At 38.6% G+C, this 109,542-nt stretch overlaps 7 protein-coding genes and 1 long non-coding RNA gene across 9 annotated transcripts; 1 reads left to right on the top strand and 7 right to left on the bottom strand.

Annotated features, from left to right (window-relative positions):
• Positions 1 to 49,118: 49,118 nt before the first annotated feature.
• On the bottom strand, positions 49,119 to 53,706 carry LOC110911736 (BTB/POZ domain-containing protein At1g30440). Of its 2 annotated transcripts, none has more exons than XM_022156366.2 (4): positions 53,160 to 53,706; positions 51,949 to 52,018; positions 50,352 to 51,566; positions 49,119 to 49,941 (listed from the first exon to the last, which is right to left on the bottom strand). In XM_022156366.2, exons 1-4 carry the CDS (start codon positions 53,216 to 53,218, stop codon positions 49,360 to 49,362), a joined length of 1,926 nt encoding a protein of 641 aa, XP_022012058.1. In that variant the 5' UTR covers positions 53,219 to 53,706; the 3' UTR covers positions 49,119 to 49,359. The 2 variants fall into 2 exon arrangements, with proteins under 2 accessions (XP_022012058.1, XP_022012059.1); XM_022156367.2 differs by having other exon boundaries at positions 53,494 to 53,705.
• A 1,954-nt stretch (positions 53,707 to 55,660) lies between these two features.
• On the bottom strand, positions 55,661 to 59,078 carry LOC110913775. The gene is made up of 2 exons (XM_022158595.2): positions 59,072 to 59,078; positions 55,661 to 58,968 (listed from the first exon to the last, which is right to left on the bottom strand). The coding sequence occupies exons 1-2, from the start codon at positions 59,076 to 59,078 to the stop codon at positions 55,661 to 55,663; spliced, it is 3,315 nt and encodes a 1,104-aa protein (XP_022014287.2).
• Positions 59,079 to 60,854: 1,776 nt separating this feature from the next.
• Positions 60,855 to 61,913, bottom strand: LOC110913774 (putative F-box only protein 15). The gene has a single exon (XM_022158593.1). It carries the CDS (start codon positions 61,911 to 61,913, stop codon positions 60,855 to 60,857), a length of 1,059 nt encoding a protein of 352 aa, XP_022014285.1.
• Positions 61,914 to 66,891: 4,978 nt separating this feature from the next.
• On the bottom strand, positions 66,892 to 67,849 carry LOC110911739. Its single transcript, XR_002577289.2, has 5 exons — positions 67,700 to 67,849; positions 67,535 to 67,602; positions 67,395 to 67,451; positions 67,159 to 67,295; positions 66,892 to 67,050 (listed from the first exon to the last, which is right to left on the bottom strand). It is a non-coding gene; the product is annotated as an uncharacterized LOC110911739 (long non-coding RNA).
• A 221-nt stretch (positions 67,850 to 68,070) lies between these two features.
• Positions 68,071 to 71,173, bottom strand: LOC118487459. The gene is made up of 4 exons (XM_035984331.1): positions 70,682 to 71,173; positions 68,384 to 68,437; positions 68,234 to 68,311; positions 68,071 to 68,136 (listed from the first exon to the last, which is right to left on the bottom strand). The coding sequence occupies exons 1-4, from the start codon at positions 71,171 to 71,173 to the stop codon at positions 68,071 to 68,073; spliced, it is 690 nt and encodes a 229-aa protein (XP_035840224.1).
• A 2,541-nt stretch (positions 71,174 to 73,714) lies between these two features.
• On the bottom strand, positions 73,715 to 74,182 carry LOC110913773. The gene has a single exon (XM_022158592.2). The coding sequence runs from the start codon at positions 74,180 to 74,182 to the stop codon at positions 73,715 to 73,717; it is 468 nt and encodes a 155-aa protein (XP_022014284.2).
• Positions 74,183 to 81,643: 7,461 nt separating this feature from the next.
• Positions 81,644 to 87,631, bottom strand: LOC110911738 (proline--tRNA ligase, cytoplasmic). Its single transcript, XM_022156368.2, has 13 exons — positions 87,437 to 87,631; positions 87,263 to 87,341; positions 86,559 to 86,632; positions 86,080 to 86,172; positions 85,838 to 85,954; positions 85,580 to 85,767; positions 85,427 to 85,493; positions 85,220 to 85,342; positions 84,565 to 84,717; positions 84,195 to 84,479; positions 83,890 to 84,108; positions 82,194 to 82,287; positions 81,644 to 81,885 (listed from the first exon to the last, which is right to left on the bottom strand). The coding sequence occupies exons 2-13, from the start codon at positions 87,324 to 87,326 to the stop codon at positions 81,821 to 81,823; spliced, it is 1,542 nt and encodes a 513-aa protein (XP_022012060.1). The 5' UTR covers positions 87,327 to 87,341; positions 87,437 to 87,631; the 3' UTR covers positions 81,644 to 81,820.
• Positions 87,632 to 96,987: 9,356 nt separating this feature from the next.
• Positions 96,988 to 101,219, top strand: LOC118487609 (probable ADP-ribosylation factor GTPase-activating protein AGD11). The gene is made up of 10 exons (XM_035984600.1): positions 96,988 to 97,276; positions 97,352 to 97,439; positions 98,270 to 98,353; positions 98,923 to 99,007; positions 99,104 to 99,179; positions 99,464 to 99,627; positions 99,709 to 99,925; positions 100,118 to 100,234; positions 100,323 to 100,418; positions 100,701 to 101,219. Exons 2-10 carry the CDS (start codon positions 97,415 to 97,417, stop codon positions 100,977 to 100,979), a joined length of 1,143 nt encoding a protein of 380 aa, XP_035840493.1. The 5' UTR covers positions 96,988 to 97,276; positions 97,352 to 97,414; the 3' UTR covers positions 100,980 to 101,219.
• The last annotated feature ends 8,323 nt before the right edge of the window (positions 101,220 to 109,542 follow it).

Raw genomic sequence — 109,542 nt, 5'->3', positions numbered from 1 at the left:
AGCAAACCAAGGTGAGTTCACACTTCCAAGGCATGGGATTCCCGGTGGGTTGGGAATGGGATTGTATGATTACCCGTACATTCATCACTACTAGACTACCAATTTACCACGGTCCTCGGTTTGGGAAGGACGCCAGTGCTAAAACCTACGTAAAGCCTACGTACTATTGTCCTCGGTTTGGGAAGGGCACCAGTGTTAGAACCTACGTACTATTGTCCTCGGTTTGGGAAGGACACCGGCTCTAAACCTACGTACTCGCTACGTACTGTCCTCGGTTAGGGAAGGGCACTTACGTAAAACCCACGTAAACTCATATTTACCGTTGTCCTCGGATTGGGAAGGACACCTATAGATACAACTAGTCTAGTACATACAACATGGGAAGCCCCCACTTATTATCGTAAAGGTTTGAAAACAAGGGTACTGGGTAACGCATAGTTATGGAACGAATTACCCACGTAAACTCATATTTACCGTTGTCCTCGGATTGGGAAGGACACCTATAGATACAACTAGTCTAGTACATACAACATGGGAAGCCCCCACTTATTATCGTAAAGGTTTGGAAACAAGGGTACTGGGTAACGCATAGTTATGGAACGAACTTATAACTTCTGAAACGAACTCATTAACTGAACAACCAACTGTGAACTCGCTCAACTTTGTTGTTGACTCTCTGTTACATGCCTTGCAGGTCGATAGGTACTCATGGAGCTTGCACAGGGAGGCGCGGTCGTTGTGGGACATGGACAGTGGATGCCATGTTAAAACATTATAACACTTTGAACTTATTACTTATGTTTGGGTTTTCACAATTATGCTTCCGCTAAACACTTAACTATGTTTTGATTTGAACACCTTTTATATTGATGGGTTGAACTTTATTTATTACTTGAAATGTTCAATATGATTGGTGGCTTGATCCTGGTCAGTCACGCCTCCAAGCGGTGATACTCCGCGTGTGGATTTTGGGGGTGTGACAAATTGGTATCAGAGCCATTGGTTATAGAGAACTTGGTTTTAATAAAGGGAAAAAGTTTTTGTTAAAACCAGAACAGTGCTCAACGATCCACAACGACGCTTCGCTCCACGTGCAAGACTCAACATTCTAGGTGATATGGTTTATGTTTTATTACCTACATGTTAGTTACATAGAACTTTGCTCATGGTATGCTTAGATAAACGTAGCAACTGTTGATTGAAACACATGTGTGCTTACTCTCCTCTGTCATCGCACTTTCGCGAACCTCTCTCACTCATGTTTCCCTTTTGTTATGAAGATCATGAGTGGACGTGTTAACATGACTCAAGCCCAGTTGACGGCTCTGATTAACGAACAAGTTGTTGCGGCACTTGCAGCCGCTCAAGCAGGAGGTATACCCTGCAGTCGCAACTCACTCTAGGATCTTTAGATCCTACCCTCATAGACCAACTCTTGTGTTTAACCTTGTCCTGTCCTTATACAACAGGTCAGCACGCTCAGCCACCTGTATGCACGTTCAAGACTTTTATGGACTGTCGTCCTAGCACTTTCAGTGGCACAGAAGGAGCCGTTGGACTCCTCCACTGGTTTGAAAAGCTCGAATCGGTCTTCGAGATGTGTGAATGCCCTGAGGCTCGCAGGGTGAAGTACGCCACTGGTACTCTCGAAGGCATTGCGCTGACTTGGTGGAACGCGCAAGTTCAGATGCTGGGGTTGGCGGCTGCTAATGCCACCCCATGGAACGATTTCAAGGAATTGATTAAGCGGGAATACTGCACTCGTGATGACATCCACAAGTTGGAAGTGGAGTTCTTTAACTTGAAGATGACAGGGTCAGAGATAGAGGCGTATACGAAAAGGTCAAACGAGCTGGCCATCTTGTGTCCAACTATGGTGGACCCTCCTATCAAGCGCATTGAGTTATATCTTAAAGGTTTAGTACCAGAGATTCAAAGCCATGTGACCTCTGCTAACCTCGCTACTATCCAGGATGTTACTCGTCTTGCTCATCGTCTCACAGACCAGGCAGTGGAACAGAACAGGCTGCCTAAACGTATCGGTGCTACTACCACTACTACTACATCTGCTATTCCTAGTGATAACAAGCGAAAATGGGATGGGGATTCCAGCAAGGGTTCGACTACGGTTCAGTCCCAGGCACAGCAGCGAAAGACTGATGACTACCAGAGTCCTGGTCAGCAATCTTCTGGTAGTCAGGGGCAGGGCGGATATCGAGGGAACCACCCAAAGTGCAATAGATGCAACAGACACCACAGTGGTCAGTTCAACAGGGGACGTTGTCAGAGGTGTCTCAACATGGCTCATGAAGCCAAGGATTGCAGGAGCTCACGACCTGCAAATCAGAATCGTCAGCAGCAACAGCAAGCACCGCAGAATCAGCAGCGGCAACAGGGCAACAGGGAATGTTTTCATTGTGGCGCTGAAGGTCACTTCAAGAGACACCGCCCACAGTTAAATCAGAACCAGAATCAGAACAACAACCAAGGAAACGGGAACAACAATGGGGGAAACAATGATAACAATGGTGCTAGTGGTCGTGCGTTCGTGCTGGGTCAGGGTGAAGCAAGGAATGATCCTAACGTGGTGATGGGTAAGTTCCTTCTCGATGACTTTTATGTTACTGTTTTATTTGATTCGGGTGCCGATACCAGTTACGTGTCTCTAAAAGTTAGTCAAATGCTAAAGCGCACACCCAACACTTTTGAACACCAAGCATGTCGTAGAGTTAGCTAATGGTAAAAGTCTAAAGGCCACACACATAGTTCAGGGTTGTAATCTTATCCTCGCTGGTCAGGCTTTCTCTATCGACCTCATACCTATAGCTCTGGGTAGTTTCGACATCGTCATCGGGATGGATTGGTTGTCCGAACAGCAAGCAGAGATCCTATGCAAAGAGAAGATTGTTCGTATTCCCCGTTCTGGTAAAGAACCTCTCGAAGTTCAAGGCGACAAGAGTGGTGCTGTGGTGGGCATCATCTCCTTTCTTAAGGCTCAGAAGTGTTTGTGGAAGGGGCACACCGCTATTTTAGCACTTGTTACTGATGCATCATTGAATGAGAAGAGATTAGAGGATATTCCAGTAGTGCGCGACTTTCCTCAAGTTTTTCCTGAAGATTTACCTGGTCTACCGCCTCATCGCCAGGTCGAATTTCAAATCGAATTAGCTCCTGGAACAACACCAATAGCTCGTGCACCGTATCGCTTAGCTCCGTCAGAACTGGAAGAACTATCCACGCAACTACAAGAGCTCTTGGATAAGGGCTTTATTCGTCCTAGCTCTTCGCCTTGGGGAGCTCCAGTATTATTTGTAAAGAAGAAAGACGGTACCTTCAGAATGTGTATCGACTACCGTGAACTCAACAAGGTGACTGTGAAGAATCGCTATCCTCTTCCACGCATTGATGACTTATTCGACCAGTTGCAAGGGTCGAGCTACTACTCAAAGATTGACCTGAGGTCAGGCTACCATCAACTGAGAGTCCGGGACGAGGACGTCTCCAAAACAGGATTCAGAACTCGCTACGGCCACTACGAGTTTCTAGTCATGCCATTCGGGTTAACAAACGCACCTGCAGTCTTCATGGATCTTATGAACAGAGTGTGTAAGCCTTACTTGGATAAGTTTGTTATTGTATTCATCGACGACATCCTGATCTATTCTAAGAGTCAGGAGGAACACGAGCAGCATTTACGACTTATTTTGGAACTCCTTTGAACAGAACAGCTGTACGCCAAGTTTTCAAAATGCGACTTCTGGCTTCGTGAAGTCCACTTTCTAGGCCATGTGGTAAACAAGGATGGGATTCAAGTTGATCCATCCAAGGTAGACTCGATCAAGAACTGGCCTGCACCTCGCACACCAACATAAATTCGCCAATTCTTGGGTTTGGCAGGTTACTACAGGAGGTTTATCAAGGATTTTTCCAAGATTGCGCAACCTCTCACCTTACTAACGCAGAAGGGCGTTACTTATCGATGGGGTAATACACAAGAATCGGCATTTCAGCACTTAAAGGATAGACTCTGTAGCGCACCTATCCTCTCATTGCCTGAAGGCACAGACGATTTTGTAGTTTATTGCGACGCATCAATTCAGGGTATGGGTTGTGTTTTGATGCAACGGGATAAAGTCATTGCGTACGCCTCACGCCAACTTAAAGTTCATGAAAGAAACTACACTACGCATGATCTAGAGCTGGGAGCTGTTATTTTTGCGCTCAAGATATGGAGACATTACCTGTACGGTACTAAGTGCACCATCTACACCGATCACAGGAGTCTCGAGCATATCTTCAAACAGAAGGAATTAAACATGCGACAACATCGATGGGTCGAGCTTTTAAACAATTACGAATGTGCTATAAAGTACCATCCGGGCAAAGCCAATGTGGTGGCCGACGCCCTCAGTCGAAAGGATACTACACCTAGGCGTGTACGAGCGTTGCAACTCACTATCCAGTCTAGTCTTCCTTCTCAGATACGAGATGCTCAGGTAGAAGCATTGAAACCAGAAAACGTCAGGGCTGAAGTCCTACGCGGCTCAAGGCAACGGTTAGAACAAAAGGAAGATGGCGCATACTATGTAATAGGACGCATTTGGGTCCCACATTATGGAAACTTACGCGAGCTGGTGATGGATGAAGCACATAAGTCTCGCTACTCAGTACATCCAGGTTCGGATAAGATGTACGACGATCTCAGAACTACGTATTGGTGGCCTAGCATGAAAGCTCACATAGCAACTTACGTTAGCAAGTGTTTGACTTGTGTGAGAGTCAAGACGGAATATCAGAAACCATCAGGCCTACTCCAACAACCAAAGATATCACAATGGAAATGGGTGGAAATTTCCATGGATTTTGTTACTGGCCTGCCTAGATCTCAACGTGGGAATGATACTATTTGGGTGATCGTGGATTGACTCACAAAGTCTGCACACTTCTTGGCTATCAAGGAGACGGATAAGTTCTCCACTCTAGCAGACGTCTATCTTAAGGAAGTTGTTTCGAGGCACGGAGTGCCAACCTCTATTATTTCCGATCGTGATGCACGTTTTACTTCGGAACTGTGGCAAGCAATGCACAAATATTTTGGCTCACGATTAGACATGAGCACAGCTTATCACCCTCAGACGGATGGGCAGTCTGAGCGCACTATTCAAACGCTAGAAGACATGCTCCGTGCATGTGTAATCGACTTCGGCAACAGCTGGGAAAAACATCTCCCGTTAGTGGAGTTTTCATATAACAACAGTTACCACACCAGCATTCAAGCCGCTCCATTTGAGGCATTGTATGGGCGTAAATGCCGATCACCTCTTTGTTGGGCAGAGGTGGGTGATAGTCAGATCACGGGTCCAGAACTTGTAGTAGACGCAACGGAAAGAATTGCTCAGATACGACAACGAATGGCGGAAGCTCGTGACCGTCAGAAAAGCTACGCTGATAAGCGCAGGAAACCACTCGAGTTCCAGGTTGGGGATCGAGTGCTACTCAAAGTCTCACCTTGGAAAGGTGTAGTTTGTTTTGGCAAACGAGGTAAGCTCAATCCGCGATACGTTGGACCGTTCGAAATCATCGAGAAAATAGGCAAGGTGGCCTACAAACTGAACCTACCAGCAGAACTTGGTGGAGTTCACAACGTTTTCCACGTGTCGAATCTGAAGAAGTACCTGTCAGATGAGACCCTTATAGTTCCTTTGAAGGAGTTCACTATCGATGATCAGTTGCGATTCATCTAGGAACCAGTTGAAATCACGGACCGAGATGTTAAGGTCCTCAAGCACACCAGAATACCTCTTGTTCGAGTTCGTTGGAACTCCCGTCGTGGCCAAGAGTTCACCTGGGAACGAGAAGATCAAATGAAACTCAAGTATCCCCAGTTGTTCGACAACAATGCAACTACTACTGAGGCTGAAGCTACTACAGAATTTCGGGACGAAATTCCAAATCAACGGGGGGATGATGTGACACCCCAGGAAAACCAGTAAACTACTCAACTTAACTAGCTTCCTCAGTAACCACATGCTAAATTTCGGGACGAAATTTCTTTCAAGTTGGGGATAATGTGACAACTCGAGTTTCCAAGATTCTATTTTCGCATTAATTACACGTTAACTGTTTAGTTGTTTGATTGTTTGCCTTGTAATTGTACACACTGGATTATATGGTGTGATGCTTGTTTGATATGTTGTCTACTTAATGTGATTATGATGTTTATCATGTATCCAGTTTGAAAAACTTAAACTACTTAAACCTTGAAAAGGTCCGACGAAACACAAGTGTTACGCCATAACCCACACGATGAAACAAGGAGTGTTTCGCCATAAACCATTCCGACGAAACAAGTGTGTTTCGTCACACACACCTCGACGAAACAGCCGTTTCGCCGGCCCATTGATTCGCCGAAGCCCATTAAGGGCCCAGTACGTTACGCGGACATATATTGGGAATTCTGCTTCATCCGTCACACTTTTGGCAGAGTTGAAAAACCCTAGAGCTCTCTCTTCTGTGTGACGGCAGTTTGAAGTTCTCGAAGCTATTCTTAGCGATCAACCCATTATTTCTCCTATCTCGGTTACTGTTAATCATTGTTGATTGAATCATTGTTAACTGTGTAATCGAAATCGGATTTAATTGATTATTAAGTAAGGTTCATGTTCATGATTAGATGATGTTTTGATTATAATAGGACCTAGATTATCAGATTACGGATTCGTATGTCAAGGGTGGATTGCTTGATGATTTGTGGCTAGTAGATAGGGTTGATATTATGTCTCGAACCATTTAGACTAAACTCGATGCTCTTGAATGAAATTGTTATGCCACGGTTTATGTTTTGGTTGATATTTGCATACTACGATCATCACTGGATTGAATGTTAAACGAATATACGTTATAACTTTGTGGGTATCAATGATTACTGTGTTGAATGATTACTGTATGATTGATGATGTTGATGACAGCAGTTAGGGTTTATGTGTTTTACGAAACTGTTATGTGACGTAACTGATCTTTTGGATGAAACAGAATCACGGCGAAACGGGTGTGTTTCGCCAAGGGTAATCACGGCGAAACAGGTGTGTTTCGCCAAGGGTAACAACGACGAAACAGGGGAGTTTCGTCGAATGGGAATCATGACGAAACAAATGTGTTTCGTCAAGAGGGTAAACTGCACAGTGAACTCAGTTAACTCTGTTAGTAATTAACTAGGTTAGTGAAGACTATGCTAACTGAAAAGGATGGTACAAGTGACTGGAAATTGATAAGCATGACTTGCATGAACTTGTATAACTGTTACATGCTATGTGTTAGTGGTTACTTGCATGTACGTGATGATCTTGACTGTCAGTCGTACTTTGTGAATGCAAACTGATTATGTGTACGTGTGTACTCTAGGCCTTGACTGATTAATTGTGAGCACATACCTTAGCATACCGAGCAAACCAAGGTGAGTTCACACTTCCAAGGCATGGGATTCCCGGTGGGTTGGGAATGGGATTGTATAACTACCCGTACATTCATCACTACTAGACTACCAATTTACCACGGTCCTCGGTTTGGGAAGGACGCCAGTGCTAAAACCTACGTAAAGCCTACGTACTATTGTCCTCGGTTTGGGAAGGGCACCAGTGTTAGAACCTAGGTACTATTGTCCTCGGTTTGGGAAGGACACCAGCGCTAAACCTACGTACTCGCTATGTACTGTCCTCGGTTAGGGAAGGGCACTTACGTAAAACCTACGTAAACTCATATTTACCGTTGTCCTCGGATTGGGAAGGACACCTATATATACAACTAGTCTAGTACATACAACATGGGAAGCCCCCACTTATTATCGTAAAGGTTTGGAAACAAGGGTACTGGGTAACGCATAGTTATGGAACGAACTTATAACTTCTGAAACGAACTCATTAACTGAACAACCAACTGTGAACTCGCTCAACTTTGTTGTTAACTCTCTGTTACATGCCTTGCAGGTCGATAGGTACTCATGGAGCTTGCACAGTGAGGTGCGGTCGTTGTGGGACATGGACAGTGGATGCCATGTTAAAACATTATAACACTTTGAACTTATTACTTATGTTTGGGTTTTCACAATTATGCTTCCGCTAAACACTTAACTATGTTTTGATTTGAACACCTTTTATATTGATGGGTTGAACTTTATTTATTACTTGAAATGTTCAATATGATTGGTGGCTTGATCCTGGTCAGTCACGCCTCGAAGCGGTGATACTCCGCGTGTGGATTTTGGGGGTGTGACAGATTGGTATCAGAGCCATTGGTTATAGAGAACTTGGTTTTAAACGGGAACAACAATGGGGGAAACAATGATAACAATGGTGCTAGTGGTCGTGCGTTCGTGCTGGGTCAGGGTGAAGCAAGGAATGATCCTAACGTGGTGATGGGTAAGTTCCTTCTCGATGACTTTTATGTTACTGTTTTATTTGATTCGGGTGCCGATACTAGTTACGTGTCTCTAAAAGTTAGTCAAATGCTAAAGCGCACACCAACACTTTTCAACACCAAGCATGTCGTAGAGTTAGCTAATGGTAAAAGTCTAAAGGCCACACACATAGTTCAGGGTTGTAATCTTATCCTCGCTGGTCAGGCTTTCTCTATCGACCTCATACCTATAGCTCTGGGTAGTTTCGGCATCGTCATCGGGATGGATTGGTTGTCCCAATAGCAAGCAGAGATCAAGAGAAGATTGTTCGTATTCCCCGTTCTGGTAAAGAACCTCTCGAAGTTCAAGGCGACAATAGTGGTGCTGTGGTGGGCATCATCTCCTTTCTTAAGGCTCAGAAGTGTTTGCGGAAGGGGCACACCGCTATTTTAGCACTTGTTACTGATGCATCATTGAATGAGAAGAGATTAGAGGATATTCCAGTAGTGCACGACTTTCCTCAAGTTTTTCCTGAAGATTTACCTGGTCTACCGCCTCATCGCCAGATCGAATTTCAAATCGAATTAGCTCCTGGAACAACACCAATAGCTCGTGCACCGTTGTCACACCCCAACCGATGGCGGAATCATCAGGGCATGGCACTGAGCGAAACAGGTTGTCCAGAAGTTTCCATAACAATTATCATCACTATTCAGTTTAAATAACATGTCCCATACCGTGTCCCAAATAACAAACAAATTATTATAGATAACAACTAGTCAATATTCTGTTATGACAACTCAGATTTAAATAAGACAACTAAATATTGTTCAAATGCTCCTAAAGACCCAGCCTGACAAGATCTACAGACAACTATGCTCTAGTGCTTTTTCTTGACAGACAACTATTTGTTGGGGGCCTCTAGAGCTTTATTCCAGCCTCGCTTTCCTAGCAAGCAAACATCTTAAACACCTGTCACATACGTTAAAATAAAGTCAATACATATAATGTAAAGGTGAGCATACAAGTTTGATAATAGCATATAGAGTTCGAATAGTTTACGCATAACCAGCACGTACACAGAGGAAAACGAAGCATGTTAATTATCGACATGGATCTATCGATACCACTGACTGCGGGTTGACCGTCCGAGACGGTTCGCAATACATGATTACCACCGTAATCCATGCAAGTAATTGTCCTTAACAACACCCGTGTGAACGGGTGCTGAGTCCAAACTATAGTACTACGTCGTTAAGGCAGGCAGACAACATTCCACGTGTAAACACAATCAACAAGCATTCATTTAGTCACGTAATACATGCGAATCGGTTAGCGTTCAAATAATTGAGTAGTGTGTTCGATAGTGATTTTGATAAGTAACGTATGTAACACCCAAAAGTGCTAAAAGCAAAAAGGGATCGAGTATACTCACAGCGATTGATTGATGGATTGAAGGGAGCGCTTGAGAGTAGGGTTAGCCTGAACAGTTCGATAGTATAACGATGAGTAACACGTAGAATGGAAAAGAGTGTAAGTGAGTCGAACAGCCTGGTCGATCGAACAGTAGGTTCGATCGAACGGGTCGTTCGTTCGACTAGACAGTTCGTTCGGACAGTCTGTTCGATCGGCCGGTAGGCTTGATCGGCTTGACTGTTCAAGTGGATTGTTTCTTCCTTTGAGTACAATGTGTTTGTGTATGAGGATTTGAACTTTTGAAGTTTTCGTTGTAGTATTTGAGAACACTGAAGTGTTCTTACCTTTCAGGTCGATCGATCGAATGGTCAGTTCGATCGGTCGGCTTAACCGATCGGTTAGGAACTTCAGTAGTAGTCCTCAGCAAGATGTCACTCAATCGAACAGCATACTCGATCGAACAGCATGCTCGATCGGGTGGCATTCCTATACGTCAAACGAATTGAAAAAAATTGACTAAGTGTTGAAGCATAATATCTCATGATCCGAGGAGTAATGTTGACAAACGGCTGTTCGATCGAACATCATCTCGTTCAATACTATACTTCATGAAATTGTCAAAGTGTGGGGCCACATGCTAGCCAATCGGCTGACCTGGTCGATCGGCTAGCATGTCTGATCGGTTGGGCTGTTCGTTCGAACAGCCTAGCTGTCACACCCCGATTTCCACGTATATCACCGGTGGGCCCGGTGGGGGATTACCGTGACGTAGTTGGCAACAATATAGTCAAACCACAATATATAAATGCACAGCGGAAGCATAAAGATAAATATTATCCAACCATTTATTGTAATATCGATTGTATCACATATAGTTGAATAGTATCCACAGTAGGGATCAAAATAAATAAAAATGTTGTTCAACAGATAAGACATCAAGCTTGCGAGACTTCTTAAGATGCTAAGGAGCTATTGCTAGCCGATTACGTGTAGTACCTGCACTTAATCTTTTTGGGAAAATACGTCAGTTTACACTGGTAAATACATTCAACCGACACTTTTGAAAAATGTTTATTAAAATTGATTTGAATGCACGAGGCACAAATTCTTTTATAACTTGGGAGAATTATTTAAAATTATAATCTTGTGGACGAATTACATGTTCCTTCTATGCGTTCAGTAGCCCGGATCTAGTCCGGGTTAAAGATCAATAGACACACCACATTGCGTAAAACCGAGGTGGGTAAACCATCGGCTACGTCTTTTAATAGTAGAGACATAATACCGGGTGTACGCCTACACCCGACTGTCAAGGTCGTGGCCATTTCTTCGAATGATGCCAAGGATATCCGGGACATGGTCATTAACCCCCCAAAGGCTTTTAAGTAACAAGACTATTTAAATGAGCCGATCAAATTATTCAATTAACCACCTAAGCGATGGAAGATTTGATGCTCAATCAAGCGGTATTTTATATACCGTAACCCAAGCCCGTATAAGGGAAAATAAGTTAAAAGTATTTACCTTTGCAAGTATTGTCCTTAATCAGTTAAATCACAGATATCTTTTACTGGGGCTCCTATTCTGGAACGAAGGTTTTAAAATAACCTATTAGAATCCTAACGGGTCTTTATATTAGCCGTAGCCTAGACCGGTTAGTTTCGAGGGATAGGTACGGTTTAATCGCGTGAAAGGCGAAAACCGAGAATGGAATGTGATTCTAACCCAACAAGTTCGGAGACTTGTTTTATACGGGTTTAATGTTCACACTCTGAATCTTGGGGTCAAAATGATATGGTTTGACCCGTATCGGTTAATTTATGTAAACTAGTTACATAAGCCGAACCGTGCGCGCAATAGGCGCAACGGGTAACCGTAGGAGTCCTACACTGTTTTCCTAAGTCAATATACTTTAAAGAGGTTGTGGTATCAGTAGGATACCTTCCATAATGCCCGTAACGAGTTTTAGTTCATTATACACCCCGTAGGGGTTTTCCGGTCATTTTAAAGACTTTTAAAGGGTTTTCTGAGTTCTACAGGAAACCTGAGTTTCCCGATCAGTTTAATAAGTCTAAAATATCTTATTTATTATTTAAAATCAGTAGCAACTGGAATCGGGTCAAAAGACCTTGTAGAACTCAAGTTTTGGCCAAAAAGGGCATATTCAGTATTTACCGAACCGTAGCCATAACCGCAGGTTATGAGCAGGTTAAAATTAATTAAAAATCTTTAAAATTCCCAAAATATTATTTTACTACAGTGGGTAAACGTTTTGGTGATGAAATCTTGGTTTAGGTAGGCGTTATGCTAATTGCGCCGTTTATTACAAAAGTTTCTTATAAATGCGCTATTTAGCATAACTCCCATTCTAGACCTCGGATTGGCGTGAAACTTTAGGGACATGCTTAGAATTTAGTAAGCAAGGTTATGGTCCCTTCACGTGTCCGAAATACTCGTTTTATTTTAAAAAGGGCGTTACGGTCAACTTTTAAGTAACTAACGGAAATGCGTAAAAGACTCGGACAAATAACGAACCGGTCACAGAGGGTGATACCGTCACGTGATCTGGTCCTAAGAGAGTCCTAAGGCATATCTACATTGCACTAAAATGGGTCAGAACTGAAGTCAAAGCAAAAGTCAAACTTTTGCGACATTCGGCTCCGAACCGGGTCAATATAGCAAATGGCCGAATCAAACGAGCTTAGACAAGTTAATATACTTAATATCATGTTTTATGAGTGTTCAAACAGGTTTCATACCTTCTATGTTACAGATTATGCAAGAATCGCAAAAATGGCTTTCTGTTGACTTTTTAAGTATACGTTTGACTCGACATTTGACATAGTTAGAGTGGTGATCAGGGGGAACCCTTTCAGAGGTTTATTACCCACATAAATACCAACGCATAACTACTTTTGATTCTAGAATTCACTGGACCATTCGTGATTTATCGCAAAGTCAATCGTTAGTTACGACGGATTGACTTTTTGGCTAAACTAAGCAAAAACAAAGCCATAGAAGGTTTGGCATACTTACAGAGACTTGATGTAAGACTTAGAACTAGGGAAGAACACTTGGGAGCTTCAGAAATGATCAGAGAATGTGTTTTGAGGTGTGTTTTAATTGTGAACCATGTATGCCTATTTATAGTGCAAGAATTGGCTTTAAGATCCTTACAACTTAGCCTACAAGTGAGTATGGATGATGGGCAGGTGGCCTAAGGTGCTATGGGTCGAGTAGGGGACGCCCATACCTCTGGGAAACCCATTCATAAATGTTTTACCGCTTTAAACAGCCAACAACCAACTTTCTGTCGCTGGGCATCGCTTACGGACCGTATGGCTTGGGCCTTGCGGTCCGTAAGCCTGTGGCGGAGACAAACTTAATCATTCACCCCTTTACGGTCCGTAAGGCAGGACCCTTGCAGTCCGTAAGGGTTATTTTTAAATCTTTTTCAATCTTTTGTAATGATTAATAAAATCCTGGTATTTAGTAACGAAATCTTTGGTAATTAATAACCTGACCTTTCGGGTTTGAAGGGGTAACTTTGCGATTTGGCCCTTGATTATTTACAACTAAGGGCCTCGTGTTATTTACCCATACTTGTTAAGTCCCCGGTTATCTTGTTAATTATTCGGAAAGCCTTAACTTTCATTGTCGATGCTTTTAACCCTTTTTGTACGAATTTGATCATAACTTTCTCGTTTTAAAACGGAACTTCGCGGAATTTATATAGTACGTTCCAGTGAGCGTATTTTACTGTTACAAGGCCTCGGGTACGTCAAAGGGTCACTCAGATGTATAATTAAACATGTTGACACAGTTAACCCCCGCAGCTTGTAATCTCTCACTTTCTTCCGCGTTTTGCTTCCGTACGATCCATGATTTATTCGTTTGAAGGTACGAGCATCGTTTAGGGTTACTATACAGTATACTTACCCTTGTTTGACATTTATAACCCTTGAATTTATATACTTTCAAGGTTTGTCAACATTAGTCCTTTATTAATATTATACGCCACGTGTAAACTCAAGACACGTGTCAATACATTATTGGACGCAAAATTTTAGAGGTGTTACATCCTCACCCCCTTAAAATAAATCTCGACCCGAGATTTACTCAAACAAATAGGGATATTTCTCTTTCATCGTGGATTCAACTTCCCACGTGAATTCGGGACCTCTCCGGGCATCCCATTTAACCTTAACTATCGGCACATGTTTTCTTCGGAGCTTTTTCACCTGTCGGTCTTCAATCGACAAAGGCTTCTCCACAAACTTCAAGCTCTCATCTATATGCACATCTGTGTGTGGGATCACCAATGATTCATCAGCGAAGCACTTCTTTAGATTGCAGATGTGGAACACATTGTGAATTCCATTGAGCTCTTCTGGTAAGTTCAATTTATAGGCAACCGACCCGACGCGTTCAATAACCTCAAAAGGTCCTATGTATCTCGGGCTCAGTTTACCCTTCTTACCAAAACGCATCACCCCCTTCCAGGGTGATACCTTTAGTAGCACTTTTTCACCTACCTCGAAGTGAAAATCCTTACGCTTTGGGTTAGCGTAGCTTTTCTGCCTATCACGGGCAGTTTTGAGACGTTCCCGAATCTGGACAATCTTGTCCGTTGTCTTGAAAACTATCTCTGGTCCTGATAATTGGACCTCTCCCACTTCCGCCCAACAAACAGGCGATCTACACTTCCTACCGTATAATGCCTCGAAAGGCGCAGCCTTTATGCTGGTATGGTAGCTATTGTTGTAGGAGAATTCGATTAGGGGTAGGTTCTTATCCCAACTACCACCTAAATCGATAGCACATGCCCGCAGCATGTCTTCTAACGTTTGAATAGTACGCTCACTCTGACCGTCTGTCTGAGGATGGTAAGCCGTACTAAAGTTCAAACGTGTGCCCAAAGATTGTTGGAAACTCTTCCAGAAATGAGACGTGTATCTAGTATCTCGATCAGAGATAATAGACACAGGTATGCCATGTAAGGCGACAATCTTATCAACATATAACTGGGCCAATGTATCGGAGCTATAAGTCTCCTTGATGGGTAAGAAATGAGCTGACTTAGTCAGTCGATCGACTATAACCCATATTGTGTCGTTTCCTTTGCTCGTTTTTGGTAATTTGGTGACAAAATCCATAGTTACACACTCCCATTTCCATTCAGGAAGTTCAGGCTGTTGTAGCAAGCCAGATGGCTTTTGATGCTCAGCCTTGACTTGCGCACAAGTCAAGCATTTGGCTACATAAGCGGCTACAGACTTTTTCAAGCCTATCCACCAATAGTTTGCCTTTAAATCCTGATACATTTTATCTGCTCCAGGATGGACAGAATATTTGGAACTATGGGCTTCCTGGAGGATAACATCTCGTAGTCCTCCATAAATAGGAACCCATATCCGCCCATTCAATCTCAAAACTCCATCCTTGTGAAGAGTTAACTGCTCCTCAGTTACTCCTAACCTTTCCTTAGGATAATTAGCTTCCAACACAGCCTCTCGCTGTGCAGCTAATATCCTCTCAATCAAGTTATTCTTGACTTCAATGCTCTTGGCATTGATGCGGATGGGTTTCATCCTTTCTTTCCGGCTCAGGGCATCAGCGACTACATTCGCCTTGCCGGGATGGTATCTAATCTCACAATCATAATCGTTCAAGGTCTCCATCCAACGGCGTTGCCTCATGTTTAGCTCCTTCTAATTGAACAAATGTTGAAGGCTTTTGTGATCTGAATAGATCACAAACTTGATCCCGTATAGATAATGCCTCCACAGTTTTAGTGCGAATACAACGGCACCCAACTCCAAGTCATGGGTGGTGTAATTCTTTTCGTGCACCTTTAACTGTCTTGAAGCATAGGCAATCACCCTGCCTTTCTGCATGAGCACACACCCCATGCCAGTGTGTGACGCGTCGCAGTAAACTACGAACTCTTCGGTACCTTCCGGTAGCGTCAACACAGGAGCGTTGCTCAGCCTTTGTTTCAAAATATCAAAGGATTCTTGCTGCTTAGGGCCCAAATAAACTTTTCCTTCTTCTTGGTTAGAGAAGTTAAGGGCGCAGCAATCCTTGAGAAATTCTCAATGAATCTTCTGTAGTATCCTGCCAATCCCAGAAAACTACGGATCTCTGTGGGCGTCTTTGGCTCTTGCCAATTCATGACCGCCTCTACCTTAGCGGGATCCACCTGGATACCACGCTCGCTTACGACATGTCCAAGAAATTGGACTTCTCGTAGCCAAAATTCGCATTTAGAGAATTTGGCATAGAGTTTCTCGCGATGCAGCAATTCGAGAATACATCGTAGGTGTTTCTCATGGTCGGCTTTATTCCTTGAATAGATAAGAATGTCGTCGATGAATACGATGACAAATTTGTCCAAGTACGGCTTACAGACGCGATTCATGAGATCCATGAACGCAGCCGGTGCATTTGTGAGCCCAAAAGGCATCACTAGGAACTCGTAGTGACCGTAGCGAGTCCTAAATGCTGTTTTATGTACGTCTTCATCTCTGACCTTCAGCTGATGGTAGCCCGACCTTAAGTCGATCTTCGAGAAATAGCTAGCCCCTTGCAATTGATCAAACAAATCGTCGATCCTTGGCAATGGGTATCTATTCTTTATCGTGACTTTATTAAGTTCACGATAATCGATGCACAGACGCATCAATCCGTCCTTTTTCTTCACAAACAGGACAGGTGCTCCCCAGGGAGACGAACTAGGCTTGATAAAACCTTTTGCTAACAGTTCATCCAGCTGGGTCCTCAATTCCTTCATTTCAGTCGGTGCTAGCCTGTAGGGTGCTCTAGCAATGGGAGCTGCTCCAGGGATGATATCTATTCTGAATTCCACTTGCCTATCTGGTGGCAACCCAGGTAGATCTTCGGGGAAAACTTCTGGATACTCCGCAATGACAGGAATGTCTTCTATCCTTGATTTGGGCTCTTCAATAATCACTTGTGCCATGTAGATGACACAGCCTCTTTTTAAGCATCTTGAAGCTTTGAGCATAGTTACGTTCTCGGGCAATGCATACTGCGTATCCCCTCGAATGGTGAGCGATTCACCAGTCGGGGTCTTTAGCACAATTTGTTTTCTATTGCAGACGATCTGGGCCTGGTTGTGTGATAACCAGTTCATGCCCAGAACGATGTCAAAACCAGCTAGATTAAAGGGAAGTAGAGATAGAGGAAAAGAATGGTTCTTAATGGATATCATACATCCCTCTAATATAGTGGAGACGGTTTCTACTGTGCCGTCTGCTAGCTCTACTTCATATTTCATATTTAGGGTTTTGACAGGCATATTCAACAGTTTGCAAAATTTTTGGTCTACGAAGGATTTGTCAGCGCCTGAATCGAAAAGTACTCTTGCAAAGATATTATTCACGAGAAAAGTACCTGTGATTACGTTGTCGTCCTGCAACGCTTCCTTCACATCCATTTTGAAGACTCTAGCGTTATTCTTTTTGGTTTCCTCAGTCTTCTTGGCGATCTTGGGGCAGTTGCTCTTGATGTGCCCCTTCTCACTACAGTTGTAGCAGGTCGCGTCTTTAATCTTCTTACAGTCCACAGTCTTGTGGTCTTTGGACTTGCACAGTCCACAAGTATGCGTCTTTGACTGGGACTGTGAGTTCGGCCCAAACCTGCATTTCCCAAAGTGGAATTTTTGGCAGTTTTTGCATTTGGGCTTCTCTCCGGTTTGTTGCCCATCTTTTCTCGACTCTGTTCCTCTCTTGCCATCACCGTTCCCACGGTACTTCTTTCCCGACCTTCGCGAGGTATCATCCTCACGCTTCCTCTTTTCGGCCTCTTTGTTCCTCTGCGATCTCAGTCGGACCGCGTCCATCGTGAGGGACAAAGAGAGGTCAGTCACAGACCTGAAGGTCGTTGGCCGAGAGGCCTTCACGAGCCTTTATCGCGGGTTCTAACCCCCCGATAAAATGAGCAATCCTCCTTGGTTCTGGGGTGACTAGATATGGAACCAATCGAGACATCGTGTTGAAGCTCGTTAAGTAGGCCTGGCAGTCCAGATTTGTCATCACCAATGACACAAAATCGGACTCTATCTTCTCCACCTCATGCTGAGGGCAGTAATTCTCTTTGATGAGAGAAACGAATTCCTCCCACGTCATGCTGTAAAGCACAGCTTTTCCCGAGGCCTGAACCAGCGCCCTCCACCAAGCTAGGGCCTCGCCCTTAAACGACTGTGACACAAACTTCACTACATCCCTTTCCGCGCAGCCACTGATGTCCACCACAGTGTCCATCTCATCCAGCCATGTCATACATTCGACGGCACCCTTCTCCCCCGTAAAGTCTCGGGGTTTACAAGACACAAAGTACTTGTATGTGCAGCCCCTGGCACGGGAAGCATCAGTATACTCCCTTTCGCGACGAACACTATTTTCATTTGACGAGTGATTGTCGTCGTCCTTCTTGGGCTTGGACGAGTGGTTATCGTCGTCCTTCTTGGGTTTGGATAGTGGTTTGCTATGGGATTTTGATTGTGTCTTTGGCTTTGATGGTGGTTTGGAAACTGTTCTGCTTCGAGATTCTGTATATTGTCGATCTAGAGCTGCTTGCACAACGTTGTCGACAAGAGCCTTGAGTTGAGCGCCCGTTAGATTTATTTGGGCATTATCATAATCATCTTCATTTGTATGACTATTTCCTCCATTAGGATTCGCCATAGTAGCTTGTATCTGCTGCAGAAGATAATGAAAATTCTATTTAGGAGTTTATTATTGAATTGTCTTTTATGGCAATTCATTAACCATGGTAACGAAGACCATATCCGGTTAATTTGTTACTCATTTTATATCTAGGATTTGAACATACTTATCCTAATCACAATTAATATTGCTAGTGGCATAAAGCCTAGTCACTTAGGACGTTATTATAGTATTAGCAGAGATTACAGAGAATCAAGGTATGAAGGTTTGAACCGTAGTTCTTTTACCTTCTTCTGACAGGGAGTCATAGACCACCACTGTCTTTTGTCTTATTATGACAGCAAATATGGCCCATAGGCACTACATCGCTTAATGGATGTTTAACAAGTGATCATCTTTATTGATGATTTAACCCATGATTTATTATATCATTAATTTGGGCTTTGGAATCCTTTAAAGGATTCTTGTGTAAGAATGACGTGTGCGATTTTAACGAATCACACCTGCCATGATTGTTAACATGCTTACAGAGGTTAACAGGAATCTGAATCTTTTAATTAGGTCATACCATCTTGGCCGGATCTTAAAAGACACCTGGCTAGGTTTCACTCTGAAGATTCTTTATTTAGGCAGATCAAATTAAAAGGAATGATTTTGATTTATTTCATACATAGTAATATCAAAATGAAATTCATAATATAACATTCCATAATTTTAATACGATTACACACCGCCCTAAACGGGTCTTTTAACAAGTACATACCTACATAGAGGTTAATAAAAAGAGAAGTCCACGCAAGGACTAATACTAGATAGGTGTCCGCGTAGGGACTGAAAGATAAGTCCACGTAGGGACTGAAATACGATAAATGTCCACGCAGGGACTCTTTTTTTTTTTAAATAAACATTACATTAGAATATACATAAGGACTAATGGTCACGTTTCTTCTTCTTGCCCTTCAGTAGGTTTGCTAAGCCCTTGAGGAATCCTCGGTGGCTCTTACGTTCTTCCTCGAAGTCTCTTTCCACACGGCTCAAACGGTGGAGTATTTCTTCTTGTTCGGGAGGAGAGAAACGTGGTTGTGGCGCCTGTTGCGGAACTGGAGGTCTGGGAGGTGCTGGATACCCATGAGCTGAGTAGTCCGGTACTCCCCTGTTTCCAAGAGCTCCGTCGGGATAGCGAGCATTATACCTAGCCGCTACCACATATGGGTCGCGCTCATAGTTGTAGTTGTAATGTGCTTGTGATGACGGTTCGAACGGGTTGTAAGCCGACGGACCCATGTAGGCAGGTATTGGGTGGTCATACCCAAATGGTGGCGAAGTTGGTGCAGCTGGTGCGGAGTTCGCCTCCTGTACAGGACTTGAAGGTCCTTCTTCTTGTAGTGGCGGGTAGTGGCTACTACTAGAGTGTCGAGGGGTGCTGAAGTGAAATTCCCCTCCTCGGGTGGACATACGAGCATTTGTCCTCCTACACCTTGGCGGATCAGGCATTACTGGCTGTACCGGTGGCGGAGGTGGTGGCGTAACTGCCACGAAACGTGGATCCTCGGAGGGATCTCGCGGATGTTGCGGCTTTTGTGATGTCTGTGGCGTGTGGTACCACTCGTGTTGATTAAACAATGCCATGAAGCTATCTGGTCCCTGATAGGGTGTACCATGAAAGGATGACCCATCGGAGATTTCTATTGGATGCGTGGGCGTACCACGAGCAGATTCTGTCGGATCAGTATCCTCGTCCATATGGTCTTCGGAGAAGTGATCTTGTGGTCCTAACGGAACAAAGCCTGAAGGTTCCTGGATGTAGTCAGCTGGATTAAACTGACCTCTGAAGTATGGAGTAGGGTCGTCAAAATTTCGGTGCGATACCGAACGCTGTAGAGGTATGTAGGAGGGTTGCGGGTTGTTGGGATCATTCTCGGAATTTGGCCCGAATGAGTGCCGGTATGATGGCGTCGAGCTATGCGAGGTGGAATGCCTCGCAGGTTCATAAAGGTCTCTTCGCCTTTGCGGTTCTTCACTCCTTGTGGTCGAAGGAGCTCGCGTATTTGAAGGTCCGGCTTCGTGATTGTGATGAGTAACGATCTCTCCTCTGCCTCTTCTTCCCCTTCCTTTTCCTCGGAAAATCACTGGCGGCATATTTCCTGCTTTTTAAAACTTTAAATACCATAATAAAAGAAAAAGACAAACTTGGAATAATAATTCGAATTTGTCCTAAGTTCTTGTCTAGACTCAAGTATGTGCAATTGTGTCACTGAGATTAAACACATTAGGATAGTGTTTAATTCACTCAATGTTGGCTCTGATACCAACCGTCACACCCCGATTTCCACGTATATCACCGGTGGGCCAGATGTAACACCTCGAAAATTTTGCGTCCAATAATGTATTAACACGTGTCTTGAGTTTACACGTGGCGTATAATATTAATAAAGGACTAATGTTGACAAACCTTGAAAGTATATAAATTCAAGGGTTATAAATGTCAAACAAGGGTAAGTATACTGTATAGTAACCCTAAACGATGCTCGTACCTTCAAACGAATAAATCATGGATCGTACGGAAGCAAAACGCGGAAGAAAGTGAGAGATTACAAGCTGCGGGGGTTAACTGTGTCAACATGTTTAATTATACCTCTGAGTGACCCTTTGACGTACCCGAGGCCTTGTAACAGTAAAATACGCTCACTGGAACGTACTATATAAATTCCGCGAAGTTCCGTTTTAAAACGAGAAAGTTATGATCAAATTCGTACAAAAAGGGTTAAAAGCGTCGACAATGAAAGTTAAGGCTTTCCGAATAATTAACAAGATAACCGGGGACTTAACAAGTACGGGTAAATAACACGAGGCCCTTAGTTGTAAATAATCAAGGGCCAAATCGCAAAGTTACCCCTTCAAACCCGAAAGGTCAGGTTATTAATTACCAAAGATTTCGTTACTAATACCAGGATTTTATTAATCATTACAAAAGATTGAAAAAGATTTAAAAATAACCCTTACGGACCGCAAGGGTCCTGCCTTACGGACCGTAAAGGGGTGAATGATTAAGTTTGTCTCCGCCACAGGCTTACGGACCGCAAGGCCCAAGCCATACGGTCCGTAAGCGATGCCCAACGACAGAAAGTTGGCTGTTGGCTGTTTAAAGCGATAAAACATTTATGAATGGATTTCCCAGAGGTATGGGTGTCCCCTACTCGACCCATAGCACCTTAGGCCACCTGCCCATCATCCATACTCACTTGTAGGCTAAGTTGTAAGGATCTTAAACCCAATTCTTGCACTATAAATAGGCATACATGGTTCACAATTAAAATACACCTCAAAACACATTCTCTGATCATTTCTGAAGCTCCCAAGTGTTCTTCCCTAGTTCTAAGTCTTACATCAAGTCTCTGTAAGTATGCCAAACCTTCTATGGCTTTGTTTTTGCTTAGTTTAGCCAAAAAGTCAATCCGTCGTAAGTAACGATTGACTTTGCGATAAATCACGAATGGTCCAGTGAATTCTCGAATCAAAAGTAGTTATGCGTTGGTATTTATGTGGGTAATAAACCTCTGAAAGGGTTCCCCCTGATCACCACTCTAACTATGTCAAATGTCGAGTCAAACGTATACTTAAAAAGTCAACAGAAAACCATTTTTGCGATTCTTGCATAATCTGTAACATAGAAGGTATGAAACCTGTTTGAACACTCATAAAACATGATATTAAGTATATTAACTTGTCTAAGCTCGTTTGATTCGGCCATTTGCTATATTGACCCGGTTCGGAGCCGAATGTCGCAAAAGTTTGACTTTTGCTTTGACTTCAGTTCTGACCCATTTTAGTGCAATGTAGATATGCCTTAGGACTCTCTTAGGACCAGGTCACGTGATGGTATCACCCTCTGTGACCGGTTCGTTATTTGTCCGAGTCTTTTACGCATTTCCGTTAATTACTTAAAAGTTGACCGCAACGCCCTTTTTAAAATAAAACGAGTATTTCGGACACGTGAAGGGACCATAACCTTGCTTACTAAATTCTAAGCATGTCCCTAAAGTTTCACGCCAATCCGAGGTCTAGAATGGGAGTTATGCTAAATAGCGCATTTATAAGAAACTTTTGTAATAAACGGCGCAATTAGCATAACGCCTACCTAAACCAAGATTTCGTCACCAAAACGTTTACCCACTGTAGTAAAATAATATTTTAGGATTTTTAAAGATTTTTAATTAATTTTAACCTGCTCATAACCTGCGGTTATGGCTACGGTTCGGTAAATACCGAATATGCCCTTTTTGGCCAAAACTTTTGTTCTACAAGGTCTTTTGACCCGATTCCAGTTGCTACTGATTTTAAATAATAAATAAGATATTTTAGACTTATTAAACTGATCGGGAAACTCAGGTTTCCTGTAGAACTCAGAAAACCCTTTAAAAGTCTTTAAAATGACCGGAAAACCCCTACGGGGTGTATAATGAACTAAAACTCGTTACGGGCATTATGGAAGGTATCCTACTGATACCACAACCTCTTTAAAGTATATTGACTTAGGAAAACAGTGTAGGACTCCTACGGTTACCCGTTGCGCCTATTGCGCGCACGGTTCGGCTTATGTAACTAGTTTACATAAATTAGCCGATACGGGTCAAACCATATCATTTTGACCCCAAGATTCAGAGTGTGAACATTAAACCCGTATAAAACAAGTCTCCGAACTTGTTGGGTCAGAATCACATTCCATTCTCAGTTTTCGCCTTTCACGCGATTAAACCGTACCTATCCCTCGAAACTAACCGGTCTAGGCTACGACTAATATAAAGACCCGTTAGGATTCTAATAGGTTATTTTAAAACCTTCGTTCCAGAATAGAAGCCCCGGTAAAAGATATCTGTGATTTAACTGATTAAGGACAATACTTGCAAAGGTAAATACTTTTAACTTATTTTCCCTTATACGGGCTTGGGTTACGGTATATAAAATACCGCTTGATTGAGCATCAAATCTTCCATCGCTTAGGTGGTTAATTGAATAATTTGATCGGCTCATTTAAACAGTCTTGTTACTTAAAAGCCTTTGGGGGGTTAATGACCATGTCCTGGATATCCTTGGCATCATTCGAAGAAATGGCCACGACCTTGACAGTCGGGTGTAGGCGTACACCCGGTATTATGTCTATACTATTAAAAGACGTAGCCGATGGTTTACCCACCTCGGTTTTACGCAATGTGGTGTGTCTATTGATCTTTAACCCGGACTAGATCCGGGCTACTGAACGCATAGAAGGAACATGTAATTCGTTCACAAGATTATAATTTTAAATAATTCTCCCAAGTTATAAAAGAATTTGTGCCTCGTGCATTCAAATCAATTTTAATAAACATTTTTCAAAAGTGTCGGTTGAATGTATTTACCAGTGTAAACTGACGTATTTTCCCAAAAAGATTAAGTGCAGGTACTACACGTAATCGGCTGGCAATAGCTCCTTAGCATCTTAAGAAGTCTCGCAAGCTTGATGTCTTATCTGTTGAACAACATTTTTATTTATTTTGATCCCTACTGTGGATACTATTCAACTATATGTGATACAATCGATATTACAATAAATGGTTGGATAATATTTATCTTTATGCTTCCGCTGTGCATTTATATATTGTGGTTTGATTATATTGTTGCCAACTACGTCACGGTAATCCCCCACCGGGCCCACCGGTGATATATGTGGAAATCGGGGTGTGACACTAGCCATTCGGCCAGCATCCTGACTTGGTCGGCCTGTTCGTCTAACACTTGGTTGTTCTGATTATTTGACGTTATATCGAGGTAGTTTGACAACGAGCTTAACCAGGAAACCTTCGTCCTTACTTGTTCCTCCTGCTCGGACAGGAATGACCCAAGTCCGGCCGGTGAACGGTTCGAAACTGCGGTTTCACGTTTAACCCGAAGTCGGTGAACCTCGTAGATAGAACCCGGATCTTGAATCACACCACCACTGAAATGATTAGTGAGTTGACTCAAGCCTCGTTTCTGCCGGTTTGAAGGCATTGTGTGTAAAAGAGTTGAAAGAAAGTTGGGATTCCTTCTTTCAATCCTTCATATCAATTAAATGTTTAGATCTTTGATAGATCTTAGCTTGTTTTTGTGGAAATCGGTTAGATCCGAGCTATTCATGGTGGGTTGAAGCCAAAACATGATGTTCTTGAAGAACACCATGATGACATCATCCAAGAATGCTTAGATCTTGGTGATTTCACGGTTAGAAATCAAGATTTGAAAGATAGAAAGGTGTAGGAGCATGTTTTGATCAAGAAAGTACAAGATTTAGGATGAAAACTCACCGGAATCGGAAGAAATCTGAGAAAAGAAGGGGGAGCACGAGCTGGTCGGTCAGAGCTTTCCAAAAGTGGAAAGAATGATAATGACAACCCTATTTATAGGTTCCAAAAGAGGAAAGGGCTGGCCGATCGGCTGGCATCCCGATCGGACAGTCTGCTCGATCGGACAGTCTGTCCGATCGGCTGGGCTGTTCGATCGGCTGACAGCCTGATCGATCAACAGCCTGGTTCGAGTGTTCGGTGTGACGATTTTTGATATTTCGATTTCGATTGAAGATGATACGAATACGATACAGTTTCCCATTCAAATTACTTTCAGTCCCAACTACTTTATCTAACATACAATCATCTATATTTCACACTATCCTTACATTACCATTCGTCGTAATTCGATTTCGATTGCATTTGATTTGAGATTCGGGTTTCGATTCGAGTTTCGATTGATTCGATTGAATACCACACAAAACATAAAATAAGCACGCACAGGTAACACGTAAGGCACACACACAAGTAATATATCACCAAATTCGCATAGTTCGAGATTCGAGTTCGATTGATGATTTGATTAGCTTGATTATTGATTGATTAACTTTATCGCATTGTTACTTCTTACTAATCACAGTCGTAAGTCGGTTCGCGTCGATCAAACATTCGATTACTTCGATTCTTTCTTGATTACAACACTTACTCCACATAATGCAAATAAAACATAAAATAGACTAATTATAGTCAAAGAAAGTCAAAGTTGACTTGGACTTTGACTTTGACTTTGACATTCGAAAACGCGGGGTGTTACAGCCTCCCCTTGTTTAGGGAATTTCGTCCCGAAATTAGGCTCGAAGCTGCATCGCACCGTGGATTACCAATTTGATGCTTCAGATCTTTATTTGAACAACTGCGGGTACTTGGCCTTCATGTCGCTTTCGAGTTCCCAAGTGAACTCCGCGCCTCGTTTGCCTTCCCATCGGACTTTCACGATAGGGATGCGCGAGCGCCTGAGTTGCTTGGTTTGGCGATCCATGATTTCGACAGGCTTTTCCACGAAGTGTAGCGTTTCGTTGACCTGAAGATCGTCGAGAGGTACAATCAGATCATGATCAGCTAGGCATTTTCGGAGGTTTGACACATGGAAAGTCGGGTGGACGTTACTGAGTTCCTCCGGTAGTTCGAGTTTGTAGGCGACTTTTCCGATCCTTTCCAGAATCTTAAAAGGTCCAACATATCGAGGCGAGCTAGTTTCCCTTTCTTGCCGAATCTGACTACACCCTTCCAAGGCGATACCTTTAGGAGTACGTAGTCGCCAACGTCGAATTCAAGGGGCTTGCGTCTTCTATCGGCGTAACTTTTCTGTCTATCCCTGGCCTTTGCCAAGTTGTCGCGAATCTGGAGGATTTTGTCAGTCGTTTCTTGTAGTAACTCGGGACCGGTTAATTGCGAATGACCGATCTCGTGCCATACAATAGGCGAACGACATCTTCTTCCATATAAAGCCTCGAATGGTGCCATTTGTATGCAGGCATGATAGCTGTTGTTGTACGAGAATTCGACTAACGGTAGGTATTTGTTCCAACTACCACCAAAGTCTATGACACACGTGCGGAGCATGTCTTCAAGAGTACGGATCGTTCTTTTAGTCTGTCCGTCAGTTTGAGGATGGAATGCGGTACTTAGGTTAAGCGACGTACCAAGGGCCGCTTGAAACGTTTCCCACAATCGTGAAATAAACCGAGCGTCACGGTCTGAAATGATGTCACGAGGCGTACCATGATTACAAATGATCTCGTCGGTGTAGATTCGGGCTAGTCGTTCTACCTTGTAGTTTTCCCGTATTGGCAAAAAGTGGGCTGATTTGGTCAGTCGATCAACTATAACCCAAATGCTGTGGTGACCTGATGGCGTGGGCGGAAGTTTGGTTATGAAATCCATAGCTATACTCTCCCACTTCCATATGGGAATTGGAGGTTGTTCGAGTAAGCCAGAAGGTCGTTGATGTTCAGCCTTAACTCTCGCACAAGTCAGGCAACTTCCAACATAGAGAGCGATATCCCGTTTCATACCCAGCCACCAGTACTTGTAACGAAGATCCTGGTACATTTTATCGGCACCGGGGTGAACGGAGTATCGGGATTTGTGGGCTTCGTTCATTATAATCTTTCGCAAATCGGTCCGCTTAGGGATCCAAATTCGGTCCAGATAATAGAAAATCCCATCTGCCTTGCTTACAAGCTGAGCTCCGTCGTGATAGATTCTCTCCTTCTTCAAGGTGCGTTCATTAAAACAAGCATGCTGGGCTTCGCGGATGAGAGCTTCGAGATTGTGCTGGGCTTGGGTATTGCGAATACTGAGCAAATAACTCCGTCTGCTGAGTGCGTCGGCTACAACATTTGCCTTGCCCGGGTGATAACGAATCTCACAGTCGTAATCGTTAAGAAGTTCTACCCATCGGCGTTGACGCATGTTAAGTTCTTTCTGATTAAAGATGTGTTGTAAACTCCTGTGATCGGTGAAGATCGTACACTTGGTACCATACAGGTAGTGTCGCCAAATCTTCAATGCAAAAACAACTGCGCCTAGCTCGAGATCATGGTTGTATAGTTCTTCTCGTGGATTTTGAGCTGACGAGATGCGTAAGCTATAACCTTGTCTCGTTGCATGAGAACACAACCAAGACCAAGGTTGGAAGCATCACAGTAGACAATGAAATCGTCGTTTCCGTCTGGCAACGTGAGAACAGGAGCATTGCAAAGCTTGCGCTTAAGGGTTTGAAAAGCAGACTCTTGTTCAGTTCCCCAAACAAAAGACCTGTCTTTATGGGTAAGAGCGGTAAGCGGCACAGCGATCTTAGAGAATCCTTCGATAAATCGTCGATAATAACCCGCTAATCCAAGAAATGATCGGACTTCAGACGGGTTCTTTGGCGTAATCCAGCTTTTGACTGCTTCAATCTTCGCGGGATCGACATGAATACCCTGACTATCCACGATGTGACCCAGAAACTGAACCTCCTCCAACCAGAATTCGCACTTGGAGAACTTGGCATAGAGGTTCCCCTGGAGTAACTCGAGAACCAAACGTAGATGTTGCGCGTGTTCGGCTTTCGACTTGGAATAAATCAAGACATCGTCGATGAACACGATGACGAAACGGTCAAGGTAAGGCTTACACACGCGATTCATCAGATCCATAAAAACCGCGGGTGCGTTGGTTAGACCAAAAGGCATAACAACGAACTCATAGTGGCCGTATCGAGTGCGAAAGGCTGTTTTGGGTATATCTTCCTCTTGAATGCGCAATTGATGATAGCCTGAACGTAGATCGATCTTCGAGAAACACTTGGCACCTTGCAGCTGATCAAATAAGTCATCGATTTGAGGCAAAGGGTAACGGTTCTTGATGGTCAGCTTATTCAATTCCCGATAGTCGATGCACATCCTGAACGACCCATCCTTCTTTTTGACGAAAAGGACTGCGCGCCCCAAGGAGAGGTGCTCGGGCGAATAAAGCCTTTTTCAAGTAACTCCTGGAGTTGGTTTGAGAGTTCCCTCATTTCGGATGGCGCGAGTCGATAAGGGGCTTTAGCGACAGGGTTTGCTCCAGGAATAAGGTCAATACGAAATTCGATATCACGACTTGGCGGTAGTCCAGGATGATCATCGGGGAACACCTGAGGAAATTCACGAACCACTGGGACGTCTTTGACTTCAACCTTCTTTTTCTTTTCCTTCTCTGCTACTATAATGTTGGCCAAGAAAACGCTGTATTCCTTGCGGAGATACTTGCTAGCTTGGACACATGACATGAGTTTAAGACCTTTCGAAGCTGTTTCACCGTACACACATAATAAATCACCATTCGCGAGCGAGAATCGAATCATCTTTTCAAAGTACACAACTTCAGCATGGTTTTCGCGAAGAAAGTCCATGCCTACTATGACGTCAAAACTTCCGAGTTGCATCGGAATAAGGTCGATTGGGAAGATGTTATTGTTGAGCTCTAGGGTACAATCACGAAGAACAGAGTTAACAGCGACGGTTCTTCCAGTAGCGACTTCGACTTTGAATGACGAGGGAAGATAAGAACGCTTACGACTAAGGAGCTTCTCGAATTCAAATGACATAAAGCAGTTATCGGCTCCGGTATCAAACAAACATGATGCATAAATACCATTCACAAGGAACGTACCACGTTGTTGTCAGCCTGGGCTTGACGGTCATTGATGTTAAAGGTTCTGGCACGGGCTGCTTGCTGTTGCTGCTGAGGCTGCTGCTATTGCTGCTGCTGCTGGGGTTCTTGTTTCACAACCCTGTTCGGGCACATGTTTGCGAAGTGGTTAGGATCACCACATGCAAAGCAGACTCGAGCATTGACTGCGGGTGCTTGAGCTGCAGGTTGGCCTTGAGGGACTGGAAGTAGAGCTTGATGAGCGGCGGCTTGAACTGGGGCTTGACAGGGTCCATAGCGACAGTTCGCAGTGAAATGCCCGTAAAGGTTGCAGTGGGCGCAGAAACGACAGGCGATTCCCACCGGGTAATGGTATGAGCATATCGGGCAGAGCGGGTGGGGACCTGTGTAAGCGCGCTTAGCTGGCGGCGCATTGATCACTGGAGCTTGTCGGTGGTGAGACTGCTGTTGAGCCGGTACGGCTTGCAGAGGAGCAGCAGTCGTTGTCACAGCACAGTTCTTGTTGCTGGAGCTGTTGTTGTTGTGCTTCTTCTTTCTTCTTGATGACTTGGAGGGTTGAGCAGTGGTGGTGTCGGCGGTTGATGTGGCGGTGGCTTGGTGCAGAGACTTGGTATGCTTATCCCAAAAACCTGACTTTACCCGCTTGTCATTGATCTCGGCGGCAAGCAGGTAGGTTTCTTCGATCGATGATGGCTTGGCAGCATGAACGAAATCGGCAACACAATCGGGTAGAGCTCGAATATACTTCTTGATGGCCATGTCTGATGTCTTGACCTGATCGGGACAAATGATGCTGAGCTGTTTAAAGCATGCAGTTGAAGCAGCGTTGTCTCCATCCTTCTGCTTGATGTTCCAAAACTCGTCCTCCAGCTTTTGGCATTCATGGGGAGGGCAAAATTCGTCCATCATAATAGCCTTTAACTCCTCCCAAGTCAGCTAATAAGCTGCATCATTTCCGCGCTTGTTTCGTTCGGCCATCCACCAGTCTAGAGCTCGGGACTGGAAGACACCTGTAGCATTGAGGGTGCGGAGATTCTCAGGACAGCCGCTTTGGCGCAGAGTGACTTCAACTGAATCGAACCATTGAAACATGGTGGTAGGGCCATCTTCTCCGGTGAATTCCTTGGGTCCGCATGCTTTAAACTGTTTGAAGCTGAAACCAGTCTTGTTGGCATCCTTAGGAGCATCGATTCACGACTTCTCAGATGACTTGCTGGCGTTTTCAAAGACATCACTCACAGCTTTTGCCACACTTTTGGCAATGATAGTAGCGAGACGCCTGTCTCTCTTCTCTTGGCGAGTAAGTGGGGTTCGGTGGCCAGATGACGACATGGTCTACAACAGACATCGTCGTATGTCTCATATACAACAAATCGAATCTCACCTCACACGTTTATTACTTACTAAAGCTTAGAAATACGTCGAAACACGCATCACATAAACACGTAGGCACATAACCACAGATTCACGTAATCACAGAAGCACATAGGCACGTAGAGCACAGAGACACATAAGCACAGAAGCACATACTCATTTAAACACAGAAGCAGTTAATGTCACATAATTCCCTTATAAGTACATAGAGCATTCTGACTGCCTCAAGATCCTATCATTCAAAGCTCGCGAGTCGTTCGTATAGCATATCGAGTAGTATAGTATAATCGTATAGCATGTCGAATAGTACAGTATAATCGTATTTCGTAGCATAGTATTGTCTAGATTTGCAGCGACTTGCTAGCGTTTTTGTGGAAATCGGTTAGATCCGAGCTATTCATGGTGGGTTGAAGCCAAAACATGATGTTCTTGAAGAACACCATGATGACATCATCCAAGAATGCTTAGATCTTGGTGATTTCACGGTTAGAAATCAAGATTTGAAAGATAGAAAGGTGTAGGAGCATGTTTTGATCAAGAAAGTACAAGATTTAGGATGAAAACTTACCGGAATCGAAAGAAATCTGAGAAAAGAAGGGGGATCACGAGCTGGTCGGTCAGAGCTTTCCAAAAGTGGAAAGAATGGTAATGACAGCCCTATTTATAGGCTCCAAAAGAGGAAAGGGTTGGCCGATCGGCTGGCATCCCGATCGGACAGTCTGTCCGATCGGCTGGCATCCCGATCGGACAGTCTGTCCGATCGGCTGGGCTGTTCGATCGGCTGACAGCCTGATCGATCAATAGCCTGGTTCGAGTGTTCGGTGCGACGATTTTTGATATTTCGATTTCGATTGAAGATGATACGAATACGATAGAGTTTCCCATTCAAATTACTTTCAGTCCCAACTACTATATCTAACATACAATCATTTATATTTCACCCTATCCTTACATTACCATTCGTCATAATTCGATTTCGATTGCATTTGATTTGAGATTCGGGTTTCGATTCGAGTTTCGATTGATTCGATTGAATACCACACAAAACATAAAATAAGCACGCACAGGTAACACGTAAGGCACACACACAAGTAATATATCACCAAAGTCGCATAGTTCGAGATTCGAGTTCGATTGATGATTTGATTAGCTTGATTATTGATTGATTAACTTTATCGCATTGTTACTTCCTACTAATCACAGTCGTAAGTCGGTTCGCGTCGATCAAACATTCGATTACTTCGATTCTTTCTTGATTACAACACTTACTCCACATAATGCAAATAAAACATAAAATAGACTAATTATAGTCAAAGAAAGTCAAAGTTGACTTGGACTTTGACTTTGACTTTGACATTCGAAAACACGGGGTGTTACAACCATATCGCTTAGCTCCGTCAGAACTGGAAGAACTATCCACGCAACTACAAGAGCTCTTGGATAAGGGCTTTATTCGTCCTAGCTCTTCGCCTTGGGGAGCTCCAGTATTATTTGTAAAGAAGAAAGACAGTACCTTCAGAATGTGTATCGACTACCGTGAACTCAACAAGGTGACTGTGAAGAATCGCTGTCCTCTTCCACGCATTGATGACTTATTCGACCAGTTGCAAGGGTCGAGCTACTACTCAAAGATTGACCTAAGGTCAGGCTACCATCAACTGAGAGTCCGGGACGAGGACGTCTCCAAAACAGCATTCAGAACTCGCTACGGCCACTATGAGTTTCTAGTCATGCCATTCGGGTTAGCAACGGAAAGAATTGCTCAGATACGACAACGAATGGCGGCAGCTCGTGACCGTCAGAAAAGCTACGCTGATAAGCGCAGGAAACCACTCGAGTTCCAGGTTGGGGATCGAGTGCTACTCAAAGTCTCACCTTGGAAAGGTGTAGTTCGTTTTGGCAAACGAGGTAAGCTCAATCCGGGATATGTCGGACCGTTCGAAATCATCGAGAAAATAGGCAAGGTGGCCTACAAACTGAAGCTACCAGCAGAACTTGGTGGAGTTCACAACGTTTTCCATGTGTCGGAATCACGCCAAAACGAGTGTGTTTCGCCAAGGGTAATCACGGCGAAACGGGTGTGTTTCGCCAAGGGTAACAACGACGAAACAGGGGAGTTTCGTCGAATGGGGAGTTGCATGTACGTGATGATCTTGACTGCCAGTCGTACTTTGTGAATGCAAACTGATTATGTATACGTGCGTACTCTAGGCCTTGACTGATTAATTGTGAGCACATACCTTAGCATACCGAGCAAACCAAGGTGAGTTCACACTTCCAAGGCATGGGATTCCCGGTGGGTTGGGAATGGGATTGTATGACTACCCGTACATTCATCACTACTAGACTACCAATTTACCACGGTCCTCGGTTTGGGAAGGACGCCAGTGCTAAAACCTACGTAAAGCCTACGTACTATTGTCCTCGGTTTGGGAAGGGCACCAGTGTTAGAACCTACGTGAAACCTACGTACTATTGTCCTCGGTTTGGGAAGGACACCAGCGCTAAACCTACGTACTCGCTACGTACTATCCTCGGTTAGGGAAGGGCACTTACGTAAAACCTACGTAAACTCATATTTACCGTTGTCCTCGGATTGGGAAGGACACCTATAGATACAACTAGTCTAGTACATACAACATGGGAAGCCCCCACTTATTATCGTAAAGGTTTGGAAACAAGGGTACTGGGTAACGCATAGTTATGGAACGAACTTATAACTTCTGAAACGAACTCATTAACTGAACAACCAACTGTGAACTTGCTCAACTTTGTTGTTGACTCTCTGTTACATGCCTTGCAGGTCGATAGGTACTCATGGAGCTTGCACAGGGAGGCGTGGTCGTTGTGGGACATGGACAGTGGATGCCATGTTAAAACATTATAACACTTTGAACTTATTACTTATGTTTGGGTTTTCACAATTATGCTTTCGCTAAACACTTAACTATGTTTTGATTTGAACACCTTTTATATTGATGGGTTGAACTTTATTTATTACTTGAAATGTTCAATATGATTGGTGGCTTGATCCTGGTCAGTCACGCCTCCAAGCGGTGATACTCCGCGTGTGGATTTTGGGGGTGTGACATTGTTCAATCAAACTATGTATATATCATATTATCAATTTTGCCTAAAACACTTAAAATTTTCATCAATGAACAGAAGCAACAAAACCTAATTAACGAATGCAGAGGGCGATTCTTGGAGCCGATTTAGGGCCAATAGGAATTAACGAATATAAATTTTCCATTAAAACTGGAAAACAAAAAAGAATTAACGAATATAACTCACTGGATTTAGGGCCAACAGAGCGATTCTGTCACACGCCAACCGATGACGGAAACATCGGGGCGCGGCACTTGGCGAACCAGATTGCTCAAGAGATCCATAACAACAAATTGTTACCAATATTTTAAAGGTCAATTGTCCCATACCAATCAACAAATATTCAACAAATAATTATTACAAATTACAAGTTTCTCTCGAACAAAACAAGTCCGACAACCTTGATTTCTATTGATGTAGTTTCTAGACTGCCTATCTTGATTCCGCAAAAGTTTAGCATAGCAAGCATCCTAATCAACCTGTCACATATGTGACAACCGGTGATTTACGGTTCTTAATTACGTGATTAACAGACGATTAACGCGACAATAAATAGTGTTTAAGACGCAAATTAACTTAATTAGGCCTTTGGAGTGCCTAAAAACGGCTAACCAGCTTTACAGGGCGTGAACGGTGGTTTACGGAAAAATTTGCTGAATGATAAGCGACAACGGATTGAAACCGAACAGAATACTAACAACGCCGACAAATATTAAATTTTTTACGATATATTTTAGCTTCGTAATTAAATTTTAGTGACTACAGTCGAAACCGGATCGAAAAACAGATTAAAGACAACAACGATACAATTTTTCGCGATTATTACCGTAACCAACGAACGAACGCGACGACCGCGACAACCAACACTATTTTACGTCCTATAATTTTTAAATAATAATTTGCGACAATTTTTAGAAAAACGGGTGCGTTAGTGGGTTCGTAGGAGTTGGCGGGCCACTCAAAACGCGGGGACTGGGCTTGTGGGCCTTGGGCCCAAGCCCAAAACCCACAAACTAAACCTACAACTAAATCTTGATCAAAATCTTTACAAGATCTTCAAGATCTCTAAAAATCTATGCAAAATATTTATCAAATCTCTTCAAATCTCCACAAGATCTTCACAAGATCTTTTGAGATATCAACATCTCTATCAAATCTTTACTTAGAAAATCATTCCCACTTACTAAACACACATGAAGAAACCATGTACCAAAACCCTCATTTCTCAAACAACTCACCTACTCCCATCTCTATGGTTCTCCTCCTTCATTTTCTTTTTGGTGAGAAAACCCTAACACCCTAACCCAACAACATTAGCCCCACCCCCTTCACCTCCCCCTCGTTCTTTACCTTCGGTGACGAGCCGGAGCAACGCCGGTGGTTTTTTCGGCCACTCACATAACCCACACCACCATCACAACTCTCTTTCAACCTCGTGCAGCCCCCCTCGATGTGTTCCCGACGGCGGCAACGAGATGGAGAGGCGAAGAGATGAGAGAGAGACTGGAGAGAGAGAGAGAGATAAACGGCATCCCACCGTTTCCAGCGACGGACCGCCGTTGGCGGCGGAGCCGGGCGGCGGCGGTGTTTTTGTTTCTTCCGACGAATCTCACCGGAAAACCCTCGTCCTGTTTTTTTATGATTATTTTTTTTAAATTAATGATGGTGTTGTTGATGATGATCACGGCGACGACGGTGGAGGTCCGGCGACCTCCCCGTTCTTCTGTCTACAGTGGCGGCAGAGGTGGTGATGTTCCGATATATTTGTTCAACACCAGGTGATTGCTCGAGTTTGGGTGCAGATCGGGTTCAGCTTCGTGATTGGGTTTGAGTGCGGCTCAATCAGATCTTGTTTGATTTAGTTGTGGCTTGGGTTCGGGTCAAACATCGTTCGAGTCAACACTTGGTCAAAGTTAGTCAAGACAATCAACAAAGGTCAACGGTTCGGGTCTCGGGTCTCGACTCAGATCGGGTTCGGTTTGGTCGACTCGGTCAAATCGAGTCAACTCGGTCAACCGAGTCAACTCGGTCAACTCAGGTCAACGGGTCAGACCTGGTGTGGTTCGGGTTCAGCTCAGATCGAGTTCGGTTCGGTCAGATTGGTCAACTTCAGATGCGGTTCGGGTCAACTCAGACAATGCGAGTCAACCCGGTTGACTCGGTCAACTGGTCAACTCAGCTTATCAACACGAAGAATTGGTAAAGATTATTAGTGACGCGAATAAATAATTATGTTAATTAATAGTTTTTATAATAATTACGTGAAAACGAGCTCGAACCGACATGATTATAGTTTACGTATTATGAAATATTTGGCAAATCTGATATGTTGTTTGAATCTTGATTGAATTTTGACAAAATAACGACACTTTAGTTGTCGGGGGCGCCCAGAAACAGAGGAAACTCTGCCCGTTTTTCGAGAAAATCCGTAAAACAAACACGTTTTAAACTCTCGGATTCAATTAAACTTTTAGAAAGACAAATACAAATATGCAATTACTTTTGACGACGCTTTACAAACATACGGAAACTACGAATGCGGATATTATTTACAATAATAAATATAGTCATTATATTTATTTGAAACGCCGAAATTCGACAACTCTTCTACAAAATCAATATAACTTTTATATTTATTTTCAAATGCCGATAACACAAATGAGATTTCATATGTTATTTCCAACAACAAACAAACCAATCTCGTTTTATAGAAAATAAATATAACTATATATTTATTCAAATACCAAACAACACGCATTCATTTTATAAAAATAAATACGGTTTATGTATTTGTTTTGAATACCAAAAACATGACGATTCTTTTACAAAATAAATATGGTTTATATTTATTTCAAATATCAAATGACATGACTTGTTTATAAAATAAATATAGTCTTTATATTTATTTCAAAGATCAAATAACATGAATTCGTTTTCACAAAAATAAATATAGTTTATATATTTATTACTAATATCAAACGATAACGAATTCTTTTTCAAAAATAAGTATAGCTTTATATTTGTTTCAAACACCGAACGACATATACGTATATTTTGTCAAATATATACGAGACGTGATATATATAATACAAGTTTATTATATATTACTTTCCTACGAATATTCCTATGTATGCAAACGACTTCTCGGAACGACAAGCGATCTTAACGAGGTATTTATATATTTTGATATAAATATTTATTTATTTTTAAATATCTCGAGAATCAAGTCTTTTCAAGACTTAATAGTTGTTATCGACGATAAATGATACTTATCAAATATGACTTAGTCATTTCCATTAACTTAACAACTTAACCGTTGAATCGTTCGGTTAACGATTCGGTAGAGCTCGATGACACGTAGTTTAGTTACTGCGCTTATTTAGAAACTTATTAGATATCCTGTGTTAGGAATATTGTAGAATGTACGCTAGCAAGTCAAGTCTTGGAAACGACGTCACGAAGTCGTAATTTGCTAGCTTTGCACAAGGCAATTCAGGTGAGTTCATAACCCCACCTTTTTACGGTTTTACATTTTATAAATGTTTTCGGGGTGGAAAGACATGCACGTTTTGCAAGAACATAAAAAGTTTTGAACGAACGAAAACTCATATTTCTAAATCATATTACGAATGGATTTCGAGGAACTCAAATGGTTTATGAATGGATTATACTAAATATACCGGTTTTTATAAAACAAATGCGTATTATCGAAATGTGAATGATTTTCATGACTAGGGATGGGATCGTCTGGGGATAATATATAGAGACTGGGGAGGTTCAGTCTTAGAGGCTGGGGAGGTTCAGCCTTAGAGGCTGGGGAGGTTCAGTCTAAGAGACTGGGGTAAAATACATGATACTAAAGGATTACTTACAATATAATTGGTATGATTAGCCTAGGAAAGAACCATAGATCATGTGATAGGGTAGGCGGATACTTGGGACCATTAATCCTCGTATCAGGACGAGGGGCATGAGTGATAGATCTATTTGGGTGTAGCAAGCCCACACTAATGAGGCCGGGGCGGCCCATAGTGGTGACTATATCTTCCAACCGGGAGCCCGGTACAACTTTGCTAGGTTTGAGTCTTCCTACACCGTCACACATATCAGTGGCCTTGCAAACCATTGGTGATCTTTTCCTTGTTTGCAATCATACTTGGGTTTTACAAATTATATACGATGTTTTATACAAAATTCAAAGCATAGAATTATGCGGGCATGGAGTCAAAGTCAGGGTGGGCATTGACGGTTATATGAACATTACAAATACGAGAGTTTACAAATACATGGTTTTACGAACATAATGCGTTACAAATACAAAGTTTCCATATAACTTGGCAAGAAAATGACTTCTAAATTCGTTTTCTCAACAATACTTCAAAAACCGGTTATTCAAAAAGATTTATTTCAAATCTTTTACAAATAAACTATGAACTCGCTCAACTTTATGTTGATTTTTCGCATGTTTCTTTCTCAGGTTGCATTTCAGAAATTATGGCACGGTTGGAATAGGAGAACCATTAGAGATTCGAGTACTTAGTAGGCGTTCGTTTTCTAGAAGTCTTAGCTTATTTTGCTTCCGCCGTGCAATGAAGATACCAGTCCAGTCACGCCAGCTCTGATAATTTCGGGGCGTGACAACATACGTTAAAATAAAGTCAATACACAGAGTGTAAAGGTGAGTACACAAGTTTAATAGCATATAGTATAGCGAAAGCGTTTACGCATAACCAACATTAACACGTAGAAATATGAAGCAAGTAAGCTATCGACAATGACATATGCAACCGACATGACTACGAGTTGTAGAATGCACAACACATTATCACCACTGTGACCATGTGAAGTAAAACCCTTAACAACCCCTGTCCACGACAGGTGCTGAGTCCAAAGTAAAGCACTATCGTTGCTAAGGTGTCAGGCAACAATCACTGTGTAAACATAACATACAAGCATTCATCGAGTCACGTATCACATGCGAGAGCGGTTAACGTTTAAAAGTGTTTGCGTTGTGTGTTGATGTGATTTGATATAGGTAACGTATGTAACACCCAAAAGTGCGTTAAGCGAAAAAGGGTTCGAGTATACTCTCAGTGCGTGTTTAGCTAGTAAACACAGTACTTGGATTGAAGGGAGCACGTTGGAGATTAGCCTAAGCATAGAACGATAGTGTAATCGTTGAACAGTGCGTAACCAGCGTGTGGAATGAGATCAGTGTCGAATGGTGAGTCTATCGGATGATCATCCGGACGGATGACCATTCGGTCGGATGATCATTCGAGTGAGATGTGAGTGCTTGTAAATTGTTTTGAACCTTTTAAAGTTTTCGTTGTAGCATAAATCAAGTCATTCGATCGGATGGTCATCCGGACGGATGGCTATTCGATCGGATGGCTATTCGATTGAAAGTGTGATGTTCTTTGAAGTTTTGATTAAATCGTTTAAGTGTTGAGTTATTGATAAAAGGGCAGCTCATCCAAACGGATAGTCATCCGATCGGATGACTATTCGAGTGAGCGAACTTGTCAGTTGGAAGTTTGTGAAATCTTCCTAAGTTAAAAGTTTGTGTATTAATATATTATTTATTTTTATTTTCGTTATTAAAAAAATATTATATCAATTTTATTACATAATTTTTAAACAAATTGTATATAACTTTCAAAATTACTTTATATATAAAGTTAGATTTATCACGGGGTGTTTTAAATAAAATTTATATTTTATCACTCAAATGCCTGCTTATTTGCTTCTTAATAACATGTTTGACCACTGTATCTTCTTTTCGATAATCATCTTCGCAATCATCATATCTATCGCGTACCGACTATATCCATTAGTTTTTTTAAATATAAGTTTCTTATTATTTCGTATATAAAATCATATTTATTCAAGCTGTGTAATACACGAGGGTTTTCTAAGATATATTTTTTTATTATTTGGTAACAATATTATATTTATTCAACCCTTGTAATACACGTGGTTTTAAAGATATAACTTTTTTATTATTTGGTATATAAAATTACATTTATTCAACCCTACAATATGGTTCTTATAGATATAACATTTATTATTTATTATATAAAATTACATTTATTCAACCCGTGCAATAAAGGAGGTTTTTAAAGATATATTGTTTTATTATTTATTATATAAAATTCATTTATTCAACCCGTGTAATACACGAGGTTATAACCCAGTAATTATATACGTGATAATGGTAAAATAACTAAATAAATATATTATTTAAATACTAATAAAAGATTTCAAATAATGGCACATGCTAACTTTCTCCTTACCCTCATAATTTTACGATAAGGATTTAAAAAATATTTTTTGATCCTTATCGTAATTATTATTATTTATAATATTAATTTAAAAAATCTTGTCTTGACCCATTTTTGGTCGGTTAGGCTGGACTTCAACACGTGTCAATAACCAAATGGTTGTTAATTTGATTTTTTTTCCTTTTTAACAATTTATTTCACCTATATTATTATTTTTTAACAAGTTATAATATCTAACTTTTTAAAAGATATAAAACCATACTTTTGTTCTAAGTTATTTTAATATTATATAAATCATTTTTACTCTAAAAACTTATCAAACTTCATAATATCAGAAAATAAATATCATAACTAATACATTATATAATAATAGATATATTATTATAGTTTTAGCTTATAATATACCACCTCCGCACAAATCTTATAATTATAAACAAAAAACAATTGGATTCATCACACGAAAAATTTAAATACTAATATAATTTATGAAACAATTGATATACCCATCAACAATACACATATTCAACTGTGTGATAAGATAATAATATTATTACATTTATTAATCGTATTTCACATTTTTACAAGGTTATAATGTATATTTTCTCAACACGTGTGATAAAATTCATGAATTATGAATGTATAAGATTATATTAATATTATTATGACTTTTTAATGGTGTGATAAAGATTATGTAGAAGTTTATGATTTACATTCTTTTCGATATTCGGCATGTATGATACACAGGTGTGTAGCATCTATAAATTAATATAATAGTCAATCTATTTTTTATAGTTGACCGTGTAATAGACGGGTTTGTAAGCTAGTGCTATATATAAAAGTTATAGTTAAAATATATAAATAATTATATACACACACAAATAAAATAGTTAAATAATAAATGAATAACAAACAAGTCAAGCTCGAGTTTGAAAACTTTCACGAAGCGAGTTCGAGCTAGAGCTCGAAACGGTTAAACGATCCGATAATTATCTTAGGTGAGTGATGTGTGTAAAATGCAACATATAAATTACATCAAATGAGGCATAAAACTAACCCTTTTTAGTACTAATGTTGGAAAAAGAATGTTTTTGTCTTCCTTTTGTATTTTCAGGATTAAATGAGCTCAAATTCACAAAAGAAGCAAAAAGACAGCTAAATCTAACATAAATAAAAGAAAAGGAACATAAGTGGATTGCCCGACCCCTCAACAACATCCTCACAAGCAAAATAGAGAAGGCAGAAGACTGAACACGCCCCGTGCTCAGCCAGCACGGGGCTGTGCCCAAGAAGCAGCAGAAAAGACAAACCTATAGAAGCTTCTATTGCCCACCACGGGGCCGTGTCCAGTGAACACGGGGGCGTGGCGAAAGTACAGCAGACGCATTAATTGTAATTGCGAAAAACGCCCAGTGCAGGTAACTGGACACGGGCCGTGTCCAACCAACACGGCCCCGTGCTGCACCCCCTGCAGAAAAACGCCCAGTTCAGGTAACCGGACACGGGCCGTGTTCACCAGACACGCCCTCGTGTCCAGGCTTCTGTTTCTTTTCTTTAATTTTCGTTACTGGCACCTGAACACGGGGCCGTGTCCGGTCCCCACGGGGCCTTGTCCAGACAAACAGTAACATAAATCTTTGCTTTTAACACTATATTACACATATAATCAACCTAAAAATTTATTTTTGGGACACATTGAGGACAATGTGTAATTTAAGTGTGGGGGGGATGCTAAAACCTTGAAATTTTGCAAGTCCTAATAACAAGCCTTACACAAAACTCTATTGGAACCGCTAATCACCCCAAATTTTTTTCAAAAATTTCCATTTTTTTTACTTGTCTAAAGTTTAAGTTAGGAATTCTAAGATTAATAAGGTTATATTTTTATAAATTTACAACCAAGAGCGTCTTGATAAAAAGAACCAACATAAGAAAATTATGAAACGGGCATGACAAGCTTAGTTAAAATTTGATTATATATACTTGATCACATAGAAAAACCCATTCCCACAAAAAGTGAGTTTTGAGCCTTTATTGAGCATACAAATATACATCTTTAGATTAAATGCTCATTTTTCGTTTCTTGTGTGAATAGCCGCTTGGTTCTTACGACTCTAGAACTTGCCACGACGATTCATTCCCGGTCCTTACCAACATAAACCCAAGTAAGTAAATGATGGAGGCATTAGGACTAACCCTTTTTCTTTCTACACCATTATTTTTCATTTTTTACCACCTACCTAAAATCCCCCTAGTTAACCCCTTTGAGCCTAAACCTTTCATTTCTTTACCCTAAAAACCCTTTTTATTTTTTACCCTTTATTTTAATAACAAGCTCGGTTTTTATGTTGACTTAAAAAAAATGATGAAGTTAGAAATAAGCAAACAAAGCTCTTAAAACAAAAGCTTGTTTGAAGAAATACTTCAAAATAAAAAAAAAGTCACTAAAACAAAGTGTTCTACGGAAACCGACGCTTTTTACGCTTTTCGCCCTTTTCTACTAACCACTAACCCAACCACCCACCTTTAGCCCAAACCTTTACAAAAAAAAAAAGTCCTCTTGATATTTACAAAGGTAACAAGTTAAAAAGGAGGAGGATTGATTGCTTGGCAAGCTTATGGTAGGAATAAGTTCCATGCCGCTCTCGAGTGATTCACTAAAAATACACCTTCGGCCGAGTGTGAGTGATTTCTCCCGTGAGGTATGTGAACTTGCATATAAATGGAATTTTAAAAAGGCATGCTATGCCCAAATAAGTAATTTCTCCTATGAAACGTTCCAAACAAATCATAACGAATAGGATTGTAAATAAATAAAAATAAAACCCAAAAAGATCTTGGATTTCCGACACTCTATGACAAGCCAAAACCTTCTCTTCTACCCATTCCATTTGGAGTGTAAGCCACATATTAAAGAGTTTTGCTTGAGGACAAGCAAAAGTTCAAGTGTGGGGGTATTTAATGTGTGTAAAATGCAACATATAAATTACATCAAATGAGGCATAAAACTAACCCTTTTTTAGTACTAATGTTGGAAAAAGAATGTTTTTGTCTTCCTTTTGTATTTTCAGGATTAAATGAGCTCAAATTCACAAAAGAAGCAAAAAGACAGCTAAATCTAACATAAATACAAGAAAAGGAACATAAGTGGATTGCCCGACCCCTCAACAGCATCCTCACAAGCAAAATAGAGAAGGCAGAAGACTGAACACGCCCCGTGCTCAGCCAGCACGGGGCCGTGCCCAAGAAGCAGCAGAAAAGACAAACCTATAGAAGCTTCTATTGCCCACCACGGGGCCGTGTCCAGTGAACACGGGGGCATGGCGAAAGTACAGCAGGCGCATTAATTGTAATTGCGAATTACAATTAATGAAGAGAGAGAGTGTCAAACAGGCACGGGGCCGTGCCCAGCGGACACGGGGCCGTGCCCAGCCTTCTGTTCAGTCTATAAATAGGAGTGCTTGGTTTCATTGCAACTCATCCCTTGGCACACCACCTCTCTCACACTTCATCCACCACCCACCACCACCATAACACCATCATCCACCACCATCATCCATTGTCCATCATAGAGTGTGTGAGTCGTCTCGGGATCCAAGATTGATCGTAAGAGTTCTTGACAATCAAGGCCATGTTTGCCTAAGTCTCTTACATCACTTGGTGAAGACAAGTGTTTAGTTTAATACTTTTTATTTTCAATCTTTTGCACTTTTTATTTGGTTTTGTATTAATGACTTTAATAACTAGTTGCTTATGTTAAAGGTGATCTTTCCTTATCGTTTGTCCGTGGTGTCTTGGCATTATTTTACTGTCTATATAAAATAAAAGATTTTCACCATTCATATCTCCACGGTCTATATGGAGGTATGTTGGCTACCTGGTCGGGGGTTAAGGGAACGGTTTGGTAAGGGTCTTGCCCTTGTTCAGCGTTTAGAGGTCCTGCAAGGGACCTGGGTCAATTTTAGTAGGATCTCCTTCAATACCCATAGGTATTGGATGGCGGGGATCCAAACTCTTTGACCCCCTCATAAGTTAACTACTATTAATACTATAACCCGGCTATTTAGGACTGTATCCCTGCTAACTCAGACTACTTAGTCGAGGGTAACTTCACCGCCAAAAGCGGGGCCTACCACAATTTGCATTAATAACTTAATTCATTATCTTCCAATAATCCAACCCTTTAGGATTGTATCCTTGCTGACTCAAACTACTGGGTTGAGGGTAACGTCGCCTTCAAAAGAGGGGCCTACTACAATAACTAAGATAATCTCTTAAACAAGTGCAAAAGTGCGAAAATAATCAAAGGTTATACTAATACACGAGTCGGATCCAAGTGATTCATCTTGTCTATCTGTTTTTATTTTATTTTTATTTTTCAGCATTTAATTAATTTTTATTTTCTTAGTTTAAAAATCTTTTCTAACATTTTGATTTGATTAGACGTTGAGGATAAACCGGTACTAAAAGCTCTTGTGTCCTTGGACGACCTCGGTATCTTGCCCATATGTGTGTTTAGTGTTAGTAAATATCGTGTTTTATAAATTTAAAACTTGGCTAAAAGTGTAAAAAGGGCTTAAAATATACATCAAAAATATATACACCTAACGCACATCAGTGAGATTGTACGCGTTTTAGATCAATTCACAATCCTAACTTTAGCAACCCAAAAATTATTATTGTTTCAATATGTGTGACAGCCAGTACTTTTCCACATATTTCGTACAATGTCAAACAAAAATTTGCAGCTTAATGACTGTGCTTGATTTAAACTAAAGACATGAATGCTTTCTGATTATTGTCATATACATACATGTGCATCAAATATTGCATGATTTCATATCATTATAGCATGCAACACTTTATTGATTCAAATGATGCACGAAACAGAGATAGCACAGTCATTAGACAAATCAGAAAAATGTTGACGGAGTTCAGTACATAGACAGACATGGTATTGAGACACAGAATGAGCCAGAAACCAAGAGTTACACTATTATAGTGTGTAGGAAAGTAAGGATCATAAAACTGCCTTCCTAGAGATAGTCTAAGTGCCGGAAAATGCCTAAAACTCACACAAACTGTAGAATTCTGCAGAATTCAGCAAAAATCAGCATTTAAACAACTTAATATCATGCAGAGACATGGTTAAATGGTCCAGAATGCTTTCCTAGGTGTCGGGAATCAAAACTGTCACAAAAGATAACATAAAACACACTAAACTGCATAGTTTAGCACCTTAACGAACCGGTAACCAACCGAACAACCGGACACTACCCGAAACACCAAATTTTCACTAGAAGCATTGTTTTACCATTTCTGAGCTAGTTCACTAAACACCTAACTATAACACTTAGATTTAAACTTGATAACCAAGTAACCATTACACCCTAATCTATACCCCCCTCTTATTCACGGCCATCAAGGGTGGCCCACCCCTTGATTTTATTTGTTTATTTTATGAGATTTTGTCTACAACTTTACCAAACATAATAACCTATGGATACATACTTGTTGGAAACTTTGATTTAAATCCCACAAGTCTTTCATAAACTCATTATACAAGATCACCAACACACCTCATTCCCTCCCTTCCCCCTTACCTTCGGCCGAGAACACACACACACAAACAACCACCTTCATCATTCAACTTCCATCCATTCTTTTGATATCCAAAGGTGTAAGAAGCATCACAAAGAAGCTAGGAGCTCTTGGAAGTGGAAGGACCTCTTGCATGTGCTATTAACCACCTCATTCATCTTCATCTTCAACTTGTGTTCATCCCTAGCCTTGAGCTAGTAGTAAGATCATCTAAACTCCATTTTACATCTTATTAAGTTGGTTAAAAGATGTTACAAGTAACTTAACATGAAGAACATTAATGATCAAGAACATAAATCTTAAACATAAACTTAAAAATCATAAGAATACATGTTGTTAAGTGTTGTTATGCTTCTTGATTATTGATTGTTTGTGTTTATGATGTTAAACATCATATGATTTTGCTAGATGGTGATTAAAGACATAATCTAGCAAGATGAGAGGATGATTATGTTGTAGATCAAAGTGATCATCCTTATGTAAAGCATGAACTTGAAGTATAAATTGTTTTCTTGAAAAATGATGATCAAAGTGTGATGTAAATCATATAAATGGATGATTTCAAAAACTAATTTCTCAACAAACCAAGTTAAAATACAACATTTACATAAACTTGGTTCTTAAAGAAATTAACCACATTTTTAGTGGTTAATCAAGTATAGAATCATGTATTTAACAAGAAAAACTCAAGAAGAAATATTTTTAGAAAAATATTTTACAAGTTGTAAACACCTAAATTCTTCAAGAATGATGTTTTTAAATAAATAACCACACTTTAAAGGGTAACTAAGCCTACTAAATACACTACCAAGTTACTACAAATTTTTATAAATTTTCAAGTTCATGAAGTAGTGATTATGGCTTGATTTTGGCAAATTGGTAAGTGTTATTTGATTTATTGTTGATTGTGATTATTTATAAAGAAAATGATATGCTTTGAAAGCATGGTAACCTCCATTTTTAAGGGAAAACTATTTTAAAATTTTTCTAGAAATTAAACACTTAGAAAATTGTTTAAACAAATATTTACAAGTATATTTTAACCAATATTTTATATAAAGTTTGCCATAATTTTTGTTACAAAAATTACAAAATATTGGAGGTTGGTTTTTGATAAAAAAAGTGACTAAATATGTATTTAGGAGAATATATATTTAGATGTCACCTTGTGTGTGATTATTTGTATATTATGTGTATTAGTTATATTATTTTAGGACTTGAAATAATATAACTCACCAAAATACAAAAAATTGCAATGCAAAATATTACCAAAATTCCAAGAATATGAATATATAATTTATACCCAAAATATTGGAGAAACCGAGCAAGAAATATAACTTACACTAAATATTCCGGAATTAAATTCATAAGTATATTTTGGTAAACGGTATTTTGGACACTAAAAGGGCAAAAATATGATTTTATAATTGATGCAAAAATATATCATATTTTTGACAAGAAGAAAATATATTATTTTTGGGTAAATAAAAATATATATGTTTTCTTGAGATTATTAGAAGATATATTATTTTTGGGAGAAAATGTATATTTTCTTGAATAAACATAGAATACATTATATTTGGATGAAAAATGGATTTATATATATTTTCTAAGTTAAACTTAAAAATATATTATTTTTGAGGTTTAAATGAAAGTACAATTATTTTTGCCAAGGGGAAAATTAAAAAATAATTTTTCTATGTAAGTTTTCTTAAAATATATATTGAGAGAATATATATTGGTGAATTTCTATTAGAAATATTATTCCGGAAAAATTAACACAAAAATTAAGTATAATAATACTTAATAACTACAAGGAAATACGCATTCTCGTACGTATAAATATACACAGGAATACGCCACCGATACTTGGCAAAAATATACAAGTTTTAAGAATACGAGTATGAATACACCCATCCTTGGGAAAGTTATACGTGTACAAATACATAAGTGTGTCAAGTTAAAATATATTATTTTAGCAAATATTCCAAAATTTAATAAATATAATTTAAGTTAAAATATTTAGTATTTTAACAAATAATTATATAACTTGGAATAATGTTGAAGACACAATGAAACGTAACTCAAAGACACTAATTAAGACTAAGGTCAAGGCACGACCCACCCGTCTAATAAACCGTAGTACGTTGTAGGTAGTCGTGCACACAAGTAGCAGCTTTGGGTTACATTAGATTCAAGACGCAAGATTGTGAGTTCGTGTCCCCCTTTTCTTTTAACTGTTTTCAGTTTTATAACTTTGGGGGTGAAGTACATGTTACAAATTGTTTACAAACGTTTACATATGGTATGGTTAGCTAAGGAATGAACTGTTAGATCATGTGAGTGGTGGGTACAACGCTTAAGACCATTAATCCTCGTAGTAGGACCGAAGGACATGAGTGATAGATCTATTTGGGTGTTGCGAGCCCCACCCATGAGGACCGAGATTTGGCCCATGAGGTGACTAAGTCTTCCAGCCGGAAGCCCGGTACAAAATCCGCTAGGATCGAGTCTTCCAGCATCACGTCACACATATTAATGGCTTTGCAAACCATTAATTGATCTGTTTCCTTGTTTGCTTTCATACCGAATTACAAAGGCATACTTACAATGATTACAAAGGTTTACAAGATTATTCGAACTTATACAAAATCACATGAACTCGCTCAACTTTTGTTGATGTTTTCAAAATTACATGTATTTCAGAAAACATGATGGATCTTGGGCGCTGGTGTTGTTTTCAAGACATAAATTTCGAGTTTTGATGTCATCCACTTTGAGGATTTTTGGTTGAAACTTAATGACTCGTGGTTGTAATATTTTAAACTTATGAAATAGATGAACATCATGTTTTAATCATATAGTTGTTTATTATAATTGAATGCAATGATATTAAACAAGTCACACATCATATACGCTTCTACAAAAGTCAGGGTGTGACAATATGTCGGCCCTTGTTCAAAAAAGAATATTACACGGTGTACTTACAATGTTATTCATTTATTCCCCCTTAAATACCAAGAATAACAAGTACCATATGTCCTGGATTGAGCACCATTGCTCAACCAACTTTTTGTATTGCTCTGTCAAAATTCTCTTTCGTGGTCTCAACTGGCTGCAAGATAAACAGGTCAAAACGTGGTTGGGTTGGGTCGAGTCATGCGATTTATCAGTATAGGTCCAAACGGATTAGGCCAGGTTGCGATGATATATATAATTTAAGAAAAAAAACAAATATTCAACGTGTTACATATGTTTACAAAAGTATATATCCTGAACTATTTTTAATATAGTAATATAGAAGGTTGTATGCATTTAAATACCATTAGGATGACCCGTTAGAAATAAAATATAGCCCATTGTCATCTTTACTTTTTATCTTCCTCATAACAAGCCGCACATCAAAATTTACGAATCTTTACCTAACAAAATCATAATGTCAAATAAAGAGTCGTCACTCTATACATATTTTTTTCGAATTCTGAAGGATTATGAAACAAAAGTGTTCTACGTTTAACTAAGTGAATTAAATGTAACCTCAAACTATATAGGTATCAAGACAACTCAACTAAAACCTTTCCAAATAAAGATATTTACAGCGGGTTTGATTTACATGACCGGTTCCAATTTTGAAACCAAGCCAGATTGTTAAACTGACAAAACCGATTTTTTTTTATTTCAAACCGGCCTATTGTTTGGTTTATCGGTTTAGTCGATTTCAATAATGTGTGAACACTCTAATAATCTATCTAAATAATACAAAAGGCAAACATACATACTTTTTTTCCTCTACATTTAGGTCTTCTTAGTTCTTACAAATGACTTTGACCACAATATTTAAAGTCAAACTTAATATAATAAACATAAACAAAGGGCTAAAAAACAAAGAGGTTGAAACTAAATAAAAAAAAAATATTCGTTTGGCAATTTGAGACTTTAATTTAGTCTAACATTACATTTGCCAAACAAATATTTTTTTAACATATACTTTTCCTATTTTACCCTTCCCAAGACAAATCTTTCTTATGCTTTTGTTGCTTCCCTCTACTCTTTTCAAGCTTCCCACTTGCATTATTTTGCTTGCTAACACTCCCCTCTTGTGCAGTACACATTTGAGACTTAAATTTGAACCCAAACTTTTTCGACATATTACCCCACGTACTACCGCCGCCACCACCACCGCCGCCACTGCCGCCCTTAGCCCGCCCCAGTTTTTCAATCTCCTGTTTCATGTTGGAACACTCTTTTTCGAGCTCAGACACCCGCAACCGCATGCTATCCATACCCACTTTCAGAACTTGATTCTCTCTCACAGCCGTGTTCCAACCGCCCTCCTGTGATGCTGCACCTAACCCGCTTCTAAACTGTCTTGACCCGTCTGCAAGGTTGTCCGAGACCAAGAAACAGCCGGCGATAGAGGTCCTGAGCTGCAACTGCTCGAAGAAAAGAACTTGGACTATGATTCTTAACGGCAATCTTTCGTTCTGTGCGGCGTGTGTGCAGGCTTCTAATGATAGTTTTTGGCAGTCCATGAGTCTGCATAGTTGTTCTCTATCTGCATCTGCTAACCATGGATGAGACTGCATTTGTAAAATTAGCAAATATTAGATTGTCGATTATACCCTTCAAAATACGGGTCTTGCAATGTTAAGAAAGAACTAAAATATGTGCTTTTATGGCAAAAATTTCCTCTTCTGCCAACGTGTCAAACGGGCGCCAGGGTATATTTTTATGCATAAAGTGTACTAAATGCTATCATTCTAATTTATACTACTGTTAGAACATTATAATATTTGTAATCATAATTGACACGCTGATTGCTTATAAAAAAATTAAAACTTTTGGACCAAAGTGTTTTGGATCAACACAACCTGACCATGATCTGTTTGGACGACTAGACGAGTAACAGAAATTTACCCGTTTTGACCCGTTACCCAACCCGTCCATTTTGCCACCTCTAGTGAAAAGTAGAGCATCATAACTCCTTTACCTTCAAATAAATGTCGATTGCGCGATACAAACCATCATCCAAAGGTCTAGCATACTCGGGTACAGCCTCAGCAAGAGACATAAACTTCGGGAGCTTCAAATTAACATCGGGTGCAACTTCCGCTAAGTAACCGTCAACGAGCTTAGCCACCATCGTGACAGGTGTCAAAGATGGTGAACCCAACAACCGTTCATCCTCGATAGAACAAGGAGATGCACCACCCGTTGCCTGATCAATAGCCATAAAATGCTCAACCATCCGTTGCACGCACTCAATGTTATACAAAGTTTCCATCGAGTAAGAAAAATTCGGCATTAATAAATCTTCAAGAGTTGCCTGATCAAGCTGCATCCCAATTCTTTTTTCCAAATTCAATAGGCAAGACTGGCTAGCCCGAAGAATCAACGCGGTTCGTAATAACCCGAATAAGAACTTAGTTGAAACTATACCTTTTTGCATTGGAAGTAGACGGTCGACTTCTTCGAGTAAAATCTTTTGGTCCTCTTCCGATGGCGGCTCAATGGCGACCATGCCCACCGGTGCGCTTTTCCGGCGACTTAACCCTGGTAAATATTTCTTTGTATAATACTCGAGAGAACCCGCGATGATTTCTTGTTTAATCCCACGAGCTTCCATCGCCAAAGTCAACCTTTTGTAAAGAGGCAAAGTCAAAGATGACACGTCATCATACCACCAATCGGAACTCACGTTTTTAGGCCGGGCCCCAGTGCTTATACCGTTCCACAACACACTACCACCCGGGCTTTGCATGGGCCCACCGTGGTCAATCACGGGCCAACCAAACAAATTTGGGTCGGTGCTCGCCTTGACCGCCAATGACTCTATGCACCGTCTTACAATATTAAGCTCTTCAGCGTGAGGGAGAATATTTTCATCACCGCACGTTTGGAGTGCTTTTAAAGAATCCTTCCAATTTTTAAGCACAACTTGATTGACGAAGATTTCGGTTTGTGAAATTAAGTTATCCTCTCCGTATTCTTCGGTCATTTCTAGATACTCGGCTGCGCACCGGAGGTGTACGACATTCGAGGCGGTGATTTCATGTTTTACACCGTAACAGAATTTAGCAACGAGTTCGAATGTTTTGTCCCCACCCGGAATGTCGTTTAGGCTTATGGTACAATTTGTGTCTCCTTTTTCGGATGCATCTGCTATCAATCTTTCCATGACCCCACTTCTTGAAAGCAAAGGGAACTACCACAAAAAAAAATCATTATAATAACAATAAAAATAATTTATTTTTTTAGTAAAGCGATTTAGGAGGTTAGGTGCATTATAAAAATACACTTTAGACGACTATCAAGCCGTCCGGCCCATTAACGTATCAGCTAATTTTCTTTTGACTTGTTTAAGACGAAACATAATCCAAGTCAACCCGTCCATAAGTAAAATATGTCAAAATTTGTCAACTTTTGTTTAGAAAGACGACTTCATTTAGCATACATTATATTTCCAATTCAGGCACGTTGTGTTTTTTTCGGTGCCATCAATTTTGAAACGACAAATTTTGTTCGTTTGATAGTCAAAGACAAAGTATGACAAAACATAAAAAAACAGAAGACACAGTAAAACTTACCTTATGGAGATGGAAAGACATATCGTCCACTTCAACAACAATATCACTTGGGAGACCGGTTGTGCAAAACCTACAATAATAATCATATTAGTGCACATGAAATACAGACACAAAATCATGTTTAAGAAAAAGTCATGAATAACTGATAATAGCTCAAGATCGATTGCAAACGGAAATCAAAAGTAGAAACATGACGTAACATAGCATTTAATAATATTTGGTCTTGAAAAAGTCAAAGATAAGTACATTTTACTTTGGAGGTCCAATTTTGACTTTTAACTTTCAAATTGATAAGTTCTTAAAAGATTCGGATATCATTGTGCTAAATAGATTAATCTTTATGAACAGATTTGGAGTTAAGCATGAAATAGCATCCCATGTAAGATCAAGTTTCTGTTCCAAGGGCATATGTGTCCTTTGACTTTTGAGGTCAAACATATTACTTTTAAGCTTCGAAATCAACACAGGTTCTATAAATTCTAAAAGACATGGCGGTAATTATACTAAACTTACGGCTGCAACATATGGTGTAAAACCGAAAAAATAACGCCTCAATGCAATCAAGTTTCTGTTGAGAGAAGACATGAACCAACAGTCGGACATACCCTTTGACCGGTCAGATGTACCGTGTTAAACTTGGAAAACATGATGGTAAGTAACTTCTTTAAACTAGATAACTGCTAAATCATGGTGTAAAGTAAAAGACCTTTCAATACAATCAAGTTGGCCTTTGACTTTGTGGGTCAAAAAGATAATTACCAAACATTAACATCAACACAAGTTCTTTAAATTTTGAAAACCAAGACTGTAACTTTTCAAGCTACCCTCAATGCAACCAAGTTCCCTTTGACTGAACAAAATACCCCTTTGACTTTTGAGGTCAAACACACCACATTTTAACTTCAGCACCGATACATATGTCATCTAAATCACGGAAAAAAAACGCGATTTTAAAACTTTTAGGAAGACAAATTTGATGCTAACCTTAAATAAATAAACCTAACTGGATAAAGATTAACCCTCTAAAGTCTACATATCATATTACTATATTAGTATCATTTTATCAAACATGTTCACAGACCAAGCCCTAAATCATACCCTTTCATGATGGATACACATAAACATATACACACATATATATAACCAATTACATGCTATATCTATATATTCAATAAATCAGAAACAAATTTCACAAAGATTAAAGAACATACCAAGCCTGGCCTTGCTTCTGGAATGCATCAGCTTTAGACCCTAACTTCATACAAGCCATTATTGCCACTTAAACCCCCAAATTAAAACCACAAACCCTAATTTCACAAAGTCAACAAGCCACACAATTGAACACCAAGAACCCTAATTTCCAACAAAATTAGCAGAACCCAAATTCACAAACCCTATCAATATGAAGAAAACCCACATTACAGAACAAAAAGGTAAGAAACTTGATCCTAACCCACTTGAGAAAACAAGAAAAAGATCCAAATAGGACAATAAATTCAGGTCAACCCCTCCACAAACACAAGGAATAAGTGAACAACTACCCACCCACTTGAAGTAATTATTATTGCAGCTCTGACAAAACCCACCAGAAGATTCCAAAAATGAAGCCTAAAATACCAGTGGAGTCAAAGAGGGGGCGCACATGGTGGAAGGTTACTGCTGAAACACACAATCAAAATATCTCTCTGCCCAAGAGTCAAAGGACACTTCTTTCTTTCAGTCTTGTTGAGAAACTCAACGCGGTGGGTCCTTTGGGGTTGTTTAGTTATTAACCTACTTGTTGTTTGGTTACTTTAAAGAATCTTCTATACAATTAGGAAAGGTAAGTGGGTGGGTGTGATTATTATTATGGCATTTAGGGCTAGTTTAATTTAAGAGAGTGCGGGTTTAACTCGATTCAAGTTTTATTTCTATAGCTCGAGTTTTACCAGTATTTGTCTTTTAAACTTGGGTTTGAGTTAGCTCATTTAAAGTTTTGTTTATAAAACTCAAGTTTTGCCTGTGGCTGTTTTTTTAAACTCAGGTTTAGATACAACCATCTATTATTTACTATATAATATTTATTTTCGTATTCTTTAATTATAATTTATATATATATTTATTTATCTTTATCATAAGTTAATGTATAAGAATAATTATTATATAAATACCCATTTAATATGTTAAATAGAAATTTTATAAAAGTAAAATGGTTGTTTAGACTCATGAACCAATCCGAGCTTAATGACTGAAGCACAGGCTCGGGCTCATTTATTATAGACTTAATTTATGCTTTTAGTGAGCTGATTTGAGTGGCTCACGAGCAACTTGGCTCGTAATGTCCTTAATGGAATGATTAAACAATTGGGATATCTATTATTTAATTTATATACACTTATAATTGTTTATTTACATATTGTCTAGTGGAGGGTTCAAATTAGAAGAAAAAATTTGTAAGAATAAAAAAAAAATAAGTTTTAAACCAATAGAAATGCTACATTTTACTTCATATAATATGTGTATTTAATGTTATTATTATTATTATTTTTTTTTTTTGAACGGCCAACAAATCAATCCCGAGCACTCTCGGGGTACCCACTGGACAAACGGAGTACTCCGAGAGTAACCCGAGTCGTCCACCACCAATTTCGGGGAAAACCAAGTAACCCACCCGCCCGTAGGCACGACGGTAAATTACCAGTAAAACCCGTCTGGCTCAAGGATCGAACCCAGGTTTCCCTGGGTCTCCTATCACTGCTCACCAGTGTCTCACTCCTTTTTTGCACCAAATGGGAATTGAACTTGAGTCTTCAATAAAGAATCCAAGTCCTCCTACCACTTGAGCTAGAGGTCATTGACATTTAATGTTATTAATAAGTGCATATATGTAAATTTCTAATTGTAATTAATTAGCTAACTAATTAAAAACTTGTAACTCACTTTTAAATATACTCTTTCAAAATAAAATAATTTAGGGTGAAAGACAATTTTCAACATGTGTAGGATAAATTTTAGTATGTGTATGAAAATTTAGATATGCGTAGGGTAAATTTCGGTAAGTGTAAGATATATGTAGAATAAATTTTGAAATGTGTAGGATATTTTTTTTTTTTGCTTTATTAATGAGAGATAACATAATTAATGGGAGGAGTTATAAACTATTTAATATTTTATCATTATGCTATTTCTTCTCAGATTAAATTTCTTCTCAAATAAACATTTCCCATATTGTCTATCTATATATATATATACTAGTCACGTACCCGCGCGATGCGGCGGGAGTGGCAATTTACAATAGTATAATTGTTTACCGTTAGTTTATCCGTCGTCTCGTAATATATTGTATAGTACTTAAGTTAGTTTTCTTATTCGTGATATGATGACACTGGTTTTTCTGTTAGTTTATCGAATCTTTGGTGATCTTCTACAAGAAGAGTACAAAACAAGGAAGTAGATGTAATTAAAAACAAGAAAAGTTCAAAATAGTCAAGTAGCTGGACAAAACAATAAAAACAAAATGTGGGGAGTCTCTTGTATCTCTTCCTGTTTTACCAATACATCCGTTCGCTTATGACTTTCTTGCATCTTCTCCTCTACTGTACCAGATTTCAACACATAAAAAAAATGTTAGACACTTACAGTGATTTAAAATAGTAATTAAAAGGTAATTTCTGGAAGCAAATAAGGCACAACATCTACTAACTTACCTTCTTTTTTATAAGGATGCGATTAATTAATCACGCAACACTTCCTGGTAGACAACATTTGATGTGTAAACTCCGCGTTGTTTGAATTCTTTGGCGAGATGTACCAACACCTTCGTACTTTGTCTTGAAATCCCTCTTGATAACGCGACATAAAGTTGTCCATGTGAAAATACAGAATCCGGTAGATAAATACCAACGTTCGGAATTGTTTGACCTTGAGCTTTATTAATCGTCATGGAAAAGCTAAGTCGAATTGGAAATTGTTTTCTTTTCAGCTTGAATGGGAACATGTCATCTTCAGAAAGGGTTAGAGGGATTCTTGGCAAAAAAACTCTTTTTCCGGCATGTTGACCAACTGCAATTTCCGCATCAATAACATTTCGCATGAAACCCTTACATATCAACCGCGTGCCATTACACAGGCCATGTGATGGATCGATATTACGTAACAATATTATTGGGCATCCAATTTTTAAATGAAGCTTATGAGGCGGCAATCCACTAACATTTAGCGAATTTAAGAACTCGACCGGATAGAAGTTGCGCTGATCGTCTTCAGCTTCATCAAAACTGTAATAAACTTTTTCCTCCCCTTGAAAAATTTCAATCATTTGATTATTAATCTCGTCAACACTATCATTTTTAGTGGACAATATTGCTCTAGAGATTATATAATCTGAAGAATATACATTATCTTCAATTGATGGAAAGATGGCATGGATCAATTCTTTTATAGCGTTTTCTTTGTTGTTGCACTGAATTGTCATGTCATCGGGTATGCGGATATAGTTTCCTTCGATTGGTTCTTCAGTTCCATCGCCGACTCTTAAAAGAAATTTAGAAAACCATGGATCTTTCAGCGCTCTCATATTTATGGTCAACCGCATCTTCTTAGTCAAAGACCAAAGAGGTGACATTCGTACGCTGGAGTCTACAATCTGTGCTCGAGTGCCACGTTTGATAACCGGCAACACCTGTCTGAAGTCACCTCCCATAACCATTATCTTTCCACCAAATGGGAGACTAACACCTATAATGTCTTGGAATGTACGATCGACTGCCTCTATCGCTTGTCGTTTAGCCATCGACGCTTCATCCCATATGATTATTTTGGCAGACCGAATCAGTTTAGCGGCCCCACTCTGTTTTTTAATATTGCACATTGAATTATTTTCAAGATTAAGAGGAATCTTGAATCTCGAGTGAGCCGTTCTACCTCCTGGCATATTATTAGCCGCTGCACCTGATGAAGCTGTTGCGAGAGCAATAAGACCACGTGACCGAATTTCAGCAAGCAAGGCAATGTACAAAAATGTTTTTCCAGTTCCACCTGGACCATCAATAAAGAACACGCCTGGAAGATCATTATCAACATGCATCATGATCTCATCAAACACATTTTTTTGGTCCGGATTAAGTGAATGTTTGGCACTCAAGTGTTCAGGTTCCAAAACAATCCCATACTCTTCTTGTAACTCCCGATAACCTGCATCTTGTAAGTTAACATCGTCAGTTATCTTAGGAAGGTCGAATTCATTGAAATTTTTACCCATGGATTGTACCAAGACACTTATTTCGGTAAGAGCCATATTTTGAACTCGTTCTATACTTTGACAGTGTAACCGATGATCTTCAGATAGTGAATCAAAGTGGTCATTCCATAACTTTCGAACATCTCCAGGTTGGCAAAAAATCATTATGGTCGCAAATAACCTTCTAAGAGCATTGGGAAACTGAAACGTAGAGGCTTCTTCGAGACATTGTGATAGATATTCATAGTCTTCTATTAAGCCTAACTCAAGAGCTGCTTTCCGAAATGTCGCACACCGTTGACCATTAACTGTGCAAAGATGTTCGAAAGAAGTAGGCCCTCTGACATTTGACAAAAGTAGGCGTAAGTAGTACCTTTCTCCTTCGGCTGGATTAGCGGAAACGATACGACCTCTTTGTTTTTTACCGAAACGACGACTCCAACGGCGTGTGCTTCCATTCCAAGTATAGTGTTTTGGAAAATCTTTATACAAATGTACCCTTGCTGTTTCATCGTTTCTATTCTGATCAAAAAATGCTGTTAGCATGGTTCTCTTATCCCTTTCCCTATCAACAATATTAGGCATCAAGTCATCATCTCTAAATCTAACCATCTGATTATTTGGGAGATGAAGTTGTAAGGCTAGAACAGCAGGAAAGATTTGAGAAAGAGAGAAGGAAAAAATGCGCCACATAGCCTCTGGGGGCGATATGTAGCGTGCATCTTGAAATCTTTTTATCTCATTAATAACAACCCCTGGCTCACTTTGATCGACTTGAATAACCTGTTTGTCATGTCCTTTATAAACATATTTGAAAAGATATTTCACATATTTTATACTTGAGCAAACTTCAACATTCATGTGGCAGTTAAACATCATCAAAAGCCTTGGGTTATATGGGACCACCCATCTATTATCAAGTGTTTGTCCTCGTAGGTCCACTTCTATCCCGGTGTCTCTCCTTCGATACAACGGATACGAATCTTCTCCTTGTGTCGTCTGTTCGTTAAATTGTCTAGGATAGTGAAAACGACAAATTTTAGGATCACCCTGCATACAAGGACTGCTTGATCGTAAATTGCCGCAAGGACCGTGAATCATGTGCTTGACAACCATCTCATGCAATCTGGGATGTGTTAGTTTGTTAGGAATTTCAGCACACACAACCTTATCATAATGGTCCGCGTTATTGATCTTGTGTTGCGGGTACATGATTAGGAGAAAATGTGCATGCGGCAAACCCCTCTTTTGAAATTCAATGACATAGACGTATGCCTTAACTTCCCCGAGGACATGTTTCTTGAAGAGTTGATCCTTAAGATCTTCTAATTTAGCCCGGAACACTCTTGAAACAAGGTCTGGACGATCTGTAGCAGTTTGACCAACATGTAAGTTATCACATATCTCAGGCCACTTAGGATTACATGTCATTGTAAGGAATACATCAGGCTTGCCGTCATCTTGAACTAACGTCATCGCGTCTAGAAACCGACGTCGCATGTCGCGAGGCCCCTCGATGAAAGATGCAGGCAACACAATTCTTTTCCCGACTCTGTTTGCATGAACCTCACCAGTATTGACGCAATCCACAATACCTTGGTACAATTCGGCCCGAATCTTAGCCTGGTTTCTCTCACAAAATTCTAAGCGTGACGTCTCAATTTTGATGTAAACATCAACCACAAACTGCTGTAGCAGCCTACCACCGAACAAAAGCAGATTATCGGTAGATCGAATCTGGAACTTGTAACAGTAGTACTCTCGCATAGCCACGGTTGTTCTACCACTTCGTGTGTTTGCCTCTGAACGATCAAGATGTATTAAAAACAAACAGTTAATAAAAATAAAACTCATTACGCTATTTTTATGACCTTCACTTAAAAAAGGATAACAAATTGTTGGTACCTTCCATTTCTCCTTCGATGTTGTCATTGTTGCGAACCTCATTGATTGATACTCCTTGACGTGGTATGTTACCATGCCAACCCGACTCACCATTAGGAAAAAATAGAGGATACGACAATGGATCGTAACAGCTGAAGTACGGCTGAATAGTTTGACTATATTCAGACCTACCGTACACAACAATACTTCGTTTATATGAAGTGATATTGTCATTACCTTCAACCCAAATACCAGCAACCTATATAATTGTGAACTATAAGTAAGTAAAATAAGCAATACAATTAAATAATTGCAATTAATATAATATTATATATACCTCCGATGTCGTTGGTCGGTTGTACACCCTTTGGTCAAGTTCAACCGAAGTATTCAAAGTGACTCTATAGTTGTCCAGAGGTCCTAGTTCCGCAAGTCTTCTAAATGTATCGACATATGGGTTTGTAGAAAGAACACGTGTTAAAATCTGAGTAATACGCCGATCAAGATTTGGCCATCGGAGTCTGTGATCTAACTCAGTATCAGGATCGTAAAAATACAACTGCAAGTACCTAGGGGTCCCATCCCTCGGAACTAATTGGTCGATTCTGTGATATATTCCTTTATGTGCACGAAAAGTATATACGCCGTCTCTCATATTGTTCAATGTATCATCCAATGTCACACCCATTGAGGCAAAAGAAAAATTGGTGTTATAAGCACGGATGTTTTGCCTAAACATATCTCCAATTTCATCTTGAGACGTGAAAAGTCGGTACAATTCCTCTGGAATTTCTAAGTTTGCTAACACAGTTTTCCCACTCATACAACAAAAGGTATCAAATTCATACTGAAATCGTTTTGCTCCACAATTAGGACATGCACCTCGTTCCTTTAAAACACGATGCTCTCCAGGTACACCATTGTAAACAAAATTATAAGGATCATCTTGCACGCTCCCATCTTGGAAGGAAGGTTGATCAATTACTTCAGCAAATTGGGGTAATAAAGTACGCGGATGAATTCGAAAACCTAAAAAATTGGTGTATTAAGTAATGAAGGTTGTAAAAGATGTCGAGTTCGAAAAAAAAAAGAAATCATTGTTAAATAAATAGAAACCTCGTGATGTTTTATGCCTAGCTTCGTCAATTACAGATGGGAATGTGGTTGTCAGCGTAACATCATCTATCGGGGTTTGGTTGACTTGACTGCCATTTGAAATACGCATTCCATTATCGTTTCGTGTATTAGAACATCCTTTATTGTACTCCTTGCGTTTTATAGTAGAAACACTTGAGGCGTTCTCATTTGTTGTTTGTGTAAATTGAGTAATATTACTTTGTAAACTTCTTAACGGCGTCCTTTCTGTTGACCTATTACTCATTAAAGATATTGATGAAGCACTTTGGGAGCCATCACCACTCCCAAATTTAGATACTTTGTTATTTTCTTTGCGTGCAGCATAGTATCTTTTGTGATACTCTTTTCGTTTTTCAGCTTTAGTAGATCCGCTCGAGCTAGAAGCATGATTACGATGGTTTGGTTGTCCATTAGTCATTGTAAATTGACAAAGTGACAAATACCTTGCAAATTAAATAAAAGAGAATTATCATAGATGATGAAATTCTCAAATCATTACAACATTCAAACACATGACTTAGAGAAAAACAAACTGAATGATAACATTGAAATACATAATGATAACATTAAAATACATGACTTAAGCCGAATATCATGACTTAGAGAAAAAAAACACAAATCCTTAAAATATTGACATACATAATGATAACATTAAGTGAAAGCCAAACTAAATACTTGGTGAAACAATGGTCTCCACAAACACCGCACCCTTAAAACCTCGAAACCAAGTAACGGGATAAAAACATTCGAAGGGCTTCATATCCATTTCAATTGTAAACAACTTCCCTAATTTAGTCATCACAAACCAATTACCATTTGTCACATAATGTGTTATATCGCACCACAATGACAATGATATCGGGGGGATCGGAGGACATGATAAGACCTTAATCCAGCAATCCCCTTGTAGCGTCCATAGGTCAATTGTCATCTCAAACATGCCAGTGCTAGCAAACATGTGAAGCTCATTTTTTACATTCACTAAAACACCTTGAACCATTCCTGTAGAAGGAACGGGTGGAAAGCTTATCTCCTTGAACTGCTCCGAATTAACATCAAAACAAATCACCACATTCGTACCTCCAACCCAACATTCGCAAACAGTGAAATATAGAGTACCACCACAAAATGTGCCAGCTGACCAATTGAAATGAGGGCTTAGGTACTCTTGTCTTGTTATGAAAGGAATACTTCTCCAAGAGTCTACTTCCCTAGAATAAACATAGACACCAAGTACACCACTCCTACGCTTTATATGCAAGACCTTGTAATCATCGTCAGCGTCAACGTACAAACCAATGGCATCAAGGTTATTTATATAGAATCCATGAGAATCAGGGGTTGACAAATGCTTGAAAGCAGTAGTTGTTGGATTCCAAAGAAGCAGCTCGTATGTATGATTCAAGCAAACACACAACAATCCGTTCAAATGTGAAAGTATTGAGACATCATTATTATGGTGATGGAATGGAAATGTAACTATGGAGCTTGGCCCATAGTCATTGGATTGAAAGATGATCGGATGAACAGAGCATGTTAGGTCGTCAATTAGTAGAACTCTCTGGTTAGATGAAACTAATGAGCGAGAACAATGTATCCTTACGAAATCTTGTGTTGACAGTAACGCGTACCATTGCTTACATACACTCTTAGAACGACCTACATCCTTCGCTGGCACCCTCGTTAATATCTCAAACACGATTGTATGAACAGGAAGGTCAGCCATGGTTATACCTTCGTTTAACATAGACAATGATTATTTAGTTGTCCAATCTAAGAAGATTATAGTTAGGTGAAAAATACGTGTAAAGCAAGTAATATAACATACTTGTAATATCATATTATAAGATTAGACAAAGTAAAATATACTTCTACAATTACTTCAATATGAGGGGAAAAAAAAGCAAAATAAGAAACATCAAGAGAGACTTTAATATTCAACAACTAAACATATAACAACACCAAATGTTTCTAACTTAAACACAAACTTGGATAACGATCCATAATTTAAATATCCCGTGCCTCGACCATATCTGGTTCATACGTAATCGTACTCAACTCCGTAGACTTCAAAATATTAACTGAAATAACAAATAAAATATAACTTTTATTAAATTACATGAGCCATTAAATCTAACTAATTTTTAGAATGTTGATGTGTAAATCATAACATACTATCTGGTAGATGAACCAACTTGACACGCGATACATATATGATAGACTTTTGTTGCACGGCTCGAATGGTATGTATAACATCGGAAGGCTTCAGGGCGGACAAAAACATTTGTATTGTGTGACCACTGTATATTACGATTTTGGATTAAACTTCTGCTAATAATAATATTTACTTACATATAATGTAAATATTATGTTTGTAATATGTTAATAATAAATAATAACTTACGTCTTATCTCGAAGAGAAAGTTCAAAACAACATCGATCACGTTTGCCTTCTATTATTCTCCCAACCACATCTATAACAAAATCACCCAAATCGTATACACTATATTATACATACATATATAAACTTTTATATATTTAATAAAAAAATATAGATAGAGTGTCGGATATGTACCAACAATAATTTTTTGAGATCTCCTGTCATGCTTCAATTCTATAATGGAAGGGACCAACGGATATAAAATAGCACCCCTTGGAATCGTAAGCATAAGTGAAGAAAGCTTTGTATATTCGTTGATGACAATTTTTTTCTCGGACCAAATTAACACGTAATTCTGGTACTTTGGGTACTCATGATATTTGAGATTCTCAATTTGGAAATGATTTAAGGAAAAAAAACCACCCATCAATGCCGCGTCGTTATATATGTGTATCAAATGTTGTGGTACGAACGCAACAATTTTTTGTCTCTAAAAAGAAAAGAAATTTAGTGGTGGAAAAACGCTTACTCGTATAACACAAAGTAAATTAAAATAATGTTCTTACGTGTTGATCAAGAAAAATAACCACTAATCTCTTTTCATCCACGTCATGCCAAATAAACTCCACCTTAACAAAGATTATATTATACCATGCTCTATCATTTGTCAATGATGAAAATTCTTCAACGGAAAAATGATCAGACATATCCTATTAAGTGTTTAATGTTAGTTAACTAAAAAAATAAAAATTCCAGAAACTTAAATTTAAACTAAAACATGATTAAAATTAAACAACAACAAATTTAAATTTAAAGTAATACATAATTAAAACTTACATAATTAAGATTCAAACTAATTCGAGAAAAAAAAAACTACAGGAAATGTAAAAGTTGTTCTAAGGTTCCCAAACCATTTCTTCATCCAATGGTGGTTCGTAAACCGCCCCAGGGTCAGTTTCGTACCCTTCAGCCCAGCTCGGTAGTTCTTGTGTTTGACTGTGGTTTTCCACATAAGGGGGGTTTGAAGGTGGAGGATGCATAGGCAGTTTAGGAGTATTTGCCACCGGACGATGATGCCCCTCCTCAATTTGTAGTCCACCAAATTGTAGTTGAGCGAATGTATAGTCATACGCCCAATTCAACTCTTCATCCGTCCAACCAAATGGATCATCGTGTTCAAGGTTTGTCACCGGATGAGGGTTTGACACCGGAGGTGGGTTTGACACCGGAGGTGGGTTTGACACCGGAGGTGGGTTTGACACCGGAGGTGGGTTTGTTGATCCTTGTGGTTCAATAGGAATTGGATAACCACCACCCATACCTCTCAATTGATATTTGTTTGGAGTGATTTATAAACTGAAAAATACAATTTTGATTGTATATAAAGATCAATTTTAAAGCAAATAAAAATAGTTTGATTAAAAGGCGTTTCCTTTTTACTACAGGAAGTGGCTGAGCTTGTACACAGGACACATTTACTCTGTTTAATTGGACGGGGACGATTGATTGATAGTGTTTGAGTTCTTAAGTGTTTGACCATAAAAAAAATTCAATATCAGTCAGTAAATCAAATCCGAGAGTTCATAATGCCCACCTAACTGAGCATGCTATTGATTCAATATGTTAAGCAATATAAGAATTCATAATGGCGACTCTTGTATGTATTTCGCAAAAAAAAAGTATACCCACCGTAACACCAACATATGTATACTTGTATATAAATATGTTGAAAAGTATACACACCATAACATCATTTCAGTTTTTAGTTTATCTCCAGTCACGGACATTTGTATGACAGCTCATATGTGTTGTAATCCTCCGGCTATACTTAAGTTAAAAGGCGTTTCCTTTTTACTACAGGAAGTGGCTGAGCTTGTACATAGGACACATTTACTCTGTTTTAATTGGACGGGGACGATTGATTGATAGTGCTTGTGATGATCCTTTAATTCAGGTTATTTTCTTAATCATTACTTATGTTATATATATATAGAAAAGAACAATATATATATGTGTATATATTAAATAAAAGATTTAACTGACTGTATAAAACGATTTAAAACGATTTAACTTTAGAAACAAATTAACAACTCAACAAAACACAAAGAAATTAGAACAAGAAATTAAAAACCTAAACGTTTAATGTGTCAAGTCCATTACAAAAAAACGTGTCAAATCTTTTTTCCATACTTTACACATACTTCACTTAGGTGAGTTGGTGACATTCTTTTTCAAAGATATTTTCATACAAGGAAAAGAACAATAACATATAACAACTAAAATAAATATTTTAACTTAATTATATGTATATGAAAGGTATGATTAATTGGTCGGGTAGATTAATAGCGGTGTATTAATGTTGTTATTTTTGTGACTATATGCATCGTTTGTGTGATTGTGTTTATCATGCAACTAAATAATGTAGTCACTGGTGTGGAGCTGGTTGCCAAAAAAACTCCAGTCACGCACATTTGTATGACAGCTCAGCCCATCAATAGACAACAGCCTTCTTAGCGACTATAATTACATAAATAATTTGTGGTTTTAAATTTATTTTATGAAAATATTAGTGAGATAAATCATGTTCCAGCCCACTTAAACTTTTCATTGTTGCAAACTATGTGTGTGTTGGAAGGGGGTTGTATAACCTATTCCAGGCTATACAGTGTGGACAGTTAAATCCTTTTAATTGAACCCAAAAAAGAACGAACACTAATATATTTGATATACCTGAATTATTCTTTTTTATCAAAGAACGAACACTAATATATTTAATAAAAGAACGAACACTAATATATTTGATATACCAGAAGAGGGTGATTTTGCAATATGCATACCATAAACAGCAAACAGCAAATATGATAAATAAAGAAAAATATGAAACAGCAAACAGCAAATATGAAAGAAAGAAAAATAAAACCAACACATGAGTCACTGGTACATATCAACAGCCCAAAAAACAAAGAGGCAGTTAAACAATACAGATCAAAAAACCAAGAAATTTGGAAGAACTTACAATAATGCAAGAGGCAGATGTAAAAAGCCAACAAAAAATGTGAAACCTTGATGTGAGAGCCGAGGAACAACGCAAGATCCAGATGCAAAGAGTCAATATATTCTGAAATCGAAGTAAAATAGAAGTTGTTAGGTTGATGTTTTGAAGGTTTAATTGATGCAAGACTTAAAAGTAGGATTTAGTTCAACTGAGATAAACTTACAATGTGAAAGTTTAATTTGTCTGAGTTGAGTGATTGTATAGTGTTGAGCTTGATGAAGTATTTGTAGAGACTGAAGCAAGCATGCTCTCTTTCACAAAACAGTAAAATGTTGCTTTACAGCTGTAGATGTAAAAGCAGTAGTCAGTTGAGTGTAGTTGAGGGTTTGTGTACTTATAGACACTGAACCAAGCAAGAGACAACAGTAAAATCTTGGATACTGATATGACTTGGTTGTTGAAAAGGTTGACATGTAAAGAAGTGGTAAGTAGTAAAAAAACAAAAAGGACAAAAGTCAAAGAAAAGCTACTGACATGACTTGCTTTTTGAATTGTCTTTGGATTATAAGTTGAAGTTGGATTCTAACTAAACACACTTCACATCCAATACAAATATAACACACATAAGAAACCAAAACAGACCATCATGCTTCATGGTTAAAATAGAATAACAAAGTTAGTTTCTTTAAATACAAAAAAGACCATTATAAAGCACACAAACTATATAGCTTTTAACCTAGATTCTTATTTCAAAATTCGAAACAACAGTAAAACAAAGCCAGTTGAATTTTTATAATATTTCAAATCTGCATAATCAAAACATAAAAACACATATAACTAATTATATCTCCACACACAAAATCTTTAATTTTTCCCCTAAATCCCCTAAAGAATCAAGCTTAAAAATACAAATATAACACACATAAGAAACCAAAACAGACCATCATGCTTCATGGTTAAAATAGAATAACAAAGTTAGTTTCTTTAAATACAAAAAAGACCATTATAAAGCACACAAATTATATAGACTACCAAAGTAATTGGATCAAACCAATCCTAAAAAACAAAGTAACAGCAAACGGGTCAAACACTTACAAACGGGTCGATCCAATTCCGACTATGTTTATATCTAACGGGTCAAACAATAAATTAGCTAAAAAAATGTGGCAAGCAAGTCAAATAGGTCGACAGCCGTGCAAAGTGTACTTTTAGTACATAAAATTTTTGAATCAGTTTATTCAAAGTAGTATATTATAATAATGATACAAAATCTGTGCTTATATTGGACACCCTAATTATTTATCAAAACCATTCGAAACGTGTTTTGGGTCGACCTGCCCGTAGTTTTGGCCCGTTACACAGCCCGCCTAACCGGCCAAGCACCTAGCATGAAGCAATGAGAAAAAGAGCAAAAATCATACCTACTCCCATTGATGTGGGAAAGTTGTTCACCACAAGCAACTTGAAAAGATAGATTGAAATTACTACCTGCAGGAGAAGGGGCAAGAAACAAAAAGCTCATGAACAAATAAATACGTTATACGATGACAACAGGAAAGATGCATTAAATATTAAGTAAATAAAATCGGTAAATACCTTAAAAAACAAACTCCAGTCGCTTCCTTCTGCCAAGATTCTAGGTACATTACCTACTTCATTCCTTATTCAATTGAGCCGCACCAAGTTCGACGGTTGAAGCGTGTTAAGCAAACTTCAACCTACAAACCGTAGAGCTGCACAATAAGAGTATCACAATTAGTATAATTCATTGAAAATTAAAAACTGAAAACAAATTATGTGTTTGAACTTTAAACAAAGAGATGGGGTCTCACTTGACTGTCAATGTAGCACCGTATATCCTTCCATAGTCCTGTTGTTTTAAACTTCTCCTGAAATGATGTCGAAATTCCCATTTAATACAAAATTCAATGATTTTTAAAACCTTTAAACGTCAAAAAACAAAATCAATTACCCCTAAACCATGTGGGGAATCAGATCGAGATGGCTAGTAGTCGAATCAGCAATTGGATCAAACCAATCCTAAAAAAACAAAGTAACAGCAAAACTACTTTTAATTAGAGAGATTCAAATTTAAATCATATTAAGCGATGACTATTTGGTATGTGCATGCACTCACCATAACTCCCATGTTGAGGCTGTCCGCCAGCCGATTCCTGTATGCTTCCTTCGCCGGTGAGCTTGCAATCGGATTCTCCTTACAAACAAAACCATAATTCAGTAACCGATTAGATCAAACAAAAAGCCCTAATTATGAAACAGAAATTACGTTTTCGTATAATTCATTGAAAATTAAAAACTGAAAACAAATTATGTGTTTGAACTTTAAACAAAGAGATGGGGTCTCACTTGACTGTCAATGTAGCACCGTATATCCTTCCATAGTCCTGTTGTTTTAAACTTCTCCTGAAATGATGTCGAAATTCCCATTTAATACAAAATTCAATGATTTTTAAAACCTTTAAACGTCAAAAACAAAATCAATTACCCCTAAACCATGTGGGGAATCAGGTCGAGATGGCTAGTAGTCGAATCAGCAATTGGATCAAACCAATCCTAAAAAAACAAAGTAACAGCAAAACTACTTTTAATTAGAGAGATTCAAATTTAAATCATATTAAGCGATGACTATTTGGTATGTGCATGCACTCACCATAACTCCCATGTTGAGGCTGTCCGCCAGCCGATTCCTGTATGCTTCCTTCGCCGGTGAGCTTGCAATCGGATTCTCCTTACAAACAAAACCATAATTCAGTAACCGATTAGATCAAACAAAAAGCCCTAATTATGAAACAGAAATTACGTTTTCTCTATAAATCTCACAGAACATTAAAATAATCACAAAACCAACACAGATCTAAAAGTATTATCACACATCTAAAAGTATTATCATAGATCTAAAAGAATTATCACAGATTCACAGATCTAAAAGTATTATCACAGATCTAAAAGTATTAAAACAGATCTAAAAGTATTATCACAGATCTGACAAAGCCCTAATGCAAGAAATTAAAATTGGTCCATTCACAGATCTGACAAAGCCCTAATTATCAAACAAAAAGCCCTAATGTTGATCCATTCACAGAACATTAAAATAATCACAAAACCAACACAGATCTAAAAGTATTATCACAGATCTAAAAGTATTATCACAGATCTAAAAGTATTATCACAAATCTAAAAGTATTAAAACAGATCTAAAAGTATTATCACAGATCTGACAAAGATTAAAAAAAAAACGTACAAAATAGGGTTAAAAACATGACCTGTTCCATGGATGAAAGGGGAGAAGACGGTGATGGCAAAGACAGGTTCCATGGATGAGCGGTGGAGGTGCGGTGGAGGTGCGGTGGAGGTGCTTCAGTTATGCGGTGGAGGTGCTTCAGTTATGCGGTGGAGGATCTAGGGTTTAGAAAGTGAAAGAAATGTGGAGCGGCGGATGAAATTGTGGTTGTAAACTGTGATAATACGAATATATTGGATCCATCAAACAAAAACCGGGTCAAGTAGATCCGCTAAGATCCGCGTGGTATCATCAGGTGTTGAAAACAAGTTTTCAACACTTGTGCTTAAGAGGTTTGTACAATGGGCTTTAAAGAGTTGTAAAGTGGCAAAAGACCATTCTATCCTTCCTATATGCTTTATAAAGTAGTATAGATATATATATGTAGAGGATCATGTACATTAATCTAAAAGTGTGAGAAAGGTGAGAAATATTGTGGTGATGGCATGTGCCCTCAATCTAAATTAATTCAAAAGGGTAAACAAGTAATTTTCTTATTGATTTAATTAATCGATAACATTTCATAACCGCCAACCTTAATTATAGGAATACGAATTAAGAATTAATCTACGAATTTGTGTCATCTCGTTCAGAACTGTATAGTGTTATATTTTTTTATATAGTGTTATATAATGTTACATAGTGTTATATGGTGTTATACAGTGTTATATAGTGGATGTATAGTGTTATATGGTGTGTTATATGGTATTATATGGTGTTATATAGTGCTATTTAGAGTTATATAGTGTTATATTTGTCTGATAGCATGTCTATGATAGATGTATAGTGTTATATATTGTTATATAGTGTTACATAGTGTTATATGGTGTTACATAGTGTTATACGGTGTTATATGGTGTTATATAGTGTTATATGATGGATGTATAGTGTTATATATTTCTTGTAGCAGTCACATATTTATGGATTTTTTAGAATGTCCAAATTTTAAAATAAGTTTAAAATTGAATCGCTAGATTTTAGGGGTGAATCGCTAGAATTTAGGAGAGGTTACCTAATTTGAAACATATACAAAGACATTATTACCCCTACAATTTTCAAATCAGTCCAAATAATTAAAACACAATTTATAATTTGGTCTCTATTGATCTCTACCATTAGATCTTTGATCTAATGGTTTAAAACACTTCTCACATTTTTGAATTAATGTACATTATCCCCACCCTATATATAATTATTATAGAAATATATAATAAATATGTTAAATAATAAGTATACAAAAAAAATATGTTTGTTTAGAAATTAGACTAGCAAGGTAGCCCAAGCTCATTAACTGAAGTATGGGGTCGAACTTGTTTGAGTTCAAATCGAATCAAGTTCAAGTCAATTCGATTTTTAGTAAGTCGGTTTCGAGTGACTCACTAACATATCATCATAGAGAAATGTTTAAACAATTGAGGGTTGTTATTATTCAAATTCATTTAAAAATGGTAAAGAAATGATGGTATTAAATTAGGGCTTTAATTAATTGAAAGTAACAGCTATGGTGATCGTCCAGCGAGGCCATGTGTGTGGTTGATTGCTTACAAATTAATTAGTTATCTTGTTTACACGGACCGATGACATTTTGGGCTTTCAATGAGGTTTGGGTCCATAAATTCGCCCATTTGGAATATTTCGAGAATCTTTAACTTCAAATATTATCGGTGTGTAAAGTAATTCAATAAATCAATACTTGTTTTTTTAACATCCAACCGAAAATTTTTTATTACCAAACTAGCAAGAAGCTAGACACCAAATATACAATGGACACCAATCCGCCAAATACAAGATTAAAGAACTACATACCAACTACATTACAAAACTAAAGTTTCTCCATTCGCCCCAAGACCAATTAGCCGACTTTAGCCTATTTTTAATCCACAAGAATGACATTGATTTAGATTCTTCTATCACCCTTGACATAGTTGGCTCAACCTGTCGGAAGATGACCTCATTCCTCAACCTCCAAATACTCCAAATCACAACTTGAAATATGGCGTTGATGAGCTTCTTTTTTCTCTTCGAACCCGATACAGCAAATCGAATATCCACCACATCCTTAAGGCTAAACAAAATCAGCGGTGGGATTTTACACCATTGTGCAATCACCAACCAAATCGCTTGCGAAAAGTGACATGCCGCAAATAAATGATCACTAGTTTTCGGGTAATCATTACATAGCTGGCAGCATATATTCCCCACATCTATATTTCGAGTCACCAATGCAGCTTTTGTTGGAAGCCGTTCCGATAAGGCACGCCACGAGACAATGCCTACCTTTTTCGGAACCAAGCTATTCCAAAAAAACATGAAATCTGGAATTGTAACGCCCTGTGTTTTGTACTTTCTATTTATAGCTTGTCTTACTCGTGTTGCTAATTTTGGAAGCTTTGTATCATTGTACTCGTTCCTTCTAGTACTCGTTGTAAACTCGAGATTTTGATCATGAATGAAAACTTGCATTTCCTTGTTACATACTATACATACACCATAATACGATTAATCATGAGATCATTTGATACTTCTTTGTGATACTTACAAACATATGTTGAACTTGTAAATATGTGACATATACTTGTCACTTACAAACATGTTACATACTTGTACATTACACTTTTTACCTAGTTAAATCATGTTTTATTTCATATTTCACCTTATTACAAGTTAGGGGAAACATTGTTGCATATTATTACACAACTTAACTAACAAAATTACTCATTATAATGTTTTAAAAAAAAATAAAAAAATAAAGAAACATGGCAGCCCAAATTCAGCAAAATTCAGCCCCATATAGTTGGGTTTTGTGGGCTAGTTTCAAGGTGTAACCCCTTCTAAACACTTCCAAAGCCCAACCCATTGAAACCCTAATCCTTCCCCCTATAAATACCACTTATAACCAGCCTCCCTACCACTTTTGCAACACTAAAAACTCTCAAAACATCCTCCAAACCGTAGCTGAAAGCAAAGGTTCGAGTAGATTGACACCCCTTCACGAAAATGAGCATAACTCACTCAATTCTTATCCGATTCACTCGATTCTTTTTCCTACTTGCTTGTATAATCATGGGGTTCGATTCCTAGACTTCTCCTTGGAGAAATCAGACCTGGAATTGCTCCGAAATTGACCAAAAACTTTCTGTTTTGTTTCAAACTTATGCAAACTTCATCTAACTTGTGTGAAACACATCTCAAACCAATGTCCTAATGCTTACAACCCCTCTTATGGTTGGTTAAGCTTAAAAACATGGTTGAGACATCTAAATCAGAGGTTAAAACCTCATAAACTTTCTGTTTTTAATTAGGGTTTTACCCACAAGTAATGTTCAAGTGTGAAACTTGTTGAATGTGTGATGGTTGGATTAGCTTGGGCTATCCTTCATAAGAATCCACTCATTACTTGATGTTTTGCTATAGATTAGTTGTTGTTAATACCTTGATACTTGTATGTTCATGACCCTCCTTGTTGTTTATAACAACAAGTGTAGTGGTGAACAATAGAGGTGCCTAAATGGAAGCTTGTTCTTCCTACCTCATGTATGTATTCTATGACACAAAGAGGTACCTAAATGGAGACATTAATCTCCTACCTCATGCTTGAATCTTAAGACTTGTAAACTATATAATATCTAAGTTATTCTATATGTATACATCTAAGTAACTAAGACTTGATGATGACTTAATAGTTATTTGTTAAGTGGACGTTACATCATCTATGACCATGCCCTTGTTACGACTCTAATGGATCTTAGAATCCATGAAATCATACCAACTCTTTTGAGTTTCAATAGTGTCAAGAACAAGAGTTATGTGTACAAGATGATTATTTTCACCTATGTTACTTTCTATATTTTAAAAACCCCGAATCTATAATCTTCCGTTATACGCCAAACTCACACACCTACGTTTCCTTGTGTAGAAGGACAAGGTGCTCCGAACTAATTCATCCACAAACTTGCTCTCGGAACTTCAAGTCACCACTTGTAAACCGTGAGTATACTCGTACTTCCCCCTTTTTTTTACTTTTACCACTTTTGGGGTGTAACATGTTTACCTATTGAAAAACTTACACATGAACACTTTGTTAAACACATGAACGTTCCTATAACATGCTTGTATACGTGATGACTTGATACTTTAAACTTGGGTTATTCTTATGTGTTGAACTTATCATTAACTTCGTACGAGCCAAACCTTGACATATGTAGCGCTATAGGATTAACGACCCGCCCGTAAACTTGAGGTTATGTCTTGAGCATATTGCGTTTTCTTGGTTTGATATGTTAGACACATGCCATATTTAATGTTTATCTTGAATCATATGCTTGCCATGAGGAATTGTTCACACTTTTTATCTTATGCTATGTACGTACCAAACTTGTATACTCGCCTTTGCTTTTGCATTGAATTGTATTTTAAACATGTTACAGGTTGATGATGATGCTATAAAAGAAGTAGCGTTGATGCCTAGATACACATATAGACGTTAGGGTTGAATATGTTGTATCAAATTTTGTTATGTTATCATGTTGTATTGGTTAAACTTGTTGTATTTGGAATTTCTTGTAATGTTGACTAGTTGAAGTTATGAAATGAAACTTGGATTATTAAATTATTGTCACAAATAGTCTTATGATGTCTCGAGCAATCTTCACACTTCGTCTCATCCCGATGTTTCCGCCATTGGTTGGGGTGTGACAGGAATGTTTCTATTAAAACTCTCGGCTGCCTGTTTGATCGCAGCCACCGAGAAGCCGAAAGAGGGCTGCATCTTCCAGATCCAAGTGTCCGGTCCATCATGAGGTCGAAAAGAACTGAGAATGTCGAGGAGGTTTTAGTTCAAACACTTCATCATCACAGATTAAATTCCTTTTCCATAACCACGTCTAAACTTGCACCCCCAGATTCCCAAACCACCCTTTGAGGAATACTACACAATTTATCAACTTCAAGAGCGAACAGGAGAGGGAACATAGTACAAAGAGGTTGTGTACCAATCCAATAATCCAACCAAAACAAAGCCTTTGACTCGGAGCCCACATTACACCAAATAAGATCCTGCAGATTTATACCAACTAAAGTAAGAGGTTGTTGGACACTCACAATTTGCTTCCACGGACCGGGGATAGAAATTTTTGCTGGGACAGGAGACCACGACCTCGCATTATGGTGGACCGACCATATAACTCTTCTCCAAATACCATCTTTATCCGTTTTAAATCTCCACCACCATTTTGACAACATCGCCAAGTTGGCGTCACGAAGCGAACCGAAGCCAAGACCACCGTATTCGATAGGGGCAATGACTTTCTCCCATGCCATCCAACTCGTATAAGAATTGTCATCCGATCCCTTCCAAAAGAACGCTCTTCTAATTCTTTCCAACGTATCAATTACTTTCGCCGGAGGTTATACAATGAGAAAAAATACGTAGGCAAAGAATTCAATACCGATTTAAGCAATGTGATTCTACCTCCATACGACACACTTTTGGCCTTCCAAATTGATAACCGAGACTTGAATATATCAATAACCGGTTTCCAGTTACGTATAAGATTCATATTTGCTCCCACGATCAATCCCAAGTGCTTGAACGGAAATGATCCTTTTTTACAATTCATGTAATCCGCCATGACTTTTATCTCCTCGTCATTTATCCCAACACCGAACATAGAACACTTTGCTAGGTTTACTTTAAGACCCGAAGCCAAGAAAAAACATCTTAATATTCTTCAGAGGTTTAGATTTAGAGCATTATCGAGCGACCATTTCCCAAGAAAAGCGACATCGTCTACATCTCAATACTTGTTAAACGTTATGTTGAACTAGTAGGGTGCCCGCGCGATGCGGCGGGAGCGACACTTTACATTAGGGATAAGCTCGGTAACGGTACCGAAAATACCGGTATCAAAAATCGCCAAATATGGATACATGTATCTAAAATGCTCTGTACGATATTGTATCGGTACCGGGATGGTACCATTATTTTAAGGTAAAATTCGGTAAAATACTGGTACCAAACCAAAAGTGGCGGTACCGAAAACACCAAAAAGTGGGTACCGAATTGGTACCGAAAATAAATCACTAAGAGAAATTTGGTACCGGTATCCAGTACCAAATGTCCATCCTTACTTTACATTGCGGTTATCCGTTTCTCTGATAGTTTTCTTATTTGTATAATATTTATTGTAGTGTTAAAGCAAAACAAAGTTCTAACCGTTTTGGTATCTTAAAAAAGCCCTTGTCTCATGCATTATACATAAAGTGAGTGTATGGTACAAGATAACTCGGTTGTTTGCATTTACGATGAAAGATTTGTGGAATTATACAAACATTTGACGATGTCGACACTTAAAAAAGACTCGTTCAATCCATAATTTTGACATATGGAAGACAAGAAACGAACTTATTTTTTCAGGCAAACGCATCAACATTGACTCAATTTTTGGAGAGGTACAAGCTTTGTCTTTTTTGTGGATCAACTGCAAGGCTAAGAAACTCAGTGTACTGGACGAAATGGGTTAATTTTGAGTTAGGAGATAGATTTTTTAAATGTTTCTTTCATTTTATTTTATATTTTAAATGTTTCTTTCATTTTATTTGCTGCAAGTTCTGAGTGATTGTAAAGGAGTTTGGGCTTAGTTACTTGCTAGTCTCTAAACATTTGTAATGGATATCAATCACCTAAACTTGCGAGCCTACTACAACTTTGTTTGTATATGAAATTCAAGCTCATTTCATCTTAACAAAGTTTGTTTGCAATTTATAATTCACTATTTTAAACAAAGCCCATCGGATTATATAAGATCTTAAGACCCTATAGTCAATATCGCAATCTAGGTATGGCAAAAAATGATGAGACCCGACGGGCGACGGCAATACCTGAGACATTGGAGACAGTTAATGGAACAAGTATTTAGGTATAGGATTAATAAAATAAAATTTACAGTCTCAAGTATGATATTAGGTGTCAACGGGTCCAACTACCAATAGGGTGGTGGTCCAAAACACTTAGGGTTTGGTAGGGAGAGGTATTGGGTTCAAGTCCCATAGACGACAAGAATAAAAGAAATTTGCCGCTCAAAAAAAAAAAGAACTGGTCTAATTACGAAAACAACATACCCGAAAAAATTGAAGTTTTATTTTTATTCCCATTAACCCTTTTCCAATAATGCTTTGTTCTAGTGTTAAAAATATTCAGTTGAAGATGAAATGTGCCAGGAAGTCCCAACAAGTATTTGTTAACAAACTAACGATTACCATTATCAGTCCATTACTATCCCTATTTATAATAGATATAAAGATAATGACCCACACATATCGCATCTGTCACCCAATTCATTTCGTCACCAACTATATCTGCTAAAGTAGCAACTTAAACGATTATGGGATTCCTCCTCTATACACAATCTAATACACTATTTTATTGATTAATGTGATAATTTTTTTTGACAAATATATACAATATAAAATAAAAGCCATATTCCAACCCAACAATTTATTGATTAAGAAACTAAATTTTTTGACAAATATATACACCATTACACGTCAAATAGATTCACTCGTTAAAATTTTAAACAGTTCTAAAGGTCATAAAGATATATTTTCAACTATAGTTATTCACATACATATACATTATACTATAAATGGTAGAAATGTCTAGACACCAAATGTCTAGACAGCTTTGATGGAGTAAAGGCAACATCAGTTTAATTGCTTAGATGATAAAAAATACCTGTACTAGTTTCAACAAAAAGACTTATCAACAATTGATTTTCCATGTTTCAGTTTCTTCAAAACACAATAGAACATAAAAGAGCTACATTCATAACCAGCTAATAACAAGATTCTTAGTTACTTTAGAATGTCTAAACCTGTCAAAAAGTGGGATGGTCAGCCTAATCCAACCCGACCCATTTGAACAGACATAAAAGATTATTCATTCTGAAAAATAAAGTCAAAGCTAATAGATTAGGTTTGTTTTCTACTTGATTCATATGGTACTCAAGAGAACAAATGATAAGAGGAATTAATGGGATGATTGAAAAAAGGCTACTACCATGGAAAACCACTGTTGACTAATTAGTTGCATTGAAACTTATAACCACCTAAGAAGAAATATGCAAAGTAAGACAGAAGAATCAACAAATTTCAAATGAAACCTTACCATTCTTTCAAATCTTTGTTGCTAGCAAATCCATGAACAATAAAAACCCATTAATTTGTATGGTCCTTGAAGACTACTCTTGATTCTAGGCTGCAAGTAATCAACCTTACAGTTTATGATTGTTAATGAATAGATGGTGTTTTTAATGTAAGATTAATAACGAATCGTTTGGCAGTAAGTAAATAAGACGTATACCGAACGGTGTAAGGTCATAGCAATTGGTATAGACGTGTACACAGGTATTGAATCAAAATTCACTCTTCTTATTATTAATGATCGTACATATCTGGTTACATAAATTCCCTTATATATAACCTAAACAAGAAACCTATTTTGACTCAAATTAGGATTAAAAAACTAACTCAAAAAACCCCTAAGTTTGTGACTCGGTCACTTTTACCCGAGCTTTGTAAGTCGGTCACTTTTTACCCGAACTTAGACAAGATTAGACTAACAATCACCCCCCTAATCTTGTGACACCAATGAGCCCTCTCATCTCGATGAACTTCAACCGTGCCAAGGCTTTAGTACGGATGTCGGCCCGTTGTAAATCCCCGCTCACGTGTTCCACTTTAATTTGCTCCCGTTCAACGCATTCCCGTATAAAGTGGTAACGCGTATGTATGTGCTTACTCCTTCCGTGAAATACCAGATTTTTCATCAAAGCAATAGCCGATAAATTATCCACCCTTATTGTCACCACCTTCTCCGTTTCACCGGTTATCTTCGATAGCAATCCTCGAAGCCACAACGCTTGACACGCGGCTGAGGTAGCCGCCATGAACTCCGCCTCGCAAGATGATAATGCAACAGTGCTTTGTTTTTGAGAACTCCACGTAATAAGTGCATCACCATAATAAAAGACTACTCCTGTTGTGCTTCGCCCATCGTCGTCATCCACTGAGTGACTACTATCGCTAAACCCATGTAACGTCTTGGTTCCACCTTTTGGATAGAATATACCGAGGTCGATACTCCCCTTTAAGTACCTCAAGATTTGCTTCACGGCTTGAGCATGAGTCTGTGTTGGCTCTTGCATAAAACGACTAACATAACCGACCGAATAACACAAGTCCGGTCGTGTGTGGGTTAAGTAGCGTAGGCATCCAACAACCTTTCGATACTCGGTTGGATCAGTCTTCTTGGCTTCATCCTTTTTCGTCAACTTTAATCCAGGATCAAGTGGGAACTGGGTCGAGTTACTTTCCCATAAACCAAACTGTTTTAGAACTTTAGTTGCATACCCGGATTGCTTGATGCTAATTCCCCGAACACCTTGATTAACTTCGATCCCGAGATAATAATGGAGTAAACCAAGATCACTCATTTCAAAGCGAGCTTCCATTTGTTTCTTGAAGTCAACTATGTCTTGATTTGTTGCCCCGATCACAATTAAGTCATCAACATAGGTACCAACTAACAGCAGACGTTGGTTCCTTTCTCGTCTATAAATCGCCTGCTCGTGTTTGCACCTAGTAAAACCGAGTTCCTTTAACGCCGAGTCGAGTCGTGTATTCCATGCTCTTGGTGCTTGACGAAGCCCATACAAAGCCTTTATCAACTTATAAACTTGGCGTTCTTGACCCCGTTTCACATAGCCCTCTGGTTGATGAACATAAACATCCTCCTTTAGCTCACCGTGAAGAAAGGCCGACTTAACATCTAAGTGGTGTACTTCCCAACCCCGGTTAGCCGCCAAAGCAAGCATAAGCCTTACGGTTTCAATACGTGCGACCGGTGCAAAAACCTCCTCATAATCAATCCCAAACCTTTGGACATATCCCTTAGCCACAAGTCGTGCCTTATACTTTATTATCGACCCTTTTGCATCCTTTTTTACTTTGTACACCCACTTCACCCCAATGGGTTTTACATTCGGTGGAGGGTTAACCAACTTCCAAGTTTTATTTTTTTCAATTGAAGCTATCTCGCAATCCATCGCCTTTTTCCAATGATCTTCTTTTATTGCTTCCTGAAAGTTCATTGGTTCGTCATCAATTGAAAGTAACAAATTTCCTTCTTCCAAACTTGGACTTTGACTTGAAGAACCTGGTAACCCTTCTACGATAAAATCATCGAACCTTTTAGGCACTACGGTCTGTCTCATCGACCTTCGCAACTCATTTGAATCATTTGTTGCATTTGGAACCTGTTCTGGACCTGATACGAGCCTTCTGAACCTGTCGACGTGCTAAAAACTGGTTTGTCACAGACTGGTCGCTAAAAGTCTGATCTGTCGCTGACTGGTCAGATTGTGTCGCTAACTGATCAGACTGGTCGCTAAAAGTCTGATCTGTCGCGAACTGATCAGACTGGTCGCTAAGTGCTGTTGCTGACTGATCTGTTTGGTCGCTATTTTCAGCATGAATAATAAATTCTTTCCATCCCGGTTTACTTGTATCAAAGCCCTTTAAGTACTTTTCCCACTTGTAACTCTTTGTTTCATCAAACTTTATATCTCCACTTCTAGCTACATGTACTCGTCCTTTAATCGGGTCGAACATACGATACTTCTTCCCCGGTTGAGAACCCAAATGCACCATTAACACACCTCTATCATCCAACTTTTTCAGCCCGGTAGTTAAGTCTTTCACGAAACCCAAACAACCAAATACCTTTAAGTAGGAGAGGTCTGGTTTTCTACCCTTCAACTTTTCATACGGAGTAATCGAGTTTTCTAAAGCCTTTGTCGGTGATCGGTTCAAAAGATAAATCGAGTGATGTACCGCTTCACCCCAAAAAATTTGTGGCAGCCCCTTCGCCTTCAACATACTTCGTGTGGTGCCCAAAATCGTCCGATTTCTCCTTTCGACCACCCCGTTTTGTTGCGGGGTGTACGGAGCGGTAAACTGACGCGTAATTCCTTTATGTTTGCAAAAATCACCCAAGACATGTGACGTAAACTCACCCCCGTTGTCGGTTCGTAATAATAATAGTGAGCGGCAAAAGTATTAGGTTACATTATCTATTTCGTTAACGCCTAAAGAGCACGTTTTTCTGGGCTCGGACAAGGCACCTGAATTCTCAGGACCGGCCCTGATAGTTCTTATCTATAAACCAAGTTGCCCCTGGACCTCCGCCAAGGGAACCCATTCCTCTTGAACACCGGGATGGTTGGAGCCTTAAATCAATAGTCTTGAACAAAAGGGGAGTACCAAATGGAAGCCTTGACTGGGGTTATCAAGAAAGCATATGCATAGATGGATAGTTTCAAGGCATTAAGTGCACTCCTCATGGGCCGTTGCTATCTCATTTCCTATTCGCCGACGACATGTTTTTGGGTGAATGGTCTCAATCGAATGCGGTGAACTTGAGCAGAACTATGAGATGCTTCTACCTATCTTCCAGGTTACGCATTAATCTAGCTAAAAGCAAGTTGTTTGGTGTATGCGTAGATGATACTCAATTACAAGCTTTGGCTTCAATTCTTAGGTGTCGGGTGGGTTCGTTCCCATATAAATACTTGGGCTTCCAAGTCGGAGCCAATATGCATTTTTATTTAAAATTGGAAGCCAATTGTCGATACGTTTAATAGTGGGCTTTCAGTTTGGAAAGCTAACACTCTTTCGTATGGTGGGAGGATTACTTTGATCAAGTCCGTCCTCAAATCACTTCTCTCAGACTACTTTTCCATTTTTAAAGCACCGGCGCAAGTCATACCAGAACTGGAAAGGTTAAGGCGATACTTCCTTGCGGAATGACATCGGAACAAAAAAAAATTAGTTGGGATGCGTGGGATACAATGGTTTTGCCTATAGAAAAAGGTTGGATAGGGGTCGGTGCCCTTAATGATGTAAACATAACACTACTAGCGAAGTGGTGGTGGATGTTCAAAAATGACAACAATAGCATATGGCGGAAACTCATTTGGAGTTTTCGTCAGTGTGAGGACTTGGAATTTCATCCCAGCAAAATTGTTGGTACCGGGTATTTGGAAACAAGTGGCTAAAACTGAACATGACTCTTCTTTGGGCATTGATAATATAGTGGGTTTGTTTAAAGGAAAGGCTGGCAGAAACAGTGAGATGGCGTTTGGAAAGATAGATGGGCTTCGGATGCTCCTCTTGGTGTAATGTTTCCAGCTTTATTTGCACTGAAACGGGCTAAAAACATGACAGTTTTGGAACAGATAAAGCTGGAAAAAAGGGTTAAAACAGTGAATTTCTGCTGGACCCAATTGCCTAGAAGCACGCTAGAAATACGGGAGCTAAAACGACATCACGCCAATCCCACCTATTGTGGATGGGAGTGACCGATGGGTATGGGAGCTTAGCGGGTCAGGGACCAGACAAAGTCAAAGCTTTTGCTGAAATAGTTGCCTTTAAAAGTCAACTTTCTAGCGTGACCGTCTTCCAACAAAGGTGCCACGGGTGAGACGACATGTTTTCATACAATCTCCTTGGTGCGTGTTCTTTGCGGCCTGCTAGTATGACTATGTCCAATGGGTTTGGGGCCATATCCATTATGATAGACCTCTAACAACTCGTTTCAACGTCCATGTATCTTGCTAACCAGTTGAGTTCCCATAGTATTTTCGACAGGTCAGTCAACACCTCAAGGTGTTATATTCATTTCCTATCAGATCTTTATTTTTTACAGTTAGCAGAAAACTCATATCTTTATAACCATATAAATCACAATTTAAGAAGACCAACAATATCAATATCAAAGTCAAACATTAAACATTGTGAACCATTGTTTTGATTTCAAAACACAATCGTAGCAAATGGTTAAACTTTAAAAAAAAATCCTCACAGTTCAGTATAGTAACAGAAAACACGAGAATCAAATTTCTAATAACTTCGTCCCCAGTACGTCCATTTCTTTGCTGGTTTCCCTGATGCAAAGCATAATGTGCCTGTAGCAGAACAAAAAAAAAGCTACATAAGCATCTCGAAACGTAAAATACAACTCATTAGTGTTTATACCAAAGGGTCAGATAGAAGAAAAAAAAATTCAATAAATAATTGTTTTTGAAACTATAATGTGAAAAAAAATATAAAAAATAATAAGTGTCTCTAACTAATGAAGAGGAAATTTTGCAAGCCAAACGATGCACATGAGGAAGCTAACATGAGACAAAACTATTTGCCAATATCGGTTCAAGTCCAAGTGTTTAACCGTCATCTTTGTGAAACTATCAAATGACAGAAAATGTAATAATACCTTCAGGCAGTTCTGGCTGCTCCAATGGAGAACAAAGTGTCTTAGCAGCACCCGTCTCCCCTTTCGTCTTTGCTTTCACCTCCTTCTCAACTTCCTGAAGCATTATTATTGTTAATTATTAATAATATATAGATGTGAATCAAACAAGTGACACTTTCAACCTAGTTCGATTGATTCAGGTTGTTTCTAATTAATATGGGTCCAACATGTTGCCAGTTGCCCAGAGTCATTTTTATAGCATACAAATTAGAGGGGGCAATCTTGACCCAAAGCCTTCCAACTGGGTCAATTTGGGTTACTTTTAAAATTATATGGGTTAGTTTGGGTAAGATATTTTAACTAAATGGGTCACAATGGGTCACTTGAAATTCCATCTTGTTATTTTCGGGTCAAAGCGGGTCGACAACATTAAAGAAACGGGTCGATGTGGGTTAATGTCTTACAGAAACGGGGCAGGTTTCGGGTCGGGACGAGTTTCGTACCGTTTCGACCCATACCGTTTCGACGCGTACCGTTTCGACGCGAACCGTTTCGAATTGAACCATTTCGACCTGTACCGTTTCGACGCGAACCGTTTCGAATCGAACCGTTTCGACGCGAACCGTTCCGACCCATACCGTTTCGACCAGTACCGTTTCGAATCCCGTTTCGACCAGTACCATTTCGACCAGTACCGTTTCGAATCAAACCGTTTCGACGCGAACCGTTTCGACCAGTCCTGTTTCGAATCGAACCATTTCGACCCGTACCGTTTCGAATCAACCGTTTCGAAATGTACCGTTTCGAATCGAACCGTTTTGTCGCGAACCGTTTCGACGCGAACCGTTTCGACCCGTACCATTTCGACCAGTACCGTTTCGACTCGTACCGTTTCGAATCGAACCGTTTCGACGTGTACCGTTTCGACGCGAATCGTTTCGACCAGTACCGTTTCGAATTGAACCGTTTCGGCGCGTACCGTTTCGACGCGTACTGTTTCGACGGGAAGCGTTTCGAGCGTACCGTTTTGACGCGAATCGTTTCGACCCGTACCGTTTCGACCAGTAGTTTCGAATTGAACCGTTTCGACGCGTACCGTTTTGACACGAACCGTTTCGACCCGAACAATTATGTTTTGCATATACATACATACACACACAGGATGCAATGCAACTGTACGCTTTCGTTTTCACCTTCTCTCAATTCATAATACAGAAACAAACGCACTTAAGACATACGTCTGTATCTATAAAGAATCATATGTAATAATAAATGCAAAACTTGGTATTGTAATTGTAAAACGAGAACTATCAGATGACTGTAACATTTGGTATTTTGCACTTGAATAAATGCAAAACAAAATTGTTGTGTTGTAAAAAAATAACATTTTTTTTAACCGACCCGAAACCCGTTCTGACCCGAACCCGTTCCGACCCAAACCCGTTTCAACCCGAACCCGTTCCGACCCGAACCCGTTTTGACCCGAACCAAAACAACCCTTTTTTTAATTGACCCGTTTCGACCCGAACCCGTTTTGACCCGAACCCGTTTTGACCCATGACCCGACCCGACCCGACCCAACCCGACCCGTTTGCCAGGTCTAATATACAACCTCCAAAATGCATGAGTTATTTCTTACAACATTATTTCTGCAAGCATACTTCATACAATAATAATTTATCAATAAATAATAAATAATGGAGCTAAAAACTATTACCTCTTCATCACACCATGGAGCCAAGATCAATTTCTTTTGACCTAACGCTTCAATAAATTCATCCCATGTTTTTGTAACTTGAATACAAGCATCTCGTTTTTCCTTAGCAACATCAAACATGTTTTGCTGGATAGTATCCAGCATTCCCTTTACTGAATCGACCAAATCTGCCATCGGAATGTCTACTTTTGCACCATTGTCACGACGAACAGCACGCGCCTGAAATCACATTTGACCCATTTAGAAATCAGTGGGTCGAATTTGGCCCAGTTAGAAGTGAATGGGTCGAATGAGTAACATCTTACCTGCTTATTAGCAAGGTCCTTTGGACCTATTTCAATCCTCAGGGGAACACCTTTCATTTCCCAATGAGAATACTTCCAACCAGGCGAGTAATTCTCTCTAAGGTCTGCTTCAGCACGGATACCAGCATCACATAAAGTCTTCACAGTGGCAGAACATGCGTTTATTATTTCCTTAACATCTGCATCTTTGTAAGGCACGTGCACGACGATAACTTGTACTGCTGAAACTTTAGGGGGCAACACCAGGCCTTTATCATCACCATGAACCATCACCATCACCCCAATCTGCAAACAGTACATTTATATATTCAAAACTTGATACATACAACTCATCTGTTGGTTACGAAAATTATGAAAAATGATTGATTACCGTTCTGGTACTATATGCCCAGGAGTTCTGCCAGACCATAGCCTTTTCTCCTTTTTCATCTTCGAAGTTAATCTCGAACATTTTAGCGAAATTCTGGCCCAAGCAATGTGAGGTTGCACCTTGTACACCTCGACCAGTATTTGGAATAAAGGCCTACAAACATGAAGCACTTATTATGACATAGCATTACACAATTCATAATTAATAAAATAGTATATAGATGGGAAAATTAGTCGGTCAAGTAAAAATCAAAACGGATCATGTGAGATTGAGCATTGACGAAAAACTTCCATTGTCAAAACTTCTTTATGACTTCCCTATATGTTCCTTCCTACTTTACTAATTTACCCATCCACATCCTTATGTGTGTTATGTGGTCGCTGTCTATGCTTATCACTTGAGGCCTAGTGTTTCTTTTTTGTGCCGGGGGTCTCTCTGGAAGCGGCCTCTCTGTCCCTAGGGATAGGGGTAAGGTTTGCCTACATCCCCAATCCCCAAACCCTACCAGTAGCTTTGCTATTTGGAGGATTTACTGGTATGGTTGTTGTAGTAAGGCGGGTTGACCCATTAGAGAATGGAGAGAAAACCATAAGCTGTTTTGACCCATTCAAAAGTAAAAGGTTCAAAATTGCCATTCATAGTATCTCATAAATACCTCAACACTGGTAGTATAGAGCCCGCCAGCAAACTTCTCCAACTCACTCTTTCTCCCTTTCACAACAGGGACAGCCAAGTATTCCTCATACAGACGTCTATACAATTCAAGGATTTCCAGAACCTAAAATACAGATTATAGACAATTAGTTCCTTTTTCTTAAATGTGAAAATGATTTAGAGTGTGTTTTAGATCTTAATTGTACACCTCAGTGTCTGCCTCCTCTTTTGTTGCAAAAGCAGTGTGTCCTTCTTGCCAAAGAAACTCACGACTCCTACAATAATGGGAGGTTTAGCCTTTCGACATTTGATTGAAACCAAATTCAAACAGAGATCAAAACGATGTGATTCAAAATTGCACCTGATAAATGGAGTAGGATTACTGAACTCCCATCGAACAACATTGCACCACTGATTAAGTCTTAAGGGCAAATCACGGTGTCCCCTGATCCACTTAGAAAAATAGGGATACATGACAGTTTCACTAGTTGGGCGAATGGCAATAGGAACCTCCAAATCAGAGTCACCGGATCTTGTGACCCACGCAACCTGAAAAATATAAATCTCAGAAAATAAAATTCGACAAAAAAATGTTAGGATATGAAGTTTATTAATTTACCTCGGGAGCAAAACCCTCTATGTGATCCTTCTCTTTTTGTAGAACATTATTGGACACAAAAAGGGGGAAATAGCATGTTTTAATGTTCATCGTCTTAATTTCTGGATCAAAGAAGTTCTGCATAGAGATGTCAGAAAACAGTTTATTCCATCATGTTTTCTTTAAGACCGTGCCAGAAAATGGGACAAAAAAGCAACAAAAGTACCAAATAAATATGATTAAATTTATAGTTCCATGCTTACTTGCATTATCTCCCAAATGGCCATTGTCCATGGGCGGAGGATGTAACATCCGGATATTTCATAATATTCGATCATTTCACCATTTGTAACAACCTATAGGAGTCAAAGAAATCACGAGTTAAGATCCAATTACAAGGGGGCACTTTATTTAGTGGGAGTATGGAACGCTTGTCAAGTTGTCATCACTTAATAGATGGCGATGTAAAACCACTATAGATTAACATATAAAGTACATCATCTCTAATGGCTTTAATATATGAGTTCAACTTTGTTTTTCGATTTTTCGCATAAAGACTCCTATATGAATGAAATGTATATCATGTAGATATGAAATCAAACAGGATTGAGTGTACGTGTGTATCCATAACAAATTCAACCCTCATGCATCTCCTAATTCAAATAATCAAATTACAAAAGTGCAACACTACAGCCTATAAATTACATGAGAAGCTAGAAAAAACAATACACAAGCCATATACCTCAGAATACCATTCCCCAAAGTTTCCATCTTTGGTATTAGTAAGACCTAGACCAGTCTCCTTCTTCCTTCCCTCTGCATTCACAATTTTTATAACAGAATTACATAAGGAACATATATAAACGTTGTATAAACTCAAGCATGTTTGTCTGTGGGACAAGAGAAGCTGATCTAGAAAAGGCTTTTGAGATCATACACCCCCACCCCCACCACACACATAAAAAGAAAAAAAGATCTGGATCCTATATTCCTATTACTGGTCTAAAACAAAATCCGGCTATTTGACGGATCAGTTACAGAAGCAATGTACCTATCAGTTTTTTCACGAAACCTCGACAATTTCACATCTATCTCGAGACTAAAAACTACGCTATTCGGTTTCGCATCGAACCCTAATTTATCATCCTACACATCTTTTCCAACACCTTCAGCATAAGTCAATGTATCCAACTATACATCCACAAATGCGGAAACTAAACTAGCATCCATTATGTAAACACTAATTACAATATCTGAGTTAAATAAATAAACTACAACTTACTAACCAAAATTTTCAACAAATTCATAACAAAACCTCATGAATTTCAAGCTTAACATCAAATCAACCAAATCAAACAAACTCACACGCATTGTACAACTTATCCTGTACGCAACATAATAACCTAATCTAAATCACATATTAGGCAAACAATAATAAACACTCACTGCTAGATTTCGCAACAGCAGCAGATTTATCTGCTTTAGCAGGCTTATCTCCTTTTCCAGCCATATTTTCAGCTTTCAACTGCAATCAAATGCCGAAATATTAATCTACGTACAATAAAAAGTAAATTAAAACAGCTACAATCGAAATTACGATACAATTAGTAGAAAAAATACCTAAATTCTAGTGAACTGAAGGAGTACGGTGAGTTTAGATGCCAGAAAACTAAACGGAATCCTCCGCCGGTGAAGTTTTGTTGTGGTTTCCGGTCAACGCCGGCGGTGAAACAGTTCGGAATCGAAGCGAAATGAGATGATAGCTGTCGATAAGAAGGGGCTGCGTTAGATATATTCAAAGTCTAAACCCTAAATTATTCACAATGGTATGTTACACCTATAGTCCTTTTAGTTTAAAATATATTCATCTTGCACCCTTTGTTTTTTCTATCGTTTATAATGGACGAAATGTTAATATAAGAGCATCCATAACGCAGGTGCTTTGTCTTGTTCGAAAAAATGTGGAGCACGGGTGGAGGAGCGAGATAGATGAAAGGGAAGAGAGGTGGTGAGGGTGAGGGGTATGGAATTTTGGATCAATTTACGTGATTTTCGCAAAATGAGTCAGTTAATTGTATTTACCAGTGTAAACTGATGTATTTTCAAAAGACTAAGTGACAGGTACTACACGCAAATAGGCTGGGAGTTGCTTGGTGTCAATAAAGGATCTTGCAAATCCTTAGGATGCCCTAAAGTCTGCTAAACTTCATTTTGTACATTTTATAAAAATTCGCCTGTGGATTTAATATTGCAAGCTCGAATGTAATTATCCTTTCGGTATTTTCAGACAATTGGGTTTGTAATAATATTTTATATTCCAAGACTTCTGCTGTGCTATTCTGTGTATGTTTGACTATAACGATATCAATCTTACGTCACGATACTCCCCACCGAGCTGAGCTGTAAATATCGGGGTGTGACAGTTTTGTTGTTTGTAACATGCTTTTTGCTTTTTACCTGGACACATGTAGATTTGGTTTGCTTACAGCAACACAAAAGCAATCCTCTTTTCCCCTCTTTTCTTCTCATTATGGATGCTGGAACAATAGTTACTTCACAAAGCAATCCTTCTCTTTTCGTCGTGAAACCTTTAAGCTGGTGGAAGGGGCGTGGCGGTGGCACCATCGCCCCTTTATCCCGTGCGTTTTATTCCGTTAAAAGGTGAACAAATTTAGGGTTTGTTACTCAGCGAACAAACACGTTTTTTTTTTTTTTTGTGATTTAGGGCCTTTGATTTTGCTTTTATGTTTTCTTTCTAATGTTTGTGTTTGTTTCATAGTACAGGCTACATAATGCTTCAAATTCTTTTGGGCCTTTAGATTTCTCTACTGGTAGTAAAGCTCCACTGAATAGAATATGAGGCAGTGTTGTAAAAGTCGGATTACTCGGCCGAGTACTCGGCGAGTACTCGGTCCTCAGATCCCCTCCGAGGCGACTTCCTCCTAGGCGGTCTCAATTAGTCGGCCTCGGGATTACTCGGGAGTACTCGGTGCCTAGTCGGCCTAGTCGGCGCCTAGTCGGACGTAGTCGGCCTAGTCGGTCTAGGCGATCAACGTGGTTTGTTGAATTTTAATCGGTCAAACTCGGTCAAAATCGGCCTACTCGGCCTTGTACTCGGACTACTCGGCCTTGTACTCAGACTAGTCGGACTTGTATTCAGAATATTTGAACTTTAAACATGTTTCATTTTAAATTATACTCAGTTGACATGAATTATGCTTATTTTAACACATAAATAATACATAACAATTAATTTTCTTTATATTTACCATGTCCGCGTACTCCCCGAGTACTCTCCGAGTACTCCGATTACTCCCAACTCTCGAGTCGACCGACTAGGGACCGCCTAGCGACTTTTACAACACTGATATGAGGTATGTTTGCAAAAAGTATTATATGTGGTGGGGTGGTTAACCCTTTTACCTTGATTCAAGTGATCGTTTTTAAACCTTAATATGTCAACAAGAATGATGGTTTGATTGTGTTAACAAGGATCATGTTTTTAGGTTTAATCGATTGTGATTTGGGGTTTTATAAGTCTTTCTAAGTGTTGATTTCACTTGATAAATTGAATCGGGATGTTAAAGGTTGCCTACCTACTGTTTGTTGAAAAGTGAGTAAATGAATTTTGGGATTATTTGGCGTTTATTGTTTTCTTTGTCTATGTACGATGGCGAACTTCTGGCAGCATATCTTTGTTGGCCGCAACATTTCTGGACAACACTTCATCCACATTGCCTCCAACCACATGGTAAATTGTTTCTTTATTCAGTAAATTCCAGTGTTACCTTTTCATATATATGTTGGGTCATGATTTCAAATGAGATAAGCGACGTTGAATCTATGAATATGAATTTGTAAACAATATAAAGATAAAATAGATTTACATTATTTTGGATCATGTTATGTGAATTTAAGTTACGGAATTAATATTTTTTTTATCTCTGATGTTATACAAGTTGATCTATGATTAAATGGACTTCTTGCCATTTGGTGAAGATAATGATGATCAAGCTCTAGCGTTTAACATTGAGGGTAGCAATCAATCTTGGAGAGTGAAACACAAAAGAAATGACATGTCATTCATAATTCATTATCTTTAGAAGGCGAATCTTGTCATCTACTTGAAAAGCTCGACACAAGTCACGAAGGTCAACAATGTCCGAATGTTAAATGAGGCTTGGGAGAGACGAGAGAGGGCTAGAAGGTTTGTATCTTTCACAAGCCAAATGCCTGGTTTCTTGTTGGTTTGGGCTCCAAAGCAGTCAAAGGCCATGAAAGTTAAACCCGAGCCCAAAAGAAAGAAACAGATGGGGGTTAGTTATAGTGTTGTTTGTGAGACTCCATTGATCGGTGGCAGGCCTTTCTAAGGCATTATTTCAAGATGGCAGGTGAACAAATACAAATAAAATGATCACTATTATTAGATGAGACAGAACAAGCTGATGGCGCTCAAAGTTAGTCATATATGACTAGCTGGCTAAATATACACAGAGTTAGTACTGTATGATCATGTTGTTTGAATCTTAAATGTTTTTAAAAAGTTTGGAGCATGTATTCTGTTGATTCAGAACATTCATCTAACGTTTATATGCCATTCTGTTCTTTTAGTACACTTACCATTGTGATGGCGCTCAAAGTTAGTCATATATGACTAGCTGGCTAAATATACACAGAGTTAGTACTGTATGATCATGTTGTTTGAATCTTAAATGTTTTTAAAAAGTTTGGAGCATGTATTCTGTTGATTCAGAACATTCATCTAACGTTTATATGCCATTCTGTTCTTTTAGTACACTTACCATTGTGTTATTCTTTATTTGTTTTTAATAAACAGGTCTCATTTATTCTTAATTGAATTGTGCCCGTGGAAAAAGGCTTTCAATCCACATCATTAACGAAAATCATGGTTTGTTTTCTTACAGATAAAAATAATGAATCATGATGTTGTTATAGATTTTTTGTGGGTATCAATCAATTATTCTAATTATTTTAGTATTAGATTAACATGATATAAAGATTCACTGAATTTGATGCTTTTAGATTTAAATGATGAAAAATCAGGAATCTTGAATTATGGGCCACTTATTGGTTCTTGAATTATTCTGTTGTTGACTCTTTATTGTATTTTAAGCTAAATGTCGACAAAAATAGACATGTTGATTTATTTTTACCTTTACTAACCATTTACATTTGTTTTGGCAGAACGTACTATATGTGTTTTGTGTTTGTTCATTCAAAGCATGCACTTTGAGGGGCGTGCGGTGTCACCAGGGCTCTCATTGCACTTGGAAAGGCATGCGAGGTCACCAGGGTTTTAATCACATATGATATAAAGAAGTGGTGGATATATACTAGGTATCTCCAATGATGTATGCCGTGAATGGTTAAATTATCCCCTTTGATAGATGATGCAAAAACTGGTCCATAAATTGGTGTAAATTATGTCAATGCAGCACAAAAGAGCATGAAATTCTCGTCAAATTAATAGATGGGCAAGAAAATAAGAAATACCTATTGGTGATATGCGGAAATGTAATTATCCTAAGTTGTCCACTGTAAAACAAAATTCCAAAGAACTTGTATATTGTAGTTTGATAATGACTTTCAGGCGACAATTGGTATGTACCTCCCTTGTCTTTCGGAGTTATTACCAATGGCAATTGGTACGCGACGGGTACTTCTAATAGTTTGTCATAAAACCTATGGGGTCGTTCGTAAAAAAAGATTGGGGTTACTTGAAATTCTTGTGTTATACGTTCTTCATGAAATACAAAACAGAAGGGGGGTCAGTTGACCTCGATCCTCCCTTCATAGCTCTCCCAATGAGTTAGAACGTGAACTCTGAATGTGAAATCTGACTATGAAGTATGAACGTGTTATTATTAAACTGCTACTTTGAATATGATTGAGTTGTTTTTTTTTTACTCTGAATATGATAAGCTGGTTCGATGTATGTTATCATATAGTTATAGTTGCTACCGCTCGTTGAGCAAATAACAATTTGCTTAAATGTATATTCCTTTCATTTATGTCAGGTTACAAGACTTTGGGAAAGACATGGAAGAGTGCTCGATGATATTTGAAGACGTAAAATTTGTAGATATAACATGGCTTACTTTATAAGTCTTAAATATATACTGTAACGATTTAAGCATTTACGGATTGAGTTTTGATTTATGATTTTGTATAAGTGACACCCATAGTTGGGTTGGTGTGCTACATAAATTATGTGTGTTAGTTTAAGGTAACTGAAGAAGGATTGGCACACAAAAGGGGCATATTCACTATTAAAACATGGACTACTAAGAAGAAAGTATAGTTAGTTTCATCAATGGAAGTTGATCTCTTGCGACTAGCCTTTGACTTGAGAATAAATATTTTGTGAAGGCAAGGATATAGTTGATAATGAGAGTTGCACAATTGAGTAATAGATGATACTTGAGGCATACGAGTCCATTTACATTACCTTCTTGTCGTTATGTCTAAATCCCTGAGGATCTCCCATCGCTATTTTTTGGTACCTTAAAATGCACCTTTTGAGCTAAGTTGCCTTTAACAAATAAACCATTATTTTTTCATGCAAACAATTTCCTAGCCACTAGTATGGACAAAACACATTGCTTAACCTTGGGTGACTACTTTGTTGCACTCATACTCGCAGTCTCCCTCCTCAAAACCTACAGGTTGACTATCTAAAAGGATATTTTAGTTGGATCCTCGTTAATTCGGTAGTAGAAGGTCTTAGCCTTGTCTTTGCGTGTCTAGCTTCCATAAGATGGTTAGTTAATGTGATCAGCTTTACTACATACACTATACAACAACAACCATACCCAGTAAATCCCACAAATAGCAAGCTACTTATAGGGTCTGGGGAGGGTGGGATGTAGACAGACCTTGCCTCTATCCATAACTCCATAAGGATAGAAAGGCTGCTTCCAGAGAGACCCTCGGCTCGAAAACGAACAACAAACCAACACACCACGTCAAAGAATATAGAAATAAGAAGTCCCCCATACCAATTAATTGATCTGAGTGACACAACATAATGTAAATCATGTATAATAGCATACATACAACATCATTTGGGCATACACAGTAGAAGGCAATCACCGGAAAAGTCCATCAAAGAGTAAGAAAAACCTACCTCCTTAAAATACACCTAAGACCTTACTGCAATATCTTCTAGAAGTCCTTAACCCTAATCCTACGCCTCCACGAAGTCCTATCTTGGACCATGTCCTCAGAAAGATGCAACTCTACTAAATTATGCCTAATCTGCTAATCCCATGTCAGTTTGGGTCTGCCTCTTCCTCTCCTCCCCTCGATAGTAAGAGTTTCCACTACTCTAACTGGTGTCGTCGTTTCCCTCCGCTTTACATGCCCAAACCATCTCAATCTCCCCTCTTTAATCTTCTCCGATATACTAGTCACTCCTAATCTTTCCCTAAAAACCCCATTTCTTATCCGATCTAACCTCGTGTGTCCACACATCCACCTCAGCATCCTCATCTTTGCTACCTCCATCTTGCGCGCTTGTGTCTTCTTGATAGCCCAACAGTCTGTTCCATATATTCCCCTTTAATTTAGTTGGAAACCTCCTATCGCACAATACCCCACTGGTTACCCTCCATCTACACCAGCCATCCTGTATGCGATGGGTTACATCACTATCTATATCACCATCCTTTTGTACAAATGACCTCAGATACTTAAATCTAGTTACCTGCGAGACCAATTGATCCCCAATGGGTTACTACATACACCGTGAAGGTAATAAATTGTTTATGTGATTGAACGTATACCATATTGTTCCCGTACATTTTTTTTTGCTACTAAATCGAAGGAATAAAGTAGCTATTTTGTATGAGTTCCGTATCCACAAACTTAATTACATTAATGTTTAATAAGCCTTTAAACAAAACTAAAAGGTTTAATATGTAATCTAATACTAATAAAAAAATATGATTAATGCCACATGGCATTCTTATACTAAAACAAGAGCCAACTTAATGCCACATGGCATTCTTTTATTCAAATTACTATTATTATTATTATTATTATTATTATTATTATTATTATTATTAATACTATTAATTAATTAATACAAAACAATAAAAAAAATCCTTAACAACTTAATACTAACAAATATTTTATTGTTTACTTAGATAATGATTATTTACTTTTGACTTATCTAAAATATATAGTTAATTATTAGTAACAACTCTACTTATAATAAACAATTTCAAATAATGTCAATGTGATGACACCTTCTTATTCTTTAAAATGATTTTTATACTATATGTTTAAAACATCTATTAAATAAATTATAATTTAATATTATAATAATAAAAATAGTAAAGAATGGGTTAATCCGATATTTGAAAACCGGTTTACTACCGTGCTTTGAAAACACTTTTAATGTTATTAGACTCGTGTAATAAACTGGTTTAAGGATAGAATATCTTCATAATAATTTTGATGCAAGTCTATACTCACCGGATGTGCTAAATGGAGTTATATTTTTAGGTTTGCCAAATCATTGATAATTACCAAAGTTCAGTGTTCCAGTGACGTTATCAAGAAATATTGATCAAAAGAATGGCTTATGTAATGGAACTCGACTACAGGTCCTATCACTGGGTGACCAGGTTATTGAGACACTCATATTATCCGGAACTAATACTGGCACTTGAACGTTTATCCCTAGATTTCGTTTAATACCGTGAAATAGAAGGATTCCATTTAAATTGAAAAGAAGACAGTTTTCTCTCGCTTAATGTTTTGCCATGACAATAAATAAAAGTATAGAACAACTTCTAAGTAAAGTTGTTGTGTTTCTAAAAGAACCGGTTTTTACACATGAGCAATTATTGTGTCATCTATGGTAAAAAATTCACTTATGTAAATTTTTGAAGAGAACATAAATTTAAATAATTTATAAATTTATATCATTAAATCCGTGTAGTACACGGGTCTAATAATCTAGTTCAATATTATAAAAGGGTGATAAATAGAACTTTAGAAAATAAAAATAAAAAGTAGGAAATAAATCACACGTGTTTGGCGTTTAAGTGGTGGAATAAATGGACTTAATTAATTAAGCGTTTAAGTAGTGGAATAAATGGACTTAAAAGAGCTCTAATTACATATTTAATTATTATTAGTTAATTAAAAAAAAATGTTGGCCAAACCGTATTGCACGTACATGTATCAGAATGAGATAGAGCCAAAATTGACTTGTTGGAGTTTTGAAGATACGATAATCATTAGCCCATGTGTAGTGGTGAGCCCATGGAGCCCCATAGTGGGTGTTATATAACAAGTGATGAAATATGTAAGAAAGTGGGGTTATATAACTTGAATGTGTAGTGAATGGTTATATAGATGTGGGGTTATACTATATGTATGTGTGTGAGGGAAAACAAATCTGTAGCGCCGTTGTCACCATATTCCTAAATCTCAAGCCATAGCGCCATAGGGGGGGGGGGTGGGTGTTCCCCGGCGCTATGGGGGTGGGTATGGTGCCGGAAAACGCTCGACTACGGAAGGTCTTAAGCTTTCCACGAAGACGGTGATCAAGTGATGATTTTTGGCTAGTTGTAAACAAATTCAAGTTATCGCCAAAATATACATATATAACTATTGTGACCTAAACCGGCTAAACCTATGGAGAGACTGAGAGACATATAAGGGTTGCAATAATTATGAACTTATGGTAATCATACTAATTAAAGAAATTATGAACTTATAACATACATATCATAGTGACAACTTTCTGTCATTGGTAATATATTTTAATAATGCAGAGGGTTCAAAGTCAACATATCATTGAATCTGGTTGGTGTTTTATTATGCTGAATTGCGGTATTAAAGAAAGAAATCATACCAAACCCAATGGGTATGTATAAACTTAGAATTGTGAGTAGCCTTTATGTGGATTTTGAGAATTGTGAGTAGCCCAATGGGTGGTTTCATCTTACCTTTATTTTTAAAACCAATTTTGTTGAACTTTAAGTATCATATACCTTTTTTAATTGTTTCAAAACACTCGGTCGAAGTTTGATTACGAGTTATGAGCTCTCATCACTTAGACTTGTACTTTGAAGCGTTTTGCATACATTAGGTCTCGTCATACATTAGCCATAGATTGGATGAGATGTATGGATTGCTCCATATGATGATTTGTTTTGTGTATTGGTAAATGAGTGTATGAATGCTAAACTTTCGTTTTTTTTTAATGTAAAGCATTTAAGTTAAGGTTTCGGTTTTTTTATATGAAGTTTTGAATGTTATCACTGCCACCATTGTAACGCATATAAATTAATTAATTAATTAATTTAATCAAATTACTCAACAGAAACTCTAATCGTTCGTAGTCATGCCCACATGAGACAAGTCCCACAATTACCGAACCTATCCTTTAAGTAACCATTAACAAGAACACATAACATCCGTATGGATTTGATGAGTAAGCTCAAGTTCAATCTCAAGTATTGTAAAGGAGGGATTTGATTTAAATGGAAAATAATTTACCTTTCGGTTGATCTGGACTTCTAGACCAACATCTGAGTGGACTGATCAACAAGATTGGTTTACTATTACATGACGGGCCAAATATGATTTGTATGGGCCGGTTGTGGTTGCCAAATAGAGGATTAGAGTTGCACAAAGCGGTTAATTTCAATAACCGGTTTGGTTAACCGGTTATATCGGTTAATTTAACTTTTTGACTTTAAATGGCTATTTTTTAATTGGTCCGGTTAATTAATTAAACGGTTTGGTTAATTCACCGTTCACTTCTTTCTTTAAAAAGGACTCGGGAGCAGTGGCACAGCTTTCAAGGGGCCGGGAGAGGCGCCCGATCCCCCGAACTTTTCGCTCAGTAGTGCTATGTATGTACGTTTCGTATAGAATTTTTTAGGTATATACGTTTTCGACCCCCCAATTTTATAAAAAAAAATACTTATATAGAATTTTTAGGTTCGGTGACGTCCGACCCCCCGGTGGAAATTTTCAAATTTCGCCACTGCTCGGGAGCACAACGTTAAATAAGATTTAGGTGCGAATAGTAGTTAATAAAACTAGAAGAGTGCATTTGTAATAGAGACAAATCTTGAGGGGAATATTTACAATCTCAGACACCCAACGGCTGAAAGAAAGTCAGAAACACCACGAAATCTTCCATTCCATCAACATGCATGCAATGCAATGCAACAACCAAAAAAAACTTATTATTTCCAAAAAACCTAACATTAATTAGGGTTTGTTCATCCAGATTTCACCCTACAATTGCCCACACTCGTTCCACAAGTAACAAAACAGATTCATATTCTCCATATATCATCACAAAAAACCCTCTAGATTTGTTGTGGATTTCTGATATATTGATAATTCATTCGCTGAAATTTAACCTGCATCTCGTTGTTAAATGTTGATGATGTGGTGTTATCCTGAACGGTAAATTAATCGAATACACCTGGAGTTTGATATAGATTTTGATTTTTCCTAAGACTTGTGTGATTTAAATTGCAGATGAAAATGCAGATAAATCGAATGTTTACGCACATGTTTATGTATTTCGATTGATGAGGAAGAATGTCTACGAGGAATGAAACGACGGGTAATGATGACCCAATTTTTATTGTTTTCTTATGTTTTGCAATTTATATTGGCTGTATGATCTTAGGGTTATGAATAGGACCAATTTGATGGTGAAGCTGTAGGTTTTTTTTTATTGGAAAGGTGAAGACAATTTGATTTCATATGAATCAGTTTATTTTTTAGTGTTTTTAGAGGTGGTAAGAGGGTCTATTATGTGACATAACAATGAAACAAAGTAATTGATGGTTAAGGGCGTTCAGAAAGCTCGAGGCTCGCTTGAACAAAGCTTACTTGTAAATTCGTAATCATCTCGGTTTTAAATGAGCCGAGCCAAGATAAGCTTTGCTCATGGCTTGCTTATTAGCTGGCTCTTCGAGCCCGAGCTTAAGCTCAGGCTGGTTTGGCCCAGCTCGCTCGATAAGCAGCCCTATTGATGGCTATCTTTATTTTTCTTGGTTGGACAAGTATATTGATTGTGTCATTGTAACATCTGAGTATCTGACCCTCATACCAACCAATAATGTTTGTTCTATATCTACAAGGAGCTCATGCCTTTGTTTTTGGTTGTCTGACCCAAACACGTTTAACTATGGAGTTCTTTTCTCATCCGCAACCAATGCGCCCAAAGCGTGTTGTTGTGGGACATACCTTATGTCTACATCTCTCCTTAGACAAAACGATTTGAGATTTGCCTAAGCCGTCACAATCATTGTCTTTGTAGACTATAAAACTGTTGATAGAACAAAAATGCGTCAAAAAAAGAAAAAAATATGGAATGTCCAACTCTCATGTCTTGACTATTGATACAACCGAACGATGAACGTCTGATAAATACACGTATTATTGCAGAAGCTTCTCTCTTTGACCTCTTAAAGTTAGATGATGATGAAGAAAACGGCAGCGATGAGTTAGATGAAGAGACACCGGCCGTCGGTTAGTTAAATTTTGTTATTGTAATATTCACACTCAATTTTCATCACCTGTAGGAGATTTTACAGTTTTATGACTTGCTTGGAACTTTACAGTATGATGATTTAGTTTTCTTTCTAAATATACATGATTATTGTATACAACAAGATGCCTATATAAAAAAAAGCAGTGGTCACACAGACATATCAACATCTTAGGTGTGTTATGCATAATGCATAATCTATTTTTAATGCATACAAACTCCAAAATCGATTTATTCAAAATTTAGATTATTGTTGTAATATAGTTAACACATTAAGTATTTACAAAAAACGGACTTGACCAGACCAATTTTGAGGCGTTACCCAACCTGCCCATCTTGCCACCTCTAACATGCATGATCTCACCGGCACAAATTGCGGTCACTGCTTCGAACAAAGCGAACTTATGTAAATCATTACCAAGGTCCATAACGAATCATATTTATACTCGTTTTTTTTAATTGCATGTCATCTGGTTTAGGATAAACTCTACTTATTAGATATAACCAACCATATATTTGGGTTTGGTTGCAATGTGATATTCCTCATCAGGTGCAAAACTGAGGCTGGCAGATTTTTTATCTGAATCTGGTAATGAGTTATGTGCAGATTGTGGATCTCCAAATCCAAAATGGGTGTAAGTGTATTCATATTTCTACTTATGCATCCCTTTGCATAATCTATTTTGTATTTTTCTCTAATTAATTAAATTTCACCGTGTGGGGGTGACTAGATCGGTAAATCTGGGATCATTTGTATGCATCAAGTGTTCCGGAGTGCATAGAAGCCTTGGAGTGCATATATCAAAGGTGTAGTAACCACTACTTGCCTTATCTACCATATTGTACGCGTTTGATTGACCCCAAAACACCTTTTGTCAATAAAAATAAGTTTTTAATAAAGTTTAAGTGTGTTAAACATGATTACAAAAGTTATCTTAATTTAACAATAACATAGTTTTTTAATTAAAAAAGAACTAGGAGGTTATACATTAGTAGTAAGTACACTGTGGGCAACTTTCGAACCACACGTTCCTTTTATGCTAATATGTTAGCATTTAATCATAACCAACAGTTTCAACGTCTTGTCGCAGATATTATCAGTGAATCTGGATGAGTGGACTGAGGAAGATGTTGATAATGTGATAAAAATTGGAGGAAATATTGAAGTAAATATGAAATATGAACACAGCATTCCAAACAGCTGTAGAAAACCACAACCAAATTCTTCCATAGACGAGCGTACCGATTTTATCAGGTAATCCAAGAACTACAATTGTCATACAAAACTTGTGATACATTATGTACATTTACACTTAACTTAATTAATAATACTCAGGAGAAAATATGAAATGCAACAATTTTTAAACACAGAGGAACAATTATCTTGTCCCTTCAATCCAGCAGCCTTCCACTGCAGTTCAACAGGCTTAAATTCTATGGTGGATAAGAAATATTTAAATAGTATGCGTATACATAATATTGGTCAAGCATTTATCAACAGCCGAAAAAGAAAAGATGTTGAACTAAAGCCTTCAAAGAAAAGTAGCTCAACGGTAATTACTTTGATTATCTTAACTTTAGAGGCGAACAAGGATATTATTTTGCGGTAAAATCAATTTTTTCTCTTGTGGCTCCTAAAATCGACAATTCAGATCACACGGAAACTATAGTTTTCATGTATTATTACATTGTGTATTAGAAACTTTATATTGAACTTAATCTGATGCCTGGTATCTCTTCTATAGGCAGGTATGGTGGAATTTGTTGGGTTGATAAAAGTCAAAGTGGTCAGAGGTATTAACCTTGTTATTAGAGATGTGAGGAGTAGTGATCCTTATGTTATGCTCTCACTGGGAAACCAAGTAAGCCTAAAATTTTAATATAAATCTTTGTCTTTTGATGAATATTGATGCGGTGTGAAAATGAGAAGATCGCTTGATTTGTTTGCAGTCGGTGAAGACTCGAGTTATAAAGAGCAACCTCAATCCTGTCTGGAATGAGAAGTTAATGTTATCGATTCCTGAAGATGTCCCGCCTTTAAAAGTGGTAAGTCAAAAGTATGGTTATGAAAGTTTATTGGAAATAATGTTATTCAACAAGGATAAACATACTACAAGTTTTTTTCTTTTCTTTTCTTTTTTTTTTTTTAATCCACTATTTTGTAAAGCATATTTAGGAATTGTGAACCCTTCATTATGTATGTCCCCTTTTCTTTTAAGGTATGTCTTTTTTTAATAAAATGACCCAAATCAACCCATTTCACATAAACGGATTAGCAACATGTGTCATAATAACATTATTTGTCAATGACAATTTTACCCTTTGCAGAACGTTTTCGACAAGGATAAGTTCACAGAGGATGATCCTATGGGTGAGGCTGAGATTGATATCAAACTCTTGGTTTCCGCTGCTAGAGCTTTTGAGAATGGTAATGCCAACGAGTTATCAAAACAACTTGAAAAGATGACAGACGGAAAAGACAAATATAGCCTCGGTATGATCAAAGTTGCGGAAGGGAAGACAAAGCAAGACATTACTCTACAACTGCAAAATGTTGAAAGCGGTGAAATACAAATAGAGATTGAATGTGTGCCTCTAACCCAGTAGTAAGTTGATAGATATGACTGAAAATTTAACTTTATGGATTGCTATAATCGCGAGTTGTCGAATTATAAAGTTAACTTTGCTATAGCTTTTGCTACCTAAGAAAGGCTTGTTTTCCTGCAGGGATTTTATTATATGAATTTGCTACTAAAGGGTGATTAGGGCGATCAATGCTCTTATGTATGCAATTTTCATGTGTAATTGCCTCTTTGAATCTTTATATAATTTTCATTGCATAAGAAACAAGGTTATTTGGGGAACCAGCAAAAATTAATGAACACAAGAAACCAATCTTATCCCTTTATTTATTTTAATCTTAAATCCAATCACTTAGATTAAAAAGGGTAAAAACTATTGATTTTCTCTTCTTCCTTTGGCATGCACACAAAACTCAGACATCACAATCCATAACAATGATAATTGAATGTACGTTGTCGCGTATTCCCCGTAGTAGTGGGACATAAACCCGGCCAGTTTGTTGGTCGTTTAAAGGGTTCGAGTCTTTTTGCTCCTTTTAAAGAGTTTAAATTTGCGTCTTTGAGGTTTCCATGACTACCTTCTACCACTTAGTAGGGGGTAACATATTAGCTAGGTATGGTGGCCAAACATTGTCTTACGTTGGTTTTGTTTTCAACTTATTAATCTAGCTTCGAAGTTATTGTAATACGTTTTCCCCGATAGAGAAACATGTTGTGGAATAGGACACAAAATAATCACTTTCGTAGGAGTTTATACAATGCCAAAATATATCGGTATAAAAACGCAAACTACGCAATGTAGATTCACTACGTGGGTATACGGACATCACAGGAGTACGCTTTGCAGATTCGTTTAAAAAAAAAAAATCACTCATTCCTTCAGATTTCACACTTGAAACTTGAAAGGAACGGTAGTCTATACGAATATCTCTGCTTATGAGAAAATGAAACAAAAGAAACATACACAATTAATAAGACAATCATCATCACCTCTTTCTTTTATATTCTTTAGTTTAGACCTTGGGAGATCACCTTCTTTTTAAATGCTCGTTAAACTTTTTCAAATTGTTGACCTCCACACCATAAACAATGGAATATGAAAATTGCTGAAAGCACCATTAGGTGTAATAAGTGCTATACTGATTATTTCAGTCACTTATCCTATGAGCTACTGTACGGCGATTGCGTGTGTATCAAAATACGAACAACAATCAGACAGTACAACTTTTTTTAAATAACATATATATATCAGACAGTACAACTTTGGATTTGTATGTGTTTACAATTTTTTTTTAAATAACATATATATATATCGATTTTTTTTTAAATCCTGTGCCCCACGAAATCACGGGCCTTGTGCGGAAGTCCTCCCCGCACACCATAAGAGCCGCCCATGATTCTTGGTGGTAACCAGAGTGCTCTTTCGAGTCCTATTGTTAGCTGCATTTTGAGCCAAAATACCAGCAGCCGAGAAGTCTGAAAACCATGAGAAAAAAAAAATCATAGCACTAACGAACTATTAGTTTAATGGAGCAACATGTGTACAGAAATCCACGTATGAATTATGTGACAACCCGAACCTTCAAGGTTAGAAACACTCCTCTCATAGTAAACCTTTTAACTTTTATTTACCTATTATAGTAAACTTCTATTTAACTCCCTGTTTTCACAAAATTGACAAATATGAACATACGTGGTTGTGACTAAGTGTATGAATATGTTGGGTTCTCTTAATGATTGGGCTTGTTGAATATGAATATGTTGGGTTCTCTTAATGATTGGGCTTGTTGAATATGAATATTTGAACCCGGGTAGCGTATATATGTCTTTGGGCCGTAAGGGTATTGAATGCACCCACAACCGCATGCTTGGGCCTCACAAAGATTAGTGTCCTAAACCTTTGTTACAACCTCTTGGCCCATATGTAACCTGTTCGGCCAGTAAAAGGGGCGGCCCAATTAGGGGAGTATGGTCTTTATATTGTGCATGCGTGACCTTTCCTATATCATTTGCTATCACAACATATTAGACAAAACCCTATTTTCCTTTTCTTGCTTACGGGCGGCAGTGAACAAACCTCCTCCGAAACATCATTCCATTGGATCAAGCTTTGGTGGTTAGTGATTTAATTTCATGCTAGATTTTATTTGTTTGATCTTGTTATATGTGTGCTTGATTTACACCGTCTACGTGTGATACATGATAACTATGCTACATGAAAGAAGTAGGCTGCTAGAATGATAAGCGGGTAATCGAATGTGTGATTGCATGGTTAATGGGTTAGACATAAAATCGAAACTGCATGTTAGTGACCGATTTCGGTTTGTGTGTGGGCATGATAATGTATAGTCTCATTTTGTGTGGGTCACTGTGTCACGAGTATGAGGGGATAAACATGTGATTACCTTTCATTTAATCTTGCTCGATTTCGAATCCGTGTTAACTCATGACTGTAGGTGCAAACTATGATGTCGGGTTGAATGACTGTAGGTAATTGTTGACTGAATAGTGGTACTCGATCCGATTTGGTTGGCTAGGGAATATGTATGAACCACTATGTTAATTTGCAATGTAATATATTGAAAGTTGCTCATTGAAACCTGAATCGATAACATGAGAACTGAATGATACCATGTGATGGTTGATTAGAATGTAACATATCCTGCATATTGGATGAATTATATATATATATGGAACCCATTAAGTCTAACTAACTTTTGGGATAATCCTAGCCATCTAAACTCATCAACTTTTGATCTTGACCCTTTAAACTCAAAAAAACAACCGAAAAAATGGCAGTTTTTAGCAGTTCAGCCCCTCTCTCCTAAATTCCTAAAAGTAAGGCTAAATTCCTGCTATTGGCTTGCAGTTTGCAGCGGTTTGCAACTCCCACGTTCTGCTTCTTCACTCTCTTTATATCTCACTTTGCAATCCCCCAGGAACTCTTCATAGATAAGCCTACACCACCACCTATGCCGTAAGACAATCATCGCACAACCACCATAACGACAGAAATGGACCGGCAACCGGGACACCACCACTCCGACAACGGCCGCATCAGCGACGAACTTCTGGCACTTGATTGTAACCTCGCCTCTCTCTGCGATCATACTCAATCGGAAGGTTCTAATCACGGATCGTTCTCGGATGTAATCTTGAAGGCTATGGGCGCTAGGTATCATCTTCGTCGTTTGATTCACTCTTGCAGCTTGTATTTTAGGTTATCGGTTTTTATTTTTGAAATTTTTGTTTTCTACTCTTGCATTAGGTTGTTGATTGTTGTTTTTATGCTTCTGTGTATTGTGTTTCATTGGTGATTGTGTTTGTGCAGGGTTATTTTCCCGTCAATGACTAAGATCGTAGATACTCTCGTACCGAAATCAAGATCCGTGGGGGTTATTTTGCGGTTTCTCATGGCTGGAATGTCTGGTAATTTTACGTGTATCGCTAATATCTCTTTTTATTGTTCTTGAGAATCATTGCTATTTAGAATCCATTCACTCGATGTGGTTTAGTTTTGTGTTCAAAGTTTTTGAAACTATCAATTTCGTGATTTGCTAACAGTAATTAGGGTTTACGTTTAGATAAAGTAAACGATTAACTCGATTGGAACATGTGTTAAGGCTTTGTGAAGAATTTAGTTGAAACATGGCTTTGATTTAGATAGTATGTTGCACCTATTAATGACGATTTAATCTGTTTGCAGGTATTCTTTTCATTTTGTTCCTCAAAGTTGAAGGTATTATATAGAAAATTGTGAGATTGCTGCTACAATTCTGGTCTCTTTTATTATGCATTTTTAAATCGAGGAGAGTTGCATCATGCTCCTGCAAAATAATTTTTCTAAGGAATCATTTTCAGCCGTATATTCGGCCGTCAACGTTTGTCGTTATGACGTTAAAAACCTGTCCACCGGATGGGTATACTACTAGTGCCCACGCCGGTAGATCTCTTCAAACTTATTTCAATTGGTTATTTATGTTTTTATGTTTTATAAGTCGATAGTCCACTTAAGGACTCAATGCAAACTGAGTAATTGAAATTGTCTTCAACCTTGCTTTTTTCATTTTTAGGCATATTGACATGTCAAAGGGTTACAAGAGTGGGCACTGACACTATATTTTTGTAAGAACTATGGGCAGCCCAATTATACAACGGGTCAAAACGGTTCAGCATGGTAATAACAATGCATAATATACCATTGATCATTTGTTAACATGCTTTGAAGGAGATAATAAGCATTTGCTGTTGGATCATCTTTTTGAAAAACTGTGTTTTCTCAGGCTGCTGACTATTAAGGTAACTTTATCATTTGCAATTGTGAATTTTTACAAAATAATATTATACTATTAGTAACGGGTCAAAACGGGTTTAGATTTTAAAAAAAATGCCTTTTAGTGCGAGTTGAGTAGTTGACATTATATGATGACGAAAATAGGTGCATTTTGAGACAACAGGCCCGGAGATTTGGGACGACAATAATGATGAAGTGTACGTCTTCATGACGGGGATCTAAACATGGGATTGACTATTACTTTTTTAATGTACAATTTACATGATGATATTACTAATGACTACTACATTTTGTCTCATATATTGTAGATGGCCACGACAAGTAAGGATGCAAACCGGTACTTTGTGCTAGAAATATCAACATATAATCATCTTCAATGGCGAGAATTTGCGTCAAACAGGATGATCGTTTTCTACTATCCATGTTAATCATTGTTTCGTGTTGTGTAAGGATCGTGGTTTCCGCCAGATCTGATAAGGAAACTGGAGAAAAAAATTACGGCGCCGGAGTCCGGCGCCGGTAGTATCGCGAGGATGTTCGATCGGTTTTTGGAGAAAGAGTTTTCGGAGAATGTTTCTGCTGAAGGTATATGAGTTTTTTTTTTGCTTTTCTATGTTACTTAATTTGTGCTGTTTTTGTATAAATGATGTTAATTGATGAGAATTTGATGGTTTAAGTAGTTAATTTAGGTGTAACGACTTTGTTTCCAGTTTTATTTTAGTTTTTTCCCTGTTCAAGCTATTGTTGCTGAAAGGCTTGATGTTCACATATTAGCACTATTGTTTTTTTGTAAGTTAATGGCCACATTTTGTGCTTTGTTTATACCTAAACACCCGTTTGCTACACTTTATCAACATTAATAGTTAAGTTGGTTTATCACTGCAGTGATCGGACAATTTTATTATGATTTTCACATTCCATGTGTAGCATGCAAGTTCAGGAACGAGTTTATCACTACAGTGATCAGACAATTTTATTATGAATTTGAACTTTTGTTGGTGGAACAGAACATCAACTTTATATGCAATTCAACAACTTTATTTAAGCATGAATAGAACAGAACATCAAGTTTCTTTGTTACACTTTATTTAGTAAAACAAATAACCGAATCAACGGTAAAAGGTTAAATAAAAAGGAACATCACTGAGTGACAAACGTCTAATCCCGTTATCACCTGAAAATATTCCAACATCCCTGCATATAACCTTGGAGAAATGGAGAAGCAATAACAAACACCCTCACTATAGATATCTTTGTTTGTTACGCTGTTAGCGTAACCCGTCCACCGGACGGGTATTAAACTAGTTAAATTGGGAATGGGCTGCACCTTGTAACAGGAATTGGGCTGAATAATGAACATTAGTAACATAAAACCTTAATGGGCTTCACATTAGGATCTGGGCCAGATGTGTGACCGATTTTATATATGCAATGGGGCTGGGACCTTTTTGGATTTCATGCACACTCATTAAAAATTGGGCAGGATAATTTGCAAACAAGTGAAACAAGTTTGTTGGGCCAACAATGCTGGGCCGAGCAAACTGCCAAAGTAGTGGCCGCATATGGTGTGAATTGGCTGGGCAATACATGTTTTAGATTTGTTAGTAATTGTGTTCTTACATGTCTTATCTTTGGATTATTTATGTGTGTAACATTGGGTTCGAGGGGTGTACAAACAGGTTACGTATGTATGTATTTGACATGTTGAGTAGTTACATGTTAAGCAAGTTGGGTGATACCCCACATAGATGAATAAATTGTCATGACTTGGGTTACACGTGTGCGTTTTATGAGCTAAGAATATGCTTGATGTAAACCTCGAATACGTTAATTTGTTTTACGCTAAGTGCATGTAAACTGACTATAACTGGTAACCCTTTTAGGACGTGTTGATTTACTGAATAACAAGTAGCAAATTCTACCGAGCAAACCAAAAGTGAGTTCACTACATTCGAGCATGCGTCCCAGTGGTTGGGGACAGTCAGTGGGTATCCCGTGGAGGGATAAGTCTTTTGGGTAAAAACGGGTATATTGGTTAATATTCTCACCTATCATCTTTGTAAGTCCCTTATTATGTTACCTGGAGGGTAACGGGTATTAGTTGGTAGCGCTACTTAGGTTTGGCACCCTCACACCGCTCCTAGATAGGACGGATGTGAACTAATGACCCAGTCGTGGCCCAGTACTAGATAGGAGTACGTGGGAAGGGCAGTCATGTATTTCAGGAGCCGTCTTGTTCGGAATTGAGATATTAACAATATTACTTGCATTGGTTATTGAACTGTTTTACATACAACTGGTAACAAACACTTTCTAAAACTGTGAACTCGCTAGCTTTGTCTGATACACTTGTTACATGCTCGCAGGTCGTTAGATGATTGGAACAGGAGCTTCTTGGCTGGAGAGCAAGAGTGGTCATGGTCATACTGAGGACTTACTTATCAAACACTTATTTATTATGATCGTTTAGTATTTACTTTATGATATCTTTACGCTTCCGCTGAGCTTATGGTTTTGGATAACTTATGTTTGGGATTTCAGTATTATTATTCAATGGAACCTTATTTTAAACTAGTGCTTCAATGTAATTGGTGGCTCATTGGTAGTCCTCACACGCCTAATAGGGACACTCCCTAGGTGGTAATTTGAGGGTGTGACAGTTTGGTATCAGAGCCACTGGTTATAGTGAACTTGGTTTTAAAATGTTTTATAAAACCAGACTATAACTGAACTGATCCGACATTGACCATGACACTCAGCTCCGGGCAACAAGGTTCGTCTCTTGTTTACTATTGCATAGCATATTTAGTACATACTCATGATTAGTATCACACTCAAACGCACACTTGACGTTACAATACGGATTTCTATGCTATCGGTCTATGCTACGTGTTTTAAGAGTAGGACTCTTCTTGAACTTACATGCTCTATGTTGTGATGTCATTGGTCGTGCTGCTTGAATTTGGGGAAACCTTTTAACACGAGTTGGGAGGAACTGAGATAAACATGCAAATTGGGTTATTATTATGGGTGCACACATAATAACAACGTGGGGTGCATGTGAGTCCCAGTAAATCTCGACTAGTGTGAAAAAGGAATTCCGCGTTGTTAGTCAATCTTGTATTAGAACGTCGAAAACTGTGAATACCATAGCAATACTTGACATCTACTTGAACTTGTCTGTTAATTCGTTCCTTTTTCCCATATTTATAGAATCATGAACGGACGTGGTGGAGGCCGTCGTGGTGGACATGGTGGAGGCCGCGGTGGGGGACATGGCCATATTGCTATGACTCAGGCTGAGTTAACCGATCTTATCAACACTCGCGTGGCTGAAGCCTTAGCGGCTTATCAGGCTGGTACGATGTGTACCAAACATTCTTTATCCTTGAGTCGCATGCTTGAGTCTTACCCGTTTGTTTTATGTTCTTTCTTTAATAGGTCAACAGGTGCAACAGAATCCGCACCATCCGCCTGTTTGCACGTTTAAAACCTTCATGGATTGTAAGCCGCAGACCTTCAGTGGGACTGAAGGGGCTGTAGGACTCTTGCGCTGGTTCGAGAAGGCAGAGTCCGTATTCGCGATGTGTAACTGTCCGGTTGGGGACAGAGTGAAGTATGCTGCGGGCACGCTCGAGGATGGTGCCCTGACATGGTGGAATGCCCAGGTTCAGCTGTTGGGCATTGAGGTGGCGAACGCCACTACGTGGGACGACTTTAAGGAGCTGATGAGGGAGGAATATTGTCCTCGTGATGAAATACAGAAATTAGAAAACGAGTATTATGATCTGAAAATGGTGGGATCCGAGATTGAAGCATACGTGAAGCGGTCGTATGAGTTGGCTGACTTGTGTCCGAATTTGTCTCGACCTATGCCTCGAAGAATTGAGTTGTTTATCAAGGGACTACCTCCACGGGTGAAGGGTTTGGTTACTGCGGCAAACCTTAATAACTTAACTCAGATTGTTCGTTTGGCTCACAAGATCGTTGATCAGGAGGTGGAGAGCAACTCATTGCCACCACGTATTTCTAGTACTACCACAGCCGCTACTACCTCCACTGCATCTGCTGCGGATAGCAAACGTAAGTGGAACGAAATGGACAAGGGGTCCAACTCTGCACAGCCTCAGAAGAAGACGGATACTGGCAGCAACCGCAGTTTCAGCCAGTCATCATCAGTGAATCAAAACCAGAGTAACAAGTCAGGGCAGGGATCATATGCGGGGAAGCTACCTTTGTGCAACAAGTGTAACTATCATCACAAGGGGCAGTGTGCTCGGGTTTGTCATCGGTG

The sequence above is a fragment of the Helianthus annuus genome, chromosome 15, assembly GCF_002127325.2.
Source record: "Helianthus annuus cultivar XRQ/B chromosome 15, HanXRQr2.0-SUNRISE, whole genome shotgun sequence".
NCBI lineage: Eukaryota > Viridiplantae > Streptophyta > Magnoliopsida > Asterales > Asteraceae > Helianthus > Helianthus annuus.
Note: the sequence above shows the minus strand (reverse complement) of the source record. Positions and strands in the feature narration are given on the sequence as shown.

Coding starts and splice junctions, on each gene's coding strand:
- LOC110911736 (XM_022156366.2), bottom strand. CDS start 53,218: ATGGCTTGTATGAAGTTAGGGTCTAAAGCTGATGCATTCCAGAAGCAA. Junction 52,019..53,159: donor CAGAAGCAAGGCCAGGCTTG/GTATGTTCTTTA, acceptor TTATTATTGTAG/GTTTTGCACAACCGGTCTCC. Junction 49,942..50,351: donor CAATCGACATTTATTTGAAG/GTAAAGGAGTTA, acceptor TTACAAATGCAG/TCTCATCCATGGTTAGCAGA.
- LOC110913774 (XM_022158593.1), bottom strand. CDS start 61,913: ATGGCTGACCTTCCTGTTCATACAATCGTGTTTGAGATATTAACGAGG.
- LOC118487459 (XM_035984331.1), bottom strand. CDS start 71,173: ATGTTTTTTTGGAATAGCTTGGTTCCGAAAAAGGTAGGCATTGTCTCG. Junction 68,312..68,383: donor GTGAGATTTATAGAGAAAAC/GTAATTTCTGTT, acceptor TTTGTTTGTAAG/GAGAATCCGATTGCAAGCTC. Junction 68,137..68,233: donor GCCTCAACATGGGAGTTATG/GTGAGTGCATGC, acceptor TTGTTTTTTTAG/GATTGGTTTGATCCAATTGC.
- LOC110913773 (XM_022158592.2), bottom strand. CDS start 74,182: ATGGCATGGGAGAAAGTCATTGCCCCTATCGAATACGGTGGTCTTGGC.
- LOC110911738 (XM_022156368.2), bottom strand. CDS start 87,326: ATGGCTGGAAAAGGAGATAAGCCTGCTAAAGCAGATAAATCTGCTGCT. Junction 85,955..86,079: donor CCATTTGGGAGATAATGCAA/GTAAGCATGGAA, acceptor ATCTCTATGCAG/AACTTCTTTGATCCAGAAAT. Junction 84,718..85,219: donor TCTATACTACCAGTGTTGAG/GTATTTATGAGA, acceptor TCATGTTTGTAG/GCCTTTATTCCAAATACTGG.
- LOC118487609 (XM_035984600.1), top strand. CDS start 97,415: ATGTCTACGAGGAATGAAACGACGG. Junction 100,235..100,322: donor TGCTCTCACTGGGAAACCAA/GTAAGCCTAAAA, acceptor ATTTGTTTGCAG/TCGGTGAAGACTCGAGTTAT. Junction 100,419..100,700: donor ATGTCCCGCCTTTAAAAGTG/GTAAGTCAAAAG, acceptor TACCCTTTGCAG/AACGTTTTCGACAAGGATAA.